Consider the following 108,998-nt stretch of genomic DNA (forward strand, 5'->3'; position numbering starts at 1 on the left):
TAGTATAGTGTTATTATTTTCAAACGAGATCCAAATCCTGAACACTTTGGAATACTTTACAATTCTTCTTCATTCTTTATTTTCCTGAAGAACGACAGTGAACTATTCGAAAGCGCTCGAGTTTTGTGTCTCGTTTAAAAGTTGAAAACTATTATGACTTCTGTATGTGATCCTTTGTGCGAGTTTCTTAACCAGAAAATATGTTGTTTTAGTTAGTATTCCATGTTGAACTCACTGACAAATATCAATGACCAGCATAGAATACGTTTGCAAGTTGACATTTAAGCATGATAAAAGTAAAAGTACTTTAAAATTAAAATAAGTACGCAAAGATATTTACCTTCACAAAAAGAAATGAACAATATAAAGTTCGTACAATGACAAATAAACAGCTTTAGTATTACTTAAAATATTTTACTTAACACACGTAAATTACGAATATACGTCTAAATTTTAAACGGATAATTTAGACTATGTTATGCTGACGTCAAATGCATGCGCGTATCTACTGACCAGGTGATGTTTCTTGGTGCACTCCTCTTTTTAATACTGGCTTACGATATAACTTTGTGAATAAACTGTTTAAGTGACATCTAGTGAGGAAGATTTCAATGACATAAACTTTAATTGTGAAGTACTGTGCTTGTTGCTATTGCATTGGGTTTATGGGTGCGGGTAACATTGGGTTGAACTTTGAAGAGCTTTACGAAATACAAACAGCACAGTAAGATTTTTTATGCATATTGCTTTTATTTTATTCTCCGTAATTATTATAATTTTAGACTTTTCTGATATAGCATATTAGATTTAACTTTGTAAGGTGTATATTATTATTAAAGCTGTACATTTGCGTTTATTTGTTTCATTTATGTATATTAGGTTTTTTCTCCGATTAGTCAGAAACAAAAATTCCAGTTAGGCCCCAGAGCAATGTGCTATTATTTGTAGTCAAAATACTCCGTCATCAGAACTGGAATATTGTAATATACAATTTCTAAATTTATTACATTTAGTAATACTAGATAAATAGTAGCGGTTTATTCGTACATTTTATGATATTCTTTTTAATTTGAGACACAATTCTGAAAACGATATAGTAAGCAGGGAAAATCTTACTTGAATTACACAAAAATGCAATTTATCAAACTAATAAGCACCTTGATAATAGCGTCAGTTGAGGGTTAACAAAAATTGGATAACAGTACGGTGTGAAAATGGGTTGATTTGTATTACTAAATGTATGTTTCTATTAATGCTCATATATTTTATAAAAAAAGTGAATGAAAGACATAAATAACAATATGCGTTTGGTTAAAAAATAATCTTTTTTATATGTTATCACAATGTATAATCTATTTTCTTTAGTTTATCAAAATATATAGTGCATGGTGAAAAGACTTACACATTTTAACTTAAAAAAAGTTAAAAACCACTTTTACACTCCGCTGATTCCAGTTAATTAAAAGAATGCTTATTTTTACCAACGTTTCGACTTTGCAGGTGCTTCAGGGCTGGTACATAGAACTGCTTATGATATTCTATTTTACTCGAGTGTAAAGCGCCGCTAGCAATAAATATCTATTCACTATATTTCAGGTATAAGGATAAAGATAATTACAAAATATCTGACTAACTACAAAAACAAATAGACGGGAAGTTGCTAGAAACAAAAACTTCGAGTTAAACGGATATAACGTTTACGAGCACAGTAATAGTGTTAAAAACAAACTGTAACTTTCGCTAGAGTACGAAAGTGTCAAACTAAAGTTGGACGTTAAATACATTAGTGTGATGTGTTGTTCTTTTAATAGCGGTTTTGTTACATATACGTTGTCTCTGTTCATTTTTTCTTACATTTTTACCGTTAATGGGTATAACCTTCACATATTTTCTTTCATTAAAATTTATCTTTTTGTCTCATATACACTACTGGCCAAAATCTTAAGGCCAACGAACATAAAGAAAAATATGCATTTTGCGTTGTTAGACTCAACCACTTATTCAAGTAGAGCTTCGAAAGATGAAAATAAGAAAAGGGAAAATAAAACTAAAAAAACTTTTTTTAGCATTTAATAAGGAAAATGTGAACACTATGAAATTAGCCTAAATACTGACCATACAGTATGGTCAAAAGTTAAAGACCATACTGAAACGAAGTGTTAATCGGTAAATATGTAACAAAATTTATTCATTTGTGTTCAAGCACTAGCGTTGTCAACATTTTCCACTGACATTTCCTGTGTTACATTGGGTAAAAACATGGCATAGGCTAAAAAGTTGACAGAGTTTGAACGTGGCAAAATTGTCGAGCTGCAAATCCAAGCTCTCTCTCAACGTGCCATCGCTGGTGAGATTGGGCGTTACCACGCCCAAACTGCTGTTGCAAATTTCTTAAAATACCCTGAGGGATACGGAACGAGAATTTCAAGTGGTCGGCCCAAGAACATTTCGCCGGCGTTGAGCAGGAGGATTCGACTGGTTGTCCGGCAAGACACCAGCCGATCGTCAAACCAGATAAAGCCCTAACGGACGCAGAATGCAGCTCAAGAACAATAAGACGGCATCTACGAGAGAAAGACTTCAAAAACTGTAAACGTCTTCAAAGGCCACGCCTCCTTCCACACGAAACAGCTAGGTTAAACTTTGCTGAGAAGCACCAAACATGGAACGTAGAAAAGTGGAAGAAGTTTTGTTCTTTGATGAGAAAAAATTTAACCTGGATGGTCCAGATGGCTTCCAATGTTACTGACACAATAAGGATATCCAATCTGAAACATTTTCTTCACGACACAGTGGAGGAGGTTCCATCATGATCTGGGGTGCTTTCTCCTTCCATGGAACAATAGAGCTTCAAGATATACAAGGGCATCAAACAGTAGCTGGCTACATTGGCATGTTGAGAGAGCATCCTTATTGACTGAAGGCCCTCGCTTGTGTGGAAATGACTGGATCTTTCAGCAGGACTAAGCTACAATCCACAATGCCCGCAGGACAAAGGACTTTTTCATGGCGAATAACTTGTTTCTTTTGGACCATCTAGCGTGTTTGCCCGAATTGAACCCCATTGAAAATGTTTGGTGGTGGATGGCAAGGGATGTCTGTAGAAATGGACATCAATTTCAAACCGTGCATGATCTTCGTGAAGTCATCTTCACCACTTGGAATAACATTCCACCCAGCCTTCTGCAAACGCTTATATCGACTATGCCAAAGCGAATGTTTGAAGTTATTTGCACTGACGGCCGTGCAACTCACTACTGAGACCTCTTATTGGGCATTTCCTACCTTGTTTGGGACTTCTTATTTTCATCTTTCGAAGCTCTACTCAAATAATTGGTTGAGTCTAACAACACAAAATGCATATTTTTTTTATGTTCATTGGCCTTAAGATTTTGGCCAGCAGTGTATATTTTAAATATGTTTGAATTTCTATGTTTGTATAACAATCGTTGTACAGTGACGGTTTTGTTTCGTCATAAGTATCGTAATGATGCACTGATGTGTCATGAGATGCGCATTGCCAAAGTTTTCCTGTTTCTCCAAAGTATACGTCTCCATATGTATATGTAAATATAATAAAACTGTACGTTTTACGTCTGTATAACAGATATTCAGTTTTGCATTCTGCGGTTTTTATGTTTTTTGTTTGTTACTATTTACTGGTCTTTATAAATGTTAGTAGGAAGGTTTGTTGGGTCTATGCGTAGTTGTAAGCGCATTTGCGGTGTCACATTTTGTGTTTTGCAGTATTTATAGGGTTTTTTGAGGTTTCTTTACAAATACGTATAAGGGAATAAACTTTTCATGCTCCAAGATAACCTTTCATTAATCATAAATTGACAAAACTTCCACTCATGGGTAGGATACTCCAGCTAATTTTACAATTATTTTAAAGGCTACGTGTTTGATGTGGCACTTTTGTCTTACTCAGTTTTTGTGGCGTAGCATTGCTTTTGGCACGTTTTATTTGTGATATGAAGAGTAAATTAATAATTTTTCAATGTTTTATCTGTTTTTTTGCTTTATGTTGATTGTCATCTGGGATTGTTTTAACTTTTATAGTAGTTTTACAAATCTTGGTTGTGTTTGTGTTGGCTATGAAAAGAATGCTCATTGCGGGTGTTTTCGTGCATATGCCTTTTGTTTTGGGGGTTGTATTTTTTTAATTTTTAATTTTTCGTTATTTGAAAATACTTATAACATTCGGAGTATCCATCTTCTAATAGTAGTGTTTAAATGGTATTTTTGTTCTGTTTGAGTGGAATTCAGTGTGGAGCCGTTTGATTTATTCTCATTAATTCTACAGTTGTTCCCCTTTTGACTTGGTTTGGATGGTGTAATTTCTCATGTAGAAATATTGCCTTCTTACATTTGTTATTATGCATGGAACTCAATTTTCTGTCTTGGACTTTTATGGTTTTAACTTTCGTCCAAGAATGTTTTCTTCTGCATTGGTTAGTTACTGTGGGAACTTGGGAAGATGTTTAGCAAATAGTGTTTCGTTTTCATGATTACGTAATATGTCGGCAGTGTGTCTGTACCACATTTCTGGAATTAAACCTTCTTTCTTTCTCTCTCTGTGTCAAGAACTGATTTCTATTGTATTTATAATCATTATAGCAAATGTGAATGCTCCTTTATTACCTATTACATCTTCTTTCTTTTGCTTGTACAAAGTGTCTCCAAATTTAAAATAATTTTGTATAGGACAAAATTAAGAATTGTACAAATGATTTCTTATGTAATGTTTGCTGGAAAAATGTGTTGATCATTTTTTCTAATTTCTTTTTATCAAAATATACTAACCCTGAAGAAGGTGAAATGTTGATTAAAATAAAAGTTCTATTTTAATTATTTAAAGTGCAAAGGTAACTTTTTCTAACCTTTCTTCAAAATATTTTGTTTAGTGTTCTTTAACATTTTTGTTTTTGAATTTTGTTTATCACTAACAATTTATGCTCATCCATTTCCAGTTTCCATTATAGGCTTTTTCTTTTTCTTTTGTTAATCTGCAGTTGAATTACACATACTAGAAATATTTACAATCTAACTAATTTTTGTATTATTCTCTATAATAGTGAAGAAGCTTATGATAATGACATAATTATTGAAATTGTGCTACAATTTTATTTACTTTTAAATTCATTATCTACAGGATATACCTGTCTGACTTTTAGTTATTATGATAGAAGTTAGAACTCAACATGTAATGATTATGAACTTCTGATAAAAAGTGTGTTAATTAAGCTAGAAAATAATGTGTTATTAACATTTGACAAATTCTTTCAGGAATGTACCTTAACTCTTATTGTTATATCTGTAAATAAACAGCTCTCCCATTACTAGATTTATTTTCAGATACACAATAACAAGCATACTTTAATATTTCCATTGTTATCTGTAAAAGTGGTGTACTTTGAAATGTTTGAAAAAGAATACCCTACTTTCATGATGGTACAAAATTTAAAATTTACATGACAGTGCTCTGGTGAAGAAAGTTATGTATGTACTTAAGGCATTAAACAAGTCAGAGAATTAATAAAGAATATGTCCCATGTCATGATTAGAGTGTGATACTTTATGTATAAATGTAGTCTTTGTGATGTAACTATTGTTTAAGAAACGTTCTTGACTATATGACATAGCCTGATGAGAGCCAATAGTTAAATCATGAAGACAAACCTCAATCTGTAAAGGGCGTGAGGTAATACAGCATAAGTTGTGTGAAATAACTTATGGACAGCAAGGATACTGAGAATCCATTTGGTTCTTCAAGGCTGTCCTTTCTACCCACCTTTAGGAACAAAAATTAAATTCACCCTTTACATTACTGAAAACTGTTAATTTCTCACTTGAATTGCTGACAACTACCACTGATCCATAAGTAAATTGCCCTGTTAGAAAAATAATTTCTTACTGGAGTCTACTCTGTCTTTCCCAAATCTCAGCTTGTGTCCACTGGTTCTGCTATCTTTGGAATATAGCAAGCATAAATAAAAACAAAACAAACCACTAAATAATCTTGCAGTGTCATAGCTAGAAGTAGTTCAATGGGACCAAAACATTTGAAAATTTCTGGACATTAGGTATGTAAAATATGCATTACTAAACTTACTTAAACAACAATTGTGCACATATTAGTAAAACTTTTCCAGCTGATGAAGGAGGAGAGGGATTTTTTTATTAAAAACTTTAAATATTCAAATTCTTTTTAACATAACTTTTCCCCCTTTTCAAAGGGGGATTAACACCCATAGCTATGCAACTGTAATCTTGTAAATTTCAGTAAGGTCTTCTCTTACCTCTTTTCTGAAGAGAACTTACTTGAAAGGTTTTAACATATACATGTAAGGTAACCTTTTTATTCCTTGAAATAATCCAAGTTTCTTTTCTCTGAAGACAAACTGTCTGCTGATTCAATAGTCTTTTTAACATGAAGCCAAAACTGTATATAGTAAGCCTTAGGAAGGCCTAAGTACTGATTTGTATTGAGAAATATAATTACCTTGTTTTACTTGTAATTGACATTTTTATATATATATCCCCAAATTCTGTTGGCTTCAATACTAACAATAGATAGAGAACAGTTTTGATGGGTTAAGTTTATTATCTATCTCTATGCCAAGATTCTTTACTTCAGTCATGGTATTGAATAGGTTCCAATTATGTTAAATGTGTGATCCAAGGTATTAAAACTTGAAGACATTACTTTCTAGTTACTACAATTAAAGGCTGTTTATTAAAGAGTTGTCAAACCTTCCAATTGTTCTTGGTCATTTTGTATTTCCATTTTTATCAGCATTTTTCGTAAATTTAGAAATGCCCAGAAGAATTGTGTCATAGGTGAGCATAATTTTCTAGTTTCTAAATGGTGTCCCTTTTATTATTATTAATACAAGCAAAGACCCCAGCACTTACCTTTGAAGTCCCTCACTGATAACAACATTCAATTTAAATGTAACTTTTTGTTTTCTCCCATCTAATCACCATTCAGTACAATGTAAGTAACAATTAGCTAGTCTTTCCACATTATCTCATGATGTGATTTTATTAATTAACTTTAACAGATTTGTAAGACTTGAAAATCAGTTGTATCATAAATTGATAGGTGTTTGTATATTTAACATAATTATTTTAATCATGAACTGTAAAAGCATGTGACACTTAAAATACTGGAATTATTGCTTAATGCCATTTTAGAAATGTTCTTAATATTTGTATGAAACTTAAAATATATGGAATGCTTAAGTTGGTTCAAAAATGTGAAAAATATTGCATGTAGTTAAACTCTTAATTTTCTTCAGTGCTGTAGAGTAGTGCTTCTCAACCAGTGCTTGGGTTCCTTGACAGACATTCAGAGGTTCTGCAGAATGCAAGAGTTCTGCATGTTCTAATGCATATGTACATATTAATCACATAACTGCAAGGTTTCATATTGATACAATATAAGAAGTCACTGCATTGTTTTATATCAGTGAGTAAGACTAGGTTCAAACAGATGTTTGAGTTATGTAAGATTATTCTTTAAGAGAGCACACTTCTCATGTGCCTGAGTAATTTGCTTGAGGCATTGTCCATAATTTGTGTGTACATGTGCTGCTATGTAGCTGCCTTAAACATATAAGCGGTCTGGAATTATTGAAGTAATACTGCAGGAAATGTTTTATGTAATGAATGCTGTGAAGGGTTTTTGTGACACAAATTTGATGCCAAAAGAATTTTGTGGAATCAAAAAGGGATGAGAATCAATACTTTCAAGTAATTTTGTCCATCTTAACAATATATTGGGGATTTCAAGTTTAATTAGGTTGTATGTAATATGCAATTTACAGAGATAACTCAGTTAAAATAAGCTTGTTTGTGTTTGTTAATGCTGGAGACATTTTGTTATGTTATATAAAACTGTTTGAAGAATTAATCTCAAAAACGAATATTTAACTTGCATGTAGTTGCATTTGCACAATGTCAAAATGAAATATAATTAAAGCACACACTGTTTGAGATTTTGAGCTTACTCTTGCTACTTTTGTGCATTTTAGTGGTATACTTTATTGCAGAAGATTTATAATATATTGGATTAATATACTTACCATGTAGTTTGTTATTGCTTAAGAAAATATGGAAGAAACAAAACAGTATTGAATTATAGTGTTGTTGAAACATTGTAGTTCCATATGTTTGGAATAGTTGCCCTGTAAATTAACGAAGATCATGTAATTTAATTTCTTGTTTTTTGAGGATGTGGTTATGAGTAACCAGGTAGCTTCTTTTTTAATTTTACAGTTTCAGAAAAATGTATGCCTAAAATTTTAATTCTGCTTTTGCAGTGTATTTACTCTGTGACTAAAAGTTGAAAATCTACTATGAGGTTTTTTTTGTTTTTTTTTTCAAAACTAGAGTTATAAATCATGTAAGACATATCAGCAACTACTGGAAAAAAACCCAGTAATGAACAGATAAAAAATATTTTAATCATTGCATTTTTTAAAAACATCTTTATCATTTCCTTGAATGGATAGATGAAACAATTGTTACTGCTTCTGTTGATTTTGTGGCCAAAAAAAATTAGTTTGTTTGGTAGACAATTATTGAATAACAACAGTGTTTCCAGAAATATTTACAGTATTTCATGAACCTATGAGTGAAAACAGAGGAGAATGTATTATTATATGTAAACCATAACATGTCTACTATATTTGGTGCTTATGTGGTCTTTTGTCCAATGGCAGGGCTCATCAGGCTATGTGGGATAGTATAGGTAGAGTGATCTAGGTGTTATGTATACATGAGGACGTACAAAAAAGTGTCCCCTTTGAAAATGTTGCTAATTTGCTTTATCTTTTATTACATAGCAGAAAAATATGTATAACTATATGTTTTTAATATATACTCATTGAGATCTGTTTAAAAATGATATCAAATCCTCATTTTAATATGGATTGCAAAAACACCCGAACTTTTCATGATTTTAGTTACATATTTTCATAAAAAGTGTGCTTCTGTTGTAGTTTCTTAGATTTTTTATTCCAGTTAGTAAAAAAATGATCAAACAAGTTCAATCTAAAAAGTATGTAATGTTCCTAGTGGATGTGTGGGAGATAAGTTTTAAAACCTCAGTTTTCTAGTAGGAAGCTATCCATACAGATAATAACAAGATCCTCATCAGTGTTGTTGGTAAATTCTAGATTTGGAGATTTTATGAAATTCTGGATGTTCATGTGATTTTCCTGAGATATTCCCAATGTTAGTGTATATTATCAGAATATTTCTGTGTCTGAGTGGTGCAGGTTTCAGTATTTGTTTTGTTTTAGTTAGCATAATATCAGAAAAGTGTTGTCTTGTTTTATATATTAGAGATTTATTTATTGTTTCTTTTTCCATTTTATGATTTTTTGTCTTGTCCTGTTGTTAGGTTGTAGGGATTGGTTGTGATATCAGGGCAACTATTTTATAAGCCACATTTTGAAAGCAGTATATGGGATTCTACTTATTTTGTCCTACTTTGTTTTTTAGGTGCAGATTCATGTAGGTATGAAATAAGTTAAATGGTCTTATGAGTGAAATGTAAGTAGTCCTGAGGCATTAACAAAACCACATTTAAGTATGTTTAATCATCTGTTAGCTTTAGAAGTTATATCATTAATATGTTGAGTAAATGTCATAGCTGAGTAGTTACTCCTAGCTGTTTGGAGTTTTACTGCAATGAATAATCTCATTATTAAATTTTAATTTATGTTTCTATGCATGTAGGTGGTTGATGGTTGTGAAAAATGGAGACATTTGCTTGGCTTGAATACTCAATTTATTTGCACATTTAGAAATGTTATTTAAAGCTTTGTTGATACTTATTTGTGATTTTTATGGGTTTCTTTTGGATGTCTATATTATTATATTATCAGAATAGGTTGCAGTATTAAAATGTCTTTGGGGACTGTCATTTAGATAAAAACAGGAATGGGCTAATGACATTAATCTGGGGATTTCTCTGGTAAAGTGGATGAGTTATAGAAAGAGTATTATTAAATTGTACTTTGATTTTTATTATGTTAGTGATTTATATTTTAAATATATGATTTTGTGCATTTGGAAAAATAATACTATCTTAATAATTGTTTTAGCTTGTAATATGTTTGATTTTTTACTCTATGTATGTCTGTGTACTCACATAATTGCTCTAATATTGTAAAAAGAGGCAAAGCTAATGCATTTTTGTTCATGTGTAATATGTATTACTTGGAAGAAGTAAAAGTCTATTTAATTGTTTATACTTATTATGAGGTTGATGTTTAATTTAGATTAGAAGTTACAATTATTTTACTTTAGCTTACTGCCAGTTTTCAGAGAAAAGTTATGACATGTATATGAGAAGCTAAACTCAGACAATGCCAATTAATGCTGGTTCATAAAGTACTTTTGTCATAATCCATCTACTGGTTTTCGTGGTTCTGTTCAAAAGAATTGCATCATTATAGCTAGTGAGGAAGAAGCTTTGGATAGGCATAGTTAACAATATCACAAAGATTTTTGCCAAACATTACATTAGACTGTTTCTTTTTTCTCCTTTATAAGGAGAAAATAAAAAATAAATAAACTTGTGTTATGCAAGTCAACATGATATAGTAAAGGAAAACATGTTGGAGTCAGGATGGTTTGTCTGTGTAGTTTCTGATACTTTACGCTGTTGGACAGAGAAATATTGACTAACAAATTTCCATTCCCTTCATATATTGTTATTTTATGTGTAGTAGATCATTGGGCTGTTTTTGCAAGAAAATTTTCGTCAAATGCATGGGGATATAGATCTTTTGTATGATGTAAGACCTTAGTTTTTATATCACAACCAAACATAACATAATGTTTTGATACAACATGAGACCTATTGGTCCATCTTGGCTGTTCCATGATCTGAATTAACTTAAAAGAGTTAAAGCCAGCCCTTATTATTCATATACTTATCAAGCTCTTTTTTTAAACTCATTTAAATTTATTACCTTTGTAACATCTGAGGTCAACTCATTTCAAAGGCCAACCATCCTGCTAGAAAAATAAAACTGTCTTAGCTGAAGATGACTCTAACTCTGCCAAAATTTATACTTATGTCACCTAGTTGTACTATTCTCACTGTTAAATATGGAAAAAGATGATGCATTAACACTATAAATTCCTTTTACAGTCTTAACCATCTCGGTCAAATCCCCCACTAACTCTTCTGTTTCAAGGGTAAACAATTTGAGTGATTTCAGCCTTTCTTCATATGACAAAACCTACATTCTAGGCATCATTCTAGTAAACCTCTGAATCCTTTCCAACAATTCAATGTCTTTTCTAAGGTAAGGCTGAACACAATATTCTGAATGTGGCCTGACCAGTGACCTGTACAATGTAATTATAACCTCTATAGACTTTTATTCAATATTTCTGTCAATACAACTTGAAATCATATGAATCCAGTTTGACTGAAAATCATTTGTAACAACTTTCTTCTTTTTTCCATCCAGCAACTCTACACAGTTTTATAACTTTATTCCTCACACTTGCAGTGACATTTTTTGAAGCCTTTTATTTAGCACCTTGTCAAATGCTTTTATAAAAAAAAGTATAGACACGCCCAAAACTTTGTACATAAAAGTTTTATGGACCCCTTTTTTGGATAAATTTCCAATAAAATTAGGTTTCTAGCATTGTTTTCCATGCTTTTTGTGTTTAATACACTTAAAAAAAGGGAAGCACTGTACTTCTGAAGGGGGACATTATTGCTGTTGTTAAAGTAAGACTGGTGTTTTTCAAACTTTTTCGTTTAAGAACCACTTCGGTGGGGAAAAGACCCTATCCTGGTACAATAACAATAATTTTCGCTTGCTACTGTAAAAAAAAAAAGAATGAAAAAAAAACAACAAACTCGTCAGTAAGAAATGTAAGAATGATACTGTGTTTTGATGTTACATGTATTTTGGATCAGTCAGCAGACCACCTGGAAATTTTATATGCAAAAACGGCTCGTTTGGGCTGAGAAAACACTTTTACATCAGCCCAAACTTTTTCTCAGCCCAAACGAGTCGTTTTTGCATATAAATTTTCTCAACAAGTGGGTTTCTCGTCATCACAGACCACCTGGAAACACTCGCAGACAATCAATGAGCTTGATACCACACTGAGAATTACTGATATGCGATAACCGCATTCCAAAAAATAACGTACACGTACGTCGTTTTCTGCTTTCTGAACTTTCTTGTAATATCCATACTCTGCAGTATGATGTATGTAACTTAATTTTTGAATTATGGAGCTTCTTAACGTGTAATTCTCGAATAATAATTAATTGGAAAGCATATTACAAACATCTTATTGTAAATTCATGTTTGTGTAATTCTGTAAATACATTGAAAATTTGGTTTCGATACTCGCGGTGAAAAACATAGTACATTGTGCAGTATCATGTTTAACAACAAAATAACAAAACACCATTTTTACGCTATTTTTACAACGGTTTGTTTACTTTGATGTGAGGTCGAGGCGATTAGAGGGCGTGGCTACAATTTACAAGACGAAAATAACACGGAAGTTGTTATTTGTTTCGTATCAAATATAATAGAGAATTCGTAATTCTTTAAATATAAACCTCAGTTTTTAAATGTTTATGGAACAAGCTGTGGGAAAGAAACATTATTTTGGAAAGTCTACTTAATTGATTTTAATGAAACTTTAAAACGTCTTTACAAAAACTGTATATAAATGGTGTCATGAAATAATAAATTAGGAGCTCACTCGTATTTTAAGTGAAGTTACAAACAGCGGAGGTCTATGAAGTCATTGACCATCGGGGATTTGACATACATACATACATATATATGAGCGCACTTGTGTGTATATGTATCTATGTGTGCGTATGTATGTAACTCAACGTTGTTCATTAGTGTTATTGGAAACGGGTTGAACAGGTGTAAGTTCAGTGTTTGTGTGACACGGTTTGTTTTTTTTATTTCAAATAGGTACTAGAAATATTTGAAGTAATTGCCATTTTAGTTAGTTTAATTGTTTGCAAGTAAATGAATTAGAATGATAAAGAATATTAAGATTTGCACATTTCATTTATATTTAGTTGAAAATGTTTTGTACATACTGTACACTACAAGTTTGGTACTGTTATTGGTATAAGTACTAATAGTAATATCTTTTTAATTTTACGACATAAAAATATGTAAATATCTACCAGACAGCCATTTGTTCATTTTCGTTAATCAGAATGTAATGTTTGAATATCAGAACTATGTATATATATTAAAAAAACTTCGAGAGATTTATTTCTTATTGCTTTGGTGATATTTGTTCCAAGGCTCTCCAGAAATGACTACCTATCTACTTCAGGGCCCATTGTAAGGAACATAGTGTGTACATATTTGCAATTTCTTTGAGTAAAAACAAAATACCGGTTTCAGTTAAAGATCAAACATGGTTAATATGTTGGTAACAGATAGTTACGTATTATTTATTGTAACCAACTTATAAACTTTCATTTTCAGTAAGTGGATTAGTTATAGGTTTCAAGAATATAGATAACAGTATGTTATCATAATCATCTACAAAACACTTTTATTAAATTGAAAGTATAAAAACTTAACATCATTGTTATGCTTTATCAAAAAGCCATTGAAATGTTATATATTTAGATTTGTCAATATAGCAGCATTTTATTACCAAGTATTTAAGTAAATGAAGCTTGTTATAAACATATTAGATACAATGAAATTTTTGGATACTATCACAGCTACATTGTATTTGTAAAACAAATTGTAAAGTGTTAAGTTACTTGTTGATCCTATGTTTTTATTTTCATGTATTATTTAGAGAAGGTAAAAACTTTAGTAATAACATATTTAAATATAAGAATAGAAAATAAAAACATTCCATTCTAAAAGTAGGAGTGGTTGAGAGAGTGATACTGAGAAAGGTGTTGTACAACTTGATGAAGACTTAAAAGTTGAAAGAAAAAAACAGCATGATTAAATGTTTGTAAATTTATAAGAGAACTTTCACTAGGTAAAACATCTAAACCAAACCAAATAGTTTTTTGTATCCTCATAGGTGTTCAAGACATAAAAAAAATTTCTAAACTGATGGTCTATGCCACATTTTTAAGCACACCATTTTTTGAGTTTAAAATTATTTTTCTGCTAAGTATATAGTAGGTGTATTGTCTGTTTTCTATGCTTAAAAGTTTTCAAGCCTATTACTTCTGATATTTGAATTTAAATTCCTAAATTTTTCATTGTGAAGTAAAATTTATGGGACTAGGGAAACCTGTTGTCTCATCCAAATTAAAAAAAAAAAAAAAAAGCCAAAAGCAAACAAGTCCTATTCACTTAAATATTTATTAAGTCTTCCCCTATATTTACTGCATCTACAATATCTGAAAGCAACACAATCCAGAGGCCAGGCACTTTGTTAGGTAGATAACTGTCTGTGCTGAAGATGACTCCTACTGTGCTAAAATATATATATCTACTTTCTTATTCTGTTTCTCCACTGAGTAAGAAAGATCATGACACAGTAGTATATTATCAATTTCCTGAACACACTTGAGCAGCCCATCCACGTTTTGTCAATTATATCATTATTCAGCCAAAACAGGTGTATCATCCTAGTAGCCCTTTTTCAAGTTATTTCTAATAGTTAAATGTACTGTTTGAGGCAAATAGCCAAAGACTGAATACAATACTTGAAATTAAGCCTAAACAGGCATTAATAAAATTAAATTAACTTGTTAGAATCAGTCAATATTCGTATAAATACAGTCCAAACTTTATTTTTATCCTACTAATAGAAATAATTTGCTCACTACAGTAAACTTATATAAGCTTTGAAGAATATGTAACATTAATGTTATGCATTTGCCCCTTTTAAATTATGGAGGATTTCTTTCAAGTACAATTCATAGCCTAGTGTCTTTTAAAATCTATGGCATGATTTCCAGTACTCAAAAATTTTGTCAGTTTTTGATAGTCTATAACAGCCAGTTACTGCTTTCCTAAACACTACTTCTGAACCTGTGTAAATTTAGGTCAAATATCCAAATATCTTTCTCTAATCTTTAACGTTTTTTGAGAGACCTTACTAATCCACTTGCTTGTTTGCTAATTTTGGCACTGCTTGTTCCATTAAAATTCTGAAATGTAAACTACATTTGCTATATCTGAAGGTTTTTTTTTTAATAATTAGTAACTCCTCAAAGATTCTGTTATAAACATTGTATTTAGCTCCTTTCACTAAATTATCTGTGCTGTCTACAATATCCAGAACTTCACCATCCAGCTGATAAATTATTGAATTAGTTTTCTTGTATGTTCAACCACACAAACAGATTACATACAACACACAAATTAGAAAATTCATTGTTTCAGAACTTCACAATATTTTCTTTCCCGATACTGACACAGGTTTCAGTTTTAGTTAGTTATCTTAATCTCATATATACATATTTCCTGAAATCTTTTTGTGCACAATGACATCCTAGTAACTTCATTATTTTTTCTCTTTCTTCACATAGGGACCCTTGCTCCTAACCTAAACTGATTTTTTCACTGATTCTGTAATACTTCCTAAAGCAGACTTAAACATTTTCTGCAACAAGCAAGCTATGCAAACTTCACATTCATTCTCATGGTGTTTGTAAAATTAGAGTTTAGTCCACTGTCAAAAAAACAATTGTTCCACACTTATCATATACATACGGTTTTGCTTCTCACTATTCCTATCAATAATAACTAAATGAAAACCTTATAAATGTAAATCTGAACATAAATAAAAATCTCTATAAGTAGCAGAAAGAAAAAAATGTACTTTGATACTTTCCAGAAAGAAAACCAAATCAACATTTAAGCTACATTATTTTGTATATAAAAAAAAAAAAGTATTACTAACCTTAAGATATCTATTTTTATGTACACTCTTTTGGTACATTTTTTCTTGCATGTATTGTAGTATGGACTGGTCTTGTATCAACCAGGTGTACTTTATATTTTTGTTTGTTTAAAGCAGTTGATGTATTTGATGAAGATGTTATTGGTTACCTTTAAATAAACCATTTTTTAAGATATATGTTTAACGTCAAGTGGACTCAAAGTTCATTTAGATCAATCCTTATTATCTTGAGGTTAGCGATAAGTTATCGTTCAATATATTTTATGCACCTTCTGGTACCAAGCAAATATGCTTGTAAAGAGGGTTTTGTCATTGAAGTTTGTACTGCACATTATATGTTCAGTATACCTGTACTTATTTGTACTTCCATGCTGAATTAAAGATTTTGTATTAAATTTTTTTTCTTGGTTGTACAATCTCTCATATAGTCTGTGATTGTAATAATAAGAACTATATAGTGTTTGAGATATTTGGTGATTAGAAGTTCTATCTAGCCCTTTTCAAAGGTTGTAATTTATTCACATTGTCAATGCCAAAGTATTTTCAAATTTTCATATGTTAAAAACATGGTTTCTTTTCCCAATTTAGGAAAACTGTTTGGGCAGTTACTTTTCTTGTTGACATTAATTGTATTGATAGAGGCATAATTAGTAGTGTTTAAGACTGTTGACCATTAAATTCTTGGGTATTTCTAGTTATGTTGATGTTGAGATGTTACAGAATGACTTTAAGTATATAAAGTGCAGTTAATGCAGTTGTTCCATCATAATTTGTATCAAATGTTTAATGCAGATGGAAAATCGATTAACTTTATTTTGGTAACAGAGTGTTTGGTTTAATGGAATGAGTAGGCATAAGCAGTTGTAAATGCTAGTACTTTACAGGAGTTTAAGAGGAGATTCTATGTTTTCCTGAAAAATAAATGGGGAGTTAATTTTTGCTGTTCATGAGGATAGGTGTGCAGTGACTTTCTTGAAGGACTAAATGATCTTTTGTTGTCCTCATTTTTAAGCCTAACTGAAGAAAAGGATTTTGATATAATTGTTGATAAGTCACATAAGCCATTGAGGCAGAGATTTGTTGTTGGTAATAACTACTATATTTATAGATGAATTGATTGCAAGTCAAAAGAGGTAAATAGCTCTCTACAAATTACTGGTTAGGCCAAATTTGAAATACAACATGCAATTTTGATGTCCTTATCTAAAACAAAAAGTTACTGTCTTACTGGAAAATGTTTCAAGGAAGGGCTGCTAGGATAATTCTAGGAATGTAAGAGCTATTTTGTAAGAATACGTTAAGATATTTAAAATGTAATTTCTTTTGAGAAAAGAAAGGTAAAAGGTAATTTTGTTGTAGCATAGCATCATTTTGGGAGATCTGTAGGATAAAGGCCTCTGATTTATTTGTGCTGTATTCTGAAAACAGTAGGATGAGGGGACAAAAGTTTGATTATGAAAAAAATGGGCTATTTTTCAGTTAAAGAAGCATTATTTTTTTAACAAAGTGGTTATGTGTTGGAAAGAAGTGCTGATGACAGTAATGGAAGTTCACACTTTAGAGATTTAAGAGGAAAGTTATTTCCTGTAAAATAAAAGTTGAATTTTGACTTTTCTCGGGATTGATGTGCAATGATATACTTAAGATAACATTATGACAAGTATAAATACTGCTTAAATGTTTGACAGCTATATGTGTCTAATATTAAAAATAAGGATAATTAACATGCCCAGTTTTCCAGTCTAATAGGTTGAAGAGAGGTTAGTAATGGCCGAAGCACATCAAGCTGTGGCTTTTAGCTTTACAATTACTCATGAAGGGGTGAACATTAATTACGATTTAGAAGTTCTTCGAGTCATCTGGCAAAGTGGTGTGTGTTCAATTAAAAAACGGATTAACAGAGTCAGGGTGAGTTTTAACAGGATTTTCATTTTTCTCTTTTTTTCAAGATAAAGTATTCAAAATGTTTTTTTGCATTGTTACCAGTTGTAACATTGAAAATTTGAATAGAACAATAATCTTTTAATCAAAGTAAATGGACCTGTTTGTACATTGCATATGTGTCAAAGGTACAGTAGTGTCCATTTTACAATATAAATCTTGTTATCAGAGACTTGCATCATTTTAGTGTCTTTATAAAACCTAACTTAAATGTTTCTTGTTCAATGTGTTTCAACTTCATATGTTTATTATAGTATTACAAAACATTTGTTGAACCATTATACATTAATAATAAGTTTTCTGTTTGGATCTTAATGAATATCAAAAGATTTATTGCATTGGTGTATAATTTTACATTATGCATTTATTCAGTTTCATTTTTCACAGTTGATCTTGCTGAGTGGTTTTACAAGAAAAAGACTATAGTACAATTTGTATATCATCTTTGTTTATATAGAGGAAGAATACTCATGCAGTTGTCTTCCTGTAGAAGAAATGTACTAACTTCTTTATTGCATACCATTATTAATGGGAAAATAAGATAATTATGTACAATGGAGATGTTATCATATAGGGTTTGTATTCATGGATATGTCTGTACCTCAGCCTTCCATTAATGAATAGGATACCAATCTTACAAAAATGCAAGTAACAGTATGTATTTAATTATTTGAAAGAGAACGTTATACGTAGTAGTTTTTGTATTAGTACATATGGCTAGCTAGTCCAAATGCAAAATATGATGTTGCCAGACATTGGGTTAGTGGATTTTTGCATCTCTGAACATAAAGCATTATATATCTTAGAAATTCCAATATTCAATATTGCCAAGATTTATATTGCATAGTAGTGGAGGAGCTTGAAAAATTGTAAATAAAGAAATTGGTGGGATAACTAAGGAAATGAGAACATTAATAATAGAATTTTTTTTTAAGTTCTAGATTGTGGATGAGAATTTCAAGAGGGGTTGGAGATGCTCTCTATATGCTATATGGAATGGCAGGGTTGTATCTGTGTAGATTACAGTTGGATTTCATTTGTAGAAACATCTTAATTGGCAATAGTTGAAGCCATTTGATCAGGTAGATAATGTAAATAAGAAGTATAATGAATTCAGGGCTGTTACTAATAAGTATACTGATTAAATAATTATTATAGACTTTAATTTAGAAACATTGATTAGTTGTGCAGTTAGAGAGAGTTTTCTTGAAATAATTCTGAACAGTTTCTGCTTTGAATGGCCATTGAGCTAACCAGAGGGTATGCAGTTTCAGTTTTATAATTAACTAGTAGTAAATATGTAGTCACAAGAATTCAATTGAGCAAACATTTGGAGAAGTGATTTTATGTAATTAGGTTTGTTGTTTTGCATTTGTGATTGAAAGAAATTAATCTTTAGTTCCTAATTTTCACAAAGTTAATTTTAGGGTTTGAGATAGGATTTATTATTAGTGAACTGGGATAAAATATTAAGTGATGACGTGTATGTGTTCAGTTTTATATTTCATACTGTCCTTCAATTTTAACGGTACTAGGCCATCTTGATAAATGTTGTAAATGTCATCAATATCAGTTACAGATTGCTTGATAGAGATTTCTCAACTACTGCTAATTTATGCAAATTGTCTGTCGGATATCTCTCAGAAACTGATTCAACAGTGACTGCAAACACTGATTGCAGAAGCTAAATTTCAAAGTGTACCAATTTGTGCAGTGTTTGCACTTCTGTGCATTGCAGTCTTTTCAATGCTTAGAGAATGAGAAGCGGGTGAAACATTTGTAAAACTGTGTTGCAATGCCAGGATCATTAGCATCCTGCAGACGAGAAGCCATGCTTCTGTCATGTGAATGACATCACAGCATCACTTTGTAAAACCCAGTGTGTTGTACACTGAGATTGTAAAATGGCATTATCCATTGTATGATACCGTTTTAAGAAGGGAATATTTAATATGTGTGACCATCTGTTGCAGAACTTCCTGTGATTTCACTAAGTACAAATGTGAATTTGCAGTGTTTTGGGGTATCAAGTTTAGTTCATGACCAGTGAAGTAGCTGAAGATGCATTTTGGAGTTTTCAATTAAAATTCATATTGCTACTCTACTTTTCGAACTTTTATTATACTGGTAATAACTGTGAACAAGCTTGATTAATATCTAATCCATACAGAAAAAGGTCTTGTTTGTGTTTGTAATGTTTTCAGCTGTCTCATTACTGAAAACAGAATGTCATCCATTTGTCATATACATTTAAGTATCATTGACATATCTCACACCCAAGCTTATTTGCTCCCAGTATGCAGAGTTAGAAACTTCATTACAAACGATGGTTAAAAAACAATTGTTGTTAACAGCTTCCTTTACATTAAGAAGTACATTATGAGCTATGATTTCCATGATTTCATTCTGAGAGATCTAATTGCAGTATTTATTATTATGTGAGGAAAGATGTGTATTCAATTGGGAGGTTGTGCTTTGATACCAGCTTCAACAATTTCATAAAGTTTTTTTATGAGTGTCAGTGCCTGTGTGTGCCAAACTTTGCTTTATCAAATACATAGTAGCATGAAAAGTCACTTCGATTGCTTTCCTACTCACCTTCTGTCTTCTTTGCTGCTAATATACTTTGCCATTTCATCTTGTGTTTTATATTAATTTTTGTAGCTGTGCATTTTCTATGATTCTGATTTCTGTCATGCTTTTGTAGACTATCCTTGCCTTTACTAAAATCATTCCATTTGTCTACCCATGGAGATGTGGAAATTGAGGAATGCTGTGATGGAAGTAAGCGATAACTTTGAACAGCTCACATATATACACAGCAAATTATGTCATTCATGCCACACCTGTATTCAACTCATGGGAAGAAGGTTTTCTAACTCTTTTGCATTTATGCTACTCATGTTTTTCTTATTGCTGTGAATGTTATTTCTTTATGTTGTGTTGTTTGCACTGACATGTTTGTTGTCACTGAAGTGACTGTTAATATTTTACATTGTGATGCTGATACTGATAGGTTAGTTACTAAAGTGGATGTTGTTTCTGCATATAGTGTCAGTAGTGATGTGTTTATTGTTACTGAAGTGGATCTTGATACAACAATAACCACCATGGCATGTATTTAGTTTTTGAGGAAAGGTTTTTCACTTTCCCAAACTGGGGTGTTCAGGGATAGAATTATCCCCCTTCTCCCTGCACACAGAAGCATTATAGCAACTTAAAGTGATTTAATGATTAGAATGTGTGTGGTTTTTAGTGTTTATTAATTGAAGGATCTGATGAATATTTGTCACAAGAATCATCAATTGTTCAGACAGAGTTGACAAGGCAAGGGTCAAGGTCAGTGCTGTTGATGGGATAGTTGGAAGATTAGAAGAAGTGAGTTGGTAGTGTTCAGTTGAACTATCAATCCAAAGGGCCCACTAATGTGACCACTTGGTGGCTGGGATGTAAAATCCACATGAGCCAGTGAATTAGATGTGGGGGGAAAACTGGAGAACTTCAAGAAAACCTACTTTCACAGGACAGGTGCCAAATATTCTACCTGTCCTGTGGCCAAAGCTGAGCTGCAAAGAAAAAAGAAAACATTAATATTTTAGTATTAACCCTTGAGAGTGTTTAGTGTGCTTTCAAAATAATATCTAAATATTTAACCCTTCAGCCCCTCAGTGTGGATTCCTGTACGTGGTGAGGGGACCTCCCAGGGAAAGTTCTGTTATTTCAGCTTACTTCCTGTGGGATCTAAACATCCACCCACATGTTTGACATGTGTGGTGACCCATGAAGGGGAGGAGAGGATCCTGGTGGTTGAGGAGTCCAACCCTATCACACCACTTTGGCCTTGAATTCTTGTAGACGGGCAGCCTTGGGGTGACTCCCCTAGGTCAATCAGCTGGTCCACTTGGGCTAGGGCTAACCAAATACTAATGTTGGATGTTCACAACAGGTGTTGTGGACACTGTATCTGATGTTGATGTTTGGGTATAATGCTCACGAAACCTTGGCGTTTCTGCAGTGTCCTTGTTTAGTATTGCAATGCGTCCCCTTGTAGGGCTTCATGGTGGGTGAGGTTAGTGGGCACTAAAACATTCTTTTTTTTTATTACGGGTCCTCCAAATACAAACTTAAATAAAGTTGTGAAAAAACAGTCTAAAGGTAAATGACCATTTCTTGAAGATACTGAGCAGTAATCTTCAATATCTGTAACACCTGTAACTCATTTTCTTATATTACATTCTCTTTCAGACAAACCTTTAGGGCAAATGTCTCCCTTTTTCATTCAGAAGGGACTAGAAGGACTTGCTGGATCTCCAAAATCAGTCAGATGCTTCACTTTGGTGATATATTGGTGGAAACCTCCACATGTAAACACAGTGAACTCTTCATGCATTCAAAGGCAATTGGGGATATATCTATTGAGGTTACACCTCATGCTACTTTGAATTTATCACGAGGAGTTATTGTTGAGAGGGATTTGAAAGATGGAATTATGATGCTGACCAGTATCCTTATTCTGACATTTACAACACCACATCCACCTGCCACCATTAAGGCAGGTTATCTTAATTGCAGGATACGGCCGTACATTCCAAACCCTCTCCAATGTTTCCAGCGTCAGCAGTTCAGTCACTCAAAGAGGAAAAAGAGGTACAGCATTTGAAAACAATACATAACATTACTTATCCTGAGGCTCGAAAGTTGCTGTCCATCACTTCATCTTGGATGTATGCTGCTGCACTTCATTCCACTACTACAGTGGGAGTGCAGATGGATCTCTCTGTGTCTCCAAAAGAATCATTCTCAAAACTAATGAAAAGTCTTTCGACCTCCATGGTTACAAAAGTTGATGAATCAACTTCAACACTCATATCTGTCCCTTACGTACGTTCCAATGAATCCCAAGATCCACTTCCTTCAGTTCCGGGTATAGGCATATCCTCGGATACATCTTCTTTTCCCACCCCAAGATGCAAAATGATCATTCGTTTATGTCCTCATTCACTGGAATCCTCTTCCAACAGCAAAGACCTGCCCAATTGACCCAGGCCTGGATCCATGGAGGTTGATAGAACTCCCTCAAATAAAGATAGTAAAGAAAAAGACATGGTCATAAACAGAAGGATTCTTCACCCAATTTGCCTACATATAAATAAAAATGGCCACCTTGATACAATGGAAGTGTTGAGGTTTACATTCTAATCTGGATGCATCAAAGAACTGATTGCTTCTTACCATCCTGTATGTCTTTCCTTACAGGAAACATTTCTGAAATCTGCCGATACAGTCAACTTTCAGCGGTTTTCTTTGTACAGAAATGACAGGTTGTGCATTGGATGAGTGCATAGAGGGGTGGCACTGCTGGTTGATTAGCATGTGTCCATCCTGTCTTTGCCACTCAACACACCCTTGGAGGCTGTAGCCATTCGTGTTTCCTCGGGTTGTACCATCATTGTTTGTTCTCTCTACCTGTTGATGAATCAGACCTTGATGTTCTCATTGAACAGTTGCCATCTCCCTTTTTAGTCCTGGGGGACTTTAATGGTCATCATCCCCTTTGGGAAAGTGCTGATATTGAAAGGAGAGGTTGCTATGAAGAGCATATGCTCTCTGATCACAACCTTTTTCTTTTCTATACTGGTTCTTTCACTTATTTTCATGCACCTAGTCAGTTTTTTACTGCTATTGATCTCTCAATTTGCTCCCCTTCACTATTCTCCCATTTTTCATTGAGGGTTGACAATAATTTTGAGAGAGACTGGCTGTGATCGATGCCACCCAACCTTCATGGGCTGGTGGAAGCTGGATCATGCAAACTGGCCCTTTTTCAGTGCTCTCACAGAAATTGATTCTGCCATCGTCTTAAAGCCATTAATAGATGACTGTGTGGCAGCAGTAACTGACTGTATTATATAAGCAGCTGCTCAATGTATTCCTAAAACCTTGACACGTTTACCATGATATTCATGTCCGTGGTGGAATCCTGTCAGCCACATGGCATAGAAGGCTCAAAAACAGGTCTGGGATACTTTTTGTAGGTATCCCACACTCTCAAACTGCATCGCTTTCCAGCAGGGCCATGCACATGCTTGGTGGGTAAGACCTCAAAGCCAGAAGGAGTCTTGGATTAAGCTCACAACCAGAATATCTTCTACCACCAGTTCTAAAGTCATATGGGACAAGATTCAAAAGGTTACTGGGCAATATAATTCTGTCCCTCTCTCAGTCTTGCTCTCTGATGGCCAGGAAATAGCTGATACCCAGAGCATTACCGATACTCCAGGTGAAAGCTTTTGCCGGGTATCCAGCTCTTCTGCTTCTTCCTCCACCTTCTTATCCATCAATACTTGGACAGAATGATCACCTCTTTCCTTTCGAGCTGATTGTCTTTATGACTTTAATCGTCCCTTTACACTGGTGGAACTCAAACTGTCCCTTTATTGGTTTGGCTGTACATTGGTTGTACCTGATGATGTACTCTATGAAATGCTGCACCATCTATCTCCTGCTTTTCGTTTTTGTTCTGATTGTTTTTAACCGGATCTGACAGGAGAATGTTCTTCCTGATGCCTGGTGCCAGGCTATTGTTCTACCTTTCTTTAAGCCTGGGAAGGATCTCAAGATTCCTTCAAACTACTGTCCAATTGCTTTTATGAGCTGTCTCTGTAAGATCTTAGAGAGGATGGTTAATGCTCATCTTGTTTGGTTGCTCTAATCAAACAACCTCCTCTTGCCCACCCAGTGTGGGTTTCAACGACAGCTCTCCACCATGGACCACCTGATTTGACTTGAAAAGTCAATAAGAGAAGTCTTTCTCAAATGACATCTTATATTAACATTCTTTGACTTTGAGAAGGCTTATGATACTACTATGTTACATGGTCATTTGCCCATTTTTATCAAAAATTTTTTAATGGACAGGTGATTCCAAGTTTGTGTGGGTTCGACACTTACTCATTCTTTTCTACAGGAACTTGGAGTCCTTCAGGGTTGTGTTTTGAGTGTCACAATTTTCAGTGTAAAGATTAGTGTCATCACTGAACAACACCCTCTTACTGTTACAAACGGGTTCCATGTTGACGACTTTCACATCTCATGTCAGTTGTCAAACATGTGGTATATTGAGGGTCAGCTACAGATTGCTCTCAATCATTTATTAAAAGTGACCCCAGGAAACAGTTTTAACTTTTCTTTTTCTAAAACTGTGTGCATACGCTTTTACCCTCAGTGGTGTATTAACCCTGATCCCAAACTCTGTGTCAGTGAAGTTGTGTTTCCCGAGGTCCCTGAGACAAAGTTGTTGGAGCTTATCTTTGACTGTAAGCTGACCTTTATACCACATGTCAAGCATCTACGAGTTAAACATAGAAGAGCACTGAACATGCCTCTTTTCCGTGTCCTCACTTCCATCACTTACGGAGCAGATCAATGTTCTATACTAAAGATATATTGTGCTCTTATTTGATGGAAACTAGAATATGGGTCTCTAGTCTATGGCTCTGCCAGGACCACAGCTTTAAAGATACTGTTACTTGTTTATCATCAGGGAATTTGGCTCTGCACCTGGGCTTTCTGCACTTATCCAGTCCAGAGCTTGTACACAGTTTCATGAACCTTCTCTACACCTCTACTGTTTACAACTGTCTTTACTGTGTGTTTCAAAACTTTAATCCTGACTGCAGTATCTCATCTGGTGATGTGTTTTTCTTTCTCAGTGGGCCATGCTTTTTCAGAACAAATGATCTGCAATTAGTTTTTTTGGCTTCATATCCAGGCACAGTTGGATGAATTGGGTCTGTCCTTGGATAACATTGCTGTATCTACTGGTTAGCCCATCCTACCATAGCTTATTACAATCCCCAAATGTGTCATTTCTTTGAAGTCATCTGAGAAAAGCGAGTATCCTAACTTAGCAATAAATGACAGTTTTATTAAACCTGTTTTTATAAAGGTGTAAATTAGGGGCCTTATTGTTTCTCAGTTTCATGTGTTGTGTTTTGGAATGAGGAAAGTAGTGGCTACAAAATCATAAAATCTTGGAATATTTGCAGCACTGAATATATTGTATGTGAGGATTTTTTTTATCTGATTCTAAACATATCACTTATTTTATTCTGTAATATAAGACTGATTTAGTAACCTGTTTAATGCATATATGAGTTAGTGAAAGTCAACACATAAAAATGTGAGTTCTGTGAACCCTTAGATGTCTGTCAACTCTATGACATCAATAGTTCTTAAACATCATACTTTTAAGTCAAACCAAATTAATTATGAATTGGTTCAAGCATGATGAGTAACCATTTAGAAAAAAGTTTGTACTATAATGTTACTTGCTTAAATAATTAGCATATATAATTGTGCAACACATATAAAGAGTCCAAAGAAAGAAGTTATATTAAAAAAAAAGAAGAGGTAAAGCAGAAGTATGTTTAGCATTTCATAGGATTTTTCAATTCATCTTTGATATTACCATGTAAAATAAAGAGCTTTGTAATGCTACTTGTTTGTTCTGATTTTTCAGCAAAATATGTAGACTTCATTTGGAAGGTAATTTGTGTGCAATTACATTGATCCTTAACTTTTAATTAAAAACAAAAGTTTATGTGATTAAAGGAAGTAGATATATGCATAAATTGGTAAAAAAAGAAAAGTTTTAACATAAGATGAAAAATGTTTGTTTTTTGAAAGAATAGTAATTCTGTTCTTTTCAAATTTTTTATTCATGTTGTAATTTAGGTAATTAACAAAGCATTCTGGGGGGAAAAATCATGCACACATTATTATGAAACTGATTTTTAATAATGTTCTTGTGAACTTTATAACTTTATTTTAGAACAATATTCACAATGGGGTATATCCAGGATCACTCAGAAGCCTATTTGTCTTTAGTGTCATTATTACAACATTATATTTTGCTGGAATTGATCTCTCTTATGGAGCAATTCGCCATCTTGAGTTGTGGATTCCAGGGTAAGTAAATCTTAACATTGTGATTTGAAAACTAAGATTTGAGTTTTTTTTAAAAACAGAATAAAACTCAATATTTAAGTATTATCTCAGCAAGCTTTGAATATGTGTGTATGTGATGAAATTTATTTTAATTTTACATCAGTTACAGAGTTCAGTTAATATTTTTTTTCCAGTAATAATTAATGTAAATACCAACAATTAACAGTTTAAATTTGCACATAATAATTTACACTATATTTAACAGGTATGAGTGACTCATTCAGTACCACTAATCATCATATAACACTGAAATGTAATGAATAATAATCTACCTGAAATGGTGTTTTTAATTTTTGGAAAAATACTTAATGGAATAAATTCCCTTGTATCTGTAACAAGAAAAAGCTATAAGGCTTATTGTCCAGTATGATGAGAACAATATGACAGCATATAGTTTTCCACATTTATCTTTATAACTTTCAGTTTTTAAATGAAAGGTGTGATAATAAAACAGACAATGGTTTCTTCATGCTTTAGCTCATGGACTTAGGTTTTGAATGAAGGATTTTCTCAGTAGTGATTTATAATAGACAAGGGATACATTTTTATATCAGATCCTTTTTTCTTTACTTCCTGTTTATTTGAAATATACAGTTTACTCTCTTTGAGAAATGTGATGTAAACATTGTTGTCACAACTGATTTTCAAAATTTTTCTGAAGGTTAAATGTTTCTTTGTATCACTGATTTAGATATTGCATTAGTGATATAAAATTACCAGAAACATACAAAATAATAACATTACAAGAAATATTATTGGCATTATCATACCTTTTCGTAAATTATACTTTCTAGCAAAAATATTGCATTTTTTCAGATTTGGTGATCAGCTATTTGGTAGTTTTTCCAGCTTTGAAAATGTTATTTATTAGGCTTTATATATTTACATTTACTCACGTAAATAGCTATTCTCGTCCATTGTTGCCCTTTTTATGCAAACATTTTTTGTAGGCATGCCATAAATACTATCTACCCCCACAGTTGTAATTGACTGATTCTAGTGCATTTCTCATACAAATCATCATGCATCAACCCTCTGCTAATAGAGTGCTACCCACTCGTGATTTGCTTCCCTGTAGTTAGTTGTGCCACTTCTTGTTTGGCAGCACCTGTTTTTAGATGTTGTTTTTTTTAATTCTCTTTATGTGAATTGTGATTTTAATAGCTTAATAGCTGAAGTGGGATTTTTTAATTATTGTTATTATTCTATACATTTAGCACTATTTTTACATGATACTAGTAGGTGAGACATGTTGCATTTCTCTGCAATTACATTGTGAGTTTAATCATTATATGGGTAAACCACTAATCCTCCTCAACAAGCTGAACCTGTCCAGTCTGATGAACATTTGATAGCCTTTTTACAACACCAGATTTTGCAGTATTTTCCCTACCTGTCCTGTAGAATCAGCTAGGACTAATAAGTGATTTTCTTACATTACTTCTCAGGTATTTTATGTTTCGTCCAATTTCCTTATGTTTCTTATTTTGAGGATGTTAAAGCACTTTTTGTGGTTCTGGTTAATTTCACTTTTGAAGGAGATGGTTTATGTTAAGTAGGGATTTTTTTGCTATTGGTTGTTGGGTTTTCAGATTGATCTGTCAGTTTATCATATTCATGTGTGCCCCATTCATGAGTCTAGATGTACTAGATTCCCTCCAGTCTCATTAATTTGAGGTAAAGACAGTATGATCCTCTTTCCTACTTCTGCCAGATGGTTGGATTTTAGATTGTAGTGGACTTGTTGCTGATGTGATTCTTTTCTTTGCCTCCACATGGTTATAGGACCAGAAACAAATTCATTTTAATTTAAAACTTACCCACGTGGAGAAAATTACTTGTAGATATACTTGGCAGACAAGATGAAATGGCAAGTCAAATAATAAAATTGTTGGCAACAGTCGATTCAGTTTGATTGATTGAGACCAATATCAATCAGCAAGTTTGTATTGGGAGATAATTTGAAAAATACTTGTTACATGCTGACATCCTTTCAACTACTTGTTGGTTAAAAGTGTCACATTTGTTTTATGTGAAACCATTTTGTTTAATGTCATGTTTCAGGTGATCACAGAAATAGTATTTTCAAAATTAGTTTTGTAAAGAAATTTGGAAAGAAAAAAAATTTACCTACCTTCCTGTCTTGTCTTCTGCTGGTACAGCAGTAAATCTATGGATTTACAATGCTAAAATCAGGGGTTCCATTGCCCTTGGTGGACTTGGCAGATAATCCAGTGTGGCTTTGCTATAAGAAATACACACACATTTTCCTACCCACATTTTAAATCAGCTTAGGATTACACCAAACAAAAAATATTTTTAAGACTGGCATTGTTGAAGAACAAATAGCACTCAACCTAGATTATAGTCCTTTAACTGTCTTTCTCAGATCTATTTTCTTGTTGCTTCACTGGTATTCACTCTTTAGTGTTTTCAATTTAATATACTTAAGAAATTTGACAGAAATCTGATGCACTTATATTTATTCTGATCGTGTTTATTTTTACTTCAACACTTTTCTCAATTGCTATGATATAAATTCCTAAGTGAATTTTGCCACTTCAGATTTCTGATGTTCAATGGGTACTTTAACATAGGCTTCAGGTGCTGGTGACTTGGTGGGAGATTTGTTAGCCTTTATTTATATGGAGAATGAATGTTACATGGATCCACCTTTATCTCCAGAACTTGCCCCACTTCCTCTTGAACATGTGGGACAGGGTAATGAGGACTTTGATTGTCTGTTTACACCTCCCAAATTTGCTGTGCCTTCCATGGTTTTTTTGGACTTCAATTATCAGACATGAAGTTTTGTCTCTTGCTTCTATCTCTTATGATTCACATCTTTTGTTATAGTATTACTATACTTCTCAACTCATCTTTATCTTCCTCTCAGTTGTGTGATGATGATAGTATGCCTCATTCTCCATGGGTTTCTTGCATGTCATAGGACTGACTGTCCACATTTAAATTCAACTTCTGGGTTTGGTATTACCTGTTTGGGGATAAGCCCACAGTACACTGTTAATCTTACCCATACCAAGTGTTACTGTCTTCATTGCACCCTTACATCTCTTTTGCATACCTTTTTGTTATTCATCTCCCATCTGAGGCTCTTCATACAATTCCTGAGGGATTTGGTGGGAATATCCCCTCCCTTCTTACCCTTTGTATTATCTTGTTTGTTATCTTAAGCTCTTACTTCTACACTTTTACTCCATTCTATGGAGTTTGCCACGCCCTGTTTACTCCCTCACTTTCTATATGTGAGGTTCCATCATTTTTAGGGATGTGATCTTCTATGTTACCTCCCTATGCATACGTGCATTGCCTTCAGTGGACAATGCACAATCAATAGAACTTTGCTTGAATTTCCTTGGATGCTTCCATTACCAGTTCTTCTTCCATTGTAGATGGTCTCAGTAGGTGGTTGAACAAAACTCTCACAGCTAATATACTGGTCCCTTGTACTTTTAATGGCACAATAAAAATAACTAACAAGCATAACTTGACATATTTTTTCACTTACTTGAATAAGAATATGTTGACACCATTTAAACAGTTTACTTTGCTCCTATTGGTGTAGAAGTGATACATGATTTACATGAAAGATACATTGTAATTAGTTGATTTAAATAGAGAAATAAAGAAGGCTTGTGGGATGTGTAATAAAAGGTTCACATATAGAGGGCAATACCAGACAGGAATAGCTAATCTTGCGAGAGGAGGGAAATACCTATTGGAGATACATTTTCAGTAGAGAAAAATTATAACTTTGTTATTTATACAAATTTGCCATTGCTTTCATTTTAGGAAGATCTGAGAGGACATTTTGCTTTCTTCAATTTCAAACCTGTTTGTTTTGAGCAGTAAAATCTCACATTGTTATTCTCATCTGAAGACTGATATGTGTGACTAATCACTAAGATGTTAATGTGTACTACATAAACACATCTGGAAATTATGCAAGTTTCATCAACTGCTTCAAATTAGTTGGTACATTACATAGGCTAAATGCTGTGAAAGGAAACTTGTTTAAGCTTTTTCATATGCTGTTAATTCTTGGCTCTGTTTTTGTCATTTAGCTAAGTCTACCAGAAGCTAAAAACAAAACTGATTATGCCAGCAGAATCCTTCTAACTGATTTATATGGTAATGTTGTTGATGGAAGCATGTAAATTCTTCTTATCTCATTTATTCACCTGAATTTTGTAAAGAGCTACATTCTTTTTCACAGTTACCATTAATAACAACAGAGCAATAGTTACATATTGAATGGTTATTTTTCAGCATCTGGTGTTCTCTCAATATGATAATTTCTGTTGCTTCGAGATAGCATGTGTGAAAGTTATTATATCGGGTGCTTGACCTTTTTGGTTATGTTTATTGATATTTTTTTATGATCTGGACTCACAAATCAATTATTTAGAAACATTTGTGTGAATTGAAACTGTTTTTCTTAACATTACTTTAAAATGTTAACTTCAAGGGTGCAACTGCAATTACCTCTTATTGAAACCAATGTAAAAACAACAGGTCTACAACCTAATTCTTTTCAAAATACTAATCAGTAAAACCAAGTTTAACTACCAGTGAGAATCTTTATTACTAAACTTTTTAGAAGTTACTTTTAGAGTTTATTAAATTGTATGGTTCTTTAAATAAACAAATTACTGAAATATCTGAAGTGCAATCAATTGATATTTGGAAGGGAAAAAAATCGTTGTTACGTTACCAGTACTCTCACCTGCTTCTTCCCTTATTAGATGATACCATGAAAAAGTTTAGTCCAACAAAATTTTGTTTGTTTATTTACTGATGGTGAAGCTAATAGCACAATAAAAATAACTTAAAAGCATAACTTGACATATTTTTTTTTGCTTACTTGACAAAAAATATGTTGAGATACCATTTAACAGTTTACCTTTGTATGTTTTATTCTCTTTGTTTATTAAACTGTTTTATTTTATTTTTGCTACTGTGTTCAAGTTGTTTTTTTTTTTCTAGGGCCTGGTCTGGTGGTTGTTTAGAGTGCTTGATTTGCAATGTCGAACTTCTGAAATTAAAACACATAACCAGACAAGCTCATTCTTTCAGTTGTGGGGACATTAAAAATGTAATGGTTAATCCATCTATTTTTTTGTAAAGAGTTGCTCAAAAATTTGTGGTGAATGGTGTTAACTAGTTGCCTTATCTCTGGTTTGTTGCTTCAAAAGGAAGGATGACTAGAGTAGCTTTGCATGAAATTCAACAAACAGAGTTGTTTTTTTTTAATTGTATGGAGTGAACTAACTTTTCCAGTTAATCTTCATATGTACGCTCACATTTTTAAATATTTAGTTTTGGCTAGCAATATTTATAAACTACTATGGCTTCTTTAATCATGTTTTCTAATATGCAGACATTTACCAACATATAAATTTAATCCTATAGCTTATCATAGTTCTTAAGGTCTGTAATTATGTTCTGTTTTCAGTGAACGTTTAGCTCCATTAGTTGCTTATCTTCTCACCTGTGGACTGTACAGTATATTTGTGTGGACTTGTTTGATCCTGCTGTTACGATATGCCCTCAAGATATTGTTCATGTACAAAGGCTGGATATATGAGTTGAGGGGAGGAACAGGAATGTCCTCAAAGTCTAGGACATGGCTGGTATGTTATAAAAATAAAAAATGAAGATGAATTTAATATTTGAATTCATTAGTATAATGCTCAGTTAGGATAATGTGAGGTTTGAATGCCATCAAGGCTCATGCCAACTTATGTTTTTCTTTTAATTACTTACAAATTTAATGCATTATTCAAAATTTATAAATCTTTAAAAAATGTAGAAGTTTTTTTTAAAAACAATAGATGTGTATTTTGTGTATAGGAAAAGAATTAAAAGTTTGTTAAAAATTTCAAATGGAGACAATTTAGTTTGTATTAAGTTTGAATAATACGTGTTCTCTGTTTCATTGATGACATTTAATAATTTAAATCAATTATTTAATGTGTAGTTTCTAAAGATATTTGGTAATGTACTAGTCAGCCTGACTCTTTTACCATGTGAAAGTTAACATATATTTAGAAGTGCTCATAAAAATTGCTTGATCTCTTTTATGTAAAAATAAAAAAATTCAGGATCATTTTGGAAACATGTTAGTTTAGATGAATATTCAAGAAAGTGGATGAAACATTTAGGATCATCAAAAATATTTAATTTGATTCATTTAATGTAATCTTTGTTACAGCTGTTTGTGAAGCTCTTGGAAGGGAAGAAACCACTTTTGTTCAGTTACCAGTACTCTCTTCCCTGCTTACCTCTTCCCTCACTAGATGATACTATGAAAAGGGTTAGTATTACACTTATGTTTGTGTATTTATAATTGGAACAAAAGTGATAACTTCAGTTTTGGAAATAGTTATGGAAGTGGAAAGGAAAAAGGTTACCAAAGAAAAATACAGTGAAAGTGTCAGTCTTCCACCATGTGATAATGAATTGCACCAGAATACAATTATGTCTTGATAGTTTATATTGTGATTAGCGGTTATCCAACTAATCAGGTAGTGCCAGATTAGTATAAAGTTGATAAAAGTACTGGTAGTCATACTGTGTCAATTAGTAGTATGAATCTTGTCATGTCTCCCAGTACTGAGATACAGTATTACAAGCATGTACATATCAAAGTTCTTTCTAATTAACCCATTTCAATGGGTCATGGCTCAAATGCCATGCAATCTTGTTTGTTGAGTTGCATTTGAAATTTTATTGAACCACTATTTTATGAATATGTGTCGATAAGATTTGGTATCAAACTGTAGTTTATAATTCAAATCTTAGTATTACACATTAGTTGATTTAAAAGTAAATATTAAAAGAATACTCCTAAATATTTATTTCTGTGAGTTGCATGGTATATTAAATGCAGCATTGGTTCAAATTAGATGTATGTGTGATGTAAAAATACTAAGTCTAGAGTTTTGTATGAAGTAGTAACTTAAATTGTTAGTATTGACAAACTAGAATATAAAATAAGGAGCTCATATCATTTTATTTTGCTGAGATGTAACATAAGTACTGAATCAAACATGTATCAATGTTCACCTCTTTCCATTTTGAAATAGCCCCTTATATACACTAATTTCAATATATGACATATGAAAACCAACTGACAGCTTAAAATGTCCCCTAGTGGTTTTCTCAGTCATTTTAACCTGTTAAAGGCTACATTATTTTTTCAAACCAAAATTTCAAAGAGGTAGGTTTTGGCTTTAGTCTACTTGAAATTTCATTTTTTTTTTTAACCTAAATACATCTTAGTTACTAAGCTTGATAAATTAAAATGTAATTTTGTGGTATTTATATAGTAATTTATGATTGTTTGGTTATTCAACTGTGTATATATAACCTAAAAAAAATATTTCATACCCTACAAGTGCAAAATTTTAAAGGCTTGGTAACCTGTTTCAAGCAGCAACTGAATTCAAAGGTTATAGTTAGAAGCAGTAATTGTTTGCCTTAAGTACAGATGTGAATGTTACCTTAATTTTTTTCAACTTCTGTATTCTCATGTTTTGCCATATTTGTTTGACATTATACATATATAACTGAAGACTAATGTTAATTTTTAATCCTATTTCTATATATAGTACTTGGTCTCGATTCATCCCTTATGTAACAACCAGCAGTATGTTAGAATGGAGAAACTTGCAGATGAGTTTAAGAATACTATTGGACCAAAGCTTCAACGTTACTTATGGCTCAAGTCTTGGTGGTCTACAAACTATGTGAGTTAAACAGATTGTTTTTAAATATCTATGTTGTTGCTTGTCATGGTTGTTAAAAAGTAAGAAGTGTGTTGTGTAATCAATAGCTTTAAAATACATTGAGAAATTTCCATGTAATAAAGTAAAGAAAGTCCTACTGGAAAGTATTTTTATTTGATCATTAATTTTCATGTAAGTTTTTAATGGCTTTAAGATTACTGTTGAAAAAAAAATCTGAATAGGGGTCAGCATTGTTTTTGTATAAGCATTTTAGTGTTAGTGGAAATAACTACCAGCTATTTTTTTTTTTATGAGTAAAATGTTTTCCATGTATAGGTAATGACATCCATGAATTTTTCTTAGCACACTTTCATGCTCGTATTCAACTCTGCTGGATTCTTGTCACACCCTGATCACTGACTGTAAATGGTAAATGATGGTTGTAGATGACTGGAACATTGTTGGCTTGAACATCACGTATCTGTTGCTAATGCATTTTAGTTCTAAGTTTATTTTTGCATCAATCTTTGAACAGGTGTAAATCTTATAGCATTTAATGCTTTTATTATGTGGGCACTAGTTCTGTAAACATTTTTCCTACCCCTGTACATTTTATCATTCCCACATTAGTGTTGTCCGTCAGTTGTGTTTTGTCTTTTCTGTATGTGGTAATTTTTCTTTTTTTGTCTATTTCACTAAAAGGTTTTATTTTTTGTAAGGATATGTTGTTGTGCTATAGGCTTTATCTTTTAGGTTTTTGGTTAATGTAACTATTGTGTTACTTTCATAAACATATACACATGCAGACAATTAATGTGAATACATATATAGTATCATATCAGAAAATTATAAAAGATATATTTAAACATGTTGGGCAATAATTTAATAAATATATAGATATTGGGAATGTATTTTTAGTTGTGATGCTTGTGTGTCTTTTTTGTGATCTTATTAACAGAATCTTTATATCTTGAGTTAGTACTATTACTGAGAAGACATTCTATGCTATGTGAGAAAGAATAATTTGTGTGAAAATGAGTTTTGTGTTTGTTTTTTGTGCTTAAGACTTGAGTTTTTCCTTTGCTGTTTTGCCCTTGTCAGTTCTGAATCTCCTGTTTTAACTGTCTGCCACGCAGATATGATAATGAAAATAAATTGCTGATTTTTTGATATACTACTGCCTTTTCTCAAGAAAGGTAACTAATATTTGTAACTTTTAGAGTAGAGATACATTTTATTAAACATATGTAGTATAAACTAATATTGATAAAGAAAAGTGTCTATTCACAGATGTAAATCTGCTGTTTACGTCAAAGAACGTAGAAGTAAATACTATGATGTCATTTTGATATTTTGTTTGTGAGGAAGTTATTGTCATGAAAGTACTTTAGTAGTATTTTTATTGTAATTCACTTTTCAAAAATTTATTATCATTTCAACAATTAATAGCATGGCAAACTCATAAACAGATCATTTATATGTTTCTAGTGGTATGGTGGTTTTTTGTTGTTGTTGGGAATGCTTGTGATAAGGTGCATTTTAATTTATTTGTAATAAAACCATGAATTTGTAATTGTTACATGATTGTAAATTAAAATGATTTTCATGTAACAGGAAAGCTGCCAGATATTTTAACAGTACAGAATATTTTAAAATTCCACTTGTAAATTACTTAGTATGCAAAGGAAATAGATAAAGTTTCATCATGCTATTTTTTAAAAACTGTATTTAATCACTTAAATTTGATAATTGCACATTACTAGTTGTAAGCTTCATAAGCTTATTGGTTTAACCAATAAGTACATTTTTTGTCTCCTTTTGTCTCACTTTTCCACTTAACTACAAATCAGACAGATTTCATTGTGCTATAAGGCAGGTTTTCCAAATATAATAATTGAAAAAATTTAAATATTTACTAAATCTACCAGCAAGAACAGTAAAGAACTATGTATGTCTTGTTTTCTGAAGTTTATAGATAAAATGGTTTGTTTGTAATGTAATTGATTTATTTTAAACTTTTGTTTTCATCTGTCTACATACTAATCACATTTCTTCTGTATATTTAAGGAACATGACCTAAGTGACTAAGGACCATATGCTGAATTACATTTTTTATTGAGTACAAAGCCTACTGAAATAGTTGTTAAAACTTTAAGCTTCCCAGTGGTTCAGCAGTAAGACAGAAGAAATTATAATTAAAAAAACTGGGTTTTAATACTCATTGTGGGCCCAACACAATAGGCACATTGAGTAGTTATTGTACTTAAAAAACAACCAACTAACAAAAATTTTTTAAATAATTAATTTATTATAGTTTTGTTAATGAATAAATAGAAGGTTACCATTTACTGTTTATTATTTTATGTAAGTGAACTTTAAAACTTTTTTTTTATCCATCTAATCAGGTTTCTGATTGGTGGGAGGAATATGTTTATCTTCGTGGCAGGTCTCCTTTGATGGTGAACAGTAATTTTTATGGCATAGTAAGTAGGCATAACTAATTATGTGAAGAAAATTTTAATATTGTAATGAATATTTCATGGAATTTTGTTAAAAGTAATTATTTTTGAAAGAATGATAGTTATAATCAGAATATGTTGACAAAAAATTGTATCCTGACTTCTCTCATGGTCATGTTGAACACTCCTTATTTTGTGAATTTTTTTATATTGTTACAATTCAACTTGAATTTCCTGCTAAAATAAGGCTATTTTTTTTTTACTTTGTGTTTAATATAGAAGATATGAAAGGCTATTTTATATATCATTTGCTGTGAATAGGTATATTGTTATCCTTACATTGTGCAAGGTTACTTTGGATACTTCGTGAACAATGTTATTTTACACATTGATCATTGTCCAAAACTAGTCTAGAAACTTCTGACCAAAACATTGTTAGGATATGATTTTTTGTAGATAAAATCTCTGCTTATTGGATCATTACTTTCATACAGGCTATTATAAAATTAAAAAAGTACCAGCATTAATTCTCAAATATAAGAAGTTTTAGGACTTGATTGTCATAATAATAACATATTGTTTAATAACGTACCTGCATCAAACATTTATTATGTGGTTAACTGATGTGTATTTGTTTATCATGGTTTCAGGATGCTCTTCTTGCTCATCCCACTAAAAACCAAGCTGCTCGTGCAGCAAATATTATCTATGCAGCCATTATGTTTCCGAAGATCTATAGATCGTCAGACTTTGGAGCCTGTATGTGACATAACTTTGTTTTTAAACACAACAACAAATTTGTATCCAAACTAAGTTGTTACTATATTTGTCATAACATTTGTTTTACTGTAATTGAGATGCATTTTTCTTTTCAGTTAACACAAATAACTTTAACATTTGTTGAAGAATTTTTGAATCAGAAGATAGTCATGAGTAATTTAATAAATTTATTCCTCATTACATCATAAAATATTAAAGATTCAAATTTTTGTTTGGAATAAACAGATTATGAGGTATCTGCTTTATGATTTACTAACCAGTTTAGAAAATTTGTTAACAAGTAATTGAACTAATAATAAAAACCTCAAGAAGCTAATGTGTTACCACAAATTGACATTCTAATACTTGTTAATAAGATGAACTAATAATGAAAATATAAAATCAGAAGATTGAATTACTAATATTACTGATAATGCATATTTTATTTACAACAGTTAAATTATTCAGTGTTAGAGAATAAAGTTTTTGTTACAATTTATTAAGATTAAAGAATAACTCATTGAATGTGCAATATGGGTGACCCATGCTACAAAATTTAGAATCATTAAATGGTTAGATACTCATTGTGCATATACACACTTTATATTACAAATAATAGTATAACATTTGAAACAATTCAATGAAATGATAAATTATAAGGTGCTTGGTGTGCAAATGAGTTTGTCATACATTTAATAGTTGTCTTTTGCAATAATCAATTAAAACAAGATATGTTAAGGCTGTTTGTGCAAATATGCAGTCATATTACAGATGTGAGGTGCTTCATCTATGAAAAGACTGTCTTTTGGTTCTGATTCTCCCCCATTACATCAGAACTAGAGAGTTCATGTCAACTTTTTACTCCTGTATTAAGAATGCAAATATCTCATTAGCAATTTATGTAGTTAAAAGTTTAAGATGAATGAATGATTAACCTACAGCATCTGAGACCAGTTATAATGTTGATCACTTGATCTAGGTTACTTAGAAGTACCCAAGATTGATTACATTTCTGTGATGCTTATGCATCATAGAAGTGGACATTGTGGTTAAAATGTTGCTCTGCCTATTACTTTAACATAATAGAGCACTGTATGAAGTTTGATACCTGGAATGTTCAGACTCTCCTAGTTACAGCAAAGAGGATTCAAAACTTGGGAAAAGAAATGGATAGATGCAATTTGGATGTGCTGAGGATTTCTGATTGTAGATGTATTGCAACAGGCAAGTTCAAAACTGAAGGCTTAAACTGGTTTTGTTTTCAGGTTTAAATGGTATTCATTCACATGGAATGACTTTGCTTTGCTCCAGGGAAAGCAGTGAGTTTGTATACATATGTTGGAACTTGTATCAGTGATATTACTAACTACATGTTTTAAATCAAAATATGGTAAGTTTAGTATTGTAACTTGTTATGCTATAACAGAAGACTCAAAAGAAGTAAAAACAAACAAACAACCAAACATTTCTATTGTAAACTGTAAGGTGCACTTAAGGCAAATTCAGAATAAGATATCAAAGTATTAATGGAAGACATGAATGCTAAGGTGAGTGTTGATCCTTTGTTGTTCTTGGTAGGTTTAGAATGGGGACACACAATGATAGTGGCATCAAAATTGTGGAATGTTGTGAAAGGAATGGTTTAGTTATTGGTGGTGCATTAGTTTCACACTGAGAAATTCACAAAGAAACATGGAAAAGGTGAGATGATTTAACTGTAAATCAAATAGATAGTATAGACATCCTCTAGGCATAAATCATTTTTACATAATGTTAGGTTATTTAGAGGTTCAGAAATAGGAAATACTGAACACACCATTTGGTTGTTTCAAAGATAAAAATAAAAATGTGCAAAAGTCCCAAAAAATTATCTATATGTTTGGATTCTGTTAAGCTAAAAAATCCAGAAGGTAGAGCTGCATTTCATTCATATTTATAAAGATAAGTTTCAAATAATAGACATCATAAGTGATGAACAGGTAGTTGGAAAGAAATAGAACCTAAGGAAGCTTACATAACTGCTGTCAGAGAGGCCTTGGATAATTGTAGGAAACAGAGAGGAATGGATCTGATGAACTGTAGAGATTGTAGATGAAAATTGCAATTGGAGAACAAGATGGAAAGTTGCACATAAATAGATAGATGGAACTTTTTTAAAGATCTGCATAGAGGAAAGGTAAGAAAAGCTCAAGTAACAGAAAAGACGATCATAGATACTATTACCAGAAATAAGAAGAGGCAGAGGACAGTCAACAGTGAAGATTATAGAATGTTAGTCAAACAACTTGAAGATAAGAAATTAAGTACTATTGTTGTATTTAAATGTAAGCATGTAAATAAAATTGTAAAGGAAGACATTAAAGAGATGGAAATCATATTTTCATGATATATTGAATGGAGATAATTCAGTGTATCCAAATGATTGTCACCGAGAAGAATTTCATAAAGAACTAACTACAGATGTAATATCCATATGTACTGAAGTCATTGAGGCAACTAAGACTTAATAATAATAGTTCAGGAAATGATGTGGTAATTACATAAATGTTAAAATCACCAGGAGAAAGAGATCAAGTTAACAAGACTTCATGATCTGATTAAGCTTATTTAAGGATTTGGAGGGCTGTCCTACCAGTTGGAAAAAAGGAATCACTGTCAAAATATCTAAGAGGGATTTGTTGTTGTGTAGTAACTGGAAGAGAATTATATTAGTATATGCTCCTGGAAACATTCTGAGTTTGATTTTGACCAGAAGGAGATAAAATGCCTCAGGAGTTTTCTAGAGAGAGCAACAGGCATGTTTTGGAACTGGTAGAGGATGTTTTATTCAGATCTTTGCCACGAGAAACATCATTTAGCAACATGATGAATGCCAAAATACCCTAGTGTTAACTTTTATTAATTTTAAAAAGGACTTCAATTCTGTACATAGGTGATCAGTATGTAATTTACTTCTATGGATTTCCAGAAAAAATAATTAAGGTGATAAGTATGCTATACAAGTATGTTAAAAGTTGTGTGATGTTGGTTAGTGTAATATAGAATAGCTCAAGACTAAAATTGGTGTTAGACAGATGGTATAGTATCACGTTTCTGTTCAATTTTGTTATAATTTGGGTTATAAGGAAAGTTAATTATACAGAATGGTGGTATTGAATGGTTAATTAACACTTAAAATATTTAGAAACTAATGATGGTGTATGTGTGTTGTGTGATGACACACAAACAATGACTAGAATGACTGAAACACTGGCACAAGAAACTAAGAAGGTTAATTTAGTTTTTAATATTGGTAAGAAAAACAGTGAGGTTAAAGACAGATGATTTGGATCAAGTCATTATGGATGGAGAGGTAATTGAGGATATGAAAACCTTTATCTTAGTAGTGTTATTGTTGTTGGAGATAAGTAAGGATAAGATTGGGAAAAGCAGTTGTCTTTAGAAAATTGAATATAATATAAAATAATGCAGGTTTGTATGATGAAGCTAAAGTTATTTAATAACTTGTTTCTTTCTGTTTTGTTATATGGCTGCGAGTTATGGAAAGGATTATAGTCTAGATTAAGAAGTGTTGAAAGTAATTGTTGGAAGAAGATAATAAAGACAGTCGGTTTCATCAAGGAAATGAAGAGACATTAAGTACGATCAGTGGACAACAGTCAGTCATAGAAAAGGTAGCTGTATAGATGGAGATACTATGGGCATGCTTTAATATTGAAGGAGAATTGACTGCAAAGACAAGCAGTGGGCTATAAGCAGTTGGAAGAAGGCTCAGATGAAGGTTGAAAGATACTTAGTATAGAACAATAGATAGGGATATGAGAAATGAAGACCTGGATAGAACAGAGGTTTAGGAATTTGCAGATTGTCAAATGTAGTGGAAGGCCTTTATAGCTGCCCCATGGACCATTTGAGGTTTGGAAAGGACAGTTGATGATTATGTATAATCTTTTGTCTTTTGAAACATTGATTAAAAATGAGAAACTGCATGGTCTCTTAAGGAATATACAAATGAACACTTCATACTGCAACTAGTCACATGCAATTTAAAATGAACAATTGAAATGATAAATGATTGGAAAAAGTAGAGTACTTTGTGAAGTAGATGAGACAACAATGAAAATAGACTAGTGTTGCATGTAGTATCAAGGCAAACCTGTATGTGGTGAGGGGATCTCCCAGGTAAGGTTCTGTTCTTTCAATTTACCTCCTTTGTGATCTAAACATCCACCCACGTGTTTGCCGTGCGTGGTGACCCGTGAAGGGGAGGAGAGGATCCTGGTGGTTGAGGGGTTCAACCCTCACACACTACCTAGGCCTTGAATTCCTGTAGACAGGTGGCCTTGGGGTGGCCCCCCTAGGGTCAGTTGGCTGGTTCTTTTGGGCTACGGTCAACCAAGTATCAGTGTTGGATGTTCTCAACAGGTATTGTGGACATTCTGTCTGATGCTGGTGTTTAGGTATGGTGCTCACGAAACCTTGGAGTTGCTGCAGTGTCCTTGTTTAGCATTGTAATGCATCCTTTCATTGGGGTCATGGTGGGTGGTGGGGTCAATGGGCACTGAAATTTTCCTTAAAAAACTTAAATGAAATGGTGAAAAAACAATCCATAGGTAAATGCTTACATCTAGAAGATTCTGAGCAGCAATCTTCAACATCTGTAACACCTGTGGTACCTCATTTTCTTGTACTACATTCTCTTTCAGACAAACCTTTAGGGCAAATGTCTTCCTTTTTCATTCAGAAGGGACTAGGGGGACTTGCTGGCTCTCCAAAGTCAGTAAAGAAGCTTCAATTTAGTGACATATTGGTGGAAACATCCACATCTCAACACAGTGAGCTCCTCATGTATTTAAAGGAAATTGGGGATATACCTATTGATGTTAGTTTGAATTTATCACAAGGCATTATTGTTGAGAGGGATTTGAAGAACATCACCAAATCAGAGATTCTAGCTGGTTTCTCCACTCAAGGAGTTTCTGCAGTGAGGTGCATCTCCACTCACAAAGATAGAATTATGATGCCAACTAATATCCTCATTCTGACATTTAAATCCCCATGTTCACCTGCCACCATCAAGGCAGGTTATCTTAATTGCAGGGTGCTACCATACATTCCAAACCCTCTCCGATGTTTCCACTGTCATCTGTTCAGTCACTCGAAGACATCATGTTGTGGTTCCTTGATGTGTGTGTTGATGTGGCAAGGGCCATGATGCCTATGGCTTTGAAACGGACCCTCATTGCGTCCATTGCAATGGCTCTCACCCATCCTACTTTTGTTCTTGCCCTAAATGGTTGGAGGAAGAAGAGGTACAGTGTTTGAAAACACTTCATAATGTTACTTATCCTGAGGCTCAAAAGTTGCTGTCCAGCACTTCATCTTGGATGTATGCTGCTGCACTTCATTCCACTACTACAGTGGGAGTGCAGACGGATCTCTCGGTGCCTCCAAAAGAATTGTTCTTAAACCAAATGAAACGTCTTTTGACCTCCATGGTTACAAAAGTTGATGAATCAACTTCAACACTCATCTCTGCCCCTTACATTCATTCCAACGAATCCCAAGATCCACTTCCTTCAGTTCTGGGTACAGGCATATTTTCGGATACATCTTCTTCTCCCACCCCAAGATGCAAAATGATCATTCTTACATGTCCTCATTCACTGGAATCCTCTTCCAACAACAAAGACCTGTCCAATCAACACAGGGTAGGATCCATAGAGGTCAATAGACCTCCCTCAAATAAAGACAGTAAAGAAACAAGACATGGTCATAAACAGAAGGATTCTCCACCCAGTTCACCCACACATAAATAAAAGTGGCCACCTTGATACTATGGAACTGCCAAGGTTTACATTCTAATCTGGATGACATCAAAACACTGATTGCTTCCTACCATCCGTATGTCTTTCCTTGCAGGAAACATTTCTGAAACCTGCCAATACAGTCACCTTACAGCAGTTTTATTTGCAAAGAAATGACAGGCTGTGTGTTGGATGAGTGCATGGAGAGGTGGCACTGTTGGTTGATCAGCATGTGCTCACCCTGTCTGCCACTCAACACAATCTTGGAGGCCGTAGCCATCCGTGTTTCCTTGGGTCATACCATCACTGCTTGTTCTCTCTACCTGTTGCCTGGAGAGACATGATGAATCAGACCTTGATGTTCTCATTGAACAGTTGCCATCTCCCTTTTTAGTCCTGGGGGACTTTAATGGTCATCATCCCCTTTGGGGAAGTGCTGATATTGATAGGAGGGGTTGCTCTGTAGAGCATATGCTCACTGATCACAACCTTTTTCTTTTCAATACTGGTTTTTCCTCTTATTTTCACGCACTTAGTCAGTCCTTTACTGCTGTTGATCTCTCAGTTTGCTCCCTTTCACTATTCTCCCATTTTTCATTGAGGGTTGACAATAATCCACAAGGCAGTGATCATTTTCCTATAATTTTGAGAGAGACTGGCCATGATCAATGCCACCCAACCCACATGCCCAGGTGGAAGCTGGATCATGCAAACTGGCCTTCTTTCACTGCTTTCTCAGAACTTGATCCTGCTATTGTCTGTAAGCCATCAATAGATGACTGTGGCAGCAGTAACTGACTGTATTATACAAGCAGCTGCTCAATGTATTCCTAGAACCTTGACACGTTTCTCACGATATCCTCATTCATGGTGGAATCCTGCCTGCCACATAGCATGGAAGGCTCAAAAACAGGCCTGGGATACTTTTTGTAGGTATCTCACACTCTTGAACTGCATTGCTTTCCAGCAGGCCTGTGCACATGCTCGGTGGGTAAGATCTCAAAACTAGAAGGAATCTTGGAATAAGTTCACAACCAGAATATCTTCTACCACCATTCCTAGAGTCATATGGGACAAGAATCGAAATGTCAGTGAGCAATATAATTCTGTCTTCCTCTTGATTTTGCTGCCTGATGGCTAGGATGTAGCTGATACCTAGAGGATCGCCAGTACTCTAGGTGAAAACTTTTGCTGTGTGTCTAGCACTTTTGCTTTTTTCTCCACCTACTTAGCCATCAAGACTAGGACAGAGCGATCACCTCTTTCCTTTCGAGCTGATTGTCTCTATGACCATAATTGTCCCTTTACATTAGTGAAACTCAAACTGGACCTTCATTGGTCTGGCTGTACATTAGTTGGACCTGATGATGTACATTATGAAGTGCTGTGCCATCTGTCTCTTTCTATTCTTCTGATTGTTTTTAACCAGAACTGGCAGGAGAATGTTTTTCCTGATGCCTGGTGCCAGGCTATTGTCCTACATTTCTCTAATCCTGGGAAGGATCTCAAGATTCCTTGAAACTACCATCCAACTGCTTTGACAATCTGTCTCTGTAAGACCATAGAGGGGATGGTTAATGCTCACCTTCTTTGGTTCCTTGAATCACACAACCTGCTCTTGCCCATCCAGTGTGGGTTCTGAAGACAGTTTTCCACCATTGACCACCTGATTTGTTTTAAAATGTCAATCAGAGAAGCTTTTCTCAAATGACAACATCTTGTATCAGTATTCTTTGACATTGAGAAGGCTTATGATACAACATGGAAGTATGCCATTTTGCGTTACATGACCATTTGCTCATTTTTATTAAAAAGTTTTAATGGACAGGACTGAAGAACTCCCCCTTACTGTTGCAAACATGTCGACAACTTTCACATCTCATGTCAGTTGTTGAACGTGAGGTATATTGAGCGGCAACTACAGACTACCCTCAATTGTTTACTGAAGTGGACCACAGCAAACGGCTTTAACTTCTCTCACTCTAAAATCATTTGCATGCACTTTTGCTGCCAACGGGGTATTTATCCTGATCCTGAACTCTGTATTAGTGAAGTTGTGCTGCTTGTGGTCCCTGAGGCAAAGTTCTTTGTCCATAAGCTGACCTTTATACCACACATCAAGCAGCTGTGGGTGAAATGTACAAGAGCAGTGAACATCCTCAGGGTCCCCTCTTCTACCACTTGTGGAGCGAATCTGTGTTCTGTGCTAAAAATATATCATGCTATTATTCAATCGAAACTCGTCTATTGATCACTGGTCTATGGCTCTGCCAGATCCTCAGCCTTAAAAATGCTGGACCCCATTGATCATCAAGGACTTCAGCTTTGCACTGGGTCTTTTGGTACTTCCCCACTTCAGAACTTAGTCTTGTGAACCTTCTTTGCACCTCTGCCATTTGCAATTGTCTTCACTATATGTTTTGAAATTTTGTTCATTACCAAAGCATCCCACCTGAGGTTGTGTTTTCCTTCCTTGGTGGGCTATAATTTTTTAGAACAGATGATCTTCGTATCCAGGAGCTGTTGGATAAATTGGGTCTATCCTTGGATAACATTGCTGTATCTGCTGGTCGGCCCATCCCACCATGGCTTCTTACAGTCCCCAAATATGACCTATATTTTAGTCATCTGAGAAAAGCAGACACTCCTGATTGGAAATAGTGTCTGTTATTTGCTGAACATCTTTCGAACCATCCTTCCATTCCTATTTATACAGATGGTTCAAAATCAGGTGACTCTGTGGGCTCTGCTGTGGTTTGTTGTGGTTTGGTGGTTGTGTGCAGAATCTCTTCTACAGCTTCTGTGTTCACTGCTTAACTGTTTACCATTTCTCTTGCTCTGACAGCTAAGCTAAGCTTGAAGCTAAGTAGTACTCAAACTGCACTATTTATACTGATTGGCTTAGTTCTCTACTGGCCTTGGAATTGCTTCACTTTAGTTCACACCCTGTTTTTGCCTGCCGATATTCAACACCGACTGGCCCATTTCTCTCTGACATCTACTTCTATTCAGTTTTTCTGGATAACAGGCCACATTGGTATTCACGGGAATGAGCTCAACAACATCGTAGCGAAATCTATCTGCTCTGTCACTATCACTTCTGTGCCTATTCCATGTGTGGACTATGGTCCTGTATTTAAGGCTCAGCTCCATGCCAGCTGGCAGTCGACTTGGAGTGAATAATGTGAAAACAAGTTTTTTCAATTGGACTTTGGCCGTCTTGCTTCCATAAGGATCAGAAATAGGAAGTTGTTCTAACTAGGCTATGCATTGGTCACAGTTTTTAAACTCGTTGTTATCTTTTATCTGGAACTGATGCACCAATATATAGTCTGCGTAACACTCAGATTACAATAAGCCACATATTACTTTCTTGCTGTCATTACGACTCTCAACAGTGGCATCATTTTAAACATGTTCTGTCCCAAAGTTTGTCCATAACGTTAGACAGTGTTATTGGTGATGGTGACACTGTCCACCTTGGAAATGTTTTTAGTTTTTAAAGGCCATTAATCTTTTTAATGCCATTTAATTTTTTTTACAATTTATACATTAGACATTTTTTCTTAATGCGATTCCCTTTTAAGACTCGCAGTTCATCTAGTTCAATTTGAAATTAGAAAATGGCTGTAACATCAAGTAACTCGAAACCAGGACTGGAAAGGCCAACTTCAGGTGACTAACGCTGCTGTTTGAACTACTCATTAGTCATTCAGGCGAGTTATTATTAAAATTTTGCTACAAGTCTTTTAAAACTTTTATTACTTTACTTTTTGAAAATGGCCATAACATCAAATAACATGGAACCAGGACTGGAAAGGCCAACTTCAGGTGACTGACAGTGGTTTTTGTACTTTCCTGTTAATTTTCCTGGCAAGTTATGATAATTACAATTATGCTACAGAAAGTCCTTTACACCTTGTATTACTTTAGTTTTTCTCTTAGTGTTGTGGACTAGATGTAAATATTGGTTTTATGCTATTTATGTTCTTTTTTTTTTTACCTTAATTTCCTTTTATGACTTTTACTAAATTTACTTTAATTTTAACTTTTTACTGGATGTTTGGTGCAGATAGCCTAGCTGCTTTGTGCCATAAAACACCAAATCAACTAACCAACCAAGGTAAACCTAGGATGCCATCAAGCTTAAGATGGAAGAATTGTGCATAAAAAGATATTTTAGTACATGTTGATCAAACTTGTTGCCAGAAAAGCAGAAAATGGAAGTTCTCAAACTGATTGTTTTCAGTTTGGGAGTGAAAGTAACAGACAGGTGTGAGAAAAGTTAAGTTCAGACCTAACTTGTTGGTATAACTTATAGTTTAGCACATTTTTAGACACAGGTATACATCACTGCTAAGTACTTACTTTTCCTAAGTATATTTTTTCACAATAAAATGATCTCTGTTCATATTTAACATGACTGAAGAATTTGTCCTTGTATAATGAATTTTAATGTTAAAATTTATATTTATTACCTGCAGAAAGCTAAGTTCACAAAACCTTTAATATACAAGAATTCCAGTTGAAAGTCATGTTATTTTATAATGTTTATCACATATAAGTTAAAAAGTATTGAGAAACAAAAATTAACGGAAATATTGCTAACTCCAAAGATCATATCTTATAACCATTATGTAACAAATAATATCTTTAACTCTCATGGCAGACTGCATGTTTATTATGTTATCTTAGGTCTCAAACATAAAAATGTGCAGTAAAAATATTTTTTAAATATGTACATGTGCCTACTTAAAATACAGTATTTCATGCTTCTATCTCTTCTTGACAATAAAGATTGATAGAATGACATTTTATAACAAGCTACTTTTAAAGTTCATGTGTAAGGCTTGATAAGAATTGTACAAATTTCCAGAAGAAAGATTTATATTTTGAAAGAATATTCCTAGGTTTTGCAATACTTTGTCATTTTTTAAATAAAATCACTTGTGGTAGTAGTAGGAAAACATCCAATTGTCTGATTAGGGGTAACTAATTGACCCAAGTTCTGATACAGTTAATTATCTCTTTTCACAGTTACAGCTGTTCTTGGTTTGACTACCCTCTGACACAAATATTTACCACTAACCTTGAAACACCCACCTGATTCACAGTATACCATGTTCAGCTGTGTTTATGAATGGAAATTAACATGCAACAGTCCACCAATAAGAATGTGATGACTCCCTTTGTACAGTTGAATCCAATCTTTGCCTTTTGATTTTGCTCCCAGTATTAAGATTTATTGTTTAATTTCAAAAAATTTTTAGTACATTTTGAACATATCCAAAGTATTGTTTATAATCCACTATTGAGTTGGATTTCTTTATTTGATTGTTAATTCTGTTTTTACTCAGTTATTGGTAGTTACAATTACAATGACAACTGACAGTACTAGTGTTCAACATCTCATGATCATGGCTGCAGATGTGGCATTATGGTTGAGGAAGGGTCAGTCTTAGTTTGTCAGAATATAACTTCTTTCATACAGGCCAAGGTGCAGACATGGACAGCTTCTTCTTCCCTTCCTTTGTTGTGTACACTTGTTCTTAGCCTGTTGAATCACCTGGACTTCAATTATCTGTTTTTAGGCTTGATATCACTGTTGTGTTTTTTTTTTTTTTTGCCACCCATGTCCCTTCCCTTATTAACTGCAACACCTTGAGTATTTTGCAGATCTATTACATGTGGAGGTTAGTATGGTGTGCCTCCCACGTACTGTAGAGGCACACGTGCTTGCATGTCATATTCAAGTTTTGTTAAAAGGACTCCCACACCTTCCATCCTCTCCCCTGCCCTAGTTCTTCACTCCCCTCAAGATCCTGTTTTCTACCAATGTCTAACATTAGAGTTTCAGTACCTTCTTATCAAGAGTGCAATCAAACTGATTTCGTCTGTGTTTCAAGGATTATATTCCTGACTTGACTTTTCATCTTTCCTGTTTACAATATCTCATCTGAATTGCTTCACTGATTAGACTTCATTCAGCATGAAATTTTACATGTCTCTGAGATGGGCTTTTTTTTTTTTTTTTTCCAGGGCTTTGGATGATGAGATTGAATGCATCCAAAGTTTGTCTTTTCATACATGTTGCTTAGGCTTGATGTTCTCTCTGTTTCATCCATGAGGATAATGTTTATCAATTCTGAGCTTTTTCTTTCATGCTGCCTATGCTTTTTGTCAGGGAGTCTGGTCTTTTGCCTGATTCCTATGTTTTTTGCAGGCTCACTTTTCATCTTTATATGGGTGTTTAGCTTCTTTTTGCTACATCCTTTTCAGGGTCTTCCACACTCGCCCAGCTTTTCAGCAGCTGTTTAGGTGGGTTGAATTACTTACATGGAGAAGCTCATTAGCTATCCAACCCAATATTTTGTTTTTCTATGGCAGTGGTTCCCAACATTTTTTATGCCCCGCACCCCTAAAAAAATTTAATATGTTCTCGCACCCCTCACAGTAATTATTTATTTAAGAATAAAGGTGAAGGTGGCCAAAACAAATGTTATCTCGCATCCCCAAGGGGTGCAAACACCCTTGGTTGGGAACCACTGTTCTAGGGTATCTTTTATTTTTATCTCGCACCTCAAACAAACCTAGCCTTCTTCTCTTTGTCTGTAAGCCATTAAGATTTTAACACCTACTTTCCCTGCGTGAAAGGTTCTGTCTCTTTTTGAGACTTTGCTGTCACGTGGAGACTTGTATCTCACTGGGCTTTGTAGTGGGTACCAGAAGATCAATAGAACCTCATCATAAACATTCAGGATTTACAGATATTCAATTCTTCCTCCCTTATGGATATCCATGTCTTCACAGATGTCTCATTATGAAGATTAGGTGTGTGCTGCAATACACAAGAGATCTGTCTGTTAGTTTTGAAAGGAGTTGGAATCTTGGAACTCTTTGCTGTTCATTGGGTAATGGTTTAACTTCTGTAGCCTCTTTGTGGCCTGAGAGTTATGATAAATTTTGACACTGCAGAGATTGTCTTTACATTACCTGAAAAGGGTGGAACTTGATCCCAGTCCTTATATTCCTGTACTCTATAGTTTCTCTCTGGGCTCACAACTATTAAATTCAGTTGCTGCTTGTCACATACCAGATGCCTGCAATCTTTTTGCAGTTCTGTTATATCCTGACAAAGTTCTACTCATGGAGTAATCTTTTGATCTCTAGAGATTTCAGTAGCTGTGTTTTCAGTTGGAGAGTATTCAACTGTATGCATTTGCAACTCATTTGAATGTCAAACCTCCTCTGTTTTGATCCCCAGTTCAAAATGCTTTGGCTGTGGATGCATTCAGCCAGAACTGGAAAAATATTTTCCTTTATACATCTTTAATCGAGTCTAATTCCTTTCATCCATTCCATGTCAAGTACTTCTTATAGTTCTGCTTTTTGGCCAGCTTGTCTGTGGTTTCTGTTTTTGTTTCTTCTCCAAGAACAACATTTATTACTTTTTCCTCTCTTCTGGTCACTTCTCTGACAACTTCACTTAGGGATACTTTATTCATCCATTTCCTCATCCTTGTTTCACATGTGGAATTTCTCTGGTTCTTTGTTACAGGTTCTGAACTATCCACAAGTGTAGCATCTATGTTGTCTCACTCTGTCTACTTCTCACTCGTGTCTGTTTGTTAATATGAGTGTAGAATATTCTATTGTTGGTCTATTTGGCATGAATTTTTCTTCTTCTCATCCTCTCTTCCTCAGGTATCTGATTTTTACATGGTTGTTTAAAATAGGTCTGTCCATTTTTTAACAATGCAGGCTTTAGGGCGACCCTCTCTTGAACCTTTCATATTTTCCCATTTTTACCATGTGATTTCTTCTATAGTTATTTCCCCTTTTATGTCAGTCTATGCATCTCCACTATTCTCCTTGTACCACTCAACTGTTGGACTAGAATCTGAATCATCTTCTCTATGTCCTTTACTTTCCTCCCTTAGAACAGCCTCATATTTCTTTTCTTGAAGATGCATTTTCTTCTCCTTTTGGCTTGTGAATATCATCAGTTGGACACGTTTGCCATCAATGTTCACTGCATTTTGAACCATAAAACCTATCATTTTGTATCCTGACCATTCATTCCATACCAAAACATCATGATCTTTTGAAGGAGGTTTCACCTTCACTTCTATTTTCCTTTCCTTCTGTAGCCTATATTTCCTCCTCCTCTGATCTGGATTGTCTCCTATGTTCAGTTTGTGCATTACAGTGTTACACATTGCAGTATTTTCATCAGCTGATGGTTTCCTGTTTGTGGTCGGAACAAGACCAGCCAACATAAGTCCTCACGTGCAAGTGGGCTGGGAACTTCCTCCTACTTTAGAGTGAATGTTAGATCCCCAAAGTCTGTTGGTTTTGGACTGGAATTGACCCTCCACATTTTAAACTTCCTGACAGCATCTGTATGTACATTTTCAGGGTTTCTTGTACCAGGTTGTGATGGATTTGTACATGTGATGATTTAGGCTCCTCTTTCTTTGTAGTTTATAGACCTGAGGTGAGTGGTTGAGGACTCTTTCAACTATAGACTGGTCTAGTCCTTCCCAATACCACTGGTCTGGAGTGGAATTGACTTTCAACTTGTGGTCCAATGTGTCCTAGTCACTTCACACACATTCCTCTTTCTTAGGGATTTGAAACTGTTACCTTGTTTCACCCTTTTATTGCAATACCATGTTTGTTGGTTCCATATGGGTGAAGATTATAATTCGTTCCAATGTGATGAGGTCTTTCGTGTGTTTCCTCCCCATAATATTTCCTTTTGACTTCTTTTATTTTCATATCCATCAAATTATGTCCATGGAAGTATTTGTATTATAAACCTGATTGAGCTAATCATTGATAGAGTGTATTAAATGTTATTTTACCTTTATTTGACTTTAGGACTATATGGTGAATGTGATTAATATTGTATTATTATAATGCAAGTCTTCTTCCATGTTGAAAAATACTGAACATTTGGCTACAGTACTACATGGTTATCTTTTCTAAGTTAACTGGTATCATATTATGATAAGATTAAAATATTACTGCAGCTAGTGTGCATTAGTTGAATGTTTTTATTATATTATATGAATAAACATTCTAGTTTTATCTTATTTGTTCTGTAATGGTTGTAATCTTTGTAAGATAGTTATCCATATCAAAAGTTTTATTTTGCAAAATAAATTATTCTAATTTTTATATATTTTTTTTTAAATTAAGGCTGCTTGAAGAATATTGAAAAATACCAGGTAATTACTTTGGCTAATTGTATGTTCCTAATGAATAAAGTGAATTTTAATTATTTCCCTTGGTTGGTTACAAAGCATTTGAGTAACTTGGTTAATAACAAGTCTTTTAGTAATTTTATTCAATATTATAATGCTAAATCTATTTCAACAGTTTTAACTTGGAAATATTTTGTTATTTTCTGTGCTAATTAATTAAACAGATGTAACTGACTAGTTATATCTTTGAGTAATCAAACATCTGTACTTGATAACTTCTGTTTTCTGCTTTCCCACTAACACTTTTGATTAGAATGTCCATAGCAGCAGTTGAAAATTATGAAAGAAAATCAGAAATACATTTTTGTATTTATAGTTTGATTGTATTTTGTAACACAATGTTATTCATCCTAATTAACAATTTCACATCCTCACTAATGGCACAGTGGTATGCCTGTGGACATGCATGCTACAAACTAGATTTCGATGCTCGTTGTGGGCACAGCACAGATAGCTTATTGTGTAGCTTTGCGCTTAACTACAAAACAGACAATTTCACGTATTTTCATTTAATTTTATTATTTTATTTCTCTTTGAACGGTATCTAACTAGTGTAACAAATCAATAAATCACCTGAGAATAGCTTAGAGAGCATTAGGATAAACAGTCTATCAAATTATACAATGTAATGACTGCATGTGTGCATTTTTAGAGGATAAATTTTTTTAATTTTTCCTTTTAAGTTTTCTTTTATAACATAAAATTTTCTAACTATTATGTTTTAGCTACTTTGTTAAAAATTTATAACAATAAATAAAAAATGTGCATCAAAGTAAAAAATTTTAGCACTTTAGTCTTGAGGCCAATCATACTTTGGTGTGTGTTTCAGTAACCTTTCTTTTTTTCTTTTTTGTACCAGATTGGCTGTCCAAAAATAATTCATGTAATTTTCTAGTATGTATTTTAAAACACAAAAGATATATCAGGCACAAGAATGAATGTCCCAAACACTGGTGTAACTTATTTGATTTTCTAACTAACCTATAAATAAGGTAAAAATTCCATTACTGTTCAGAACAATACTTTAAACTTAAACATATCAAACTCCATCTGTGCTATATTGGCTTTGACTGCAACAATGTAACATTCTTGTCTTTTATATAGCTTCTAATATACTTTGTGTATTGTTTATAAACATGTCCAATAGCAATATTAGAAAGAATTATAAATATTTCTTTAGAAAACAGAGGACATTGTACAGACATGTTAATGTGTGTTAAACAAATAAAGTAGTGGTGGTGGTATCTCAGTAAAACAAGAAGAGGTTGAAATTTTATATTCTAGCTTGTTCATATCTGTAGTGTGCATTTCTGGGTAGTTGAATAATCTAAAGCCTTTGTAAGGAAAGAAAAAATTAAATCTGAAGTTTGGGTGCACATGACTCACAGGTGCATATGTAGAATTTGAATATTTTCATTTAAAATAAGAAACTAAAACTCAGATAATGCAAAAATATGAATTCTAAACTGCATGTTGATGCTAATATTAATAATGCATACATTAACAATAGAGAAGTTTAAATAAATTCTTAACTCTGAAAAAGGGTTGTAACATGAAATTTGACCCTACATTATGCATAGGGTGGTTACTTGTATAAATTGTTAGTATACTCAAAGCTTATTGTGTAAGCTAAAAAAAGTAAATTAGTTTTGATTATGGATCCAAATAATAGAAATAACCTTAAGTTAGTAACTAAATTTTAAAATTTCAGATGGACGTAGTTAGGCCAAACATCTGTATTAGATTGCAATAATGCCCATAAAATATTGCATTTCAGACTGTAATAGCATTTATTTCTAAGTTATCTTCGAAGCTTAGTACTAATTTGCCAGAAAGATTTAGGTAAGAGCTTATACTGTAGGTGCTATGAATTAAAGAGATTTCAAAATGATCCAGGATATATCATTTAAATAATTTCAATTCAAAATGTAATACCCATTTAAAATGTTTGTTTGTCTGGAAATTACACGTGCCTAGGTAAATGTATATAAAGGTAGGTAGTGTTGTTGTATTGTACTTTTTAAATAAAAGTGCATAGCCCACTTGAATTTACAGGATTTGTGATTATAAATAGTTTATGATGTGTTGCTTATAATGTTGCAAGATAATTCAGTCACTTATTAGTATTGATTACACAGATTAGTGTAATCTAATTATTAGTATTGTGCAAAAATTAATTATTTAAAATCATCCCAATTATCCAAGTCTTGTGAGAATAATTGAGTAGTGGAATGTAATCAGTTAATGAGTCCAGTATAATTAATGTTATTAAATTACACTAATCACCAAGTTCTAGTTGCATACATTAGTAATTTAAAGCTTCTGAACAGTAAAATGGTACAAATATCATGGCATGAAGTATATCTTTTAATGGTGGTGATAAAAAAAAAACATTATTATGACTGGATGATCCTGATTGGAATTCAGTGTGAGGAGTGAACCATACAGAATGAAGATAATGTATTGAAAAATACTGCCTTTTTATTAGAATGAAGAACAGATGCATACTAAAACGATGTTTCACATATGTTTATTTTTAATTTTAAGGTGAAATGGAAGGACACTGGGTTCTATAAAAATTCATGTAACTATCTTAGTACTTCTTGAATACTTGCATCTCATTTTCTTTTATAATGGAACTTGAATGTGACCAGACCCCCTACCTGTAATGTGTTGGGTGAAATAATTGAATATTTGAACACACAGTTTTACCGCAAACTAACTCACATTGAAGTTTATCTCACTTAGGCCATGACAGAGTTGGTCTAATATATGTACATACTTTTCTTTTAAACAATTCTAATAAGATATGCAATAGTAATTCCAATTTTCAGCTTACGTCCATAAAATCAAAACATTTACTCAAAAAAAAGTGTATCCAACAGTCATTGTCAGTAAAATAATAACTTTCTGAACTTATGAATTTTGACCAAACTTTATTAACATTACTTTCTATTCATTACTACACATGCTTGAACTAAATAACTTAAAATAATTTTGGAACCCAATCAGCAAAAAGTGCATTATCTACAAAATGAAATATACATTTTATTGTTGTTGTACATATTTGAAGTGTAGTTTATAAAAATTACAAAATTATGGCGCATACACAGTAGTAGTACATAAATACGTCTCGTGAACATTCAAAAATCTACATAGGTAAAACTCTACTAGGAAATTAACTACTCAAATAAAAGAACACATCTTCTTTCCCTATTAGATCTGTGAATGCTGTCAAAATGAAACACATTTTTGACACACAGTACTTGTATTTTACAAAAAAAGTTAGATACAACAAAAGTTAAAGAAGCCACATATGTAGAAATATGTTTGGTATCTTATAGATAACCAACAAAGCAGAGAAGTTAAGATTTCTAATAAGTAGAATACTTTAGGTTTGAGTATATATTTTGTGATAAATTGCAGTGGATAAGTCACAGAGAATGAGACCAGATGTAAATAACAAAGGTTTATTGACACTTTCGTAGTTTGAAATGCATGATGATGTAATATAATAAGAATGCTAAGTTAAACAGTGAATTTGTAGAACTAACAAGAGCTATCAACAAGTTTGTATTCTGCTTATTGCAAGTTAAACTAAGGTGTAACAGAATAATAACGGTGGACTGTAAGTGTCCCCAAGTTTAAAGTAAGCAAAACTATAAATCAACATTGAGTAATATTTTTGATGAAATCCAAGTTCATCAAAAAGAAACTGGTTGAAGAAACTGCTATGTGTTACTCAACTTCAGACTTAAATAAAAATAAAATGAAGCACACTTGAGAGTTGGATAGGCTTTCCTCCAAATGCAAAATGAAAACAGAATTCTATCGAAACTACTAAATGCTTATGAAAGTGGTGGGCAAACATTATGCATGAAACTTGTGAGAATGTTAGGAGCTATCATGTTGAAATTTGATAAATGTGTAAGTCACATTAAATTTGTGTTTGTTAGGTTTCATGTGGATTTCAAAAACTGCACATCAGTCTATGTAAAAATCTGTTCCTCCAAGCTCCAACACTGTATTAAAAATATAAATAAACCCTCAAGCTTCTGACACAAGGAATCAATGGCTGGTTTTTATTAAATTAGCTGGCCGACAGGCAGTCAGTATTAAGGACAAATTGAAGCATGATTGTTATCTAATCTGCCACCAAGAATAACTTGGCTCACTAGTTAAAAATAGCATGATTATTCCTATAAGGAAATGAGACAAATAGGCTTTTAATGCTGACTGAGCTCAATTCACACTTTGGGGTTGGTTCATTTGACCAAGTGTGTATTGAAGAACTAATGTTTGCTTTAATTCCAAATTTACAAAATCTGTAAATCTGAAGAAAATATAAAAAAATTCAGTTATTACAACAACTCAAGATACTTTGAACACTGTAATATGCATTGTATATTGGTACTTTGAATTTAAACAGAAACATGTAACACATTCATAAGCATAATGTTTGCTAATAATGCTATTCCTATCAAATATCTTGGGTTTCTAGGTAGTTCAGATATGTGTGATTGTAGTGGTCTCACATTCAACTAAAATTATAGTTAAAATAGGAGCAAGTTGTTATGCTATATTTAAACATCTTATATGTGAAAGGTTTGAAATTAGTTTTAAGTGTCAAAAATGAACATTTGATTTTTTTAAATAATGTACAAAAAATAGATGCATTTTACAATGAACCTTTGCTGTGGATCACGGGTGAATAAAATGATAGATTTGCCTGAAGAATAATAAAGCCATGAAAGAAACATAAGTAATTATGTGTAGTTTTAATTTTAAGTAGAAGCTAAGCTTATTACAGAAATTATCAACCTAGAGAATAGGTTTTTGACTCAACTAAAATGTTGAGTTACTTTTTGTTTCATAAGTGGTATATTTATAGAAAGTACATTTACTGGTAGTTTTTGTTTTAAGCTAATCAAATTAATCAGCATATAGAACTAGAATTTAAATAAATACTGAAAAAATTGTTGTATGTCAGATTATATGTTTGCAACAGTTATAATTCTTTATTGCATTTTCCTGAATGTTTTACACATGTTTGATGATAAAAGTTCTTTCATTGAGCATTTTTTGTTTCATCTTATTTTTTTTATTGACCTTAGATGTGTACTATATTACATTAAGAGAAACTGTCACAAAATTGTCAGAAAGTATCTATTTTAGAACAGAATATTTTCTTGTCCAATATGATGCATCTTAAATAATAATTTTTAGCATATACTTCAAAGATTATTTAATAGAAAATCTTTTTCATATTTCATTTTGACTGAAAGCATCAGCCATATGGTCAGGATTTGTATATAAAGTGGGTTTTGTTTGCACATTATGCACTCATCATTTTTTGTTTTAATTTATTATTTCAAATAACACTTTGTAATACAACACATTTTATACTGAGCAACCAATCATTTATCATTTTTATTGTTTCAAAAGATATAAGCCTATTTGTATTAAATTATAACGTTTATTTGTACAATAACTTAGATCATTTCTTGTTTTCACCAATTATTCTAAAAGAAATAATTATTTATCATAAGGTCTGTTTACTTATACTTGAGCATCTTATTATATGTTTTAATGCATTGCTTCAAGGTCTGCCTGACTAGTTGTGGTGTGAAGTTTATGTCTGAACTCTGAATAACTAACCATTTCAAGTGTGTAATTTTGGCAGTGGGTTGCCCATAGAACTTGGTATTTAACGTATAATTGTTGTTGAATCTATATAAAAACAAAGTGAGGAAACATAAATAAGTTGGTAAAATATAATTAATAGACAACATTTAATAATGTACTGTAAGGATTTACAACATTTTCTTATTGATATTTTATGTTTTTGAGAAGAATAGAACCATTATTTTGAACTTTTATTTTTAGATAATAGTTTTAAATAAAATTCTGTTATGCTGAAAAAAATCTTCTACAAGAACACTTCAAAATGCACACATTCATCAGTTCTTTTATCAAATTGTGTGAATGATTCAAGATAACACATTTGTTTTTAAATCATTTTTGTTTCTTTCTAATGATTCAAGACTGTGTCTTCATTTTGATCTTTTTAAATATATAATTTTTAAAAGTATTGTTTTTGCAAGGTTTTTTATTACCAAACTACTACTCACACAAATTGTCTTGTATTGAAGTTTTATTTTTATATCATGCTTAACTGATAGTATGTATGTTTAAGAACTGCTGTACTTTTTATAGATAATGGTCCAAAATACAGTGCCTTTGTGTTCATGGCAGTATGAACGACTTTTCAATACTACACGTATTCCAGGCATTGAAACGGGTAAAAGTTCTTTTCAAACTCTGTACTAACAGTTGAATTTGTTTTAAAGTCTGAAAATAATAATTCTTTTTTGTTGTGTTCAGGAATTATATAGGAAAAACAAATACAATTCTTGAAAATGTGCCAGTAACGGGAAAGAATAATATTTAAATACAGTAAACTTTTATTAGTGTATTTTGTAATAACATTTGTAATATTTTGGAGGTTTGCCACAGTTGTAGTTTTCCAGTTTTTTTCTGTGGTCTTATTGCTGAAATGATTTATTATGTAGTTCATTTCTACAGCTTCCAATATAAATTATTTGAGCCTTATAGGAAGGTTACTACTAATTTAAATGTGTACAAAGTGTATAAGCTGTCTTCATCCATTCATTTTAATGGAATTACATTTTCATAAACTTAATTTTAATGATGTTAATAACTTTTCACAATTTTTGATTGATTGATAATTTAAATAGTAGTAGTAGTAGAAATGTCCACAATTAAATGATTTTGGGGACCAATTTCAAATCTCTTAATAAATTTGTGAAATTGTACTTGCCATGAAAGAACACATTAAAGTAGGGTGTGATTTACATTGCAAGTCATTTTTCAATTGAGTTTCAGCATTGTGAAAATAGAAACATCTTGATATAAATTAAGCATAGAGTATAGAGATAAATAAAAACTTGTTTGTAAAAACTTTAAAAGAAAGTATTAAATATAATCTTGAATTCTGACCATGCCATCAGAAAGTGTAACTAAGTCTCTGATGTTATCAATGTAGACATTTAAATTTGGGATTTGGCATGAAATGCTTGGTTGTTATCAATTAAAAAAACTTTTCTGTTAAGAAAAAACAGTTGTGTTAGTTTCTTAATGTTTATATTATCTCAAGTCTTGTTCTGAGTACATTGCTCTGTTAGATCTTAAATTTTGGTATTGGAGGTGGTATATGCAGAGCACTGTTTAATTAAAAACTATCATTTTGGGAACTTGTGAATTATTGGGTTCATTTGTTTTTTGAAGTATTATGAGGTGAAAAAATGCTTGAAAAATGCCATGCCACATCTGTTTTGGAAAAGCCCTTGAAAAATAAACCTGTGTTGATATTATTTTATTTTTAAATTTTTATTTTATTATAAAAGTTAAGTACTTCAAATAAAGTTAATCCCCACCCCACTTTCAAAATCAAATTTCCTCTTACCAGTTTCTGATTTCATTGAAATATATATTAAACTTCATGCTAAGATTGCAGTTGTTCATTTGCAATGCTGCATTTGCTATTACTTCTCTAACAGGTGCATGGCATATGCTTGTGTGTGAGTGAAATTTCATTCAAATATTGGAGTGTTCAATATGCAAAATGACAGTGGAAAAATACTAGCTTAGTAAGGATTGGCTTTTAAATTAAGAATATTGAGAATGGCTTATGGAAGATTAAGTGCAAGGCTTGTAATAAGTATTTTGACATTTCCAGCGTGGGAAAACAGCATTAACTAGCCACATGAAGAGGAATAAATGTGTTTATGATGCTTTAGAACAGTTGGAGACAGATAGAGGAGGTTCATCAGTCAGGATAAGAATTTTTTCAGTCGGCAAAACTAATACAGATTCAATGGTGAACATATGCTGACAATGTAACTGTATTGTGTCTGTCTTTATAACCAGCACCAGGCCTAATACTTCAATGTTGATGCTGCACAAATCTTTCAGTTGACCATATACTAAAATATTGGACGTAGAGTACCTAATGACATTGTTTCAACAGGATGAATGGTTAGTATTGTGGATGTTTTTGGGTCCAGAGAAAATGTTTTGAGAACTGGAGGTTCTGTGGACCCTACAAGGTATATCCAGACACTATTCTTTTTATTCGTGGGAAAGTGGGTGAAATTTCATTCAAATAATGGAGTATTTAGTATGCAAATTGACAGTAGGACAATGTTATTTTAACACTCCTACGAAAAGACGTTACTAGTCCTGATTTCTCCAAGCCCGTTCCCCTGGCTGTGGTTTCACTAGATAGTAGATAGGGACAGTGGGAATCTCGTTAATCTATTCATTAATGGATTTAAATGGCAATTTCATTTAAATACAAAATTATTAGCCTAATAGTAATAACCTTTCAAGTTGCTCTGGGGCCTATTAGGCCCCACTTTTCGTAGGAGTGTTAATAAGAATTGTTTTTTTAAACCAAGAGTATCAAGAATGGCTTGTTAAGGATTGATTGAATAAGTGGAAGATTTGAGGTTTTTAATAAATACTTCAGCATTTCCAACATAGGAAAAACCACTATTCAATTCTTTCAGGAAATATTCTTAGATTGCTGTATTGCTTTAAAATTTACTTGTAGATTAACTTTGTTTGGACAGTCCAGGAAAAAAAAAAAGAAAGTTTTTATGAAAGTGTTAATGATATTACACATTCTAAGCAAATGACTGCTCATGCTCTTATGGGGAACCATGAAAAACATAAGTCTGTAAATGGTACCATAATTTATCATTCATGGGGTATGTCACTGCAAAGGAAAGCTAAGAAAAGTTTATATCTTGGGAATGTACATCATTTATCAGTAGATGGTCCAAACAAAAGAAACAGGTATGGATTGTACCATGTTAGAAATGTTTTATGAAGCTTCAATATTTTGTATTATGTCTTGAAGGCAGATGGCTCCACTACAAGTGGAATATTGGATCTTGCTTCCCATGTGGTACTGGACCATCTATTCAATTATTCATTGTCTAGAAGAGAAAACTTCACTAAAGTAAAAGGCAGTTAATCTTTCCAAATAAAGTTTTGCCAGTACAATTGAGTTTTTTCTTTAACTGATTATAAAAAAAACAGTGAAAATTTTCATTATTATAGTACAGTTGGTTAAACCTCAATATATGATTTGCAAACTACTATTTACAGGTGGCTATAAAACATAGCTGTTGCAGAGAAATCTTAGAGCTGGCCATTTGTTATTAAATATATCAAATAGGTTTAAAAGAACAAAACACTACTCCATCAACAGTGCAATCATTTGCAGTTTTCAAGACAATAACTGTGATATTCCAGTCACTCCAAAGATGACTTTTCTTGTGTGTTGCAAAACAGTTTCCTCCATTTCTGACCCTGTATCAGATGAAGAGGCTTTCCCCTTCTTTTCAGAAGACCCAAAACAATTTTTCACTGTTGTTATCTGAAAAGTGACCTATTTAAAGATATGGTTATATATGGTTTTGTTACTAACAAAGTTCGCGATGAGTTTTTTGTGACTGTGAAAGTAGATGGCAGATAAATTCTGGAGTAAGATTGGAATGCCTGATATTTCATGTTTCCATAATTCTTCAGAAGGTCCAATATCACTTGTGAGTGGCCTTAATTAACTTGACCCAAGGTTTATGGTTTCTGAAAAGATGACTGTAAATCAGGAATGAAATGAGTACTTAGCATTCTTATGAGTGCAGGAAGAATATGAAAGGCTACATGTGATGATATTATGAAGCAACTTGCTATCTCTTGCTGAATCAATATCAAAATTGAGAGTTTGTCTTTAAAAATCCTAAACAGAAGACAAATAGGATCAGTACCTTACTGTTTGAACACATGGCAGGAAACTCATCCCACAGTGAATTATTGAAATCAGTGAGGAAGTTCTGTCTCCATTGCATGAATGTAACAGTGTTGAGAAGAAATTTGCTATAAGCAAACAAACGGAAATAATAAATGAGTATTCCTGTCTCAGCCAAATACTAGTTTTGGATCATACAGGGACGGTATAGGTGTTATGCTAAATCGTTGTATCAACAAAGAAGTATATATTTGAGCTGCTGGTGAAAGGCAGAATTACTATATTTATGTGGATAAAAATAGGAAACAAGAGATTGGTGAGGAAAGTACAGAGAAACAGAAGTTGTTCCTGGAGGACATTGATGAACTTGAGTAGAAAACAGAGTGAAAACTTACATTAGTTTTGTGCTGAAAGCAGCAATGGAATGTGACAAAAAGGCAGAGGCAAGAAGAGGAAATATGAATTATATCTCAGTCAAGTAACTTGTATAGAATCAAGTAAATTGAAAGAACATTTTTTTTAACACACTGAATGCAGAAAGGCCATTTGAAATTTTTACCCTTAGGAGTGTATGAAACCTAAACTATTCTGTTATTCAGTTAAAAATTTGGCATTAGGAAGCTTTCAGAAAAAGTACTGTTGAATTAAAAATTAAATCTTTGGAATTTTGGATCTATATTATATTAGTAAAAATCTGGAAATGTGTGAAGAGCACTGCCTGTTAATTATAGTATATTACTTATAGCCATTGGAGCAAATTATCAAGTTATTAAAATTTGGTAGGTGGTATATTTGTAGTATCAGTGTTTTTTAATTAAGATGTGGTACTCATCTTTCAAAGAGCGTTATCTGTTTGTTAAAACCTTGCACTTGTAATGCTGTGCAGAACATCATTGTATAATAAATTTAAAATATATTTTTATTGTTTGTGTATGTGGAATAATAGTTTTGTGTTCTCTTTGTACAGATAAATTGATGCATATGAGAGAGAGCCAGCATATTTGTGTTTATCATCAAGGACGTTATTTTAAATTACCTTTATACCACAAAGCTCGACTACTTCGTCCTATAGAACTACAGAGGTGGTACTTCCTTATTTAAATGTGTGGTAACATTAATTAAAGTTCTGTATTGATTTTATTAACGAATGGAAAAATTACTAGTATGAACAGTCAAGAACATTTATGTAGAAAACTTCATCACTAGTGTATGTGGATGATTTATTAATACTAAAAATTTTGTTTTTATATTTGGTTTTTATTACAATGAAATCTCAGGTGAATATTTAACAGGAATAAAATGTAAAAGAAACAAATGATTGGGCTTTCAAACTTTATAATATATATTATATTGCTTGAATAGATTAGTTTTTGAATATTTTAAAGTGTGTACAATTTTTCCAGAAGAATATTACCAATTCATCAGAGTCAATACAAAAGGAAACAAGTTTAAGTACAATTATTATGCTTTACGTAAAACAGTTAACTTTCTTAATAAAATACATAAAAGTGTGAATGATTCTTAACAAAGTTTGATATGTACTTTCTCAGTCAAACTAGCTTTCTACCAAAATATAGTTAGATACTACAATAAATTGTAATAGCTCTTTAGCAAGATCATTTATTTTGTTTCATATTAGTCAAAATTTTTATAAGGACTGTTTTTTAATTTGCAATATTTAAAAGACTAATAAATTATTTTTGTGTATGTGAAGGACTTATTTTAATGCAATAAAGTGTTGAAATTTGTTAGAAATTTTCAACAGGTGGAATGTTAGTAAGGGTAGTTGATGTGGATAACCTGTATGACAAGTTTATTTTAAGAAACATTTCAGTGTGTTTGTGTACATTTAAATCAGGTGAGTAAAGATTACTTCAAAACACAATTAAACTTATCAGACAGATATCCAACAATTCTTAGCTTGAAAGAGTATATATATGTGTGAGTATGTCAACAACAGATAATTTATAATCCACTAGCTAGTTAGTTTATATATCAGTATTAGGTAGTGTCTACTACCAACTACCACTTAGTGTGATTATATATCAATGTTAGATAATATTGATTGACAACTCTCATCTAATGAGACTACATGTCTGTGATGGATAGCTTTTGTCAATAACTTCTAACTAGTGAGATTATGTATCATTGTTAGTTTTTTACCAACTCCTAACTAGTAAGATTATATATCAATGCCCCTCGGTGTGGATTCCTGTACGTGGTGAGGGGACCTCCCATGGAAGGTTCTGTTCTTTCAGTTTACCTCTTCTGGGATCTAAACATCCACCCACGTGTTTGCTGTGCATGGCGACCTGTGAAGGGGAGGAGAGGATCCTGGTGGTTGAGGGGTCCAACCCTAACACACCACTTTGGCCTTGAATTTCTGTAGACGGGCGGCCTTTGGGTGGCCCCCCTTGGGTCAATTGGCTGGTCCACTTGGGCTAGAGTCAACCAAGTACCAGTGTTGGAAGTTCTCAACGGGTGTTGTGGACATTGTGTCTGATGCTGGTGTTTGGGTATAGTGCTCACGAAACCCTGGTGTTGCTGCAATGTCCTTGCATGACATTGTAGTGCGTCCCCTCATAGGGCTCCATGGTGGGTGGGGTCAGTGGGTACTGAAATTTTCCTTTTTTCTATGGATCCTCCAACAAAAAATTTAAATAAAATAATGAAAAAACAGTCAATAGGTAAATGACCATGTCTTGAAGACTCTGAGCAGCAATCTTCAACATCTGTAACACCTGTTCCACATTTTCTTATATTACATTCTCTTTCAGAAAAACCTTTAGGGCAAATGCTCCCCTTTTTTATTCAGAAGGGACTAGAGGGACTTGCTGGCTCTCCAAAGTCAGTAAAGAAGCTTCGATCTGGAGACATATTGGTTGAAACATCCACATCCCAACACAGTGAACTCCTCTTGAATTCAAAGGTAATTGGGGATGTACCTTTTGAGGTTACCCCTCATGCTACCTTGAATTCATCACGAGGAGTTATTGTTGAGAGGGACTTGAAGAACATCCCTGAGTCAGAGATTCTTGCTGGCCTCTCCTCTAATGGAGTTTCTGCAATGAGGCGCATCTCCAATTGCAAAGATGGAGTTACACTGCCAACAAATATCCTTGTTTTCACACTTACATTACCACGTGCATCTGCCCCCATCAAGGCAGGTTATCTAATTTGCAGGGTATGGTCGTACATTCTAAACCCTCTTCTATGTTTCCAATTTCAGAAGTTCGGACAGTCAAAGACGTCCTGTCGTGCTTCCCTGACATGTGCTCCTTGTGGTGGCAAGGACCACGATGCCTATGAGTGTAATAAGGACCCACATTGCGTCAACTGCAATGGTTCTCACCCTTCCTACTTTCGTTCTTGCTCAAAATGGTTGGAGGAAAAAGAGGTGCAGCGTTTGAAAATGACCCATAACATTAGTTATCCTGATGCTCGGAAATTGCTGTCTGCCACTCCATCTCGGAGATATGCTGCTGCACTTCGTTCCACTACTACAGTGGGAGTGCAGACAGATCTCTCTGTACCTCCAAGAGAATAGTTTTCAAAACAAATGAAAAGCCTTTTGACCTCCATGGTTAAAAAGGTTGATGAATCGACTTCTACACTCATCTCTGTTCCTTCCATACAGTCCAACAAATCTCAAGATCCAAATCCTTCGGTTTCAAATACAGGCATTTCTTCTGATACATTTTTTTTTCCAACCCCACGATGCTAAAAATCATTCGTTTGCATCCTCAGTCACTGGAATCCCCTTCCAACAACAAAGACCTGCCCAATCGACCCAGGGCAGAATCCATGGAGGTTGATTAGACCTCCTCCGAATAAGGACAGTAAGGAAAAAAGACGTCGTCATAAACAAAAGGGTTCTCCAGCCACTTTGCCTACCCATCATTAAAAATGGCCAACTTGATACAATGGAACTGTCAAGGTTTACGTTCTAATCTGGATGATATCAAAACACTGATTGCTTCCTACCAAATTGTATGTCTTTCCTTACAAGAAACATTTTTAAAACCTGCTGATACAGTCACTATTCTGCAGTTTTCTCTGTACAGAAATGACAGGCTGTGTGATGGACGAGTACAGGGAAGGGTGGCACTATTGGTTGATCAGCATATGCCCACCCTGTCTTTGTTACTCAACACACCCTTGGAGGCCATAGCCATCTGTGTTTCCTTGGGTCATACCATCATTGTTTGTTCTCTCTACCTGTCCCCTGGAGAGACATCTCCAGATTGACCTTGGCATGGTCAATCAGACCTTGTTGCTCTCGTTGAACGTTTGCCGTCTCCATTTCTAATCCTGGGGAATTTAATGCGCATCATCCCCTCCGGGGAAGTGCTGTTATTGATAGGAGGGGTCGCTCTGTAGAGCGTATGCTTTCTGATCACAATCTTTCTCTTTTCAATACTGGTTCTTCCACTTATTTTCATGCACCTAGTCAGTCCTTTATTGCTACTGATCTTTTGGTTTGCTTCCCTTCATTATTTTCCCATTTTTCATGGAGGGTTCACAATAATCCACTAGGCAGTGATCATTTTCCTATACTTTTGAGAGAGACTGGTCGTGGTCGATGCCACCTTACCCGCGTGCCCCAGTGAAAGCTGGATCAGGCAGACTGGTCCACTTTCACTGCTCTCGCAGAACTTGATCCAGCCATCATGAAACAGCCATCAATAGACAACTGTGTGGCAGCGGTACCTGACTGTATTATACAAGCAGCTGCTCAGTGTATTCTTAAAATCTCGACACGTTTTCCACGATATTCTCATCCGTGATGGAATCCTGCTTGCCACTTGGCATGGAAAGCTCAAAAACTTGTACTTACCTGTTAGTCTTCCTGGCGGGTTATGATCATTACCATTTTGCTAGAGAAAGTCCTTTACAACTTCTCTTACTCTGCTTTCTCTCTTAACATTGTAGACTAGGTGTCAACATTGATTTTATGCTTTTTCTGTTTTTCAATGATGTTTTGTTTTACGTTCATTTCCTTTTATTGTTTAATTTATTTATTTTTACCTTGTTACTGGACGTTTGGTGCAGATAGCCTATCTGCTTTGTGCCATAAAACACTAAATCAATCAATCAATCAATATATATCAATGTTAGATAGTATTGGTCAAGAACTCCTACCTAATGAGATTACATGCCAGTGTTAGATAGCTTCTATCAACAGCTCTTAACTAGTGAGATTGTATATCAGTGTTATATAATGTTTAACAATTTTTGAAACTTCTCAGAACCCACATGCATGTAGTTTGTATGATTTAAGGTTTTGAATGTGCATTCTGTAGGCAGCTAGAAAAAATAATTCAAGATGACAGCCTTCCTCAAGCTGGTGAAGAAAAACTTGGAGCATTAACTGCAGCACACAGGTGCGGATCTAGCATTTTGAAAGTGTTTTGTTTCCAAAACAGTCATGTTTAATCCACAAAACTCATAACGAACAAAGCCTTGTTTATACAAAACACACTGTATGTACTTGCTTGAGTGCATTATTTGAATATTTTATTCTTTTTTGCATGTGCTATGGTATTAATTTTTCTTCCATAACAATTTTTTTTCTGAATAAAAATTGTTAGTTAAAGATAAAACAAGTTTTATGTAATATGTTGTGTTTTTGAATGTCAGTCATCTAGGTGATAACTTAGGAGGGGTACTTTCCTTTATTATTGGTTTTGTCTTATAATTTGAAGTATTTGTTGCATTACAGAATGTGGATAAAGATAAATCATTTCAAGACCATTCCTGTCTAAACAGTGTTTATTTATAGGATGTGGCGTGGAACACTGAAACATATAACACAGAATAAACGTTTTTATTTTACCTTCAGAGTAAAATTCATACCTTTGGTTCTAACTTTAATAGTTAAAAGATTAGTTATTTGTGTCTATGTAAAACAAAACTAGCTAATTTAACTTTAATTTGGATCAAAGCTGTATAGTAGACCCTATTATATTAAGTCTTAAGATGTCAAGTAGTCATAAATACCTTCACTCTTGAAAAAACTGAGTTCTCTTTGTGAGACAGATTTACACTCCCTAATTTTTTAAATTGGCATTCTGGACTTCATTATTGGCTCTCGGTGTAGTTTCTCCAATGAATGAAACTAAGAAGAAAAACAGCAAATATTTTTATTCCACATTAACCTAATAATTTTAACACCAATCTGCAGGGTTAGGCCTTGCACAGGACCATGTACCTAAATATATATTAGAAAGGAAATCAAGTGTAATTTGAAACTTCACATGTTAATATTACAAATACCTCTTGTGTGTTTTAAAATATTTATATTCTAATGATGACTTAATGGCCAACTTTAAAAATGGAAGTACTGTGTTAACTAATAAATGGCAATCATATTATCTACCAAAAATAGAAACTTATTTTCTGTTATGTTACAATGACAAACATTGATTAATCTTTTAAATTCTAAGTAACCAGTATAGTGAAACAAGTTAATCAATTACCTAAATTTGCCTTTTATTAGTTGACAAACATTTAATTACGCCTTATACACACTATACAATGGTACTGTGTAATGAATTCCTTTAGTTAATGGTTCTAACAATAATTATATTTGCAACTATTAGTAAGACCATTACCAGAATGGTATATTGCATATTCAATTTATCTCTACTCTCTCAATACAGGCTTGATCAGTTTGACTGATCACGTGATTTTTTTGTACTTGTTTAAAGTCTTTGTAGATTTTAACTTTTAACTTTCAGTGTAATGTGTACGTCTTCACAAAATTTGGTAGTCTTTCAGTTAACATTGTTTGTCTTTGACATACAAGAAAAATCATATTTTTCTAGTGAAGTGTTTTTGATAAACTAAAAACATTTTCCATGAATATATTGAGTATTTGTTTTAAATACTCTGTATGAAAAGTAATTTTCATCTTAAGATAAAAATACTTTTTTTCATCCCAAATCCTTTTGTATAATACCTAATACCTCCTAAATATATTTCAAACGTTTTTTTTTTTTCATGCATATTATTACTGTTATTTTTTCTGTCCTATCTTAAAGGGGATCAATCAGTGTGACTGACCTCATAACCACCAAAGAAAAAAATTGATATAAATGTATCCTACCCTTTTTTTTCTTTCTAGAATGACTTCAACTTCTAACATGAAACTATTTTTTTTTATCCTAAGTAATTTTAAGCTTATAACAGTATACACCTATTTATAATTAAAGTTTATTGCCCTCTGAACTATGGCTACCATCCACACCAATATAAGTTGTAAAACATTCAAGGAATGTGCAGCTAACATTATGCTATTGAATTATATTACCCATGAGCTACTATGAGCTGCTCCCGTACGTGCCTTGTGAAACATCTTTATGTTATTGTTTATTTTGTCTAATCTAAACTATCTAAAAAAAATTGTACTTGTGTATTTTAGTTATTGTTATAATAATAAATAAATAACAAGCTTAAAAACAAGAAATAAAGTTTTTATCTAGTCCTTCTTGTTGTTGATTGTCAGTGACACTTAACCCTACTTTTCTTTTACTAATTGTTGTAATGTATTAAATAATTATTCTTAATTAAATATTGCACTAAAGAATATACACTAATAACATGTAAAAACATAGATAATTTCCCTCAAACTCTTAACTTTTCTGGCTTTCTAATTATGCAACAAGAGCTGTTAGAAGTTCACCTAAGCTACTTGTTAATTATTCTGCAGGAACAAAACTTGTACTCTGAGTGAAATTCACAATTTCAGAACACAATGTTACATGATACACTACTTAGTAAATGAAAATCTTGACTTTATTTTAATTTGTATGTAATGTACAGTTAAATACAAGAGAGAAATATTAACAAATCCTGAAAGAGAGGATGTGACAAGTAGGTGTGGCAGGAGGGGTCTGGTTTTATTCTTTGATAGTTCAGTAACAAAACAGAATTGAAGACTACAAATTATGGTCTTTCTTGGCAATAGTGATTTTATGGTAAATGCTTTATGTTTAATTTTATACTTTTTGAAGGTGTGTTGGATCAAATAGAGAAGATTTCTAGAGAAAATGTCACACTATGGGAAATTCAGTATTTTTTTTAAATATTGCCTTGTAAAATTAAAACTCTTATACTATTAAGATGTGGATTATTAGCTAAAATTTTATGCTGTGTTTAATTGGTGTAATTTAAACAAAAAGTAACTAATAAACTTTTGAATGTAGACAATCTGTGTCATCCATAGTAAAGGATACCCATGGTGAGAGGGTTAATGCTGAGTAACCTTTTGTTTATAAATCATAACTTTTCTTCATAAATTTTTTCAGGACTTCTTTTGAATTATAACATGTAGAGTGTTCTGTTTACTTTCATCAACAAGGCTATTCACAACATTTGGTTTATTTTTACTCTAGAGTAACCTGGGCTACAACAAGAAATCAATATTTTTGTAAAGGATTAAATAAACCTTCTCTGGATGCAATTGAAAAGGTAAGAATGTTTTGGTGAGGTATGTAGGTAATAGCAAGTAATTCAATCTTTAACACACAGTCTTGTTTTTTTTATTATAGTTGTATGTTGCTTAAAGTGTAGTACAATTGGTTCTATCTATGAAAACATAATTATGATTTCACTTCTTAAATTTTATTACTTGTTAATCTTCATAATGTTTTTACTTACCTACTACAGAATTTCCCACAAGTGAGAGAACATTTTAATTTTAAACCTACTGTAATAAAATAATATTGTACATGTCAGAGGTACAGTATTTTTCTAATTGAATTTAATATTGATCATTCTGGTATTAAAGCATGATAAGATAGAAATGTATAGGAAGAAGTCATGGTTATTCTTATATCGTAATATGTAAATTGCTTGCTTTACACTTTTGTGTTCCAACCAAATCACTCTAGATATTGTTAAAATGCATTAAGATAAAACATGCTGCATTTCTTTTGTTTATTTACAACTTGTAATTGCATTAATTGATCAGTGATATACTTTTGCATTTCATTGAAAGAAATATATTTGGACAGAAAACTAAAAATTGGATTTTTTTTTAAACTTTGTCTTTTATTGTCTATTTACCTAAATCTTTAGACCCTCTCAGTATGGGCTTGGTGAATTAGACAAAACTTTTTGACCCCAAAGTGGCTTTAAGAGTTTTCACACTATAAGTTCCCCTAAATTGGCAAGTTTTTCAGTAAACCATACAAGTCTTTTGTACACAAAGGATCAAATTTTTTAAATTAATTGTACTAAACATTTGTTCATGAATATATGGAATCAGAGTACATTGGGATTTTCATGTTAAAGTTAAAAATACTTTACCTGCAAATTGTCAAATTCTAAAACAGCACTACTTCCTCTCACCCAAAGCTATTGTTACTTTGATTCACCCTCTAAGCATTGCTAAAATTTTCAAGAGCTTTTATACCCTTGCATTTTTTCTCCATTGCAGCAACATGTGCTGATCATGTGACAATCTTCTACCAATCACCAATCATAGCATGCAACCCATACTACCACAAATAGCTCCCTCTACCATTAAAGCATAGTTCTCACATTCTCAGTTTGTATTCTAATCTATAGACATGTTTCAAGTCATTCTCCATGTGATAACAAGATTTTGATTGTGTTTGACCACAAATTTATATTAGTTTTGACTTCTTGCATTTGATTTCCAATGTTTCTACTCATTTGTTTTTGAAATATTTCTTTTTCTAAATTCTTAGTTGTTCTTATGAATTTGAGATTTAATATGAGAGATGATGAAATTCATGCCAGGTCTCAGGGTTGACAATGTCTGCTGGGGAAGCACAGTCTTTAGTTTGTGTCTTAAGTTCATCCAGTACTTTTCCTTCTTTCACATTACGATTTGTGTGAAGAAGGAGATATAGGTACAATATGTTCTTTTACAACATTTTCTACCTGTTACTGTTCTTTCAAGTAATCTGCTGGGTTAAGTATCATTGCTTTTCCCAGAAGATCTGTGGTAAGTTTTCAATGTGTATTTCTCACTTCATATTCAATGACTTTCTGTGAGCTTGTGTGGGTGGACCTAATTTTCACACTCAACAATTTCGGCCATTCATGTCTTACCTGCTCAGTGTTGGGTATATTAGACTCTTGTACATCTTTTACCATCTGGGTTAGTTTAATTTAAACTTGCATTTGGAGTTTGATTGTTCCTTTGTTTTGGTTTGCATTTTTACTTTTCATTGTTAATGTTACTTTGTTAAGGACCTTTTTCTTTACTACTAGTCACATCTAATTGGGAATTAGATGTGAGTGTACTTTGTTATTGTAAATTTGTACCTTTTTATTTTTGTCCTTTTTCTTATAATTTTTTGGGGTAAACTTATATTTTTGATATTTAAGAGTTGTTTAATTTCTGTGTTCCTCGAGTGTTTGTGTGCTTTAGGTGTTATTTACTGTTTAGGTTTTAGGTCGACTTTCATAGTTTTGTTGGTTTGTTATTTTTATATCCTTTGTAGACTTTACATGTTTGTGTTTTGTTAGCTCTTTGGCAATGAGTACTTTCAGTAAGTGCATTCAGTTGTTTCTTTTTGACTACCCTACACCACATTTAGCCTCATCTTATGTGTTCACTGTCTTAGCTCTAGCCATGCATTCTTATATCTGTTTATATGCAACTTCAAATCTAAGTATGATTGCATCATGTGCTAATTCTTGTTACATATATGGATATTTTATGTACTATCTGTTGCCAAGGACAGAATTTGATTTACATGACATGGTGCCTGTCTATTAAGTTCTACACCATGTGTCTTATTACTAGGTGATGAGCATACTTGGTTCAGAAGTAGTGCAATACTCCACAGGTGTGCCTCCTTTTGTAATTATGGCACACCTATTCTTTCATGGTAGTGGTTCTCTGCTTGTTTGATTACTTTTGCACCTTCATTGGCCCTTGGTCTGGCATGGCCAGGTGGTTAAGGCACTTGACTTGTAATCCGACAGTCACAGATTCAAATTCCTGTCACACCAAACATGCTTGCTCTTTCAGTTGTGGGGGCATTGTAATGTACAGTCTGTCCCACTATTTGTTGGTAAAAGAGTAGTCCAAGAGTTAGTGGTGGGTGGTGATGACTAGCTGCCTTCCTTCTTGTCTTAAACTGCTAGATTAGGGATGGTTAGTACTGACTGCCCTTTTGTAGCTTTGTGTGAAATTCAAAACAAAATCAATCACTGGACCTTCCACATTTGTAGTGTGGGATTCTAGCTTTGGATGAGAGGACATAATGCTGTTTTAAAAGTTTCCATCACATAAACTTGTGGCCAAACACAATCAAATTCTTGCAGTCATGTGAAGTATGAGTTGAAACATGTGTATAAACATTAGAATACTAGTTGTGAATGTGAGGACTGTCCTGTAATGGTAGAGGGAGCTATTTGTGTTAGATCAGGTGGCACAGTATGATCAGTAGTGGGTAGTTGCATGTTGCTGCAATGGAGCAAAAGGGAAGGGATATAAAAGCTGCTGAAACATTTAATAATGCTTAGAGGGTAAATGAAGGTCAAGGTAGCTTTAGGTAAGTACGTCTTGATAATGCATTTTGAGTGTTAGAAAATGTTACCTTTCATTTGCATAATATTTAAAACTTCCTGAGTAAATATCAGCATTTTTTCTTTGAGTAAAACTTTATATTTTTCCATTATTTTTTCCACCCTAACTCTATGTACATATAGTCAACTTAACTGACCTTTTAACAACTAGAAAAAAAAAAGAAATAATTCAAAATTATCCACTTTTCTTTCTAGAATGGCTGTAAATTTTAACAGGAAAATATAATTGCTTATCTTAAATAGCTTAAAACTTGTAACAGTGCACATGTGTTTATAGTTAGTCTATTGTTGTTTTGGCTTTTGACCCATGTTTATCTGGTAATACCACCACTCAAGTTGCAAATCACTTGGTGAACACACAGCTTAGGGTAATGTATTGAATTGCATAATATACAAGCTGTTTGTGAGCATACTTCGTGAAGAATTGTTTTGTATTGTTTAACCTTATCTATCCTAGTAAGTTTATGAATATTACATTTAATTACTTTAATAATAATACATAAAGAATATAAACGATAAAAAGGTTAACTGTTTGTTTCCTTTTGTTTCTTTGCTGTTGACTGTAGATGAAAGTTAAACCTTCTTTTTTATACTAACAGTACTAGTACACTAAACCATATTTATGCACCCCAGAACACACAGTAATAAAATGCACAAAGCATACAATATCTTATTACTCTCATAACTTATTTGGTTTTCTAACTATGGGATAAGAGCCTTTAAAAATTTAGTTAAACTTGTTGATGTGAATACTGTGAGGAAAAGATTTCAAACTAGAGATGAAATAGACAGTACTCTATACAGAAAGAATATAATGTAATTTGTAATTTGACAGAGTAAACCATTTGTTTCTATTGGTTATAAATAACATATCGTAAAACATAAGAAAGAAGTATTAGCAATTTGTGAGAAAGGATATGCATGGCATATGGTTGTTATTTTGTAGTTGACAGCTTTGTGAAGAAATAAGAAAAAAGGATATAAAAATGACACTTTGCCTTAGTAATATATAATGAGTACATTATGTTAAATTCTACACATCTCATAGGGGTGGTAAATTTAATAGAGAAGAGGGATAGCCCAGAAAATAAATGTTACAATTCTCATACTAAGAGAAATTGAGGATTTTAAAAAAGTATTTCCTTATAAAATTAAAAATTTGTATAATATTAATATTTTATTTAATAACTATCTTTTAATGCCAACTTTATTTTTACACATTGATAATAAAGATTTAATTAAATTTTGAATGTAACTCTCTAAAGTTAATTGTTGGAAAATATAATTGAAGGTTGATTTACTTTTATTTGATGGATCTAATACATTTATGAAATATTGAGGTTTGTAATACTTGTTGGTACTGAATTGTCTAAACAAAGTTTAGGTTAGAATTTTATTTCTGATGATTTTTATGTAAATATTTAACATTGAAGAAGAAGAGTATACTTTGTTTCATTTTAATAAGCAGAGTTGTTATTTATGTCACTGATGTTTATTTTTCACAGGCAGCCTTCTGTGTAGTTTTAGAAGATGAAAGCTTTGAATTTGACCCTGTAAGTTTCAAGACATTAAAAACAAATGCATGAATGAAGCCTTATTTCACATTCAGAAATATTTGAACTGTTCTATTCTTATAAACTTGATTTAAGGTTGTAAACTATATTTCTTAAATTTGTTGATTATGATGAAACAGCTTTTAAAAAGTTATTTTTCTTCTAGTAAATATTTTATATACATTCATAACTTGTTGGTAATATTCGTAAGATTAAAATAATTTTTTGTATGAAGTTTAAAGTGTAATAAACATGGAATTTGTTTCATTTGTTATGTTTTTAACTTTCGAAAATAAAAGTTGACAATAATAAATACATACTTATTTTGATTTTGTGTAACTTTTATGAGCATTATGAATAAGTCTCAGTATTTGTGTTGTATTGTTTTACCATAAGTATTCTGATGTTGTTTGGAAAAAAATTAGAAAAATGAATCTTTTGCAAAACCCTTTTTACCTATAAAACTGTTGTGTTGATGTGACTTGTTCTCCTGCCCTCAGAAAGATTCTTCAGAGCTGGATCGATTTAGTCAACTATTACTACATGGGAAGGGTTATGACAGATGGTATGATAAGTCATTTAATCTGGTTGTGACCAGAAATGGAAGAGTGAGTGAAATTTCAAAGCATTTATGTGTTTACTTGGTTGTAATTTGTATTTTATAAAAAATACACATTTCATTGTTTTGAACCTTTAAAACAGTGTATATTTGTATACATTTTTGTGTTTAAAAAGAATAATGTAGCATATAAAGCAATGAATTATGCAGTGTTTGAATTTAATAATTTACTCAATACATTACATTTTATAATATCACACATCTGTTTTAACATTTAATACAGAAACATTGGATTAATTTTTGTGTGGCAAGTTTCAATAAGACACATTTAACTTATCCATAGTTTTTAACTTTAAAAAGCTTTGAGTATATTATAATATAAATTTCAAGAAAGTAATATGACTGCTAGTACATTGTTGTCTTGTGATAAAATTTTGTGTTGATGTATGTTTGTTAGCAAGATGCTCAGAGTTGTTTCATATTTGTGAAAACTATTCAAGCATTAGAATTGTAATTATATTGAATCTTAAAAGTGTATTGATAGCATGTAAAATATTAGTTTAAGAATTATTATATATATAAAAAAAACAACTTAACTCATTCTGACATGATATATTGTCTCCGTTTTTAGATTGGTTTTAATGCAGAACACTCCTGGTAAGTGTTTGCTATATTGTTTAATTTTATTTGCAAAATAATGTTTTTTTTTAAATGATTTATATTTGATTAATATTAAATTAAGCTGTAATGTATGCAGCAACATAGATAGGAATTTCTAGCTGATTTTCAGCAAAATAAAACATCTTTGAAATGTTCATATGCAATACCCAAAGTTGTTCTAGGAAGTTCTATTGTCACTGTCTGTGACAGTTGTAGTGATTATGATTAATAAATGTCAATTGGTACTAGTACATAATTATGGTATTTGAAAGCTTATCTTTTTATTTTTGGCATGATTATAAATATTTACAAGTGAAACATTTGTCATCAGGAATAATAATATCTTAATATGCTTTTTGTTTCGTTTTGGCAGGGCTGATGCTCCAATTATGGCTCATCTGTGGGAATTTTGCCTTTCTGAAGACTTTATCAACCTTGGGTAAAAATAAACTTGCAGAAACATTTAAGTATTCAATAACATAAAACTGACCTTTGGTCTTAACAGAGTGACTAGTATTTTATAATATGTAGTTACACTTCAATTATTATATATGTATAAAGACTTACTATTTAGAAATAAGTTGTTAAACTTGTTTTACTTGAAATATAGAACAATAAATAAAGAAATTAAACAATTATGTCTTCTGGCTATAACCTATGAACTTGGTTGCTGTTGGACATAGGTTGCTGAGCAGGATATGAAATAAAGTATTTTTTTAAGATTTAAGTATACAGTCAAATAACCAAAAACTTACAAATTACTATATCAATACCATATAATTCCATTATAATTTATCAAGCTTAATAACTAAGTTGTATTTAGTTCTAACAGATTAAAATAGCTGAGAAAACTACATGGGGAGATTCTAAGCTTTTGATTGGTTATTCATGTGTCATATATTGAAGTAAGTGTATATAAGGGACTGTTTCCAAAAACGGAAGGAGGTGAACAAGACTGCAATTTTGATTCAGTACGTAAGTCATATCTCAGCAAAATAAAAAGATAGGTTTTATTTTATATTCTACCTTGTTAATATTGGAAGTATGAGTACATAATTTGACATCACAAACATCTAATTTTAACTAGTGCTGCATTCAACATACCATGTGACTCATGAGAATTGATATTTATATGTCTTTTAATATTTATTTTTAAATTAAGGAAGTAACTCGCATATAATATTAGAGTTTGAATTATAATCTACAATTCAATACCAAACTTATTGAGATAAATTCATAAAATAATTTTTCAGTAAACATTTGAATGTAAGTCAACAATCACAATGACAAGGCCTTTAATACTTGACCTTCAGCAAAATGGTTAATCAGTTATTGTCATGACTCAAGAAAACAATTGTCTAATTGAAATTAGGGTTTCTGTTTATTACTATTTTCAACTATTCAGTTAATTGAAATATTACGTTTTTTTATTTTTTGCCCACCACAAACACAACTGTTTGTGAGTTTCTTGCCCACTGCAGATGTCAAAACCTGACTTCTAGGGTTAGATGTTATGTTTTAAGCTATCTTATGTAAGAATAATAAATTAGTCAAATGTAATCAATCAATGAGAAAATTAACAAATTACACTAATTGCCCAGCTCTAATCATCGTTAGGAATTCCATCAAAGTACTCTAATTCTTTTCACATGTATATTTGTTCTTATTCAGTGGTGTTCTCAACTTTCAAATTTTTTTTTGCATGGCACAAGCCTTGAATTTTTACATAGCCTCTTCATTCAAATGGTTTAGCTGATTTATGCATGCAACTTATCATGCAAAAAAATTTTCATCAACAGAAGTGCCTTATGTACATGCACGCACCATACTCGTGTGACTGCTACTATGCTATTCAACCTAACTGTCACTTAATCTATAGCAGTGCTTGTCTTAAAACACTTTTTTTAGTGTTGTCTTGAAACTAATTTGAATTCTTATAGTACTTATTTCTATTTTAATATTTTGTAGTATTATTATTTCATTTCTGAAACCCTGTTAAGGAAATTAATTAATTTTCTGCATTTGTCTACCTTTACCCAGTTGTGTTTGGTTTATGTTATGAATTCCAAAATAAATGTTAACATATAAGAAGTTGTAGTTTCTACAAGTGTGTTTACTCGTGCCTCAGGTAGTGACTCAACTTTAGAATTATCCTCTCCTGATGTTGTCCAGTTTCCTGCTGAATAACTTTCCTATTTACATGATTCACATTTCTCTCAGTATTTTGTATTTCCATCATCTCCTGATAATGGCGTTCATGTTGAAGATTTTATACTTTATTTATGGGATAACTCTATAATGTCTCTTCCCTCTGCAGAAAATGGGTGAGATGTAAATCCACTATTCTTAATACCAACTGACCAGTTTTGGTCTATGATACTTCATCCATTTGCTCTAGCTGTCAGTATTGGACAGAAACATTCCTTCATGTTTATTTTTCAGTTGGACTACTTCCCAAGATGATTTTTCTCATTTACTTTATTCCTTTTGAGTGCCACATATCAGCTGACTCAGCTGCAGTTTCAGCAGTTGCTTCAGATCCAGTGTGCTCTACTATTGCTACTTCCAAACACACTATTCCTTCTGGAGCAGTTTCATTCCTGCGTAGTTCATCCTGCCATTCCTAGCCTTCGTCTTCACACCTAGTTTTTTTTCTGATTCTTGGCAAGGAAATTTGGTTTATCATTATTTTATAAAATCACATTATCATGAGTTCAATCCAAAAAAGATGGCAATTATCCAGAAAGGCGAGTAGTCAAGAGGTTTATACAAAACATATGTACAAATACATTTCATTTATAGTCATTTCATGTTTCTACACGTACTTACTTCACATACAACTATTCCAAATTTTCATATTCTGCTTAGTAGGTTTTTGTTTCATTCGCATCCAACTACACAATACAACAACAGTATTATTTAAAGGATGTATCTATTTATAAAGCATATCCTTCTTACATATCAAGTATTCCATAGCTCACACTTTATAAGTTAGAGGTGAAGATGCATCCTTGTCTATACCGTTTTTTTGTTTTGCTCCTCAATATTTAAGTAGTCAAATGATTTTAACACATACATCATACATGATTCACTAGTTTATCCCATGGTGTATTTATCTGTCTATATATATATATTAATATAAGAATTTGCTGGTAGTACAAAACTTCTTACACTATTTACTCATTAAAAATATTTATTCTGTATAAATTTGTTTCTAATAGTTATACTAAAGAAGGAAATGCAGTAGGTGAGTTGACAGTTGAATTACCCCCCCCTGTTCGTCTCAAGTGGGATATTGGTCAGGATGTAAGTAAGCCATAAGAGGAATATTTTTACTTGCACATTCACAATGTTTAATGAACTTGCATAATTGATGAAATCATGCTAACTTTGTTTCTTCACAATTACAATAAGTATTTAAGGAAGGAATATTTTTAAATTTACAAGTAAACTGCAATATAAACAAATGCTCTTTACTGACCACAAATTAATTCAGCTTTTCTTTCTCTTATTTTAATTAAGAAATAAAATATTAAGATAATCCATTACTAATGAAGAAATCGGAGGTTTTGGATATTATTAACTTTAGACTGTTTCTAAAACATACATTTGATCTTTATGAATCTAAAACGAATTCTTTCTTTAATTTATTTTCTACAAAACTTGTAGGAAAGGCATATTATAATCAGTTTTGAAGGCTTTGTTTTGAGTAAGTTAATATGTGGTGATAATTCCATTAATAATAGATCTAGATCTTGTTTGTCCATTCTGTTTCTGAATTTGAATTTAATGTTTGAATAAGCAGTCTCTTCTTTATCCCATGTTAATTTTATCCATTTTTAGATAGAAGGATTTATCTTGCATAAAATCTGTTAGTGAGCCTTTTACAAGATTTTATTTGCAGTTGTGGTTGTACAGTTTTATTGTCTCTATTGTTGTTTTAAAGGAAAGTGAATTAATTGTAGATTGATTTTTCTCATTGTTTAAAAAAAAACAGAATCAATTTTTCATGGAAGTTTTTCTAGGGGGGAAAAGAAAGGACTTTTATTGGTTTGTACATCAGTTGATTTTTTTTAACCTTTCTTGGAAAATTACCATCATTAAGAACTTTGTAAAAATTGTTTATTTTTTTTGTGTAATGTAACTTTAAATTGTGGTGTTGGAAGAGTAGCATGAAAACAACAATTCATGTAATTGGCCTTCCTTGGATAGATATATAATTCTATCAAGTATTTTCAGTAAAGAAACTAAGAGGTTGGTTTCTACTTTATTTCATAAAATCATGCTTTATATGAGACTATAAAAGTAATGTAATTATTGTAGATGGGAGTTTTTACTTAGTAAAAAAATGAATTCTTGCTGTCAAAAATTTCAAACAAACTTATGAGAAAATCCAAATTAAAAACGGGAAGATTCTAATTGTCATGAATGTTATAATGAAATTGGATAACAACTAGACACTTGGTTAAAATAACATTTCGATTGCCTATCTCATATTGGAATACTTCCATAACGCAATTAGAACTACACTTAAGAAGTTAACTTAAAACATTATCAGAAGATGTTTTTTTAATTATCTAAAAATAAGAATAAATATGATGACAGATGTTAAATTGTATATATTTTAGTTGACTTTAGTCGAATGACTATACCACTTACAATATGGTACTTTCCTCCTCTCACATGATTAACTATTCTCGTCTGGTGCTGCCCTTTGTATGCAAAGTTTTTATTATGCCACAAGCCTTCCACAACACCCTTACTGGAATCAAATGATTTTAACTTCATGTTGTGCAAATCATCATACATCAGTTCCCTACTAACATAGTTCACTCTCATGATGCATGTGACTTCCTCTATGTTCCTTTACTGAACTATCTCTTCTCTTTGGACAGCTCTTTCACTCAGACACCATTCTTTTTTGTCTTCATTAGTGTTTGAGATTGAATTAGTTATCAAAGAGGTTTCAAATTAAAATGGTCAAGAAATATGACAGCAGTTCAGTGCACTTATCCTTATTCTGGTCTACTTTATTTTTACTTCAAACACTTTTTTTTGGCTGCTACAACATGAATTTCAAAGTGAATGTAATCACTTGAGATATGTTTGAAAGACGCTTTAACACAGGGTTCAGGTGCTGGTGATCAATCTGGAGATTTTTTGGCCTTCATTCATAGGGAGATTGAATTTTGCTTTGTTATTGCATAAATATATTTCCCAACCTCATGTTGTTTTTTTTTTCCTCATCTTGTTATTGTTGGGTTTATGCTGACCAGTTTGTCTCTCAGTTGGTCAGTGGTGTTAATATGTCTCATCCTTCACAGGCTTTCGATCAGTATGTTCTTGCGTATCATAGAGCTAAGTGTTTATATGTTGACCAACAACTGTTAGGTTCAGTTTTATCTCTTTAGGGAGTGAGTCCCAAATTCTCTCATTATCTCACACATGCTCAATTTTCCCACCTCTGTCTTACCCTCATTATTCTTTTACAGTACCTTTTCACTATCAACCTCCTGTCTGAAGCTCTTCACAGACATGCAGAGATTTGTTCTGGGAACATTCCTTCCTTCCTTACTTCCACTTTGGCTTGTTTGTTGTCTTCAGTTTATACTTTACAAACATGGTTTATCTGTTGTTGGAACTTTTAGGTTGTGTTGCTGTCTTATCTTAAAACTGTTTACCTGCTTCTTATCTCCAGGATTAACTTATTGCTCTGTTTTGAAGGTGTTTCATCTTTGATATGGTCTTGGAATCCTTGGAGACTCTGGTGGCATCTTCCCAATAACAATCTACCCCTTCACATCTGGCTGCCCATTTATCTCATTCAGATGTGAGTGTGACACTGATTTCAGTTTCCTGTCTTTCACCTTCACAACCCTTATTTCTCCCTCCTTCTCAAGATGCCACTGTGAGTCATTTTTCTTGATTATGCATAATACACTGCCAACAATTCTGGTGACTAACTGGCAGGTTCAAGTCCAGTGGAAGCTTCTTAACTTGCAGCTTTTGTTTATCAGTAATGCTCTTTCACAACTGCTGTTTGGGTTCTTTAGGTTTTGTCAGAGGGACTAAAAATTCTACTATTCTGCCACCTCCTTTGTCTTAGGTACCTGTTTCCTTCCCTTCTCTTTAGAGTCCAATGACTTGCCAGCATTTATCAGAGGTAGTATAGGATCTCCTCATCCAACAACCTATCAAGCCTGTTCCTCATCCTTTTCTGAGGTTTCACTCACATCTATTTATAGTTCCTGAGAAGACCTAGGATTGGAGGCTTGTCATTGATCTGTACCACCTTAATCATTTTGTTTACCTTCCACATTTCACCATTGAATCCTATTTCTGTCTTTAGTCTGTAAATGACCAAGAAGGATATCTCCAATGCTTATTTGCATATTTTTATCTCAATACCTAATCTTTTGTGCTAGCTTTTGCTCCTTATCCTTTTTTGCCAAGTGATGACAGCTTTTGCTAATGTCTCATAGTTTCTCATGCAACTTTTTAACCTTTGGTTTTCAGTCTATTCGATTTCAGGTTATTGAGCAGCCTTATCTCATAACCTTTGTCCTTCTTCTTAGTACAAGGATTTTTGCCTTGCCCATCCTTATGATGTTAATCCGTTCTTCCAGGATTGATTGATCTCCTAAATGACCTGCTGTTCCAGATTGGGATGTTAATGAAATACTCCATTCCTTTACTTTACCTTATTTTCACCTGTCCCTTTAGACATATTTCCTTTTTCTTTTGGCCTGTGAACAATGGCTGTTTTACTTGTTTGCCATTGATGTTACACACACACACTTTACAACCATATCTATCTTCTTATTTGACTGGATCATTCTTTCCTTCCCAAAAGCTCAGTGGCTTTTGACCTATTTTCCTTTCCTATATTTCTCATCTCTACCCTAATGTGGATCCAGAAAGACTTCTATATCCTGTGATTATCTTGCATTAATATATAGCCTGCATGGCTTCCTTCCATGGTTTCTGTTCCAGTATCCTTATTTTGTGTTAACTTTCTTCATCCAGAGATCTCTCCCTCTGTATCCTCCCAGTTGGGTTTGCCTTTAATACAGTTGTCTTATTCAAGTTTGTTCCCTTCCCACCATACTTTTTCCATGTTATCTCTCATCAAATCCGAAATCTTCATGTTCCCTCACTTCTCGTTTTTGTTAGTCTTTGGAGGAAATTAATGTAATCAGGCATGTGAACCAACCCTAACTTGTTCAACTCCCATTATTTACATTGCATTGTGGTTTTGGCTGTGGCTATACTTATTATTTTTGTGCAACTGTAACACTTACTCAGTGTTACAATTGCTTTATGTTTTTTCAGGAGCCCATGCTTCATACCTTCATCACATGGATCCAACTCTGTGGCTAGTGGTGTCTGACCAGGTATTCTTTAACATTAAATCTGTACTGTATGTTTAGTGCTTTCTTTTATATGACTTCAGTCACCTTTGAGATGGGGTGTTTCAAGATATTTTGCTTCATAAGTATGCCTTTTGTGTACAATACCACTATAGACTTCATGGGTAAAGCAGAATGAGATAACTGCACATATCTGCCATGTCTTGATTAAATAAATCAGTATGGGCTACTTTTCAACATAGGGTTTCATGATCATCAATTGCACTGTTTCATGTAATGTTGTCTATCCTGACTCTCCAATGCACCCCCGTTTCTTCTAATAGAGTATGGGATTTTTTACCACTAACCAGTTCCAAGTCACTGGGATGGTGAACTATGGAGGCATCTTCCTAAGTGGGCTTAACAAAAAGATGGTATAACCATTCAGTTGAGAGTAGAATGGTAGTGTTCTGCTGATGTAGATGAGATGTGGCTTTCAGAGGAATTGAGCCATCAAAAATGAAGTTCTACTTCTGTGATTGGGAGCCCTCATCTTACCACCTCATGGATGTTTGTACACTGTCACCTGGTTTTGGACTTAGAGTGAACCAGTCAACATAATTCATCACACAGGTTTTGGATTGTCTTTATTGCTCCCTGTATTTCCTACATCTGTGTTGTGGGTCACAGTGGTGGAATGTGGAGTTCTAATCCTATCCTTGGCTATCCCCCTTTTCTAATGGGGAATTTTATAGCCATTTGAACAGTTCGATCTTGTTTGATGGTTGAGATGTGGTTGATTGCATATGGTATACATCCTCTCGAGATCAGATTATTAAATTTCCAGCTCAGTAGCTTACAGCTAATCCTGTGTCATTCCCATGAATTGAAGTGATTTTAAATTCCCCCATTATTTGTTTTAGGTAAAGATGGTATAATCCTTATCCTACCCTTGTGCAGATGTTTTTACCCCACAAGGAGGTTTTGGATATTGGAGACTTACAAAGTATGGTCCATCATGACCTAGCCACTCTACATCATCCTTGTTTGCCCTCTTTTGTCTTGTAAGACTGAGTTACTATATTTTTCTCCAGGTAGAATTAATTTCTTACCACATTCTCTCCCACTAAGATGTGCTCCTTTTACTTTTCATCGTTTTCTTACACATTACACGTTTGGGTAAAGAGTATACCTGGATAAGAAGTGTTATGTCTCCCCTTTTCAGAGTTGACTCTCTTATATATGAAGGTAATCTTAATATAATGTTTGGGGTTATTTTTTTTTCCATTGCACCAGTTCCTCCTCCTAATCAATGTGGAAATTTAGCTATATATCAGAAGTTATAATTTTCCTGCACTGAAAATGCATTTCTGATAGGTACTTCCCTCTTCTCACACTTCCCACTCTTCCTCTCCACTCAATTCCATTGTTTCTGTCATCTGCCAAACTTCAAAGTGATAGCTCAGTAGAGGTGCATAGAGGAAGTCATGTGAATGCACTGTGTTCCTATTGGTGGAGAAGTGATTCATGATGATTTAGATGAGAGACATGTTGTCATCATTTGATTCCAATAGGAGTGGGATGGAAAGCTTGTGGTTTGCATAATTGAAACAAAGTTTGAAAATAGAGGACAGTGCCAAATGGGAATAGCTAATCTTGTGAATGAAGGGAATTACCTATTGGAAATACATTTACAGTACAGAAAAAATTATAATTTTGACATGTTTTTCTTTTTTATTTCCTGAAACCAAGTTAAAATGGTGCTGTCTGTTTTAGATCATGTTAATGCTTGGAAATTATAGCTTGTTACAACAAAAGTGCATTGGTTTATAATACAACGTAGTACATTTTATTTCATAAGTGTAGTGATGCCAAATCCAAGAACTAACTGCCTCAAAAACACCTTGAGGAGTGAAGTATAAAAACTTGGAGATGATGAGGTATTGCAAACAAAAATGAAATTTTGTTAACTGAGCCTTATAGTAATTAAATTTTTCTTGTTGCAGGATTTGCACAAAGTGTTAGATGTCCTTAAGGCATTGTTTTTTTTTAGGATTTTATGCTATTTAACTGTATTTCAATAAATACCTTACATCATTATTTGTTTACTACCTGGTTTTTGCAAAAAGTATCTCGGTTAACAGAAAACACATTATTGCTTTACCCGGCAGTGTATTGATATAATTGAAAGCTGTGTAAGTTCTGCTCGTACTCTTCTTGAGGATGTTGATCTTCATCTCTACATGCATGATGCTTATGGAAAAGGTATAATAAAAAAGTGCAAGGTCAGTCCAGATGCTTATATTCAGATGGCTCTTCAGTTGGCATATTACAGAGTAAGTGGTGGAAATTACTTATTAGAATACATCTTAAAATTTGTGAAATTTGTAAACCAAGTATGTTAATTATTTTATGTGTTTTGCAAGATTTTCGTCAAAATTATAATGGTATGAAGTACATTTACAATTTGTATATCATCATTAAAAATAAAACTTCTTGTAACTGAATATTGTTTGTGTGTTTAACCCAAGGAGATTATTTAATAAATACTTGTTTTCTAAGTTGGGATTATCACAATGAATTTTATGTATGTTTTTTCAAGTGGTGCTGGTGATGTGAGCAAGAATTATACATTTGAAAAAAAAATTATGTAATTCAAAGTAATTTTAGCTAAAATATTTTTATTGTAGCATATTCACTTATAATTTCATAACAAGACTTAGGAAAATTCAGAGTGGTAATTTTGCAGTTATTTCTAAAGAAGTAAAGTGCACTGAATGTTATTTGCATTGCTGATAATCATACAACAGTTTTATATATCTGCTGTTATGAACCTCAGTTTCACTTCATTATTTTTTTGTTTCAGCAATAACTAATGTATCTCAGTAAGTAAAGCTAATTGGCAAAGATTTGTGGGCATTTTTTTTCTATTTTGACAAACGTCAATATATAAAGCTTAAATACTTGCAACATTTGAAAGGTACTGTCTTAGGTAATTTGAGATCTTGCATGGCTAGCAGAAGTAACATACAAAACTTATAAAAAGGAATATTCTAACTATTAACTCTATCATAGAAAGTGCGGTTAGGATAGACTGTAATAGTATTAAATTATATGGATGTTAAGTTGTTTTAGTAAAACTTTTGGGATGCTAATGCATAGTTCTGTTTAGGATGCTAGAAAGTTCAGTTTGACTTATGAAGCTTCCATGACACGATTGTTCAGAGAAGGAAGAACAGAGACCGTCCGACCAGTTACCATTGAATCATGCACTTGGGTAAAGGCAATGGAAGATCCAATGTGTTCAGTGAGTATAAAAATGTCATGAAAATGTTAATAATTGAAGTAAAACCTTGTATCTTATCAGAATAATTGTAATGTATTTGTTCACTTTCTTGGGTAAATTCTGTCATAAAAGGTATATTCATTAACTTAAACACATTGTTTGTGTTCATATGATTAAACACAACTAATCTAAAACTAAAAAAATTACATCATTCACGTGCATTACTTTTGATTTGAGAATGTTTTTACTTTTATTATTGGATTTGTTCAGTAACTTTGTATTACCTGCTATGTATTAAACTATTTTCTTACTATAGGCCATATTTTATGTTTATATTTTGTTATGATTTCTTTTAGGTGTGTAATCTGAGGAAAATAAAACATCAATATTTCATCACACTTTGTTCAAACTTATCATTAAACCTACATTTTATTTAGTAATATGTTAATTTGTGAAAGTAAGTACCAAGTGGAAAATATAAAAAATATTTTATTAGCTTGAAGAGAAACGATCACTACTGCGAAGAGCATGTACTCAGCATCAGAAAGCATATCAAGATGCCATGTGTGGAAAGGGGATAGATCGTCACTTATTTTGTCTGTATGTTGTCTCCAAGTACTTAGAAGTAGATTCTTCATTTTTGAGGGAAGTTCTTAGTGAGCCATGGAAGCTTTCCACAAGCCAGGTATAAATGTTTTTTGAGGATCCTCTTTTACTGAAATCTTTCTAAAGCTAATAATTCTGTAAGATCATATGTTATGTGAACTTTTCATAATCTTCCATTAGCCATTCTCTAGAATCACATTTTAGGTGTTTTTTCTAGAATTTTCTGTTATGTGAAAAATCAGGTATTTAAAGCTTTAAAGCAATATCTGGCATGTGAATAATAGAACAACATCATTACATGTATGTCTACTTTAGTAGTTGCAACAATGTATGAGCGACTTATTATCTTTCTAGTGGTAAAATATTTATGAAGATGATACAGAATATGTTATTAAAGTTCTTTCAAAGGATTTATGATGGTTGTTAGGTTATTTACAAAAATAACAAAGTGAACTTGCATAATTTGCTGACACAATTATAGTATGAAGAAATAGCCATATCATCTTATGATAATAGTCTGTTACAATAAAGAATCTAGTTATGTCCAAATTTAACATACCAGTTCTTCCACCATATGTAATTGCAAGGGGAAATTCATGCAGTGCCATTCATAGATAAATCATCAGATGTATTTTCCATGGACATCTGTTTTGCAAATGGGCTCTTGGAAAGCATGTGAGGTTGAGTGAGTCAACATTGACATCTGTGTATTGCACAGTGCCCTAAGTGGTAAAATTTGCACTTCACAGATTAATTTATAAACATGTTATTAAGAGTTGAAGAATGACTCTATGGCTTGGGCATTTAATCTTGGTTTCATTGTCTCAGAACCAAAGGATGCAACATCTTAAAGAAATAAGCCTCAGTGCTATTGATGAAAGTCTAGAAACTTTCACAGAAAAGCATCTAGTACTGCAATGGTCTCCAGAACCATACCTCAAGGCAAAGACAACCCACTACCTCAAAGTTGTGAACGTTATGACAATTAACAATCTTCAAGTTGCTACTCAAAATCATAAGAAAGATGGTAGAAGTAATTAGAATCAGAGCTAATCCAATTAACCACATACCTGTAAAGTCTTGTGATGCAACTCCTTTAACCTACTTAAACAAGGGTTTGGAAGCTGATAATTAACTTCAGTGAAAAGTTTAAGATGTATGATTTAAATTGTTGCACTCGACAGTCAGTAATGGAGGAAGTAACTGCAAGAACAACATTGGCCTGAAACATTCTTGTAAAGTGTTATTAACTCTTGGTAAAAGCATCGATATAATACGTTTTCTTCTTAATTGCTATGATTTTGTTAAATTACTGCTATTACAACACTGTTTCAAGTTCTTTCTTCTTCTCATAATACTATTTTGTATTTAGAAGATGACTACTGTTGTACTGTTTGGCAGCTGGTTTCATTTTTTAGTAAATTTCATTAAATAGTTTATTTTATTTTGACTGTTATATTTCTAAGTTTTCTTTATAAGCTAAGTAAAAATTATTTAGCATTAAATGCTATTTCAGACATGAATACTTTAGAATGGTAATTTTGTAGGCATATTCTTGTAACTTATTAAACACATAATATTTTGTAACAGATGTGAAATAGTGATTTTTTTTTTCCTTGTTTTCAGACACCACATGGACAAACAAACCTCTTGGACCTGAAGAAATATCCAGACCATATCTCTGCTGGTGGTGGGTTTGGACCAGTAAGTTATTGAAGTATTAAATTACACAAAATTAGCTGTTAAAGACAAACATGTTTTTGAGTGATATTCAGTAACTTGTTTCTCTTTTAATAGCTAATTTCATGTTATAAAATAAACCTTTTTTTGGCAGACTTGTGCACTTTGTGGAAATTGAGTCATGAATTTCACTTGTATAACAATACTTCTAGTAACTGAGATTTCTTAATGTATCCTCTCAAAGACTGGTAAGGTGTCATTAAATAACGTAGGTATCTTGTACAAAAAGAATGATGTTATTGTTAAGTGCATTTACTAAAAAATATTTATCCATTGTAGTTAGTAACATTCAAATTATTAACAACTCAAATGCAAAGTGATTTTCATTTAAAGTATAAAAAAACTTTTCTTCATATTATAGTTTTCATATTTCATTTGTATCTCTAGAACCTCCTAAAAGAATATTAAAAGCTTTTGAGGTAGATTTTTTGTATTTTAGTTTTCATTTACTCTACCATATTAACAACTCTAGCTGTTATTATAAAGTTACAATGGAATGAAATAATTAAAATCAGAAGTAAAAAACAACGACAACATACATGTTAAATTTGTAAGTTCATCTCTTTTTTCCTTATAATATGTAGTTCATTTTTATTGTTTTATTTTCCTTTCTTTTCTTTCACAACTTGTTATTTATCTCTCAAGTTAATGGTGCTTTTGAGGCATATTACAGTTTCTTTAGAGACATGTGCAACCCTTCAGCAAAATTTTTTCAGTGCATAACATTGTAAGCTTTGAGAACAAATAAAAAAGTATGGAGTATATTTAAGAAATGTTTAAATCATTTAACTATGCAGTGTAATAAATAATTAACTAAAATATAATAGTAAAACCTAAATACAATTTAAACTCTACTTTTAACTATAACATATTTAGGTAAGGAACTACCAGTCATTCAAGCAGCCAACAATACTACAGTCAATTTTATGTACTCTGTGATGAAGATGTGATTCCAGTTTCAAAATAATTGTTAGTTTTTTTAGAAATGAACTCATTCTAACCATTTTTCTCACATGTATGTAATGTCTACATGGAAAGGATAAAGGTCAAATAAATCTGTTGAAGGTGGCAGTTATCAGGGATTGAAAACATTTGTTACTTGTTTTAACCGTATTCATTCAGAGTACTTTGAAAGGAACAAGTCAAGATATAACTCTCACCAGTGTATTATTAAACATACAGAGAGTCATAACTTGTTGGTTAAAAAGGTTTATTTATAACTAGTAAAAGTACCTGACTTCACCCATCTTATTAGGTTGATGTTGGTATATTCTATGTGACTATGTCATTGTTTGTATTATGAACCTATTTTAGCATAAAAGAACAGTCGGAAATGTTTTAAACATTTTTATTTCCAAGAAACATAAAAAAGCTAGAAAGGAACAATTATAATAAAATTATTATAGATAATTATACATGCCTATACAGTTATGACAGAAAGTGTTCATACTCCTGCGTTGTGAGTAGTTTTTTCCTCATAACCTAAAAAGTATCACTATTAGGATAATGAAAGTATAGTGTATTATAAATGTTATACTAACACACATCTACATAAATTTTTATGTAAATTGAACGACAAATAAACTGTTTATAAACAAATAACCAAACATAGGAGGGGCAGAAAGTGTTCGTGCATCTACTTTAATGGTCAGTTGTGTAGCCTTTCAGGTGAATTACTTGGTGCAATCTCTCCTCATAGCCCTCCATGATCGTTTGACAGTACTCGACTGGTATTTACAGAAGGCCTCCAACTCTTGCAAGTTTTTCGAATGACGCTGATGAACCCTGGTCTTCAACTCATGCCAAATGTTTTCAATTGAGTTGAGATCGGGTGACTGCGATGGCCACTCCAGAATGCTTATATGGTTCCTCTGCAACCAGAATTGCACATATTTCGATGTGTGCTTAGGGTCATTGTCGTGCTGGAAGATCCAACGATGCCCAAGCTGCAAGTTTCAAGCATCATTCTTGATATAAGTGCCTAATATATCAATGTACTCTTCTTTTTTTATGATTCCGTTGATGCGGTGAAGGCTGCCTACACCAGAAGAGCTGAAGGAACCCCATAGCATGATCAAACCACCTCCATGTTTAACTGTAGGGACGGTGTTCTTTGGAAGATTTCATTCTCCCTTTTTACAGAAAATATTGCGAACATCATTGTGGCCGAAAAGCTCGATTTTAGTCTTGTCTCACCAAAGAATACTCTTCCAGTAGCTAAAGGGTTTATCTACATGATTTCTTACATACCTCAAGTGTGCTTCTAAATGAACAAGCTTTGAATATGGAGTTCTACGAGGACGGCAGGCTTTGAACCCAGAAGAACATAACATGTTCGTAACTGTAGAGGTGCTTGCTTCAACCCCAGTTTCCCTTTCCAGTCATTACGTGTTAAACAAGGGTTCCTAACAACTTCTCTGAGAACCTTCCTCTTGGTTCTCTCTGGAATTTTGGTGGGGCGTTTGGAACGAGGGAGGTTAGTAGTTGATCCTGTAAGTTTAAACTTGGTAATTATGCTTTGAACTGTAGATTTTGGCATATTAAGTTGTGTAGCAATACCGGAAAGAGACACACGAGACTTGTATTTTACAATAAATCAGTTTTTTAAATCACTGGACAGTTGTTTCCTGTTCGCCATGATGACCAAGTAGATAATGAAGGAGACGGCTCTAAGTTGCCGAAAGTAAATGTTTTGCTGGCTAAATTCCAATACTTATAAACCCAATGTCTAGTTCTGGAATGGTATAATGTAGTTTATTCGCCAAACTAAACAAAATTTTTACGGGAATATCAGTTTTTTCACACATTCTGAAATGTATGAACATTTTCTGCTTCTCCTATTTTTGGTTATTTGTTTATAAACAGTTTATTTGTCGTTTAATTTACGTAAAAATGTATGTAGATGTGTGTTAGTATAATATTTATAATATATTATATGTCTATTAGTCGAATCGTGTTACTTTTTAAGTTATGAGCAAAAAACTACTCGAGACGCAAGGGTACGAACACTTTCTGTCGTAACTGTATATGTCATGTTATCTAACCCATATAAAAGCTACTGTATGTTGCAGCATGTTGCAGTTTATTTCTCAAAATAAGGGGACTCAAAAATGTATTTATCCAGGTAAACTTGTTTATTATTCTTTTTATTTTGAGAAATCAAGATAAACCGATTGTGACATGGCTTTTAGATACATTAGATAACATGATGTATAGTGGCATCTATAATCAGCTATAATAATTTTACAATTATAATATTATGGTGTGTGTGCATCTATCTGTGATTTCTTTGAAACTATGGTGATCAAACACAGACTTGTTATTTAAAATATTTAAATAAAATTATTGTAATTAATTATATACATCACTTTATGCCCGGCTATCTAACCTATAAAAGAGCTGGTATGTGACTTGACACATCACACTTGATCTGTTTTGTTTCTCGAAATAAGAGTAGCCGTAAAGACCAAAATGCATTTATCCAGTTAGATTAGTTAGATTATTGTCTGACTATTCTGGTTATAGTAATAAAATTAATAAAGGTAGTTACTTATGCCACTATAAATGAAGTTGTCTAACATATATAAAAGCCAGTTTGTGTTGTGTCTCATCACACATGATTTCTCTTGTGACATAGCATGAGATAACATGACTCTAAAAGTATCAATCCAATTGTAAACTTAAATAATAAAAACAAGTAATAAAAATCAAACCTCTTTAATTAACAGAGACTATAAATTAGAAAACAATGATTTTTTATTATTTTGTAGCTTATACATTTAATTTTATACTTTTGGCACATAGAGAAACAACAGTATTAGGTTATGTTTTTATTGCTGAGCAATGTAACATAAAAGCTATTGTTGTAATGCATTGTTAACAAAATACAATGTTTCTTTTTAGTTTTTATATTTAACTGGATATATAAGGATGAAGTTTTGTTATATGTGGTTATTTGATAGTTGGCCTCATGAAAAAGATGTGCGTGTATATTTGTCTGTAATTTCTATTTGTAATGGCCAGGTGGGTTAAGGCATTTGACTCATAATCTGAGGGTCATGGGTTCAAATCCCTGTCACATCAAACGTGCTCACCCTTTCAGCCATGGGGGCATATAATGTGATGGTCAATACCACTATTTGTTGGTAAAAGAGTAGCCAAAGAGGTGGCAGTGGATGGTGATGACTAGTTGCCTTCCCTCTAGTCTTACACTGCTAAATTAGGGATGGCTAGTGCAGATAGCCCTCATGTAGCTTTGCACGAATTTCCAAAACAAGTCTATTTGTAATATAAGTAAATACACCATTAACAATTGTTTGATACAGTTATTGCAACAGTATAGATTCTGAATGACCAACTTATTTACCCCATTGCAATGTTAAGAAAGTGTTCAAAATGAAACTGAACCATAACCAAAACATCATTGATAAATCAAATATTCATGCTGAATGTTATTAAAAAAAGCTATAGTTATTTTTAGATAGCTAAGAATATGTTAGCAATACACTAAAAATTTTGTGCCAACATTTGTTAAAAGGACCAGTATAATCACTATTTTAGAAAAAAAAAGCACTTGCACAGAAAGTCAAGTTCATTATTGTCGAGGAAAATAATATTCACTGACGTGAAAACTAAGAAGATATTTTTCGTACACCAAAAAGTTCCTATTGATGTTGTTGATTATTCTTCACTTCAAAGTAACTTGGAGAAATTCATTCCTGTATCAGAACCTTCGTAACAATGTTCACATTTTTTTCTATGTATTTTTTCACAAGTTTGCCACATAAAAAAGGTTTCTGTGTTCTCTTTTCGTGGAGCTATGTCATGCATATGTTATTTTTTGTGTAGTTTTTTTTTTTGCTAGCTTGCCTCAATGTGGTGTACATATGGATAAGTAAAAATACCTAGGTGCACACAGCAAATGCATGCCCATAAGTATCTCTCCTTTTCTCTATGTGATTTCTGTTTGTAATATTTGGAACCACTTCTTTTCTATGTGGTTTTTCATAAGCTTACTTCAGTAAAACGATGCCCAATCACACGTGTGTGAATAAGTAATGATGCCTAAGTACACACCCTCATGGTCCATTTAGTATGGGTGCAAAGTTTCAGATTTCTAGGGTCTTTTTTTTTGGAACTGTGGCAGTCATATGGGTGCAAAGTTTCAGATTTCTAGGGTCTCTCTTTTTGGAGCTGTGGCAGTCACATAGTGTTTTCTGTGTGGTTTTTCACTTGCTTGCTTCATAAAAGGTTGTACATGCTTGCACACATATAGATAAATAATAATTTCTGGGTGCACATACCCTATGTGTCCACTTAATATGAGTGCAGATTTTCTGGTTTCTAGTAGTTCTTTTCTCTTGGAGTTATGGCAGTCACACAAAGACCCACAGATACACCCTTTCATTATTATAGATAAGAAAAAGATGTGTGTATGAAAGGGAGACAGAGACCACCATAGCTATTAGAGGAAATAACCTAGAAACCCAAAAAAATGCACCCATGTTAACCCTATCTCCAAGGTTTCCTTTACTGTGCATAACACAGATTTTAGTGTCTTACATTCAAAATTTTATTAAACTATTTTTTGTTTATTTTATACCAATCAGAAGAGCATAAAATCGTAACTAATAATCCATATTTTAATAGTTTATAAATTTTTAAGTTTTTAATTTTACAAGGCAGTATTTTAAAAGATCCTGAATTTCCCCTAGTGTGATGCATTTTCTCTGAGCGCTACTCCTCATAAAAATAGGAAATTATTAATGTGTAAATTACTCTATAAAATCATCATTCCTCAGATAAATCACATTTATTATAGTTTTTTATTTTGTTCTGTTTCACACCTTTAAGTTAGAAAGTCAGACACCTCTTGTCACATCCTCTCTTTCATAATTTGTTAATAGTTTACTCTTACATTTAATTATATGCATTACCTACGACTAATAGAAACTTAAGGTTTTCTTCCATGAAGTAACGTGTTGTATAAAGCTATGCTCTCAGCAGTTAAATGTCAATTGTACTGAGAATATGAATATCATTCCTGTGAGAAAGTTAACAACTAGCTTGGATGCATTTATAACTTTTTATACAGTTAAAAAGCCAGAAAATTTTTTAGGATAAGGGAGTTTGTCTATTTCTTTGCATGTTATTATGTATATTGTTTGGAGCATTACTTAATTAAATAAAAATTATTAATTGGAATGTTATGAATAGTTTAAAGATTAAAGTTAACTCTTCTTGAAACCAAGAGCAAGAAAAATAGGAGATTGGATAAGTATTTCATTTCTTGTTTTTCATTTTATTCTTTATGTATAATTACAGAAACAACTAAACTGTCAAAACAAGCATGTTTTTCAGTGAGTTAAGATTAGATTAAGTAAAATAAATAATAATAATATAATAAAAACTAGTTGAAGTTTGATAGCTTAATGTGAGCCGTGTCCCATGTGATTTACAACTTGTAATGATGCAGACAGTAGTTAGTCATGGCTCAAAAGGCAATAAAACAACATAATGTAATTATAAATAGATCTATACTGTTATGAAGTTAGAGATAATTAAGATAAACGAATATGGTTTTATATTACAATGTGTAATCATTATAAAAAAAATTAAATCAATTATTTCAATTTTTTGGTGGTTAAAAAATCAGGCATACTTACAATTCTCATTTGGAGTTAGATATTAGAGAAAATAACATATAAGCTTTCTAATTTTACTGAAAACCTTTTGAAATGTACTTAGGAGGTTGTAGGGATTACACAAAGGAAGTTTTTAGATTTGTTGAGATAAGGAAAAGTGTTTCAAATTTTAACATAAGAATTACTTTGCACTTGGACAATTTAAAACAAATACTCCATATTCATTTACAAATCTTTATTTTATTAAATATACTTCACTAAAAATGACTTTTTTATATGTTAAAGACTTGTAATATTAACTGATACTGCCAAATTTTATGAAAATATACACATTATATTGAAAGCTAGAAGTATTGTATCTAAAAAGACTAAATGAGTTTAAAGAGGTCACATGTTCAGTCATGTAGATGGAACTTGTGTTAAGAGATAAGTGGACCTGGATGGTGTACACCTGGATATTACTTATCAATGTGTTTACACATATTTTTAATGAGACAAATTATAACAACCAGTTAAAAACAAACTTCTTTATATTGTAGTTCTTTCAGGGGTGCTTATTATACATAAACTCATTTTGCCAGATGTTCTTGTCAGTGCTATGTATGTCAGTTTTTTTAAAAACCTCTATGCATTGACACGAATACAATAACTATATGCAACATCTATAAATTTACAAAGTTTTTAGTATACTAAAATTGTTAGTGGTTTCTAGGTTGGTAATGGTTTATTCATATAGAGGAATTTCTGTACATCTAATTTTTTTTCTACGTATAATATGAAGTTCAACATGATGTTTAGCCACAAAGTACATCAAACTTAATTCATAAAGGTGTATATCCAGTTTTAAGTACCAAAAGATGAAACTTAATTTTGAAGCAAATTTGCAGGCAAATATAGTTTTTGTGGAATTTAGAGTTCATTACATTATACTTTTGACAGAAAAAAATGACTTTGAACAAAAATCTTTGTATTGTATGTTTGTATGTGTCATTTTCCTTTATCTTTTTATAAATTTGCAAATGATGAATCATAAATAATAATTACTTCTTGTAAATATTTCTTGTAATTTTGAGCATAAGTTTCAATGTTATTATAGGGAGTTAACTTCAGATTTGTAGACTTAAAACACTTGAAAATACTGCATGTACTTATTACACTCCTGATACTTTTACTGTTACTTTTAAATATTAGAATCTTGTGGTCTATTTACTTTTATTTTTTATTTTCTGTAGGTTGCAGATGACGGGTATGGTGTGTCATATATTATTGCTGGAGAAAATATAGTGTTTTTCCACATTTCAAGCAAACGTTCTTCTCCAGAAACAGTAAGATATATGTTGTCTTATACTCCAATTTCTTTCTACAGTGCTCACAAGATATTAATCTTTCAGACTACCCGGAACTATGTAGTTTCTGTGATGGCAATGCTTAGGTGCTTCTGTTAATATTTTATTTGCTTGAAATGTAATTGCAAGGGTGATGGCAGATACTTATAGACATGATTATTAGTTTGGTTCCACATGCTTAGTATTGGGGTTTTTATGAGAGAAGCTGCAAATGTTGGCTTAAACTTTATATTAACATTATGAAAGGTTTTGTGCAGTGGTCTAAAATTTTTATGAGAGATAGGTACTGACCTGAGACAGGCATTCTAACAGAGCAGAGTGAAGTTTCATTCAAAATTTTAAATATCCTTTCATAAAACATACAAATTTTACTAGTTGTGGACAGTTGGATATTTGCAACTCTGCAAAGAATCAGTTATATAAATCAAATGATTATTCATTTGTAAGAAGAATGTAGTCATGTATACCTTTTCTAGAATTTTATAAAAATATATATTTAGTTGATGCATTAATCAAAATAGTATTGGATTCATTGCTAACTCAAGTACAGAAATATTAGTTCCTATTTTACCAGTTTTTTTAAGTAATGCTATTATTCTAAATGATTACTTTGAAAATAGGAAAGTGCTTAAATTTTTTTTATACTATAGAAAAGTAAAAACAACAAAACAATAAATTTCAGACAGATTTGAATGACAAAGAAACTTGTTCAAGAAAAATTAATTTTCATAGTACCATGTATTCATGTCTATCTACCTGTGGAGGGTTGCTGAATTTTTACTTTATACTCTGATATTTTTTAATGGTACTAATTTTTCTTTATTTATATAAACCAACATTGAAACTTTCCAGTGTATTGTGTTACTATTAATGTAATCCTAAAATCCCTTTTTTTAGATAAATTCTAAACTACAAAACAATTTATTTTTGAACAGGATTCTCAACGATTTGCCAGACAGATAGAGAAGGCCATGGCTGACATGAAATCACTCATAGATTTTCAATAACAGACAAATAAAAGAAAAAAAAATTAATTAAAATAATAAGCTTGGAGGAAGCAGCAAACAAAAGAAATCAGTCTTAGTCTCAAAAAAATTATCATCTTTATGGAATAGTAGACCAAAATAACCAAAAAGTATTTAAGATTGGAAAAAAAGAATTGATTCTTCTTGGACCAGAACTTTATGTTAACTTTTAAAAGAAAAAGTATTCAATAAACAGGAAGTAAATATTTAATTTTTTGCTATGAACATTAGAACAGCCAACAGTATTATGTTCCTTTTTATAAAATTGTTTTTAAATGGTATGATGCAAGTATTTTATGTAACCATTTAGTGTGCTTTTATATTTTAAGACTGAGTAGAAATTTTATCATACTGTGTGATACTGTTTTCTGTTCTGATATCCAGATCTCTATTTTTGTATAGAATTAAACCAACACCTGCTTCTTTTAAGCTTGGAAATATTTGTTTGTTAGTGTGCATAAGGCAGCTAAAAGTAACTCAATGTACCAAATTATTATGTACTTAAAACATGAAATTTTCTATACTAAAATATAGCTTTAAATCCATCATAAAAAAATTAAGTATTACTTGGAATTTAAGGGAATATTTAAAAATACAGTATGTATGCCATGTATGACACACACATTTTTTTCTTTGTGTGATTAGTTCACAAGGATATTCATTTTTGTATCTCATCATTTTCATGTTCAGTCTTCTTTTACACCTATACATGCTTCAGTTCTGAATATGAAGTTTGTGTTATTAGTTCTGTGATTGTTATTATAATCTTTGTAATTGTACTTCATTTCGAGCTTTCATTAGTCTGTATTTCAAAGTTTGTTACTATATTATCAGCCCTAAACTTCAGACTTTTCGGTCTATAAGTATACTGAGTTATGATGCAGTCATTTCAAGTATGTCCAATTCCAGGATAAAATTCAATTTGTGGTGTGACTTTTATCTTACTTTTTCATTGTTAATACAATAATTGTATCCTTTCATGGATTTATTTATTCCCATTAGTAGATGCTACACTATGCTTAATATATAACTTAGTTCTTTTTTGACACAACATTAACCAACAAGACCAGAAATTTTTCAAATAGTGTTTTAAATTATCTTATCTTTTAAAAAGTAAAACTTGTCAAAATTTGGGTGGTCATAGGTTTGTTTCTGAGGAAATGCAAGTTTTTTGTATGCCTGAAGAATGAAAAATCATTATTAAAAGTCAATAAATTTTGGAATAGAATAAATGCATGTGTAAATACTTAATGGCTACATTAATTTGATGCCAGTTTTAAATTAGGTAGTTAAAATTGTGTTATTTGGAAGATTTTGTAAGAAAATATTTTTTTGTTATGACTTAATATAAAATAGCCAACTACATCATTTAATGATTTTGACAATGGTATTTTTCCATACAACTAATACATGGTAGAAGTTTCTTGTAACTATTTTTCTACTTTGTAGTACTTGTACAGTGTAATAAGCTAACTATATATATCAGAATATTACAGAACCATAATATCTCATTTCTGTTAGCCACACTGTTAAGTCTCTCATAAATCACTCTTTAATAGGTATCAGATTCTATACATTATAAGAATTGAGTTGCTCTGATATTTTTAAGGAATGAAGGAGAGAATGTTTTAAATGGCTATAGTAGGTACTTTTCAACAGAACAGTTAAGAGTAGTACAATGAAATGTGAAAAATGTAAAACAAAAACAAATATAACATAAATGAGTTTTGTTATCTTGATATATGTTAGAAAAGATATTTTTGGTGTAAATGTAATTATCAAGGGTTTATGTTATTGTCAGTGTTTGATTTATGAAGTTTAATTGTGTATTTATCTAGATAGTTCATTTTTCTTGGGTCTTATAACCAAACATTTTATCCATTTATAAAAATGGGGCCACCGGGTTAATAATGCAAGGATTAACAATAATGCCAATGCACATCAATGCAACTGTTTATATATATAAAAATTAATTTAAAAAATGTTTGTAACTTTGGAGAATAACTTTTGCTTATAAAGATGAGTGCCTAGCTTGTTTAAATTCAGTGCTTAATATAATGCTCTCTTCTCCATAAAAGTTACATTTTTTGCTCAAGTTACAGAGACCCACCTGTGATAGTATTGATTTGTGTCATTTTACTTGGAATTACTTTAAAATTATGACATGATATGTTACTCGTGCAGGTTCAGAGTGTAAACTAGTATGTTAATACTTGGAATGAGCAAGTAGTGCTTCTTTAAAAAAAACAACTTAAATTTAGGGACAAAATGTAGTTTTCTTGTTACTTGTGTTATGTCTAGCTTTGGAAACAACACAGTTTAATTTTTAAAAATATCTATACTATGTTGGTATGTTTATGTAATCTACTGATTTTTATTTTCAAATACTTCAACAGTGCATCTTTCAGAGCTATGTGGAGTTGAAAAGGCCCATTCACACAAAGTAATCTATATTATTGTTGAAGTTACTATGATAATTTTATACATGTTTCACTTGACTTCAGGCTTTGTTGTCCCAAAAGTAACATGGTGATCTTCCCCTGTTTAAAATGTATGTGGAACTGTGACCTGTTGTAGTTTTTATTATTTCTAGTTACAGTCAAAGTATGAATAGTTTTATGTGCTGCTTTAGTAGCTACTACATAGTTTATGAAAGAGAAAGAGAGAATATTACAACAAGCAAAGGAAAACAGAAGTTAAATTAATATTGAGGTGTAGGTTATTAACTAATGTAAAGAAAATAAAAAAAAGGAAATCTGCCTCTTTTTTTTTTAATTTTTTAAGTGTAGCTAGTGAGAGTAATATGTCTTAGGTATCAGCTGTGTAAGGAAGAAATGAACAAATTAAAAATAGCATCTGCCTTAGGTAGAAACACTTAACCAATTCATTTGCTCTTAGAGAAAAAAAAAGGACTTACTTGCAACTAGAGTGTTATTGGTAAAAAAAGATTAATAACCAATGTAATACAAAAAATATCTAACTAGTCTCTTCAAGCAAGTTTTTTTTCCCTTCAAAACTAGTCATATTTTTTTATCCTTTATTAATTCATTAATAATTTGTGTATTATTATGTTAATGCATTATTACTATCATTTTATGAATTTGCACAATACTTTAAAGATGTTGTGGCTGGATACTGAATATCTGACTTCCAGATAGTTGATACTTGAATAGTATCACAAGATGCTGGATTTACAACATGATACCCTTAATATACAGCATTTTTCTGTAAAATCATACTGATAATGCAGTGTGGAAACTATTGTGAAACATTACAAGTATATAGGAAGTTGAAAAATATTCATCTTATAAGGGATAATGCTATAAATAATGTGAAAGGCTCTAATTATGTTTGATTATCAACATAATTGTTTTCTTCAGTATTTTACAGCATTTCTTCACAAAATGATTTAAATGTCTTAGAAGAAGCTTATATAAGATAAAAAAAAGAATTCAGCATACTATCTAGAAAGGCTTCTGGAAGAGAATAGAGTAATATGTCTCTTTGTCACAGTCAGTATTATCAACTTCAACAATGATTAATTTTGAAGCTGTATTTCAAACTGTATCAAAAATTCAAAGAAATTACTAAAAATGATAGCTTTACAGACTTGATTTGTAAGGTATTTCACACGTCTTTATTCCTCGTTAGTATTTTTGAAGAATAAAACAAGCCACTTTGGACTGGCAACAATGAAATCAATCTTATGGGAGGGACTTAAAACACAAAGCATGTGAAATTTCACCTTAACTGTTTTGTTAGAACTTTGTTTTAAATTAGCATTATCCGTACAGCAACAGGGTGAAGCAGTGAAAGAGAGTTTGGAGAAAAAAGCATCAACATTTTTAAATTAATAGTTTAAGATAGAAAATGAAGACGGTAGAAGTTATATAATTACCTCTCACGTTTGCATCGCTATTTGCCAAAGACTGTAAGTGATATATTTAAAATAATAATTTTAACAAGCAAACGGGTAATAAAAGTTTTGTAACCAGTAAAATTAACTACTATTTATTTCTGACACTTTTTAAAGTGACAATCTGCTATTGTGGTATGTGGCATGTCTAGGTTAAACGATCATTTTGAGAGCTACACTTGATGACGAGTCTTGATTATATGACTAAATTTCTCACTGACTGAACCTGCAAAACATTAAAAATTGTAAATATTATTTTATGACTGTAACAAAAAACAAAACACAACACAACTGGTGTATGTGGTTGTTGTTTTACCTAAACTGGACAGTTATTTTTACTGGTTGATCTTTTCGTATGATTCATGTTGAAATGCTAAAACACAATGTTTAAATGCAACATTCCTTCTTTTCTAAAAAAAAAACTCGTGAACCCAGAACACGTAGTGATACCATGTGACTTATCCTCATTAGAACACGCTTGCGTCAGGGATGCTAAGAGTGACGGTCAAATCCCACTTAAGAGAATTGAGTGCAAAATGCAAACGAACTTGATGAGTTCAGGGAGAGAGAAGTCTGAAGAATTCTCTTTCCAACTGGGGTGGTCAGGAACGTTGTGGTTCCTCTTCGTCCCCTCACGTGAAAGATTATTGAACTTTACATGGAAGTTTGTCTTTATTTTGTTTTAATTTCTTTAAGGTGAAGAAGTGAGGTGGTGGATATGAAAGTGACGCGAGAGAAGGGAGACCTGGACAAGAATTGCATAAGGGAAGTAAGACAGGCCAGAGCCCGTGGTTAGAATAAGCTGACGGCTGGCGATTACTAAACATTTATTTGAGATTGACTTAAAATTGACTTGAACGGCTATTTTCAGGACTAGGCAAGAATGTTTCCTTGGCTGGATCTACAGATCCAACGCCAGAGATTTAAGCTGTGGGGGGAAACGGGAAAACCCCAAGGAATCTCACTTTCACGGACTGGGTGCCGAAAAATCTACCCAGGCTGTGCCCGGAAGTAGCTGGGAAGAAAATCATAGCTTTTGAAACATTTTGGAATAAAAAGAAAACTGATGGATTGTGTCAATGGTATACATGTGGCTGGTTGTCTGGTAACTAGGAAAACTGCTAGCTGCGGTCTTGTAGAATAGGTAGGAACTTCAGGTTGAACTTGCGTTCACACCTGATACCGAGTGGTGATAGAGAAAAACGTGAGCTTGGTGGTGAATCAGCTGGCTGTTCTTCATCGGTCTGGGATGCTTTGTTTCTTTTTGTAATTTTCGTGTGTGTCTTCTGAGTGATTGTGGTCTGATTCTCTCTTTGAACTGATGCGTCGATAGTTGTCACATGAACGGCCCGAGTCTGACTGGTGGTTGTATTCCGTGAAACTGGAACTGATTATTGTTGTCTGTTTTTCTGTTTGAACTGACGCGCCGATAGTTGTAATATGAATGGTCTGAGTCTGGCTGGTGGTTGTATTCCATGAAACTGGAACTGAAATCTGACAGGAACTGTCACTTGTTTTCCTTGGATTGTTAAGTCTTGACGTGTTGTTAACAGTGGGAGTTGTCGTTTTTGGAGTTGAGTTGCCTGGATCCACATTTATGTTATTTCTGACTGGTTCTGGACTTGACGGTATTTCTGTAGTTTTCCGTTAGAATTGATTCTTAACCTGGGTTCAATCGAACCCCAGGGGTTCGGCAGAGGTCAAGACACTGTGTGTGTGTCTGTTTCGTTCACCCCACTCGTATGATTCGTGACGTCATGCTTCACTTGGCCATCATTAGCTGCGGCTGATCACGTCACATCACTTGGCCTTAATATCTGTGCTGCAGGGAACTTCGTGCGCTTAGTAGTCGACTTGTGACTGTAGTAATCGTGCCTCATTTGTGATTTATTTCCTAATCTTTCAATCCCTTCATATTAACTATGTCGAGCAAAAACAGAAAGTGGTCGAACACATACGTACAATACGGATTCACGTGTGTAACGGAACATGATGGGAGTCAGCGTCCTCAATGCATGATTTGCAATGCCAAGTTGAGCAATTCTAGTCTAGCACCGGCAAAACTAAGAGAACACTCCCTAAAGCTGCATGTAGATTGAAAATACAAGAACACAACGCTTGCTGAATTCAAGGTAAAGAGAGCCAGGTTCGACGAAAAGGTTACTTTGCCTGTTCTTGGCTTTGTACCCATCGACAAACCGATCCTCACAGCATCGTACGAAGTTGTGTACTTGATCGCAAAGAAGGGCAAACCACACACCATTGGTGAAGCACTCGTAAAACCAGCTGCATTGAAGATGACGAATATCATGCTGGGAAAAGCTGCTGAAAATAAGTTATCCCAAATTCCTCTTTCAAATGACACCATCAGCAGCAGAATAGATGACATGAGCAATGACATCTTGACTCAAGTAGTTGCAGATCTGATTTCAAGTCCAGCAAAATTCAGCTTTCAACTCGACGAGACCACTGACGTTTCCAATCTAAGCCAACTTGTTGTATTTGTGCGCTATGTAAAGAACGACAAGATAAAAGATTTTTATATTTTGTAAGCCTCTTACAACAACAACTAAGGCAGCTGACGTGAAGAAACTTGTGGATGACTTCTTCAGAGACAACGATTTTTCGTGGGATATGGTTTCTGCAGTTTTTTTGGACGGAGCTCCACTGGTTTTGGTGCACTGGTGAAAGCTGATGCACCTCACATCATTGTAACGCACTGTGTTCTACACGGGCATCCGTTGGCAAGGTTTTTGTTAAAAATTGTAGTGGAATGTATGAACTTTGTGCGAAATAGTGCCCTGAAGCACCGCATTTTCAAAGAGCTGTGTAATGAAATGGGCTCTGAATTCGAGGTACTTCTGTATCATTCTAACGTTCGATGGTTATCCCGGAGAAGGGTGCTAAATCATGTTTTTGACATGCGTGTGGAATTAGCCATGTTTTTGCGAGAGCACCAACATTGTCATGCAGATTGCTTTGAAAAATCAGTTCATTCTCATTTTGGCGTACATGGCCGATATCTTCAATGATCTCTATCATATTAATCAACAGATGCAGGGTAATGGAATCAACATCATCGAAGCAGAAGAAAACCTGAAGGCATTTCAAAAAAACTACCGTTATGGAAACGACGAGCAGAGAATGATAACTTCGCAAACATTCCCCTGCTGGACGACTGTTTAATTAAGATCGAACATGTGTCTGAAATCGGAGACATTTCTGTACCCAGGAAACTGAAGCAAGCAATTGCCATGCACTTAGATGAGCTTGCAAAGTCTCTCGACGGATACTTCCCCACTAGAGAATCATACCCAGCTGTTCACGTTTAGTGTTGCGACAGCAGATGTCAATGATGTATACCTCGACGAAATCATTGAACTTCAGTAGAGCCAAGTTCAACAGCAACTATTCAGAACAACAACGCTCTCAACGTTTTGGTGTCACCAAATCGTAACGTACCCTCTTATTGCTAAGAAAGCCTTTGAGATACTCATACCGTTTGTTACAACGTATCTTTGCGAGCAATTATTTTCGAGGATGGTAGACTTAAAAACGAAAAAAAAGGAACAGACTTTGTTGCGAAAATGACATGAGAGTGGCACTTGCTAAGATGAAGCTGCATATTTCTGAATTTGTCTCTGAAAGGCAACAGCAAAAGTCACATTGAGTTGCAGGAAATATTCATTGAGTTATGTTTTTGTGTGAAATTCATGTTTTGTTGGTTTTGTTCTTTGAACACAGTGACATTGTGTGCAACTGATGCATGGTTCATTTTGTGCACTAATAAAATATCTACTTATGTTTTGAATTTGAAAAAAATCATTTTATTTTTCCAATTACGAAGGGTTCAGTGAATGCAAGTACGAAACTTCTGGGGTTCAGTACTTCCAACAAGTTCAAGAATCACTGCGTTAGAAGTTGTTTGTTGATTGTCTGGGCACTTTGTTTGACTACGAATTGTAAGGTCGGCGATGCGGGCGTTCGGCTCTAAAGTGAAATACGAGTATGTGATAGTAACACCCGTCACGTTAAATACAGTCAGCACTGTACTTCTACGTTGTCACTATCTTCATGAAGTACGTAGGTAGATTGATGTTTCTGGAGAAAATTTGATGTACAGCATATAACTTGGCATGGATTTGAGATTCTATGACTTGTTTGATTTCTTCTAGTTGTATGGTTGGGTCGACGCCCCTGAGGAATACAGAGAAAAGGCTGACAGGACTTTTGGTTTTGGAACAACTCACTTTAATTTCAGTGTTCCATGGTTGGCATAGATAAACTTGATCAGCGGGAGTAGCGTGCTGGATGAGAGTTCCGCCCTGGAGTAGGATTCGGGTCCTGGAAGGTTTGATGGTTGCCCCTGGCTTGGCTTGGGCGATGAACGTGGCGATTTGTAGCGGCGTAAAGTGTTAAGGTAGACCGTCAACAGTGACCGGCGATATAACGCGTAGTTGATTCTTGCGTTTTGAACAGCATAATGGCATAGATATCAGCAAGTCTTGCTTACTCTGTGACTAGCGTGGAACTCAAGTGTGGCTGGATTGGGTGCGTTATGTTAAAATGATTTTAAGTATGGTGAATATAGCCAATACAAAGTCGTCGTGGAACGGTATGCATCAAAGCTACATTTTGAAACTATTTGGAGTAAGAAAGAGTATTTAACAACTTGAGGTATCAGAAACATCCAGAAAGAGACCTGCAACAAGGAGTACTCCAATCATTGTAAGTAAAATGCAGCACCTTTGAAAAGGTGGAAACCTCTAGACATAAAATTCAATGTTAACAGTTAACCATGTACTACAAGCAATAGTACGCAATATGATTAAAAGAATCTCAGTTTGAAAAACCTACGCAAACCCTGTGTATACAAGCTGCTTTCATAACATATCCATTCAATAGTTACGTTCCTTTAGCAGCTGGAGAGTGGAACTTTGGAGAGGAGATATTTTTGCTATTTCAAACGAAGACACAGGGTCAAGTCGCCAAGTGCAGCATGAAATTTTGTGCGATGATACTGCTAATAAGAGCACCGTGAAATCGGTAGATAGATTATAGAAATACCTCATAGAGGAAATGTGTTTTGGACATGAAACTCCCTACAGACTACCTCACCAAATGATTGGGAGAGTGATATGGATTGTTTTGATGAGGTTCTAGAATAATTTTAATGTTTAAGCATTGTAGCCAAGAGTAGCCCAATAATTGGTGATGGGTGCTTTAATTGACCATTCTCTCTAATCAGTTCAACATTAGAATCGTTAGGCGCAGACAGCACTATTTTATCACTTTGCAAAAAACAAAAACTGAAAATTTACAAAACTTTCTCGTATCTTTTCATTTGCAGTTATCAATACAAAAATATACATAGCTTAGCTCCTACTCGCATGTCTGGCAACACACCGGACATAAATAACCACTAGAGCATATAAAATCATTTCATTAAAACCGCAGAAATAATGGAAATTTTTAACAGCGAAGTGGATTTAATAATGTATTTATTACATTAATATGAATAAAGTTATTTCAAGATTGATTCTTGGAAGTTAATAAAAGATAGCATATAAATGCTATAATGAACTGCATTTAAACAAGGAAAGAAAGTTACAATTAGGCTCATATTGTAGCCCTTAAGTTTTTCAAACAACAAGCAATTCAAATAGTTAAACCAAAACTATACGTACATTAAATCTCGTTCATATTCGTTATTTTACAAATTACAGTTTGTCTATCTTATGAAATCCAGGAAAATAAATTAGGATAAAATTATAATATGACGCATATTTCATTTAACTGATTTTTAAATTTCGTATCTGGTTCTTCATAATGATTTTTTATGTCTGAATATTTAACATAAGTCTGGTTGCATTAGCAGATTATAAGTAAAACATTGTGCGCAGTGTCTGAGGATCGTTATTCAGAAATTTCGGTTAGAAATTATGTTATTACCGAAAATTATTCATCTTGAATCGGGAACTTATCTAGACTC

At 32.7% G+C, this 108,998-nt stretch overlaps 1 pseudogene across 1 annotated transcript; it reads left to right on the forward strand.

The window, feature by feature from the left end:
- Positions 1-583: 583 nt before the first annotated feature.
- On the forward strand, positions 584-101,849 carry LOC143253172 (carnitine O-palmitoyltransferase 1, liver isoform-like; annotated as a pseudogene). The gene is made up of 23 exons (XR_013029423.1): positions 584-724; positions 17,660-17,826; positions 26,693-26,829; positions 32,345-32,522; positions 33,104-33,205; positions 34,503-34,640; positions 37,025-37,102; positions 37,729-37,837; positions 59,130-59,214; positions 63,719-63,833; positions 68,055-68,135; positions 71,148-71,223; positions 75,828-75,875; positions 76,376-76,483; positions 77,066-77,091; positions 77,468-77,533; positions 80,316-80,400; positions 86,615-86,779; positions 87,616-87,750; positions 88,226-88,414; positions 89,962-90,039; positions 97,952-98,044; positions 99,001-101,849. The product of XR_013029423.1 is annotated as a carnitine O-palmitoyltransferase 1, liver isoform-like (transcript).
- Positions 101,850-108,998: the final 7,149 nt, after the last annotated feature.

This window comes from Tachypleus tridentatus, chromosome 6 (assembly GCF_004210375.1).
Source record: "Tachypleus tridentatus isolate NWPU-2018 chromosome 6, ASM421037v1, whole genome shotgun sequence".
In the NCBI taxonomy this organism is placed as follows: domain Eukaryota; kingdom Metazoa; phylum Arthropoda; class Merostomata; order Xiphosura; family Limulidae; genus Tachypleus; species Tachypleus tridentatus.